The 121,896-nt window shown below is 36.9% G+C and overlaps 1 protein-coding gene across 3 annotated transcripts; it reads right to left on the bottom strand.

The window, feature by feature from the left end:
• Nucleotides 1-863: 863 nt before the first annotated feature.
• TNPO1 (transportin 1) lies at nt 864-98,244 on the bottom strand. Of its 3 annotated transcripts, none has more exons than XM_043591801.1 (25): nt 98,122-98,244; nt 58,247-58,360; nt 55,410-55,485; nt 51,144-51,293; nt 47,332-47,438; nt 45,200-45,333; nt 41,384-41,465; nt 37,989-38,111; nt 35,742-35,860; nt 29,277-29,337; nt 28,561-28,729; nt 25,087-25,239; nt 24,147-24,372; nt 21,886-22,057; nt 20,369-20,455; nt 19,593-19,700; nt 19,302-19,460; nt 19,134-19,221; nt 16,735-16,833; nt 16,427-16,522; nt 13,495-13,570; nt 12,515-12,614; nt 10,017-10,091; nt 8,896-9,038; nt 864-6,636 (listed from the first exon to the last, which is right to left on the bottom strand). In XM_043591801.1, the coding sequence occupies exons 2-24, from the start codon at nt 58,349-58,351 to the stop codon at nt 8,931-8,933; spliced, it is 2,673 nt and encodes an 890-aa protein (XP_043447736.1). In that variant the 5' UTR covers nt 58,352-58,360; nt 98,122-98,244; the 3' UTR covers nt 864-6,636; nt 8,896-8,930. The 3 variants fall into 3 exon arrangements, with proteins under 3 accessions (XP_043447736.1, XP_043447714.1, XP_043447725.1); XM_043591779.1 differs by lacking the exon at nt 98,122-98,244 and adding an exon at nt 95,847-95,988; XM_043591790.1 differs by lacking the exon at nt 98,122-98,244 and adding an exon at nt 58,494-58,569.
• Between the last annotated feature and the right edge of the window lie 23,652 nt (nt 98,245-121,896).

Raw genomic sequence — 121,896 nt, 5'->3', positions numbered from 1 at the left:
TTGAACTGGAAATCAATGTGGATGTTTCAAGAGGTTGTCTTACATCCAGTTAACACGACTCTGAGATTAAGGATTACAATGACAGTCACAGCTTCAGTTTCTACATTCAACTGGTATGGTAAGGAACAAGTCCAAACTCAAGAGCTGTCTAGTTCAAAAGCTTCTTTTCCAATCACTCCTAAAGAATCATAGGTAACCTACTTAAAACAACATGAATTATGAAGTAATCACAAGATTAAAAATGCCCATCAGTTAAAAAAAGAAGGATCAAGTGAAAACATCCTAACATTTGTATTTTAGTTTCACAAAAATATTAAAAGACTTACCAAAAAACCCAAAAGTTTTTACTTTCAGGCACAGTTTCTTTGAGATTATAGCAGCAAATCAGGATCTTGAATGACCAATAATTAGGCTGCCTTTGAGTATTTTCTCCCACAATCTAAGTCCTAAACCCTGGAATCTCGCCTTAATAGGACACACATCCATACACATTCATGCAATCTATCCTCACGATGTTTTACTCAGGACTTCATCTTTTCAATTCCTTTTGCAGAGCACTATTTTTCCCTCCTTGTCCACAAAAAGCTGAACCTAGAATCTGTTTAGAAAATACACCAACAATAGCAGTTAAATTAAAATGTGGGATAAATATTTTTACTGAACTATAAAAATAAAAAATACTTCAATTTAAAAATGGTTGCCAAACAAGAGTGCACTATATGTAAGCTAAGAAAAAAACGTGAAACAAACAAAAATCCCCAAACAACAAAAAACAACACAACAAGACTGATCTGGACCCAAAATGGGGGGTAGGGAGGGAAAGAAAGCTCATTTCCTTTCATTAAAAATCAGAGTGAAACATCTATAGTTAAACAACTTTATTAACATAGTCAAGCAGTGATTAACATTCACATCTATTATGTCACATCATACAAATGTAAATACAAAATTACTACAGTACAATATATATTCTCTGCATGATCCAAAATATTTGGTGGCCCCAAAAAACTCTCTTTAAAATTCAGCAGCTTATCAAAAATTAAAACCATATTCTATTTAAAATGAAGATCTGTTAGCACAGAGTTAGACTTCAAGAAATATCAATTTAGTACAGTTTGAGAAGTTGCAGGAGGATCTATTTGAAGGACACATTCTAACATAGTGTGGCAGGTACAGGAAACATCAGATTTAAAGCTTTTAAGCATAACTCATACAACCTAAGTTGTCAGCAGAAAGATCCAGTTATTTATAACTAACGCTAAAACTACTAAATTATTGCACCCAATGTTAACATGAATATTAATTGTAAAACTGCTTTATAATATGAAGTGAAGTCATTAACCACGTTTAAACATCTCTTCTCACAGATGATCATCTACTAAGTAAAATTAATTATACAGTATTGTCTAATTATTATCTCCATAGAAATCATCCAATCTTAATTTGGTTATATATCCACACAGGAAAACATCAGTAAGGTAATATGGGGAAAGTACAGCGAAACCCCTTTATGAGGCTGGTATTAGGAGGGGACAAACACTGCCTTACAGGCTAACCATGTTATAGTAGGCTTTGAGGAAGATAATTAGACTTGCAAAATAGCTAATTCTGCATAATACCAAGCCATAGTAAAAGAGGATTCTATGGTAGATGAACAAAAATTTCAACAAAAGGGAAAATACTATTTTCCTAATTAGTGATACAGTGCTTGGCAAAAAGATTTGGTTTGGTTTTAAAATGTACAAGAGGTGAGAAAAAAAAAATCACCATTTTAACTTCCCTTAAAATCATGCATACAGTTTTTTTAAAAACAATACATTCTGGGATACAAATCACAATAAACAGTTGCTATTAATTTAAATGTATACCTTAAAATTAACATGTATAAGAATTAGGAATAAAGGTAAAGAATCCCCTACATATAAGTAATACCAATGGGGGAAAGGTCTAAATTAAGACTGAAAAAATTCGTCACAAGTCACCTGGAAAGTGTACAAGTGAATGAAAACTTTTATGCAAAATTTAATTTTAAGAGGCATTAGAAATATCTCCGTATTTAATACAGTATGAAGTCTACTAAGTAAGTATACAATGCTCTTGCATGGTATTATTACTAGATGATATTGTTACACAGCTCTTTATCGATCTGATTTTTCACCTAGATTATCCGTTAATCTGAAGACCCTAGTTTTTAAGATTTCAATGCCTACACTTCAGTAACAGTACTAGTAGCAACAGTTAGTGTTTTCCCCCTTGTAATATTTGCAAAAAAAACTCAATAAGCAAAGCTGTATTTTAAAGTACTACTAAAGAAGGATTTCAATTGCAGTTACGCATGGTACACTCTTCTCTTGGGAAGAATGTCTTTTGCACCGTTATCTGTTAATACATTCAATATGAATAATATAGATTAATTATATGAAGCAAAAAAACCACTTTTTTCTTTATGGCAAAGGATTTAAAGTTAAATTTAGACTAAAGAGCTTAAGATATAATTAGTTTAATTCTGGCATCTCAGCTATGCAGGGTAATTCAGTACAGGACAGAAAAACCCCTTTTCCTATCTTGAGGGTTTGGAGAAAAGGAGGACCAAATTGAACTCACTTTCAAGGTAAACCTGCATGCAAAAGGCTTGCCAGGAGGGATCTATACCACCCTAGTCTGCTAGACTAAGGATTGGAAAATCTGACTAAATGCGAAGATTCTTCATGAAATACACTAAAAAACAAACTAAGTACGATGAACCTTTATAGCATATGTCACCAAAGCAAAAAGGATACAAGAGTATTCACCTGAGATAAAACTTGTATCTGAATATTTCATAACTGAGTAGACAAAGCATTTCAAGAGAGGAAAAGTCAGTTCAAATTATTTTAAAATATACATCTGATCCTATTTTACAATATATGCAATTTAAGCAATTCAGATCAATGAAAAAGTCTTAACAAAAAAAATCACAGTGTTTATCAATATGTTAATTACAAAATGTATGCTACTTCTTTCGTTTTTAAGATGTAATGGCTTGGTTAAGTGTCTTAAAATCTATTCTTCTGAAACCTAACTTGCGTCACAAATCAAGTAGCAATAATGTAAAGCATCAGAACTGGCTCTTAAAGATTATTTACATGTTGATTATTTGGGAAATAACCAACTAAAAAATATAAAAAAGTGATTTTTTTTACACGGTATGAAGTTATTAAAGAGATTAGACAATACAAAAAGCAAAATTCTTTCCTGAATAAATGAATTCTGTGGCACTAAGTTCACTTGCTAATGAACCGACTACAACACTGAACTGCCAAACATGCATTTAAATTATATTAAATACACTTTCTGTTTCCAACTTAGGTTGATCAGCAGCTTTTGTTCTGTTAGAATCCTTCAAAGAGAGAAGCTCGAACAGGAAAAAGAAGGCATATATAAAACAGTAAACACTGACCTCCTGAGGTTCCTACAACATAAAAATATTCAAGTAGAAAATCTACATCACTTAGCAGCGGCTATTTCTGTAGTTGAGCACACTAACAGCACTTTAGTGTGGAAGGAGCAGATGAAGTAAGCCGTGCTTTAAGCATGCCAAGAGGCAGAAACACTGGAATGTAACAAAGACAAACACGATTTCATAGACATTCAGTCAACATTCAAAACTATTAAGACTACACCACAAGAATTAAGTTGCTTTATATATATCCCATGATGTATTAAGTTTTATCAGAATAATAAATGCTAAATCAGAGCTTACCTCAAAAGAGAACTTAAATGGCTTCTGCAAATTCCTAGGCTATACTACGTATCTGAAATATAAATTAGGGAGAAACAATAACCTCAAGGGCAGAAAAGCACAAAAAACCCAACCCAATCTCAGGTTGCCAATCATATTTCCTTAATTTGAGTATTTTTAAATTAAATTTCCTTTAAATTTAAAACAGGTTAAGTGACTACAAAAATGGGCACACTCCATCTTACATATCTGCTTAATTAAAAACCAATTTTTAATCAAAGAGGTAACAAATCGCTTTTCAGCCAGTGTGGAATTGTCAATCACAGGTCCAGATAATTTTACTGAGGGTTGTTTCTATAGGTTTGTTTTAAAGTGTTTAGGGAAGAATTTTGCCATTTCTTTCAATCTATATTTTACTTCTTCCAGAATACTAAAATATCTCCAACACTAAATTCTAAGAAGTATTTGACAAACTACAGAGTGTCACTAGGATTTAAGGATAAAATGGCTATACTAATCAGGTTTTGAAGACTGAAGCAAAATTGGAGCTCCCAATGAAGCAAGGTACTAGAAAGCAAAATGCTACATACCCTTTGGATCCAACTTTATAATTAAAAAAAAACAAAAAAACCCAAACTGGACATTTGTAAAATAGGACTTAATTTTGGGCTCTACAGACTGAAATTTGCAAAGCCAAAGTAGAGGGAAAAAGGTGAAAGAACATGTTTAAAAAAATACACACATATACACACACACACGCACGTGCGCGCGCGCACACACACACACACACACACACACACACACACACAGAGTAACAAAAACCTTTCTGCATGCTACCATGCATTTGAAGTTGTTTGAAACGGTATTTTTAAATTCACACGCATACAGCTCAAACTTCAGTGCAATGGCTGTATCATTCAACACCTTTAGAAGAACAGAACCATGCAAAGAGGAGCAACTGCTTATAAAAATGGTTATTCAGGATTTATTCTGCAATGCAAAGGTGACAAACTAAAATATAAAAAGGTTGTTATGGCTTAACATTTTTGTTGCAGATTAAATATGCAGCATTGAAAAATGGAAAGGTGTGGCTTCATCTCTGACCAGCAGAGTTAAAAAGAAAAATCTCTCCATTTTCCTTCATCATCATGGGATACACTGTTCAGGCAATCCAAATTAATAAAGACTTGCACTTTCATATGGACACAAGATCAAGTGTACCAGTTAGGTTTTCACATTCACAGTATATAAGAAAATACACATGGAAGGAAAAGTAAAGGGTTAACTTAACAAGGATTTATTCACAGGAATACATGTAAGTAGAGAAAAATAACAGAAAAGCTAAACAAATGAAATGAAGAGGATCCAAACCAACTTTCACTCTGTAGCTTTTTACTTGCACCCTGTGTGCATCTGTCTAGGGCACAGAGGGCCACCAACATGCGCCAATACAGTGTAGGAACCCTGCATTACATCCATTAACTTAAACATCTTTAAGATCATGCTTTGAACAAAAAAAGAAAGCTTAGAAGGCAATATGTTGAGTGGGAATAAACATTGAGATATAGCAATCATGTCTTCAACTTCTACAATTGTCTTTATGTGCCAACTAACATTTATGCAGCCTCTTACAGATCTTTTACCATGTATTTTATGTTTTAGAAGTTTTGATAAAATCACTAGTAGTATATAACCATGCAGAAAGCACATCACACTGACAGCACGGAGGCAAAGATTTTGCACAGGTATATCAGCTTTCCACATTGTGCAGGTTACACACAATACAATATCAATCTTACTCCTAACAAGATCCTAAGAAGATATTTCAAGGCCTAGCTGTAAACTACAGTACTTTATATCTATATTCTTAATAAAAATAAAAAATCCACAAATCTTAAAAAGGAATTTTAAATGCAGGGCTATATTGAATTGGTAAACTGCAACACACACTGGCGCACCAGAGGTAAATGAATACCAATCTCACTCTATGTGATGCAAGCATGCTACTTCCCCACTAATTTAAAGTACTTTCAATCACTATGAGCCAGAATGCATGCCTGAACCTTAAACTGCACTTTAAAAAGAACGTCTTGGCCTAGAAATTAAATCTAATGAAGTACAACCATCAAATTATATCCACTACATTAATGTTTTAATGCAAAATCAAGATGTCAATCTTTAGTTTGATATGCCCAACCCCATTTATTCCTCCCTCCCTGCCCATCCCACAAAGGTAAAAGGAGTGACTCATTTGGCATTTCACAGGGTGCTTCATTGTTTAAATTTGCTTGGTTTTATTTCCAACTTTTTTGGGGTACCTTAAATTGTAACTTCCAAGAACCTGCTTCTACTATGGGTAGGCAAGCTGATTTTAATTCTATTAGCTTCATTTGTGTAGTTCTTCATCAGCATGCAAAAACAAGGCCCCATCATGTGGGAAAATTTATAAAAATCTTTAAATTAAGAAAAAAAAAAAAAGCTTCTTTACTGTTTGTAACCCCATTCTTAGGTTTCCTTTATTGTGCGCTATAGAATTTTTCCTCTTTCTTATCCCTATGCATCATTTATGTGGTTCTTGTTTTGGTACAATTCCCCATAATATTCCAGGATGTACTGTTTTGTGAGTAGACTGAATAGGTTTTGTTTTTTTTTTTGTTTTGTTTTGTTTTTTGTTTTTGCTTCTTCACATCCAGTGCGGAGTTGTAATTGGAGACAGATTTCCACCCACAAAGGCTCCAGATGTTAAAACGTTTCCCAACATCGACTTAATACAGTGACGGCAACACCTCCCTCCCGCCCCTCCCAGTAGGGTTGGGATTGTACTGTATTCCCTACTGGTTTACCCTTCCCCCCTGTAAAGGGTAACATTTTCCCTGGGTGCAGAGGCTCCCTCATAGTCTCCAAGACTGAAGGACCTATAAGAAAAGAAAACAATTTTATATTTTAACAACTGTTTCTTTTAAAGCCAGTGAAACACATAACTAATCAAGTGAGAGCGCTACTTCTAACTACAGAAAATGACAAACAGGATAAATTGTCTAAGATCATGCCAGTAGTCAATGATAACCCATGTCACTGCCTTCTCCTATGGCTTTCAACTGTCATCTGCATCAGGTATGAGAAGTGACACCAAGCCGAAGACATGCAGAGAGGTGTGGAACACCTCATATAGATGAAATTTAGATGGACATCTTGTAGGATGCTATCAATCTAATTCTTTAACCCCCTTTGCACAATGGGCCCCAATGGGAATCGGTTATTCCACATGTAACAAGTTGCCTTACCTTCTTCAAAGTCAAATAACACTTGCTTTAAAATAATTCTTTCCTCAGTGAGAATGAATACATGATCTTTTTTTGGGGCCACTATGCCCAATATTATGCACATGAAAATCCAATCCATGAAAAAATAAAGAAGAATTACTTATTTTTGGTTGTCTGATGTTTTAGCTTAGGAGGCCCTAATGGTGTTTGAACTGTACTAAGGTTACTACATTCAGCAAATACCAGAAAGTAAGTTTTAACACCTTCTCCTTGATGTTCCTTATTAATAATTCTTCGGGCCCTATCCTGCTCAGTCATTTCCTATGTTCTCAGACTTCTTGGTTTTCCTATTAAAGACACTAGCAGTTTTAACGATAAGCACACTGAGAAATAAAACAGATTCCTAGGAGATTGTAACCAGTGCCTGACAGTGGTCTTCACAACAAAAATCTACTAACCACTCGTACCAAACACTGGACATTTATTATGAAGACTGATGTAAATTCAGGGTGTGATTAGCCCATCTGTGGAGAAGTACATGCAACACCTTTTCTCTGCCTCTGAAAAAAGGGAACATTATAAAAAAGGCAGGAATAAAGATACTGATCCACTTTTATCTCTAATTAGATAACGAATACTTTCGTCATACATTGTCTTAGAGTAAATCAACTCAGTTAATTCCTAATTGGTGACAGGACAGAGATCACAGAAGATATTAAATCTGAAAAGTCTATGCTAAAGATTCAGCTCACTGTTCTATTTTTCAACCCTTGATGTTAAGAATCATTCTCATCTATTACATTTTCACGATTTAACATAAAGTGAATTATGCACTTTTCCAAAATGCTAAAGCCATAAAATAGCCCCAAGGACTCAAAACTACAGGGGGATAAGATGCATACAGGGCTCTGAGATATTCCAGAGACTACAAGTCCATTTCTACTGCCCTGCAGCTTTGACAACTTGGAAGCTGAAATCTTTCCAGGTTTAAAATCTAGTTCAAAGTAAACAAGCAAGTCGACAAAAACTCCCAACAGAAAAGGTGACTGAAGTTGGTGGACATCTTCTGGACACCAGTGAGTATACTCCTTGGCCCTCCAGTCAAATATGTCTCAGTTCATGTTCAACACCTAAAGAAGGGTATTCTCGTTCCCTGTACTGGTCCATATTCCTAACATTTACTGAGCCAACTTAGTGTGTTAAGCAATATACACTAAGTTCTGGCATCACATACAGTTTACTATTTAATCTTCAAAATAACTCAATGATGGAACTGAAGCTAAGAGATCAGGATTATTAGTTCTACATAAGTAAAGAAAAACTCGAGGAACAAGAGTCCAAATGGACTTACCCCTCTACCACCCCAAAGCGAAATACACTCTTCCATTGTCCATTTTAAAACAGTGCTGGTCACATGGCAGGTGCTCCGTAAAATACAACCTTGAAAAATGAATATTAAATATTCCTATCTACTGAGCCCTACACTAGTTCCAATTCTAGTGGGCTTTTCCCTGAAGCTCACAACCACAGAAGTCCTTCATATATCACAGACGATAAATTCATACTTCAAAATCATTTCTACCCTGTGCCAAGGTGAACGTGGGGAGAATTCTTACAGGGCAAAAAATTTAAGAAGGATTACTATGTCGAGTAGTCTAACTAGCATACCAACTTAGATTTCCTTCTACTCAGGACTGAAAGTAAAATCATGCATTTTGTTAACCCTTGCTTGTCAGTTAAAAAAAAAAAAATCTCTAGCCTTAAGGATTTTAAATTTCAAGTCTAATATAGCTTAAGAATGTTTTACCCAACCTCTGTAGAAAAACATATAGCTTTAATTTCACTCAGTAGGTTTAGATTGCAGACCTAAGTTTCTTCACCCTGAAAAACTCAAAACTTCTTACAACTTACCCCTAATTATGGGACTGCAGCTTAAGTGTATGAGATTAAACACCATAAAAAGCTGCAAGACGCTCTTTTAAGGGAAGCGGAAACTGGTCAGAGAAACGCCTCCAATTTTCATCCCCAACTTGATTTTTAAATCCATGAAGGATCTGCAAAAAGTGAAAAAAAAATCATTAATTTATCACTAACAAGAGAAAAACTCCAATCTTTTTTAAAAATTTTATCCATTTTAAAGCAGTGATTCTCAAACTTTGTTGGTGTATCCTGTCTAAAAGCACCTCATAAAAGGGGCACCTGGGTGGCTCAGTCGGTTAAGCACCCGACTTCAGCTCAAGTCATGATCTCTGGAGCCTGCTTCAGATTGTCTCTCTCTCTCTCTCTCAATCTCTCTCTGCCCCTTCCCCATTCCCGCTGTCTCTGTCTCTCAAATAAACATTAAAAAAATAATAAAAAATAAAAGCACCACATAAATTTGGCTTTGGAAAGTTTAGATAGAATTCAGCAAGTGACCTAGTAAGAGATATATACTAAATAAACTCTGACCTAATACAAGAAAGTACAGAACTCAATCAAGGGATAAAATTCCTATGCACATTAAGTTTTTTCAAATTGAAAATATATAAATTTTGGGGTTCACATCTGCAACCACAGTTCACTAATTTCAGTAATAGGTGATTCAAATGTGTAACACTGTATTTCTTATTTTGTTAATGGTTGAGTACTGACTGGAGTTGATCCAGAGTGACACTACCAGAACAACTATATAGATTTAATCCCTGTGTAAAACACTTAAAATTTACTTTGTTCAACAGTTTATACTTCAAATCTCAGTCAGTCATCTTTGAAAATATATGCTGTTTTGTACAGGTGGGATAGGGGGACCACATGAAATCAGTGGTAATGCTTCAGAAAATATTTTTGAAGTGTGTACTCTATTGAGTCACTGCTATACCTTAAGAAAAGATCAAGCCAACTTTTTTGCCAAGACCAAAGGTTATATGGTCTACCAATCAATATGGATTCAAAGAGTCCAAGTTTCATATGAAATATAAAAGTAATTTAAACTTTCCAACCAGGATTGTAACAGTCCCAAGGTATCTACCATAAAAACTTTTTAGTTACCTTACCTTACAGAACATGTCTCTCAGATCATCTTTTGGGTTAATCCACGATGCAACAGCATCACAAAAAAATATAAAATCCTGTAACAAGCAGGAAACACATCTTAGATTGTTATTTGTCAAACACAGCAAAACATACCTATCACGACCAAATCCTACCTCAAGTTTTTTTATGATAAGGAATTATAAAGGATTACTTAATGGGTATCCCTATTATTCCACCATCGAGGAACCTCTACTCATTCAGTTTATATTAGAATGTAATGCCCCTTTGTATTAGATTTCCTATTCCAAAACCCCAGTCTAATGAGCATCAACAATGGACTGAAAATATTAAATGAACACCAGTTTTAAAAACCTTCATTCAATGAATTAAATTAAATATATAAATTGGGGTGCCTGGATGGCTCAGTCAGTTAAGCATCCAACTCGATTTAGGCTCAGGTCATAACCTCACGGTTCATGTGATTGAGTCCTACACTAGGCTCTGCATGAACAGTGTGCAGCCTGCTTAGGATTCTCTCTCCCTCTCTCTCTCTCAAAATAAATAAATAAACTGGAGTAAAAAAAAAAAAAAAAAGGGAAATACATAAATTCAATAATCTTACAGTTCTAACTGGCCTAGAAATAATTTAAAGCTAGCTAAGTAGAAGCCAAATAAGCTTGGGAATATAGGAATTAACAGATCTAAACTTCAGGTCGAAATTTAAAACAAAATGACCAAAAGTTAGAAGAAAAACTAATTATATATCAAGTTATAATACCCAATCCAACCTAACCTAACCCAAGCAAAAAAGAATATCTAATGCTCTATTATTTGAAAGATAATTGGGTTATTCTCACTATGAAAACAAGGTGACAAAAGGTATAGGCTTTAAATGTTTCATTTAAGTATTTTTCAATCTTGACTAGCATACTTCAACAGCAGTTCAATATATAGCATTTAAGATATTGCTTATGTTCTGATGTCAACTATTTAAAATTCTGCTATTAAATTCAGGGCACTTTCTTAAATTTCAAAATTTACCGACTGAAATATGTGCATAAAACACGTATTTAAGCAAATAAAATTCCATGTGCCTGAGGATCTGTTTTATTAGAATTATGATCCCTTGTCTTCCAAATATCACTCTGTTGTTAAAAATTTAAACATAAAAAATAAACCTTAAGATATTTTCTTTTAACCACATATAAGTGAAGAATGTAAAAAGCAGAGATTTCTACCAGCTCTTAAACTGGCAGTGATTTCATGACCACATACATATGTGTTAGTTTTAAGGTCTTAAAATGTGAATTCAAAACCAAACAAAAACAACAAAATTCTGATGGGAAAATGTTTCTTTGTAATGTAGTATACATCATATAACTCTAAACACATTAAAGATGACATAAAGTTCTTTGGTATTGAGGGGAAAAACCCCCAAAAACAAAAAAATAACCAGAAACTTAATGCCAGGAGGTTATTTTGTAAGTAGGGACCATTTCCAAAAATAGTACAGGCTTATTTTAATACTAGGTTATTGTTTTATGAATGAGAAATTAGTCAAAAGATTTTTTCCATTTCTAACTTTTCAATGCTGATCACCTATATCAATTTGAATCTTATAAACTTGTAATTCACATAATGTTTCTAAACTTGAACTAACAAACAACAGTCACTAACACAAGACAGGAAATATAAAAAAGTGTTAATTAAAAGATGTTCAAAGCATGTTATCTCTTGGAAATGAAAGGGTATTTTCTTGAAAACCCCTCCCATACTTTTCCTTACAATTCATCTGTTGAGGAACCTGGGATACTTAACCTAGAATTCTACAGCCTGCATTTTGTTAATTTCATACACGTGGTGTCAATCAACACATTCCTGTTTTGTGTCTTGCAAATTGACACTTGGGTCCCGAAGTTATCAGACTCATATCTTATACTTTTGCCAAATAATTTTTTTAAATGCTAAAAATATCTAGATATTATATAAAACTAAGATAAGAAACAAAATAACGATGAATAAATCATAAGCTCTCCAAGTTAAAGCAGTTTTAATGGCTAATTCACTATTCTCTTTTGTTCACTACTGAATTTCTAAGTTTAATTCTAAATAACAGAAAGAGTAACCTACTCTTAAGAAAGAGTAACCTAAACTATTTGGGTCACTGTTAAGGGTAGGTATCTGCAAACTCAACAAACTGATATTCAATGATAGGAGGCACGTACAAAGTGGACGTAGATGAAAGATGCTTTGGCTTAATTTGAGACAAGAATCTGACTTGATTACCTCAATCTATTTATTTCATAAAAAAAAGATTTAAGAAATCACAAACAAGCGTTACCATTTCAAGATATTAAGAAATAACACATCTTTTTAAAAAGATAATTTTTTAGTACCTTTGAAAATATATGTAATATATGGTATGTTTTCATGATTTAAAGCTTTAAAACAGGTGACCTTTTAAAAAGTTTCATTACTCAGAATATTAAAAGTTAAAAAATCTTTATGAACATCTTACTTGGATTACTCCACTGGGATTCACACTGATCATGGTACAAATCCCACGAAATGCTGAATCCTTTTCCTCATTGTCCCTTATGTTTCTCAGAGAAGTGCACCTATTAAATTATAGAATTGAGTTTAGCATTTAAGTAAAAAGCAGGTTCAATCACAATACTAATGGACAGTATTTAATGGAATAAGCAGCACAGTATAATGTTTATATTCAAAGAATTTTCATAAAGTTTAAGTTTCTCATACTTCCTGCATGTTGGGCCCATCTAATCTCAGTATAGTGGAAACCTTGAAATTCACATTTTCTTATTAATAGATTGCATCTATAAAATGGACAGTTGGTTTTTAATCCCCCGTTTAACTATTAAGGAGGGTGAGCCAAGAGTAAATTATTAATTTTTAAAACTGTATTATGACTTGTATTCCATTAAACACTACTAAAAATGACTTGAATTGAAAGATTATCAATCGAAAGAAGCAGAACATAGGATATACTGCCACAATATAAACTATTATTATACAACTTATGGTGTAGATGTTTATCTTTAACATTAACAAGCAAATAAGGTTTTTATACATAACGTAATTTAAACATGTATTTCTTAATGCAATCCAAGTTTTCAAATTAATTCTAAAGAAGAAACAATGCAAAAACCTAAATTTATAGAATTTGCATGCATCTTTATTTTACTGGTGGATATTTAAATGCTTTTCATGTATAATCAAGCTTTTTAACACAGCAAGCATGTGACAATCTTATCCCATGCATCAATTAGTCGTTAGCCACAACATAAAAATAAATATACATGACGATGCTACTGAAAAACCTCACAAACCTGATAGGACAAGATTAGTCACATGGTTGGCAATGATTAAGGATTGTGATTTTTGTAACCAACTGAAAATATATCTAAAAGTGAGATAGAAAGAGAAAGAAAGAGTGAAGAAAAATGAATTAAAAAAAAAAGATTGAATAATACACACCAGGGTCTTATAAACTGCTGTAGCATGGGGGCCACCTCTTGAGGACAAACGTAACCAAGACGACCAATTGTTATTGCTAAGGTAACGCAATCACGGTTATACACCACCAAACGCCAACCAAGACATGAGCAAATGAGGGGGAAGGAGAAAAAATAAAGAAAAAACAACAAATAACTCAGAAACAGAAACCAACAGAATTTGTGTATGATAATAAACATAAGATTTCACCAGTGCTGTTTATTACCACCCCCTAAAGTAAGGGGCAGCAACATATATGGCATACTCTTGGAAAAAGGAAAACGAAAGGAATTAAAAAAAACTTTAAAGATTGAGAGAACACCAAAAACCAGGATGAATTGCTTTTCTCGCTCAATCAAGTGTGAAGACATTCTGTTAATAAAAAGATGAGCGATTAAATAGATGGATTTAGAGATTCTCCAAGGCCAGTTGAAATTTCAGAATTTAATAATGAAATCTATGTTCTTCCCCCAAGAAATATTAGTAAATGTGAAAGATTACATTTCTGAATTGTTCACTCAAACACAGTTCTCAGAAGTTAAAACAGTTAAAATTTCTTTACTTCTCTATGTCTTTTTAAATAAGTGATTTCCAGTCTTTGAAAATCGAGGAACTTAATTCCAATTTAGGTGGATTTTTTTGTCTGTTAAGATTTCTAAAACCAGTGGACTGATAGCAAATTGCCATATTGCCTAATTTCAAATCAATGGTCAAATTTTAGGTTTTGCAGTAATGCACTAAATGAAGGAATTGGAAAACTGCTGCTGTGTTGTGTCAAATCCCATTCCAATAATCCTCTGATGGTGATAATGGTAACAACTCAGATAATAGCCCACTATTTTCAAACTGTATTTGACAAGAAGGAAATTGATAGTCCACTGTAATGAGGTGATATGTGGACAAAAGGAATAAACAAATAATCTGTCTTTGCTATAAAAGGCAATAGCACAAAACAGATAAGACATCATACTGATTACATGCTAATATTTTACTTAAAAAAAAAAATTTCGAAGTGGGAATTACTCAAACATATTCACCATCAAAATTCAGGAAGTCCTTAAACTTACAAAGAGCTAAAAGAAGTACAACTCAGAACTGCATTCTGCAATTCAAAGGTACATACATATAAATACATTTATACACAACGGGAAAAAAAATACAAACAGAAAACAAACCATAAGGTGCTTTAATGGTGTTCTCTCAAAAACTTACAAGTTAACCTTTCATAAAAAAAGGGTGGGGGGGGGGGGTAAAGAAAAATGTTTAAGGATTACTTGAAGCAAACTACACAGATAATACTAAAATCCAGCAGATTCATAATGAAGCAAGAGAAAGAAAACCTATGTTCAAAAGACACAAACTATGCAACATTCTCATTAAACAGGCAAGTATGAACGATCCAATGAAACATGCGATAAAGCAGATGATGGTCCATTGAGAAAGTTCAATGTAGGATATACTAATTGGAAAAAGAGCAAATAACGGCATACACTAAGGAATTGGCTTTATGAAATATTAAGAAAATGGTAATTAAATTGCTAAAATCTATTGACCTCAGTCATTGACAGTGGTTTTAATAATTAGCCCCTGCCCTTTGGATAAGGAATAATGGAAACATTTTCTGCAGCCATTTGTGATAAAATGAATCCACTGAATCTCTTATCAATTTAAGCTATCAACTTGATGAGCATAATCAACTACTTTTTGCTTTACTTAGAGTAGAATCATACTTAGAACATAAACTTATAATAAAGCCAATTTGTAAATGGAGCTGTAACAAATTCACAAGCTGATATCCCACAAGAAACTTTAATATACATTACATTCAACATTTATTTGCTGTTATGCATTCACATTTAAAAATAAATAGGAAGTTTCTTTAGGTTCAACAGTAATTTTATAATGGTAAGTGTTCCAAATCTGAATGTCATGTATAGGTACTGCATTCTAAAGATAAAAACCCGACAAGATTTCATAACCATCCTAATACATACATTTTTGTACTTTACAGCAAGAAAAATCTAATTCGCTTTATAAAATAAACAGTACCCATACAGCCAAACAGCTATATAACTGTTTCATAATTGAAAGATTTCCTTCCATACCAATAAACATATCAATTTTCATCACATTAAAATATAAGCTTTCTATAATTAAAACATATAAAGTTAAAATGCCTTTGAAAACAAATTTCCTTATTTAGAAAACCTTATTTTAATCTTTGTCCAGTATTTCAGTGAAACCCTCACTGGCTATATTTATTCAAATTATCTTAGGTATATAAAAGAAAAGGATGTGCCTGATTGAAAATAAAATTTACACCTTTTATCATTATTAGCAAAAATTAGGGAGGGTGGGAAAAAAAAAATCACCCAGAAATGTGTTCTATAGTATGGAAGGTACTCTTTAGTATCAACATGCTCTCTATAAATGCAAAAGAGAAACAAGCCTCTTGAATAAAAATCCTACAAGGTACTGCCTAAGTTCTCAATTTGAAGGAAAGTATACAATAAAATACAAAATACACATGCCATTGTTAACCAGTTAGCCACTACTACAGTCAAGGATATTTTTGGCCACATTTTTATAGATTAAAAAGAAAAATTACTTCCCAGCTGCCAGTTACTCTCTGAATTAATGTAAAATTAAAATTCATACTGTTCAGTAGTTATTTTAGCTGGGGTCCATTTTAGGGAGTATTAAACACACAGAATAGGAGAGAAGTGTTTTTCAAAGTCTCTGAAAACTGGTTATGGAATACAGTTAAAACAGTACGTATCACTACGGAGAATCTAAAATAGCTCTTACTAATAAGCTGGGTTTCTAAAGCTAGCTTTGCTTTGGTTTCTCTACGCATCTCAACCTTAAAGGCAAATAATTTTCTCTTCACCATAACAGTTCAGTCATATGGTACCTGTATTCTCTAACAACGTCTTTGGTGTGTTGGGTCTGTTAATGATTTCTACAAGCTGGTGCAACACCATAGGAATATAAGGCTGCATCTCTATACCTAAATCATCCCCAAAAGAGAAAACAAAAAAGAAAAATTTGAATGTTAAAATATCAATGGAAAATACTTTGCTCCCTCTATTCACTGTGACACAAGTTAATAATAAATATATGTATATAAAATTCATTTAAATTATAAAGAAAAAGCAATTCTAAATATACTAAGGCATCTAACAATTTATACAGTGCTCTTAAAGGGGAAAAAGATCTTACCCATTTGAATGGAGATTTCTCCAATTGCCCATGTGGCATTATTGCAGACTGAAATGAACTCTGGATTTAGGTTGGTTCCCAGTATAGGCATGAAATCAGCTAGAAAAAAAATTTTTTAACAACTATGTAGTAAACTTCTCAACAGTAGTGTACTGTGCTTTAAAGGAAATCTACTAGGTGGAAACTGAAATCTAGGGAAGAAATAATTTCTAAAAAGTATGGAGAGCATTTATTTTAAGAAAGTGAAAGGGGCATTGAACTTTCTATGAAGTAGAAGAGGAAACAGAAGTTTTGGTCTATTTGCGATATTATTAAAAAAAGAGTTGGTCAAGAAATCTCTCATCATGAGATAGAAAATTCAAATTAAAAATGAGGAAAACATGATACAGCTTTCTTCAAAGTTCATTTTTCACACACACAAATTTTTTTTTTTTCTTTACATCAATGGTTTTGGCTTTTAAAGTAACTTTTACCTTAGTGCTCAGATTATAGTCTCTAAATATCATTTTCCACTGAAAGGAATAAAGGCTATCAGAGAAACATCTCATTGCAGGCTAAAGGCAGGAAATGTACAAAACAAGCCTGGACTATTTTGTCATACCAGGAAGGACTAAGGAGCCCATCTGATTAAGCTCCCACTGCCAGTGGTAGGACAATTTGAGCATCATGAATTCATACTGACACTCAAAGAAGAACCAAACACAAACAAAAACTAAACTCTGAAACACAATATAGATACCTGTGGAAGATGCTGGGAATCAATTCATTATTTTGAAAACTGGTAAACAAAGAGAAAGAATCAAGTAATTATCCTGCCTCCCCTATAAGGTTTGTATCTCTCGGTAATAAATATACCGGTATGAAAAAGGACTCTATGTCCGTATTCTCACTATTAAATGAAGAATTAGAGTATCATCCTTTTTTTAAACCCCCAATAAACTCATGGATTTGAGACAGCGTTTCTAAATCTCAGTAATACCAATCATTTGGTCCAGATCATTCTGCTGTGGGGCAAGGGGTGGGAGGGGTCGTGGCAGGGGTGAGGGGCTGGTGAGGGGCAGGGCACTGTATCATGCATTGTATGATGTTTATCAACATCATTTGCCTCTACCTACTAGGTATCAGTAACACACCCCCAGTGGTAAACAAAATGTCTCCAGACACTACCAAATGTTTGGGAGGGTCGGGGGTGTCAAAATTGCCCCTGCTTGAGAAACCCTAACCTAGAAAACAATCATAGCTGATAACACAGAGAGAGAGAGGGAGAGAGAGAGAGAAAGATAACTAGACATGGTGTACCTCCTGAAGAAGATACACATCTATATACTCTTAAAAAAAAAAAGGAATGAAACCCTTCATACAAGTTTAAATTCATAAAAACTAAATCAGGTGGTAAATATCTGTAGAACAAGCTTTCCATAAAACAAGAATTGATTACACTTTCATTTAGAGTAATTAGGCTTAAACTTGAGGGTTTAATACAGAATATTATTCAAAGTTTAGAAATATAGTTGTTATTCAAAAGCACAATTGGGAATTGGACGAAGCTGGTTAAAGGCTACAAACTTCCAATTGTAAGATAGCAGATCTTAAGAGTTCTCAGTAAGAAAAAAAAATCTTTAACTATATTAAGGCGATGGATGTTAACTAAACTTACTGTGATTTTGCAAATATACATTTGAAATATACCTATTTCAAATCATTATGTCGTACACCTGAAAGTTATACAATGTTATATGTCAATTATATCTCAATAAAACTGGGGGGGGGGGGGGGGAATGCAAAAAAAACCCAAAAAAGTGTATCATAAATAAGTATTATTCAAAACATTGGGATACAGAAATGAAAGAAAACCCAAAACCCATTTAATCCATGATTTTGATAGCCAAGTCATAGTTGATGTTATTTAAGGAATCCTTTATTATCATCACAAAAGGCTAAGACAAATGCTATCCTAAAATAAAAACAAATCATTATTTACTTTTGACGTAAACCGTTTGAAAAGTTCCCTAGGATATCTGAGAAAGTACACTGTTTTATGATGAGAAAACCTGATTGTTATTATTTTTGATTACCTCTAATCCAAAAAGAGGCTATTCAAAAATTATCCATAAACTGGCATACAGTCCCAAGGCTTCACAGGTGGCATGTCCTTTATACTAAATATTTTTCCAGCTTTTCTCCAGTCACACAAGTGCCTAATGAGCTGCTGTAGTTGATGATGAATTCAAAGGAACAAGGGGGTTCCCATCCCACCTGCTTCACTCAGAGCACCTTTTACCAGTAAAATGCAAGTTTATGAATGTTGGGATTCCATGACATTTCAGTTTAATACAAAAACATAGCTTATGTAAAACTATTGTTAAAAATCACATCACAGCAGTAGAAAATATTCATACCTATACAAGGCTTAACATGCTGAAAGCAAGCTTTCGTCAGGTCACCTAAGAGGGCGAAGGAACTCTGTCGAACTTCTGGCATTTTATCCTACAAGGAATAAGAAGATATTAACCCCAATGTAACACAGAGAATCAGGTCTTACTTAATTTTAATTTAACGAGTCTCACCTGCATGCACTGATACATTAGTGTTAGAATGTTACTTCGGGCTACCAGCTGTTCAATGTTGCCTCCAAGTCCTTCAGCCAGGCCACTGAGTAAATCAAGAGCCACTATCATAAAATCTTTATCTGGAGCCTCATACTGATCTGGTTGAGCATTGTTCAGCTGAAATTACACAAAGTTTTAAAAGACTTACTTTGAATCAATTACACGAAAAAAATGTGTATACATTATGCCTATCCATAGAAAAATGTTTATGATGCCCGGAGGGCAGATATAAGTATTTTTTAAAAATACCATGGCTTGTGCAAGAGTCTTCTGTACGAGGTTCACACAACGCTGGTACACAGGTTCACAGTATGGAAGGAAACCAGACTGCAGGGCTGTGGCAACTGAAGATAGGCACTAGAAAGAATAAAGTACAGAAGTAAATTTCTGGGTACCATAAAATTATGATAAATGCTTTAGGAGTGTACTCGGTATAATTCTGGTCATTTATTAGCCTGCTCTACTATTCTATAATTAGCAGGTTATCTTTTCAAACCTCTCCTTTGGATGCCAGCCATGGCTTTAAGTTTGCTGCTGGTAAGGGGAAGCCCCCCTCCCCACCCATCAACCAATCAATAAATAAATATCAAACCTCAAGCCGGTCAGAAAGGGTATGAAGTAAAGTCCCTCCTATTAGCACCAAGTCCCAATACTACTTCACATAAGTCTGAGTATGTGTGTATATACATTACATTAACACATAAAATAATTTGAACTATATTAATTATCATGGTATAGCTCTGTATCCATACAAAGAAATGTAGCTAAATTCACATGACATATATATATATATGCTGATGTGGTAGGATCCATTACGCCTTTTCTATTTAACAGTATTTCTTAGTATAGTTGTAACATAATTAAAGTAAGAGCAGTTACATACTTATACAGCATTTTAACAGAAATGGTTCAGAATGCAAACGTATTAACATTTTACTTATCACGTACACTCAACACTTCATATTTAGACATGTTGTTTTTGCTGAAACACTACTATTAGAGTAATGGTTGCCAGTTTAGCATACCTCTAGTAAAGGGAAGAGATCTTTATCTTCATCCTTTAACATGTTCCATTTCTGGATCAGTGGAGGCATTAGCATCTGAATATATTCCTATTTATAATGATGAAAAACACATAAAGCTCCACTATCATATGTAAATAAGTCCATCTTGGGTCTATGAAAATTAAAATCCACTTAGAGTAATTGTGTAAAATCATTACAGAATGCCTTGTAAGATTGAGTCTGTTCCTCTTAGCACCTTTAAAATTTTTACTTTCTGCCTTATCTTTTAATTTATATAATCTTACTCTATTCTTAAGTCATCTTCTATCCTTCTTGAAATAAAATACACCACTACAGAAAAATCCTTTGATCAAAATAAGGGATAATTCCTGTAAATGTTATTCTGAATTTTTTTAGTTCTGGAACTTGCAACACGTAATATGGCTCTTGCTGTACAGCATGTTATAAATGATACGTAAACTTACAGAGGCATTTGTAGAAAAAGATCGACAGTCATTTACGTGTCTTTTTTAAACGTTAGAATCCATAAACAGCTAAATACTAAATAAACAATAGTAATCATGTAAACAAGAGGCACAGACATTCAGACACTCCCCACGCCCCAGCACACAAAGCAAAACCAACATCAAAGCAAACCCATGAACCAAGTGTCTTGCACCGTTTTAAGTATAACTTATAAACACAGACAATTTCTCAAGACTTCTTATATAGCAATCATAAAGATGTAATCTATTCTTCTGCTGGGAATTTTGAGCTATAATGAAATTCTATTATTTTAATCCTATTTACACAAATCCAATTCCATCACCTTCTTCTTAACACTACTAGAAACAAGAGTTTGGATTCTTAGCCAAACATACCTCCTCTTCTATACTGCTATTTAGCATTTTTAACTTACCCAATTTCTCGTTGTTTTACCTTAGTATATATTCCCCATACCTCTAAGTTCCAGCAAGAAAACACAGACATTTAGATATGGTATCTAAAGCTACAATATTTATGAAGTGGTGGATAGAAAAATACTTGGAATTAAAAGTTGAAATCCTTTATCCCTTTTCTATTTTATAAAAAAAATTGCATTTACTTAAATGAATAAAGTTTATTTATTTATTTTGAGAGACCGAGAAAGAGAGCAGGTGAAGGGCAGAGAGAGAATCCCAAGCAGGCTCTGCGCTGTCAGCACGGAGCCTGATGTAAGGCTTGCACTCATGACCTGTGAGATCAGGACTTGAGCCAGAGTCAGACGCTTAACCGACTGAGCCACCCAGGCATCCCATCCCTTTTCTAAAACGTGCTGGTGCATTCATGTGATATACTGCTATAACTTCCACACCAAGAACATATTTATTAATACCATCTAAAAAGTAAAAATACTTGCTGCCTTTTAAAGATATACATTCTTAAAGTAACTAAGTGTTCACATCTCCCCAAACATTTTCATTTCCACATACATGTTAACCTACTGATTTTAACTATGCTAGAATTTTTTTTCTTAACAGTTAAGAACAGATACTCACTGGTTTGTTTAAATGATGTCCTACTGAATCTGCTAAAGTTCCTATGGCATCATAAAGAATGAGCAAGTTCTTATGCTGGTATTTACTAAACGCGAAGACCAGGGTATCAAGTATATAAGCAAGGTAAGGAACAAGTTCCGTACAAGCCTCCTCTTCTAGGGTAGCAAAGGCACTACAGTTAAAAAAAGAGAGAGAGATTACTGCTGTTGTAGAAAAGGAATAGGTTATAATAGAGATAGGAAGCCACCTCTATAGTTTATACAGTATCTATTTACACTTTAAATGCCTATCTCCTTATCTCACCAAAACAGAGGCTTATTTTTATTGTTTCTCCCCCATTTCTTATCATTTCCTTCAAAGAGGCCGTCACCTATGTGTATCTGCTTCACTACAATGGTAAAATCTAAAACTATCGTTGGTTCTTATATTCAGACATTCAGCAAATTTATCTGGTATTTACTATTTAGTCACTTAGTGCTGGGAATGCAGCAATGAACAATGAAGAAAACAATGTCCCCATTTTCAGGGAGCTTAAATTCTAGTGACCGGTCCAGATGAATGAAATCAGAATTAAAAATGTTAAACTAACTTGCACCTTACCCTTCAGATTACATACCAAGAGTCACAAAATGACATTTTTAACAGTTAGTTTGAGATGTATCGGAACAGAGCATCATGACCTCTTAAATGTTTCCCTTAGCAGGAGAGGGGAAATGGGATGATGCAGATGGTCAAAGGGCACAAATTTGCAATTACAAGAATAAATTCTGAGCACCTAATACATAGCATGGTGACTATAATTAATACGACAGTGTTGTATACTTGAAAGTTGCTGAGCATAGATCTTAACCCTTCTCACCACACAGAAAAAGACAAAGTCTTTGTCAACTACGTGAGGTGAGAGATGTGCTAATTATCTTGATCTTGGTTACTGTTCCATAATGTATATTTTTATCAAGTCATACCACTGTACATTTTAAATATGTGGATTATTTTTGCCAACTTTTCCTCCACAATTCTTAAAAATGTTGGTCTAAGTTCTACATTATACATCAGAATGCATAGTGCGTTTATTACTACAAATTTACCTTATGTATGGCTTATCTATTAACACAAATGTACAAGAAAGGAAAAAACTCCAGAGTCGGAGTAGTTACCTCAATTTAGACCTAAATTTGTCTGGACTCTTAAAGTATACCTGGCTCTTCACTTCTAAAATTAAAGTTTGTATTAGCTTCTATTCTACCCACTCAGGGATTTCCTAAAATGACAGGCTTAAACCATTTGTTAGTGAAAGCCCCATCTTAAATTATAAACTGTTTATGTATTTCCTTTACAGCACTTGCCGGGAATTATAATTATATAGTTATTTAGTATTCTGTACTAGCCTCTAAGTTTAAAGATGGCAGGGAATGTAAACCCAGCATTTAATATATGCTTAACAACTAGTAGAAAGTTTAAAAAAATACAGATTATGTTTGTAGGAAAGCAAATATAATTTCTATCCTCCCCTCACTTCAAAAAAAAGAAAAAGAGTGCTATTCATCACCCAACTCCCTTTGGTTCAACTTTCTTTCATCTTATTACGAATTAGAGGTATCTCCCAGGTATTTCTGCTTCACATCTGGTAAAGTCCAACTCTACTTAAATTTACACTTTTTCAACAACTGTTTCTTCTTATAAACAAAGTCAACAGTAAAGAAATTCTAATTAAAAAGTTAAGACCTATAAATATGTCAGGCCTTTTTAGAACACAAAGGTTTGTCCCAGAAAACTGGAATATTTATAGTAATGAAACTAACTGCTCATGTGATATAAAAACACAGCTCCAAACATGACCAACAGAGTAGCTACTGGGGTAGATTCACTAAGTGACAGATGATACGTGACTGCACTGTGGGACTTTCTATGGAGTTGTTGACCTTTAAACTAATGATGTGAATCTACCCAAACTTTTGTTATTCCTTCAAAAGCAAGACTCCCAACATCACCACTCCAGGTGTCTGTGAGAATCAGGGTAAAAGAGAATTCTACTGTTATCAAAGCCACTGAGAAAAAAAGAATGAGTTGAAGAACCAGCAAAGAATGAGGTCTAGTTGCTTTACATTTGAATTTGCAAAACCACCAGGTAAAACCTATAGATGACAAAAGCTCCACTAATGGTTTAATACTAACATTCCATCATGGAGTTGATAATTAATTTCTCACTGAAATACCCACTCGAATGCCCCACAATGAACAATGTTATGGATTTGTCCCACCTGCAGGCAGCTTCTTGTACTCTCTTGTTGCTGTCCAGGATTCGCTTTAGCAATTCTGTCATTAATGGCTTCAGGTACGTATCGGGGGGCTGGCTGACTACCCAATGTGCATAGCGGCTAAGAGTCCAGCACGTTATTGAACGCACAAGAGCCTTTTTATCAGAGAGGCACTGAATAAGGTGAGGAATGAGCTCAGGCAAGTATGGAATCATGCCTTGCATGCAACCTGGAATAAAAAGTAACAAATCTTGCAGAAAGTGCTAACATTCGGTTCCAATTATTTCAATTGAATACTAAAATCATACAAGCATCCATCAAAAACACTCAGATTATCTCCATTACAATAAATATACTATAATAATCTGTTCAAAATTAAGGAAAAAAAAAAAAGGAATGAGAGCTAACTGCTCTTAAGTATCTTCTAGTAGGGTTAGAAAAGTTCATTTTACTTCTGCTACACAAATTACAGCTTTCAGAAGTGCCTGTAAAATACTTCAATTTCTTGTATATACAGGCTTACAGCTAGGACATAATAACGCTTCGCAGAGAATGAGACTCTCCTACCATGTTTCTTACACTTACCTACGGAGAACATGATTTTTCTAGCAATGGGGATGCTTCTGACATTAGTCCTCTCATTCTGTTCCCTTTACTGTAACAGAAGCATTTGTGAACTATCTGGGTGGGGTTAGAGATAAGCCGATGGCTGTTAAAGAATAGTTCACTGTTCAAGGTAAAACTTATCCTAAGATGGCTTCTGAATTCAAATATCTTTTTTAAGTTAATGTAGATCACAGTATTGTCTATTTCACATCAGCAACACAAGAGAGTATGTGAATTCCAGACTGAAGAGTCTGCTTATAGGGTAACACTCTTTAAAGTGGGCCATCTGCATTAGTGCCTGTAAGGACTTCACAGTTCAGTTCTGACTTAGACTTACCTTCAGCAATTGCTCCTAAAACCAAGATGCCAGATTCTTTAACAACCCATTCATGATGAAAAAGTAATTCTTTCAAAAGGGGCAAAATATGTGGCAAAAGCTCATCACGATACACATTTGCAAGAACATCTAGGGCAGCAGCAGAACATTTTCCTAAAGAAATATTTAATTCAAAAATTTTATATTAAACTCTGTTATCATTAACTCTATTATCATGACTACTGGTTACATGCATGACACTTTATTCATACATTTACCGTTTCAAAGAATTTAATTAAATAGGACACAGTCCATCTCTATAAACAAGAAATACTTTTTTATGACCAAGAATGAGCAAACTAACCTGCAGCAAAATGTGTACATTTATTACTTCTACTTAACATTCTTAGGGCTAGATCATTCAGAATCAAATACATAATGACTTAGCGGGAGGTTAAGCAAATAAATCTGAACAAATCACCAGCGCATGAAGCATAAAATATGCTGGAAAGCACTCTCTCCAGACAAAGAACTATTAGCCAAGGAACTATGTATCAATTCAGATTTCATTTAATGCAATAATTAAGAAAACAAAATGGTAACAAAAATTAAGTATAAAATTTTTTTCCCAATGTGATTAGGCATACTAAATAGTTGATCACAAACTGTTAAACAATAGTAAAATCCTTTTTTAAAAAAGGCTGTTAAACTGGCTACAAGTAACACCTTACATAACAGTAAGAGTCTTAGTTATACTGTATGGCAGAACCATACCAATGAGTATTAAATTACCATGAAAGAGAATGAAATCTTTATATACTGATATAGAATTGAGTTATACAATAAATGGAAAAGAACCAAGAGAGTACACAAAATCAATTTCATTTCACTGCTGTAAAGTCAACCTCTTCTCCAGGGAAAGGTATACATGTTTTTTCCACAGGTACACAGAAAAACTTCTGGAAAGATATAAAAATGGGTGGGATGTGAAGGGGAAGTAGTTCCTTTCCCCCAACTCAATGAACATTATTACTTTTATAATGTTATCTACATTATAATCTGAATCCATCCTGCTCCCAGCCTACAGGGATATATTGGGAGGAGGTAGAGTAGCACCTCACTGTGCAGTTTTTTGTACTCCATGATTTGTTACCCTTGGTTAAGTGCAGTCTAAAAGCAGATGATCCTCTTTTTAAAAAAAATTTTTAATGTTTATTTACTTTTGAGAGAGAGAGACAGACGCCAAGCAGGGGGTTGCAGAGAGAGAGGGAGACACAGAATCTGAAGCAGGCTTCAGTCTCTAACCTGGTCAGCACAGAGCCCGACATGGGGCTCAAATTCACAAACCACAAGGTCATGACCTGAGCTGAAGTCACAAGCTTCAACGACTGAGCCACCCAGGCACCCAATATAACTGTTCTATTTTACTATTATGATTGTTAATCTCTTATGATGCCTGATTTATACATTCAACTTTATCATAGGTACGTATGTATGTACATGCGCGCGCGCGCACACACACACACACACACACACACACAATAGTACTTAAAGGGTCTGGTACTATCTCTGAGTTTCAGGCACCCACTGGGGGTCTTGGCACATATCCCCTTGTGGATTACAGGGGGCTACTATAATTTGTGGCAGCAGTGAAGACCTCGTGTTCTCTTGTGGGAGATTTGGAGTCCAAGATTAAATATGCCATTAGTACTAGCTATGTTAACCAACTTTGGACAAGTTTCTCTTTTTGCAGTTTCCTTACCAACCTAAGGCTGTTGTAAAGATTAAATGGGATACACATGCCAAGTCCTTGGCCTAGTGCTGGGCACATTGGGCACTCTAAGGAACAGAAAACTAAATGGGCAACAGAGGAATTAGCATTATTTAACCAAATGAATTACACAGTTCAGTCTGATAATTCATGGATTTAACTGTTTCATCAGTTATTAGAAATCCCAACACTCTGAATTATAGCCGTGGTTCTTAACTAGCATAATTTTGTTTCCCAGGGGACAATGGGCAATGTCTGGAGACACTGGTGGTCATGACAACTGTGTGTAGGGGGGGTGGGTACTGCTCCACGTTCTACAATGTACACAACAGCCCCCACAACAAAGAACCATGTGGCAAAATGTCAACAATGTGGAGGTTGAGAAACCTTGAACTAGAGCATGAAACTTTAAGGACCAGCACAGAAACAAAAACAAAACACGGGTGTCTAGATTCCTCATTTCATTAGTGTGTGGGGCAGAATGCTGGCTCAATAGATGATTTCGATTTGCAGTTAAGTTTGAAAATAAGCAAGTTTTAAAAACTTCATTTGTAACTTTGAGAATGAGAAAACAATTTATATTATTTTAGCGTTATCCTTGATAATCAAAAGGCAAATTATCATGAAAAATAAGTTTATATCAAGAAAACAGGAAAATCTTGCAGCCAATGTTCCTATTTTATAATGTCAAACAAAATGTATGGCTTTTTGAAAAATGGCAGTTTGAGGTAAGAAGTCTTTAAGAAGCATAATCACACCTACTAGAATGGCTATAAAATAAGTGACAACAAATGCTGGCAAGCATATGTAGAAACCACAACTGTAAGATAATGCAAGATAATGCTGGTAAGAAAGTAAATGATGGCGCCACTGTGGGAAACAGCCTGGTAGTTCCTTAAAAGCTTAAACACAAAGATATACCATATGACCCAGTAATCACACTTCTGTCTACATCCACAAGTGAAAACATATGTCCACACACAAACTTTACATTAACATTCTTAGCATCATTACTCACAATAGCCAAAAGGGAGAACAAAATGTCCATCAAGTGATGAATGGATAAAAACCATGTGGCATATCCACACAATGAATTATTTTTCCACATTAAAAAGAAATGAAGTGGGGCGCCTGGGTGGCTCAGTCCATTGAGCGTCCGACTTCGGCTTGGGTCATGATCTCACGGTTTGTGAGTTCAAGCCCCGTGTCAGGCTCTGTGCTGACAGCTCAGAGCCTGAAGTCTGCTTCAGATTCTGTGTCTCCATCTCTCTCGATGCCCCTTCCCCACTCATATTGTCTCTCCCTCTCTCAAAAATAAACATTAAAAAAAAAAAATTAAAAAGAAATGAAATACTGATACACACCATAACACGAACAAATACTGAAAACATCCTAAGTGAAAGAAGGCAGTCATGAAGGACCACATATTGTCCATTTATGGGAAATGTCCAAAATAGGCAATTCCAGAGAGACAGAATAGAGACTGGTAGTTACTTTGGGCTGGGGGACTGGAAGAAATATGGGGAGCGACCTCTAATAAGAACGGGGTTATTTTTAGGGTGACGAAATCATTCCGAAACTTACTGGGGTGATGGTTCCATAACTCTGAATATACGAAAACGACTGAACTGTACCCTTTAATGAGGCCACTGTACAATTATGTGTATGATTTCTCAATGAAGTTGCTATCAAAGCAGGCAACTGTATTCTTCCCTCTGACTTACTTAGATTCCAGTCAGAAATTGTATCATCATCATCAATTTCATCGTCATCATCGTCTTCCTCTTCAATTCCATCTTCATCGTGCTGCTGAGCCACTGTCCTCGATCGATGAAAACGTGGCCTTATATCTTGTTCACTATCAGGAATTGTTTCATCTTCTTCAACATCACCCTGTTTTAAGAAAAATTTTGGTAATACTCAAACATCATTATAAGCTAATAACATGTACATGCATAAAAGAATCAGAATAAGGAGAGATGGTGCCATGCACATGGTTTTGAAGTACACCTCTTTGTTAAGAACCACTCTCCCCTGTGCAGAAGACAGTTCTGTGTTAAGGGGAGAAGGAACTATCATGTAACACATGTCAGGTATCAGGCACTTTTAATCTCATTATAGTACTGCCTCCCATCAACTGGTATAATCTAGAGTACCTGAATAAGACTGAGATCATATTCAATATAGCTTAAAATAAACTACAAATAATTTGAATCAAGAGGAAATTTCTCTACTAGTGTCACCATCTGGTTCCAATGAAGTTAGCCTATGTTATCACTCAAATTCATCGTTTGCTTCTCTGCACTTTACAGCACATTATACGTAACAGGAAACAGATTTACACAGGGTCTATTTTAAATAAATGTTCTATTAGTCAACTTCAAAGATTCTCTAAGTCAAAAGAAAAAAGCTTCCCTATTTATCAGAAAAGTTTCCTTACCTTAAGAAGGATAATATCTATATCTGAGTACTTCATGCCATTCACTAACACAGGAATCAATCTATAAAGAGAGAAATTCATGAAACAAAGAACTAAATATTTCATAAGAATTTTTAAGCAACCTTAATGACCTTTTGTATACTAGTAATACCGAAGAGCCAACCATCCCTGCCAGTACTGTCTTAGGGCATATTCTGTGATGTCTGCCCTTTTCAAATGACAAGTATTCCTCATTTATATCCCAGGCCTTTTACATACTCATGCATGGGATCTGCTGGATGGAATCTTAGGATAAGGTAGCTTGTCAACAGTGGTTAGAAAAAGAACGAGACACCAAAATAAATTACAGTATAGTTAAAATGAAACAAAAACGTGTAAAAACACATATAGCATTTGAGTTTCCATTTAAGTTAAAAGTATTGAGATTAACTATGTAATTACTTGTATAAAGAGACTATCTAGGAAAGATATACAAGAAAATGGTATCTTTGGAGAAGAAGCTGAACAGACTAAAAAGGGATAAAATTAATCATTTATTTCTAAATAGTGTGACATTTTTACAATGAGCCTTCATTATTTGTACTTCTTTTAATAAAAGAGAGGATAATGTTCAGAATGTTAAACATACTAAGTCTAAAGTAAGTTATCCAAAAGAAATAATGCAAAAAAAAGAAAAAAAGACATGAGGTAGGCTCAGTGCGATAAGCGTCTGACTGTTGGTTTCGGCTCAGGTCATGATCTCATGGTTCATGACTTGGAGCCCTGAAAGGAGCTCTGCACTGACAGCACAGAGCCTGCTTGGCATTCTTCCCCCTCCCCTCCTTTCACCTCAGCCCTCCCCCATTTGTGCACATATGGTCTCTCTCAAAGTAAAAAAAACTTAGGGGCACTTGTGTGGCTCAGCCGGTTGTGTTCAACTTCGGCTCAGGTCACAATCTCATGGTTCATGAGTTCAAAAGCCCCGCAGTTGGGCTCTGTGCTGGCAGCTCAGATCCTGGAGCCTGCTTTGGATTCTGTGTCTCCCTGTCTCTCTGCCCCACCCCCTGCTCTCACTCTCTGTCTCTCTTAAAAGTAAACATTAAAAATAAATAAACTTAAAAAAAAAAAAGAGCTCTATCAAGAAGATCATAGCCTTTGATAAAAAAGTGAGGAAATTTTAATTTAAGAAATTAACTCAAATTTCCAATAAGAAAATAGTTAAATCAGGATATCATATCCAATCTAAAGTATTAATGTACTTATTAAATCAGAACCAAGATGTTTGTAAATATGGAATCCCAGGTATGTAAGAATACTTAAAAAATTATCAAAAAACATAATAAAAAGGTCAAAACACTACAGTTCCTTTGTAGCTATGAGAATTTTAAGCTTTGATAGGTTTCTTAAGCTTTGATGATTTCCTTTCTCAGTGGCCCATTACACACTTAAGAGTCTACTGAGGATAAAAGGTTATGAGAACACTTTGGAAACATTAAAAAAGTCCACAGTTCTCTGCTTCTGAATTCTACCTTTAATAGTTCTGGGTGGCTTGGGAAGTGTGAATAGCCAAAAGAAACTCATACTCATGACTACCAGCTGTGGGACTTATTAGTAAGCACTTTTCTTATAATCTAGTGAAAAAGATATTATGATCTCCTTTTTACAGATGAGTCAGCTAAGCCTCAGAGATGTTACATTATTTCCACAAGGTCATTAATTTTAAGTAATGGGAGAGTCAGAATTCAAAACCAGTTTGGCGTGACTCCAAAAATAATTTTGTTTCCCTACAACAGATCTAAGAAATTCTCACTCTCTACAATAATGTCTTAGGCCTTTGTAGAGGCCTTACTTCAAAGAGTTACATCATCTGACACCAATTAAATAAACATGTGCACAACTAATTTTGGGTACAACTCTACCATCAATGAGATAATTCTGTAAGCCCTCATTAACTAAAGGAATAATAATAGGGAAAAGAAAGCAGTAAGATTCAAAATTTCCTAGACAGGTAGAAAAAATATGGGCCAGCCACATTTTCATGTTTAAATCCTTTCAAATTCTAAAATACAGATTAATATCAATTTAACATTACAGCTAATATAAGACAGCTATATAAAATTTATAACAAATAAAACCCTATTTTATAAGCTACAGGCATTTTGCAGAGACAGATCCATTTGGATCACCAACAATTAAGTCATTTCTGTCAATAATTTGGGGGAAGTGGGGAGACAGATGGCAGACTGTGAAATAACATGAGGTGAGGTAAAGAAGTAAGGACAGTGAGCCTCATCTGTTCTTCTGAATCATTTTTAAGACGGAAAAAATTCAAGTTATGGAGAAAGAGAAAGAAAGTTCAGAGACAAGTATATATTCGATGGAATGAGGTATCTGAAGAAAAAATTATGCTGTCCAAGACCACTCACGTGAAAATATATCTTTAAGTTTTGGGGCAAGATGAAGGGTCACTTGTTTTTCCTATAAAGCAGAAGTGCTCAGAATGAATGAAGAGAATTCAGAAGAGTGATAAAGGTTTGAATGGCTGCTCTACTGAATGGAAGATAAAAAGTGACCTGGAATAAGAAAAACTGGCAGTGTGAAGGGGCCACTTGACATCGAAAACCATGCATTTCTACAACCATCAATCCTGGTGGTGTGACTTCCCAAAAGCATTTGACAGGAAGCAAAGACAGTTTATTAATCCAGAGCAGGGGAGATGCAGGGTAGCTAGAAGTTTATGGTCAATATAGTTGATTTGTGAATTGTGATGTCTGTGCCAGAGAAAGACAGAATGAAAAGATATGCAGGCAATAAGGGACTGATAAAGCTGGGTAAGCAAATCAAATTGGAAAGTGAGATATGGACATTAACTGTGACCATGTAGCAATATGGCGTTTGTCTGAAGAATTCCCATCTTTCAAGGCAGACCACTATTTTTAGGTCTAATTATTAAGGAGCCTTCTCCTGAAGCCTCATGTAGCCCGAAAAAAGAGAATTTTTCTTTTTTAGAAAAAAAATTAACCACTACGCCCAACATGGGGCTTGAACTCATGATCCTGAATCAAGAGTCCCATGTTCTACTGACTGAGACAGCCAGGCACCCCAGTAAAGAGAGATATTTTTTCTTTTTAATGTTTTTATTTATTTTTGAGACAGAGAGAGACAGAGCAGGGGAGGGGCAGGGAGAGAGGGAGACACAGAATGTGAAGCAGGCTCCAGGCTCTGTCAGCACAGAGCCCGACGCAGGGCTCGAACTCATGGACTGAGAGATCATGACCTGAGCTGAAGTTGGACGCTTAACCAACTGAGCCACCCAGGCGCCCCAAGAGAGAATTTTTAATGCAATTTCACGGAAAGGCAACGACGTCAATACCAACAATGAATGTTTACTGAGTCCTTAAATACGTACTTAGCATTACTTGCTTTACATAGATTAACCCAAACAGTGCCAGGAGGTACTAATATCAATGTATAAGAATAAAGGTGGGGGAAAAGCCAAAATAACTGGGAATAAAAAATGAAATGAGGGGCACCTGGATGCCTCAGTCAGTTAAGCATTCCACTGGTGATTTCAGCTCAGGTCATGATCTCACAGTTTGAGTTCAAGCCCTATGTTGGGCTCTGCACTGACAGTGTGGAGCCTGCTTGGGATTCTCTCTCCTTGTCTCTCTGTGCGCCCCCCCCCCCCCCCCCCCGCCGGCCCCACTCACTCACACATGCATGCACTCACTCTCAAAATAAATAAACATTAAAAAAAAAATATGAAGAATTGCTCTGCCAGATAAGAAAATATATCATCAAATATTCAGTAATCAAAAGAGAATAATATTGGTTAAAACCAAAGAAAAAAAAAAAGGAACAGATTTTACAAAGTCCAGAAACACATAAAAGAATTTACTGTCATCCCTTGACACTCTGGTGCTTTCTATATGAGTTCATAACAACACAGTTGTCATTACATATACAATTTTTACTCCTAAGCAAACATTTTTTGCTCATAATAAACATGGGGCTGATGAACAGTGCTAGGAAAAACTAGTGCTTTTATTATGTTTCCTATTTCAGCATCAGGTAAGTGTGGTTATTCTCCAGTCCTCAAAATGCATTTTTATAATGAAAAAATAAAAGTAGCCTTGTTTTATATAAATATGGTTCCCAAACCAATGGTTCGGAAGATATATGTATCAAACCCAGTTATGGCTGCCTTAGGTTATTTAAGGTCTGCAACAATTAGCATAGAAAAAAAGATTAAGTTCTGCTCTTTTAGCCTGATACCAAGTTCTTCCTTGCTTTAAGGATGTTTAGGTTTTATTAGTGTAATAACCAAGTTGGAGCATGAAGTTCTAATTGCTTATTAACAATACTTCCTAATGTTATAGCTTGGGTTTTCATGATAGAATTTCTTCAGTCTTTGTATGAATTAATGTCTGCTTACATAACACTAAAAAAAAAAAAGTTTTATTTATTTTTGAGGGAGAGAGAGAGCTGGGGAGGGACAGAGAGAGAATTCCAAGCAGGCTCTGCACTGTCAGCAGGTAGCCTGATGTGGGGCTTCAACCCACCAACCGTGAGATGACCGGAGCTGAAATCAACAATCAGATGCTTAACTGACTGAGGCACCCGTTTATAAGACTTTTTGAATTATATGGTCCTATAGTAAGAATTAAGCACATCATAAAAGTGGCATCACAAGTTAAGGAGAAAAAAAGTTAATTATCTGGATTTCCTAAAGGAGGAAAATCCATTTAGCACACCACCTTGCACTTTACTCCCTAATAAACTCCAGACTGACTAGAATAAAATATAGGTACAACTGCTGCTTTCTTGGTGGAAAAAGAAAAAGAATGCGACAGATATGAAAATGAGAACATCCAAGTAACATAAATATCTGGAAAAAAAAAAGTTCACCCACCGATACCATAACATACTAAAACAAGTGGTTTTGTTTTGCTCATCCAGATGACTAAGATTACAGAAATGGTAATGGCCAGCAGAAGGTTGACAGGATGGGATGCTGGTGGTGGCTTATAAATTGGTGTAACTTCACTACAGAACAATTTGTGGAGTATTTATGATCCTTTGACTTTGGTAAACATCACTTGTAAGAATTCTACCTGAAAGAGATAACCACTTATGGACAAAGAAAAGACGCTGACTCAGGATTACTTATAATTTTTTAAAAAAGGCAGGGGTGCCTCGGTGGCTCAGTTGGTTAAGCATCTAACTCTTGATCTCCGCTCGGGTCATGATCTCATGGTTCTGGAGTCCGAGCTGACAGCATGAAGCCTGCAGGAGATGCTTTCTCTCTCTTCCTTTCTGCCCCTCCCTTGCTTGTACTCTCTCTCAAAACAAATAAATAAAACATTAAAAAAAAAAAAGGCAAATGTAAATATTCAACAATAGAAGGGTCGAATATAAAACAGTATGCACAACATGATGGAATAGTATTCAAAGCTTAAAAACTGAGAAGGGGAAACTGCACAATATACAACTGAAAACAGCAAACCACAAAACAGTATAATCAAAATTTTAAGTACTGAAGAGAGTTAGATGCCATGTGAAGTGCTTTTACATACTATCAAATTTAACTCTCCCCAAACACTCTGAATAAATGTTATTTGGCATATGGCACTAACATACACAAAAAATTTTTCAAAAGAAAGTTAAACACTACTTTTATTTTTTTATTCAAAAAAAAATTTTTTTTTCAATGTTTTTTAAATTTATTTTTGAAGAAAGACAGCATGAGTGGATAAGGGTCAGAGAGAGGGAGACACAGAATCTGAAGCAGGCTCCAGGCTCTGAGCTTTCAGCACACAGCCTGACGCAGGACTCAAACCCACAGAGCCTGGCGCAGGACTCAAACCTCAAACCGTGAGATCATGACCTGAGCTGAAGTCAAGACGCTCAACTGACTGAGCCACCCAGGCGCCCCAAGCATTACTTTTAAAAGTAATTAACTTTAACACATGTATCAAATCATTATGTAGCAAAATTAATACAATGTTTTAGGTCAATTATGTCTCAATAAAAGTGGAAAAAAGATTAAAAAAACAACCTGATAAAACAGCATTCAGAGTTAGAAATAGGCTTAATAATAGGCTAACCAAAAACCCGACAGCATCACAACTACCGGAAAATAACTTTTGGGGAGAAAACCCCACCCAAGTCCAGTCAAATTAACAGGATTAAAGGGGAAAAAAAAAGAAAAAAAAGGAAAGAAAGAAACGTGCCACAAATTATCCACAATTAAGATTATGATTTAGAATAAACCACTCACATGTAATTAAAACAAAAAAAAACCCCAAAAACCGCTTCTTGAAAAATCTCTTTAGTTATAATCGACAGTTATACCAAGTAAAATTAAGTCTAACTCATTTAGAATTTCATTCCCTAACGGCAGAAGAATGCAATCTAAAAATGCAAAAACGAGGACTCACTGTTAAATATAAGAACAAGGTAGCATTCAGCAGAACGAACACTTACTTAGGAAGATGCCTTATGAGTACATCTTTACATATCGGTTGCTCAGCCAAAGTGAGCCAGAATTCACAGGCTTCCAAAGCCACATTTTCATCTTGATCTTGCGTCCTCTGGAGCATGTACTACAAACAAAGCATTAGTATTAATCAGTTTAAATCACACAATTAAAATAAACCTAACCTTTTTCCAGCAAGGTAATGGTCATCCTCTGCTGTGGCCTTGAACTTTATAGTAATTCTCAACCTAGGCTTTGGATTTTTAAAAGTTTCTGAGTCAATTCTAAAACGCAGCCAAACTGAAGAACCACTGGTATAGAATGTTGCTTAATGAAAAGTGTCCTAAGCATGTCTGGCCTATCTGCTTCTGTACAGGTGTATTTTAGTTTATGAAATGTATTAACAAACACTGTTTTCTTAGAAACATCAAAATAAGAAAGTCCATTATACCTTTCTTTAAAACGAAGAATCTTTTTATAATGTAACAACTCAAGCTGTCTTTTGTATTTTCACGAATATAAAGTGACATATACATATACAATTACAAAAGTTAATTTTTTTTTAAATTTGGAAAGAACTAGCGACATTTCTTAGTGCTACAATATTTTATAGTTTCCGAGAAAATAGGTTTATCATGTCCTTTGAACATGCCAAGCCAAATTCATACTTAATTGTAGGAACACCTGATCATAAAATTTATCCAAATTTTGTGTCTACCCCTCTTTTAAAAAATGTTTTAAAATTTTTTTTTTAACGTTTATTTATTTTTGAGACGAGAGAGACAGAGCATAAATGGGGGAGGGGCAGAGAGAGAGGGAGACACAGAATCGGAAGTAGGCTCCAGGCTCTGAGCCATCAGCTCAGAGCCCGATGTGGGGCTCGAACTCATGGACCGTGAGATGGTGACCTGAGCTGAAGTCGGACGCTTAACCGACTGAGCCACCCAGGCGCCCCAAAAATCTTTTAAAAAATCTTTTAAAATATGCAAAAACAAAATAAATATAATCAAAGGCACTCATAGCATTTCCCAATGTATATAGGCGTGGAAATGGCATCAAATGATGGATGAAGCTTTTATACACACTCTCTCCCTGACTGCAACATCTCACAGGGCTAAACATGGCAATGCAAAAGATATGATAGGCCAACCCCTACTACATTCCATACCATGTCCTACTACCAAGCTCAGTATCGCTGAAGAATCGTAGAACTCTACGGTTCTACGCTGGCTTCCCAGCTATGACATGGCCCTAGCAAATGATAAAATAAAGGTCTTTAACTTTCTGGTTAGCTCCAGCTTTCACTAAACTCTCAACTAACTCCACCTGATTCTTCTAAGCACTTCAGAGAGAATAAGTTCATCAGAGAAAATGTACCTTATTCCCATTTAGTGCTGCTACATACCTTTATTTCTACAACGACCCTTCCATACACTTCAGAAAAGGACTGGCTGTGCACTATCAATGCTAGCCTTTTCCTAACAGGTCTTAGACCCCAACCTTTAAAAAAAAGATTTTCTCTCTAACATACAAAGGATCTAAATAACGTTCTCACACACTTGCCAAGCTATATACTACTCACACACAACTATATCCAATAATATGAAAACTAGGTGCTAGAGTTTGACACTAGCAGTACTGAGTACTGCCCAAACAAGTTATTTTGTTCTAATAATAATTTTACCTTGGTGCTATGTACTACTTCCTTTAAATATGGCTAATCTATGATCAACATACTCAGAATTTCCTAGTAAAATTATTTTAATTGCATAGGGATTGAAAGAGTCTTAAAAAAAAAACCAAAACTATAGCGATTATGTCTACTCAGAAATTTCACTGTTACCATAAATCACAAGTGGATCAGAATAACTTTACCAGTAATGGGTGGAAAACAAACACTGTAATTCCAAACTCCAATGACACAAGAATGTGCTACTTAATGTACCACAGTTTCAGTGATCACTTAGTCTAACCCATATCTGATAAACACAAATAATTAAAATATTTGCTAGTTACTCTGGTTAAAAGCCATCTATTCCTTTAAATAATTTTCCCTCTCTATACACATCTTAAATCTCATGAGAGAAAAGTCACCATAAAGATAACTTACAATTTTAAGGCCATAACTGTTTTCATTATTCACCCCAACAAATGTGTTAAATAAATTGTTAAATAAATTTGATATTATGCATTTTTATCTCAAGGATTTTCTTGGGGGAAAAATGAGGCGAGTGTCTTTAAGTTGTTTGTATTACCTCAACTATATTATGCATGTGAGGAAGCAGGCGATCCATTCGAACTTCAAGCAACATCACAAGTGCCCGGCACACATTTTTCCGTACCTCTGGTTCTTCATCACCAGCCAATGCAAAGAGGTTCTATTGCATGAGAAATTTTTCTCTTGTTAAGCATTTCAATGTATTAGAAAGGTTTATACATAATAACCAGTCATCTGTAAGTTGGTAACATTTAAAGAAACTCTAAGAAGGTACAAATAAAGATGGAATTAATTGGCCTGAAATATTAGGTTATTAACACAATTAATTAAATGTAGGATGATAATTGTCAAAACCCATGACTTTGGTAAATGACCTAAAGCCATTCTTTTGGAGACAGTATGATTGGTTGTGGGTTTTGTTTTTGTTTTTATGTTTATCTTTGAGATAGACAGAGAGAGAGAATGAACATGAGCAGGGGAGGGGCAGAGAGAGGGGGCGACAGAATTTGAAGCAGGTTCCTCGCTGTCAGCGCTAAGCATGACACGGGCCCACACTCAAACCCATGAACCATGAGGTCATGACCTGAACCAAAGTTGGCCACTTAACTGACTGAGCCACCCAGGTACCACTGATTGGGTATGTTTTAAGGTAATTTTAGTTTGTGCGAATAAAACCATGTCATTAGGATATGGGGCATTCATCTCCCTCACCCAGAAGAAAATCTTCAAAATACAATTTAATTTTCCTTCAAAATTACGGTCTGTCAAGAGATTATTTCTACCAATCCCAATTCTTAGGGTAGTAACAGGTACAAATTCTCTAAAAGTATCAATAACTGGGAAATGTATGCTGAGTTTCCAACAACTTAACCCCAAACTACTTATTGTTCTCCAAGCCAACTACTGAAAAATAGTAAAAGTAGCAATCAAGATTGTTTTCCCAAACAGGTTTGTCACCAAGGTGAGGGGGCAAAAAGCCTGAATAAACAACAGACTATTTCATTTAGTCTTCTCTAAGATGTTGTTATACAATTTTACAGATAAAGAAGTTTAGAAGTTACATAACTTGCTACCCAGGGGGCATCTGAATTTGGTTTTCATGGAATTTTAAGTCCAGATTCATTTCCTTATACCAACAAGCTATGTTATGTAGAGGTTGCAAAGTGGAGATATAAGCAGTAGAAACAGTAACCCTCCCCCATCTCATTCCTGAATTTTATCTACACATACACATGAATTATAATAAAAAGATTATTTAAAAAAATTTAACGTGGGGGAGCCTGGATGGCTTAGTCGATTCAAGCATCCCACTGTTGATCTTGGCTCAGGCCATCATCTCATGGTTTTCTGAGTTTGAGCCCCACATCAGGCTCTGTGCTGGTGGTGTGGAACCTGTCTGGAATTCTCTCTCTCTGCCCCTCCTCCACTCGTGCTGTGCCACCACCCCCCCACTCAAAATAAATAAACATTAAGAAAACTTCGATGTCCCACAATCTTTAAAAACAAAAAGCCAAAAAACAAAAAAGAAACAAAACCAAAACCAAAAGCCAGAGAAACATCTCCAAACAGATGAACTTGAAATCTTATTACAATGGATAAAACAAAGGAGAAGTTCAAATATCAAATGTGACAGTATGTGAAGTACTGATGTAGAATTTTAAAAACTTCGATCTTCGATTTCCCCAAGTTCTGCCTCTGCATCGGATGCTTTGAAACCTCTATAGTTCCTCTTTTCATCAGATAGATACATATTTTACACAGAGAATACTCCGACAGCATTGCTTATAGGTTCAATACACATTCTTCGTTAAATTTAATGTTGTCTTAAGTATGAGTATTTAGCTTTGCCAAGATAGGTCTTAGCCACATAATAGTAACTAATACACTTTTCAGTCAATATTGTCAGACTCAGCAGACCTAACACCTGCCCCTGATAAAAACAATAATTCAAGAAATAAATGATCCATTTCTTCATTTAGCAAATGGTTATCGAGGGCCTACTATGTGTCAGGTGCTTCCTATGGATGTTGACTGCTCTCGTAGGATGGAGAACTAGTTGAATCTTGTAGGATTATCAAGTAGGAAAGAACTGTTAAAATGGTAATGGAACACTAATGGAAAAGACTTTAAAATGTTGGGAGATGTTCTTGCTCCACTTGCTGAGTATGGTCCTGTGGAAATTTTGTTTTCTGAGGAAATTTAGTATCTTTTATTCTAAATTATATTTCTATATAAGATATTGGTGTATCTATCCCTGTTCCTGTTTTAAGCTATGAAATAGCTCTGGAATAGCAGGCTCTGTTCCAATTTAGTTACAGCAAGTATCTTTTTAACAGTCCAACAAGGTAAATTATTAGCCTCATTTTATAGAGAAGGTAATGGAAAACATGTTAAATAAAGTGCCCAAAGTTAGCAGCTGTGGAGCTGAGATTTGAACCCAGGCAGGCTGACGCCAGACCTTGAGATAATCCACTACCTTCTACACCAAACTAGACTGAAAACACCTTGAGGCATAACATTTATTTATGTATCTATCCCTAGCACCAAGCACAATGCCTAATTCACAGGACTCGGCAACATCCACTGAAGACTCGTGTTTTAGTTTCAACTTTTAAATGGCTAGAGGATCCTTATGGCTACTACTCATAGTCTACTGGTAAGATATGTTCAGAAAAAAGCTTGTCAATTTAAGTGATGAGGGAAAAGATGACACCATTTTCCCCTCCTTTCTTATAATTTCCCAACAAAAATTCAAGCAGGATGGCCTCTAAAATTTTTAATAGCTGGAAAGGAATGAACTATTATAATGAAAATAAAAGTGAAATGCTTAAGGAACTTTAACAACTTGTTTACAACTGTGGTGATCAAGCGGTAGCAGTTCTGAAAAAATCCTGTTCCTTAGGGTTCATGGCCAAAAAATAATGCTGTTGTTGCCTTTCTGCTTTTATCGAAAAGGTAAAAGGGCCTTTAGAAATGCTTGACGAGATTTAAAAGTCAATTTTTTCCATGACACCTCTAATTTTACCATGGAAACCAATGGAAAATGAAGCACCGTCCTTTTAGTCTATGCCTTCAGATTCTTTATCAAGTTAAGATGATTCAAACTCACCAATGTTTCATGTTTCAAATACTGCAAAATAGCTGGGAGACTTAATTTACATTTGGAATTTGAATAGTATATTCAAACAAAAAATTTGATAAAATTTGACAAACAAAATACTCAAGATATTAAACACCCAAATTCCATAATTGATGTTTGTATCGTTAAAAAAAAAAAAAATCAGTAATAGAGGAAAAGTGCTTTTATTTTTAGTTAACAAAAATCACAAAGTCTACACTGTATCCAATTTTAATACTATCAAATAATTTAACATTTTCTAACTTTCCCAAAAGCAAATGGGGGTGGGGGGAAGGGGAGAGAGACAATCTTACCTCGATAAAAGAATCAATGTGCAACATCAGAGCTTGAGTCCTACTGATGATAAACTGATTGACACATGCAACAGCGTGAGACCTAGAAACAAAATTTAACATTTAACACATGCTCACTGCAGCATTTTCTATTTACAGAAGATTGACAAGAACTTAAATACTCCTCGGTAAAAAAAATTATGGTGTATGTAGAACCATAAATGTATGTATTTATATATATATGGCACACACATATATGTATACACACCCTGAAAAGAATGAGTCAAACTCTTTGTGTAGCTCACACAGAGTATGAATCTTAAATGAAAAACGCAGGGTGCAGAACATTAGTACTTCTCTGAAAGTGGAGAGACTCAAAAAGGACATGTGCATATTTTTAATAGTGGATACCTCTGAACAGTGGGACGGTGGGCAGAGGCATAATGGATATATATAAGGGGTACACATTCCTTTAAAACTAAAGACATAGTCAACTCAATGCCATAGCAACTCCTAATGGCACTACCTGTAAAAATATACCCATAATCCAATCACTTCTTAACCACCTTCACTTCTTCCCTAGTCCAAGCCATGATTTCCTATGAGGATTCCTCCAATAAGATCACATTATACCCTTGTTCAGATTTCTCCAATAAAACACAATCTATATTCTCTACAAAAGATCAAATGGTAATATTTTAAGATTTGTGGGTCACATAAGACCTCTGTGGCACGTTCACCCCCACCCCCAAACATAACCTTTTTAAGTATAAAATCATTCTTAATTCATATGTTATGGGCTCAATTTGGCCCCATGGGTCACAGTTTGCTGACTATTGGCCTAGACATTCCACTACAGTGTGGTTACTCCCTACGTTTCCTAGTATGATGCTAAGTTTTCTTTTTTGGTCAGTGTAAAAGGCTTGTTCCTAACTCTAGGACCTTTATACTTGTTCCCGGTCTTAAATGTCTTTCCCCTTGACCTTTCAAAGATGTGTTACTTTACTTTGTTCAGAATCTCTACACAAATGTTACCTGTACAGTGAAACTTCTATGTAAAATACCTCTAAGCCCTTACTCTCATTTTTCCACAGTACTTATCATGAAACTATAGTTTTTTTTCTGTCTGCCTCTTCTTCTGATAACCCAAGAGAAAAAGGTGACAGAAGAAGGTACCAGATACCCAATAAACCTATGACAAGATATTCAACATAACCAATGACACAGAAATAACCATCAAGCTGATAATGAAACACAATTTTCTATTTGGCAAAAATTAAAATACATGACAATACTAAATGCAGAATATACGCATCCAGAGAAACTTTTCCTTTGTTAATAGAAAGTATGAATTGATGCAAACGCCCTGGAAAAGTTTGGGGTTCTTTCCTTGTTTTATGTGCCCAGTGTCTTAGAAATTCCTCCCCAAAGACTTTACATCTTCCTAGAAACTCTTGCAAATAGACAAAAGGAGACAAGCAAATGTTTTCAACAGCACTATCCACACTAGCAAGTACCTGGAAGCCACCCAAAGGCTAAGGGGGGGGGTTCAAGGGGAAGACCATGAATAAATTGTGTAAACCTCGTATGAGGTACTATACAGTTGTCAAAACAAATGAGCTATAATGACAAAATATGGACGAATCCTAGCAAAATATTAAATTTAAAAAGTCACCAAAGATTAAGTTCAGTAAAATACTATTTATAAAGTTAAAAACACATACAGATATATATATATGTGTATATATATATATATATATATATACATTTTTTTACATATCATATATATTTTCAATAATTGTTTTTTTAACAATCCAAGGGAAGGGTCAAGTCAGGATTAGATGTAGGTTGCTGTCAAGACCTTAGCTTTCATTCTGGATGGTAGATTGGAGTGCTTATTATTAAAAATAACTAATATGTAACTAAAGACTAAATGCAAGTGGGCCAAGATGAGAAGGTCATGAGCTAAGAATGATAACCCAACTTTGTGTATTTCTGGTAGGATTTATAAAAAATCAAGTGGCTCTGATTTTTCAATTGCTTAATCCTGTAATGGATAAAACTATAATCCTTTGCCTCATTCTATATTCTCAAAGTTCAGCAGTTATTTTGAGATGGAAAACCACTTTTAATAGTACATAAAAAATCAGTTAAACTGTATAAATAAGGCGTTAAACAATAATATAGAATAAAACATAAAGATGAAGCTTAACGTGTTGCTAAAATACATAGCAAATACATTTACCCAAATACATGTTAAAGTGAAGAAAAAATTTTAATGGTATGTACAACAGAATCTCAAATGGGTAGTAATGAAGAGTCACTAAACAGAAACATTTCTATATTACTGAAGTCCACCTAGTCAAGTTTTAAACAAATGTCCACCCACAAAAACGTACTAAAATTACAAAACACTGTTATATCTAGTAATGGTATGCCAATTGCCAGGAATATGCTTTTTGGGTTTTTCTGTTTTTCTTTCAATTGTTAAGAATTGGGTCACAAAAAAAGTGACTTTCTTAGGAGTAAAGAAAAATATGCAAATAACTATACCTTTCTTCATCACCTTAGTTGAAAGATTAAGAGGAGAAGACTTCCTAGGGAACATGAACTCAGTTAACTATGTCAGGAAGAGTAAAATGTCATTATTTGTTTGCATGACACTACCATAAATTAAGCACCTATTAAGTTTCCACTGTGAGAACACTGTATTAAGTACGACTTACGATGAAAAGTAATTAAAATTAGATCGAGATAAAGGAAAAAGAAATAAAGAATTTAAGCAAGAAAAAGATTCCTGATTACCCTCTGGTCACATTGTTGAAATGAGAATCCTTCAGAATACAGCTTGGAATCTTGGAATAAACTCCAATGAACATCTAAACAGTTATAGCCTATGCATAAAGTTCATGCAGCTGGATATCTCTGCCTCTGGGATCCTGCACAATTTCTACTTTAAATAGTAATATGGTGTTTGATCATTCTACCTAAAAGCATGAAGCACTGACAATGGGAAACAATAAAAATCAGAGCAACTGACAATCAGAAAAGCACTGACTTTTCCATACTAATGATAAGCAAAAGACAAAAGGAGAATTACTTGCAGAAAGCAAAAAGAAAAATACAAAAAACACAAAAAAACGAGTAGAGCAGCCTGGGGAACTTTTGGTGAAGTTACAGGAGTCTCACACACCTCAAAAGTGTGAAAGCATCATGATAATTATAGCTCAACAGGACAAGTGATGATAATCAAGTTACTCAAAGGCTAATATTCCAAAATATTTCAACAACTATATGCTAGGCACTGCTCAAGGAACTAGGGATATAACAGGAAAACAAAGCAGGCCAAGGTTAACTTGTGGCCAATTGGCCCTACTGATCTGAGTGTACTCAAAAATTCTTCTACCTTCACGCTCAAAGTGTTTTAAATTAGATGTAAAACGCTTAAACTGAAATTACTAAATAATTCAGATGTCGTATTGGAGCAATTTTTACCACAAAGCTGCAAATGAAGGTACCTGTACTTGGCAAGATTCATAAATTAAAACAAAAACAACATGACAACATCCCCAAAACACAATGACTTTCAGCCTTACACAAAGGATCTTTGAAGCATACCATCTAGAAGGTAGAGAACTATCGTATTGGATGAAAATTTCATCAGATAAAGTTCACATTTCATGTGTTTTGCTATGAAAGGAGTACATTTCAACTACTGAAGTTCACCTTTGTGGAATATCAGCATCTTCTGCCAATCACACAAATATTAGGTAATGGAAAATGAGAGTGGTCAGGCTTACAGTTTACAAATTAATTTGATACTGGCTACACAGATACCTTATTTTTGGACTACTGTGCTTGAAGAACTGTAAAAACTTGGGGATCATGATGTTGAGAGGACGATCTAAAACATCACTATCTAAAATCTCAGCAGAATCTTCACAGATCTTCTGAAGGGCACCAAATGCTCCCTGTGAAAGATATTTAAATTATTACAATTAATTAAAAGTGACGCCATTTTATTTTTAATGTTTATTTTTGAGATAGAGACAGAGCACAAGTGGGGGGAGAGGGGGCGGGGCAGAGAAAGAGGGAGACACAGAATTCGAAGCAGGCTCTAGGCTCTGAGCTGTCAGCACAGAGCCTGACAGAGGGCTTGAACCCAAAGACCATAAGATGATGACCTAAGCCGAAGTCGAACGCTTAACCAACTGAGCCACCCAGGTGCCCCATAAATGAAGCCATTTTAAAAGCAAACTGAAGAATATTGACTAATTTGTATGAATGTTTTCAGCTCTCATAAAACCCATAAATTTAGTCATCAATTTTAATACAGAAATCATTTTACCATTGAAGTATCTAAAATCTTAGCTTAAACATAATAGTACATTTTTATCCTAGCATTTAATGACTTAAAATTAAAGGATATTTTGGTTGGGAGGGACTGTAATAAATATTATCTAACTGAAAAAGCTCACTTCTCCTGAAATATTCTTTTCAATTTTAGGTCAAAAAGAAGTCTTAATATGTTTTAAAAATTACTTATATGTAAAACCATTCATTGGGTAATGGTGACAAAACATGGTAAACGGGCAAAAAATTCAAATTAGCAACTATTTCCCTACATCCATTTTACACCAAAGGGGTTAACCTAGAGCTCCTGCCAGTACACAACATGCAACCTACTAACCACCTTGAACATCTCATTTATTGCTTGTAATTCCATCGGGAGCAGACACCTGGTACTTACTTTCCTCGTACAATTAATAGAAGAATACTTTCTCTTTAAAATATGACTTATGGGAGTGCCTAGGTGGCTCAGTCGGTTAAGTGTCCAACTCCTGGTTTCTGCTCAGGTTGTGATCTCAAGTTTGTGGGTTCAAGCCCCGCACTATCAGCGCAGAGCCAGCTTGGGATCTCCTCTCTGCCCCTTCCCCCGCTCACGTCCTCTCCCCCTCTCTCAAAATAAATATTTAAAATACGACTTCTATAGAAGCTCCATAATTTCATGATTACTGTAGTTTTAATTTTTTTATTCTTGGTAAGTGCTTTCTAAAATTTTGATCTCCTTTCGTGTTGTTACCACTATACCAAAGCATGATTTAAATTTTAATCAACTCTTACTTAATGGCTGAATACAATTACTATTTCAGTTCTTCTGTAATCTTACCAGTGTATTTCCAAGGCATTATTGGAAAATGTACATATGGGAAAGTACGTCTTTTTTGTTTTTGTTTTTAGGGAGGGAAAAGTGTGACTTTAAAGACCCCTCTGCTCACTCCCTCTCTCTCCAGTCCCTCCTTTTCCTCTTTCAGATCAGGCGACAAACTGCCAAGTCAAAAGGCCACCTGATTTTGTTAGGTTATTTCAGTGCTTGTCCTGTCTACGAGCAAGGCTTGCTTTCTTGAGAGGGAGAGGAGTCCCTGCCTTTGAAGAAGCAAAACACCTAAAATGGTTCCCATTCAAAACAGATTTCTACACAAATGGGAAGCCGGCTAATGAAAGAGATACATAAAATGAGGAATCCACACAGACTCCCTTTCCCATATGGAAAGGTTGCTGTTAATTTGATCAGTGAGTGGCAAACGAGATTATAATTACTACATGATAAAAACTAGATTACATACACTGTGGACATGTCATAAGAGGCACAGAAACAATCTAGAGAAAGCAAAAAAGTAATCATGGTTGGTAAATTTGGTAAATTTAAATCTATCTTTGAAAACTACTACACAGATTAAACAATTGCACTTTCTTGTAGGAATTATAGTAAAGAACCTTTATAACTTAACAGTCGTTATAGAAAACAGTAAGATAAATGGTCACTAATGTAAAGCAAAAGGGTAACTTGAAACTTCTAAGTTTTGAAGTTCTGTGTTTCATAGAATTATTGTTCTCAAGGGTTACAAATACACAACTAGATGAGAAAAACAGAGAAGAAAAAGTATGTAAGAAGCAAATTTCTTTACCTCACAAGTGTTGTAATCTTCAGAATCCAACAGGCTACAGAGTTTTGGTAAGAGGTCAGGCCAATTCTGCAATTCTCCCTTGGAGGCTATGGTTGTAATCAAAATACCTTGAAAGAAAACATACACATTTAGGAAATCTGACTGCATTATGTCAGATACTGCCATGTGAATGCACACATGCACACTCTTTCACTTAAATGCTTCAAATCAGCCCAGGACCTCCACACCATGTAAATAATAACGTTCACCCAGGACCTCCCTTTCCACAACAGCACACCTGTAGAAAAACCACAGCATAAATCAGATGTTTCTAATCTTATTTTCCAACACTTTGCCCTCTTTTGTATTTTAACAATTATCTGCACAAAAAGACTACTCTTTTTGTACTACAAAAAGGGCAACAACTACTGCTGCCCTGTTCTAACAATACCAGTAGTTCCCCTCATTAAAATTAAAGTTAACCCACAAAGATTGCTGAACTGGGCTACATTAAAATTAAGAATCTCTGCCCATCATATAATACCATTAAGAGATGAGAAAGCAAGGCTTGATTTTTTTTTTTTTTGCCAGTACATATACAGAAATACAATTGATTATTGATTTTTGGAATCTGTAATCTAGTTAAATTCACATATTGGTTTTAGATTTTTTTCCTAGATTCCTTAAAACTATGTAGTTAATAGTGTTTTTTGAATAAAAACAATTTTGCTTCTTCCTTTAAAAAAAAAAATTATAGTTAACCCTTGAACAATGCGGGGGGTTAGGGGCACTGGCTCCCCTCAGTCGAAAATCCACATATAACTGCTAACTCCCCAAAACTTAACTAATAGCCTACTGCTAACCGGAATCCTCAGTGATAACATAAACAGTTGACTAATATATACTTTGTGTATTACATGTATTGTACTGTTTTTACAAGTAAGCTACAGAAAAAAAAATGCTATGAAAATCATAATGAAAACACATTTAGAATACTCTATTGTATTTATTGAAAAAAGAAATTTAGCCTAAAAGCAGACGCATGCAGTTCAAATCTGTGTTCTTCAAGGGTCAAAAGTGTTCCTCTTTTACAGAGTAGAAAGAAATATACCAAAATGTGCTTAATCACTGGGTGATGAGTAGGAGTCTGTTAATTTCAAACAAAAATACATTAAGAAAGTTGCAATCTACTCTCTGACTTAAGCTAGGATCTCAGCCACAGACCATGGTAGGGACAGTGAAAGCAGATGAGCCATCAAGTGAAAACAATCCTGTGCCCAATAATCCCTCTGGTGTGGAAGACCCACACACTTCTCCAACAGTTCCCACTTACGGAACTGAATCAGTGTCAAAGTGACCTTGCATCTTGAAGGCTGAGGGGCACATGCTGACTGATTATGTCACCCTGACTAGACTGTTTCAACTGTGTTGTATAGATCAGTTGTGCTAGTTAATGAACTTGCAAATATACAAATACATAACACAAAAGTTTTGTTATACACGGTAATAATGCAGTAAGTTTTGTGTTAGTGTTTTCCTCTGCCCTAGCAAATTTAACATAAGATAATACAGGATGTTTGATGATTTAGATCTTTTAGTACCATAAGATCTGTATAAACACTGACAGTAGGTGAATTACAAGTACTCCAAACTTCAAAGTACTAATTTGTAAAAGTGAAGGAAAAAAAAGTGTTCTCTTGTTACTTTGAGAAGTGAGATATGCAAACAAAATGCCTGGCACATAATAAATACAGTAAGTACTCAATGATCATTACCGTAGTAAATTCTACAGTTTGGGCGTATAAACAGTTTTTCAATTTTCCACTGTTAGTTTTGAGGATGTTGCTCTCAATGGCAAAGAGCTAAAAAATGTAAAGTTGTTGGTCAATATGTACTCTGCACTAAAAAAATTCTAAATTATATGGTAAGGTCATCAATGTATTGATAGCATTTAATATGTAAGAAGTGAGGGAGAGAGAAAGCTCTGGATCTGCCTCAACAAAGCCAACCATGTCTTAAAACAAGCAGTAATAAAAATTAAATGCCAGCCTACAATTTGGCACTGACAGATTGCTGACATTCGTTACTTCTGCTAGAAAAGCATTAAATGGTCAAAGACCAACAAATTCAAATTTAACTGGCCCATATAATTTCAACCACTCCCAAAAAATCTTCTAATGCCTAGCATCCCAGTAAAAAGCGAAAAATTGTAATTCTCAGTGTATATAGCAAAGGTGGGAATGAAAATTTGTATACTTAGCAAAACCTATTAAAATTTTAAATGCTTAAACACCACACTTTGACCCAGTAATGCTACATCTATGAATTCATTCTACAGAAACGTTCCCACATTGTTGAAACACAAATGACAGTCACTAAAATAATAAAATTATAAACCAACCATATGTTCTTAAACAAGAGAAATAATTTTATATTTGCTTAAAGAATTATCACAGTCAGTGCAACGTAGTTTTTTCAAATAAACTTCCTTGGCAAGATTCCTAATATGTACTGTGAAGATTTAAAAAATTTTTAAAGTCTGGCATACACTCACCATTCTTTTTACCAGTGTCAAGAGCTGGCAGAGCATTGGAAAGGCATAGGAGGGTCCATCAGAATAAACTAGGGATTCCCTTTTGTCAAAACAGAAATGACCTCTACCCATCCCATGTAAAATCAGTGTGCATAATGTGCATACTTAAGATGTTAATATTTTGAGAGAAGCCACAGAGCCTTTGGTTATTTTAAGTAAAAGATGAACTGGGCACTTTTCAAACCCATGAAACAAAAAATACAAAAGTAGAGAACTTTTAATGAAAATGACTGAATCATTATGGAAGTTCTCAGTAACCAATTTCCATTCAACCAACCTGCTAGATTAACAGAAGCTTTCCATTTCTAGGTCCTTGTAAAATTGAGCTGCTTAAGCCCCATAGCATACTGAACACTGCCCATTACTAGGCCCCTCTAGAGTCCACCTGCCTAGTTCTGCTTCCACGAACTGATGTTACCAATAGTCAGTTGTGTTCACTCCCAAACCTATTTACACCAGCTATAATTAAAAAATTAAACATCTTAATTCAATAAACGGATAGTCGTTCTTTCACTCAAGCTGAACACTCTGAAAAGACTAAAAAAACTGCTGTAATTAGACAAAGCAAATATTAAAAACAAGAGTAGAACATAATAAGATTTAAGGTCCCATTCTTACGTTGTTTTAATAAAATTTCCTTTCCGTGTAAAGAAAGCTTCCATGCATTACACAAGGAAGCCAGGTAACAAGGAACGCAAGCAAAAGGCAGTGATCCTACATTAACACCATTTGTTAATGCCCCATTTTAACCAACTTTGATTAAACCAACCACCAGTGAGTATGGTCTCACTAAATAAGGGATTTTACTATAATAAATAATATTACTTCCAAAGCATTTAGAAGTGGCAATGAAAAATTCCTCCCCTCCCTCACAATTCAACATGAAATGGGTAACAAAAATTCCTACAGAAATAGTCTATCATCTCGGGGCACCCGGGTGGCTCAGTCAGTTGAGTGTCTGACTTCAGCTCAGGTCATGATCTCTCGGTTCGTGGGTTCGAGTCCCGTGTCAGGCTCTGTGCTGACAGCTCAGAGCCTGGAGCCTGCTGCAGATTCAGTGTCTCCCTCTCTCCCTGCCCCTCCCCTGCTCACGAGCTCTCTCGCTCTCTCAAAAATAAACATTTAAAAAGAAAATTAATAAAAAAACCAAAAAATAAAGCTGAAAAAAAAAACAGCCTATCATCTCAAAAAACCACCCAGTTACAAACAGAATAAGCAAAACTGTAACAGTATAACTTACCTACAGTGGCTCTAATCAGAGGAGAGGAGTCACCAATATTGTTTAAACATTCACTCTTAATAAAGTCTGTTACACCATTTGGAAAGTTCTGAAAATGTGCTTTCACGTTATTCTTCAAAATGAGACCACTCAATGATCTTGTGGGTTCGTCTGTAATAAAATATTATTGAGTTTCAAAGTAGTTTTCATTTCAAAATGTATCAAGGACGCTAACTTTTAAAATACTCCTACTCAAAAATTGATTGCAACGTTCCAATAATTTTGCTATAACCAGGAAAAAAGTATCATAAATAATTATCAAAAGACTAGCTCCATGATTTGTAGTTCAGGGTTTCTCAACCTTGGCATGGACATTGTGGCTCAGATAATTCTTTATCGGGTGCTGTCCTGTGCATCCTATGACGTTGAGCAGTACCCCTGACCATAGATGCCAGTATTACCTTTCCAAGTTGTAACAAAAATGTTTCCAGATAATGTCTGGAATGTTGCAGGGGTGGGGTGGGTGGCAAGGGAGGACCAAATTGCACTTGGTTGAGAACCACTGACTTAAAAAGTTAATTTAGTTTACATAGGGCCACTGCACACAAGTTTTATTGGGACCTGATATAAACATCAAATTACAGATCTCAAAGTATTAGTGACTAAAAATATCTATTAAAAAAATTAAGTCGACAAAAAATACGGGATCACCTTCACATACAAATAAGTGACGTTCATTTATATCATGTTTTTCACTTGACTCTGAGCTAAAAAAAAAAAAAAAAAAAGGGTAAAACAATTTTAAAACTTCCAGAAGTTAAATACAATTTACATTAAAACATTTAGTCCAAAGCTGGGTGTTAACAAATTTTTAAGAAGAAATTTAACACTAGTAGAATGTAATTGATGCTTTACCAACTGACATCACCACCAATATTAGCAATAGTTAGGATCTTCTGAATGCTTATTTGGTACTAAACACTGCTAAGTGCATTCCAAATAGTGTGCTTTTAATCCTCAGAACCCCATGAGACAGGAATTATTATCCCACTGCACAAATGAAGAAACTGAGGGCTCTGCCAAAGTCACACAAGGCTATTAAGTGAGGAAGTCAAAATATGAACCTCAGGAGTCTGGCTCAAGTCTACACTTGATGCATTCTACAGTATCACCCTCCTCAAAGGACTGGAAGACATGAAGTTGTGGTGAATAGAATATGCTATTACAGCACTACTGTTTTACACACGTTATTTAAAAAAATAAAATAGCTGTGGGTTGCCTGGGTGGCTTAGGGTTAAGTGTTCGACTTTGATTTGGGCTCAAGTCATGATCTCAGGGTTCCTGAGTTCAAGCCCCATGTCAGGTCTGTGCTGGCAGCATGAAGCCTACTTGGGATTCCTTCTCTCTCAAAGTAAATAAACATGAAAAAATAAATAAGTAAAATACCATGAGCTTGTTCTAGTTTGTAGCATGCTGCCATCATCTGATTGGCACTGAAATATTAAAGGGTGAAGCATATGGAGAGGCAAAAGGATAGCAAAATTTCTTTGCTCATAAACCCCACTCAGGCCATCGCAGTAATACAGGCTAAAAGCTTTTGTCACCATCTAGTAACTTCTTTCTGGTTTCAATTACAACCCATTCCAATGAGTAAGTTAAAATGAAACAAAAACACTTCTAAATTCACTTGCAAGTTTAAAACTGCCATATAATAAATGAATAGCCAGATATTTAACTTCGACAAGCAATAATCCTTTTTGTCTTGTTAGCCCTTAATAATTCAGTCAGATAGTTTTAATTCAAATAACATATTTGTTTATAATACACACTATCATTCTTACAATAAATGATACAAGATGAGTTTTAATAGGCTACAACACAAGGTAGAAGTGATTTAAAATTAAAAATATAAAGCATTCTATATTAAAATATTTATCTTCATTAACATAAAAAATATCCTCTCTCCTAAATGCATTAAGAGCCACTGATCATCCATTTCTTTTTTTTTTTTAAAGTTAAGGCTTTATTTTACTGGGCCTCAATTTGTTGATTTGTACAGCGAGGGAATTAGATGAGCTTATCTCTGAGGTCTCTTCCAGATCTAAAATTTTCCTCCATGATTCAGAGTAAACAAATTCACAAGAGAAATGGTGAAAAGATTACTAAATAAGCATTTCCACTTCAAGATGTTATTTACGTTCCTTCACTAATAGGATGATCCCAATGCCAGGTTTTTCTTTAAATAGAAAATGGAATATAGCAAGCTCATGTCCCAAATAAATAAGGCACAAGAAATATTAACTGTTAAACAAATGTTAAGCTTCTATCGTGTCCTGTGAAAAATGGTGACTAATAAATTGGAGTTATATCCAACCGCTCGTGATTTGAATTGTTTGCTTTTAAAAATACTTATTTATTCTTAACATCTCAAAAAAGCTTTCAGAAAGAATATTTTAAACATCTTTAATATGTGGAACTTAGGATGTGCAGATGGACAGGACAGAGAATAGATGAACTGGTGAAAATAAATTTAAAATTTTCAAGTAAAACAATTAGTTTAGAAAAATTCATTTCCTAAATATAAAGTTCTTTAAAAAAATGAGTAACACTGACTTGATTACAAATTAGTATGTGGGAAAAATAAATTTCTATATTAAGAAACAAAGCATCAAGTACATTTATCAAACTAGGAATATTAGTTGCTTAATTTCAAGATATGCTGAAGGAATTTTCAGTTTCTTAAAACCCAGATTTAGAAAGTTTTAAAGTTGCCATTACATCCCTCAACCACAAATTAAAATCCCTAAAATTAACATTCAAAATTAATCTAAAAAAATTACTATACTGTATAAAAATATTAAATCTGATAAAAGTATTAAAATCTGTAAGATTAGGGAGATTTTACTACACATGAAGGCAATTAACCCACTAGAGCCTTGGATGTCTAACCCTTACAGACAAGACGGTCTGGCAGTCTAACACAGGGCATTATATAGCTGGAAAAAGTAAGACACGTAAAATCAGTGTCAGAATCAGTGTCAGAGTGTAAGACTTCCCAACTCCAAGTGCCCTGGTTTTTTTTTGTTTGTTTGTTTTTTAAATAATTGCACTATGGCTTCTGAAACACTGATCACTGAACAGGGTATAGTGCTTTCAAGTAGAGGCCAATCAGTTGCTTAATAATACGTATTTTCACGCCTTTTGTGTGTCTGACAATGTTCCAGGAAGAGAATCTTCAATATTCAGGTAACTCGATAAAAAACAGCTCACTACAATGTAAGTTCCATGAGGGCAGAAATTCTTATTTTTTTGTTCACTTTCATTGCCCCTGAGCCTGGAAATGAAATGGTGCTCAATAAATATTTGAGAAATGAATGAATAAAGTCTAGTGGGAAACACTGACATAATATACAATAAAATGACCATATCATTTAAAAATAAAACTAGTTTTCATGCTTTGAATTGCCACAAAAGTAATTTAAGTTTAAAATTATTGTAGACTGGGGGTGCCTGGGTGGCACAGTCAATTAAATGTCCAACTTCGGATTACGTCATGATCTTGTGGTGTGTTTGAAACCCATGTCAGGCTCTGTGCTGACAGCTCAGAGCCTGGAAACTACTTCAAGATTCTGTGTCTCCCTCTCTACCACTTCCCAGCTCACACTCTCTCTCTCAAAAATTAACAAACATTAAAAAATTTTAAATAAAATCGTTGTAAAAGAATAGTTAATAAAGTTTCATTATACTGTTTAATATATAGTTAGAAGTTTTAAAAAAGTCACAAAAGTTTATAAAGAGAATGATCCCAATTTTAATTAAATTTTAAAATAGTAAATAGCCATATAAGACTGTAGAATTAATTAATCAAGAATAATAATAAATTCTCTCTGGGTGACAGGACAAGTGATTTTTCATTTTGGTTATATGAACTTTGAATTGTTTTCTATGAATCCACATATATTCAGTTAATGAGTAAATCCTGCATTCAATCTGTTATGACATTCATGTACAAGGATTCAAGCAAAATACCAAAGTAGACTCCGTAATACTCTTTTCATTCACAAAATATGAAGGAGTTTATGATAAAAACACCCGATTAATAATCGAATGTTTATTAAGGATCTAAATTAAACTTTAGAGTGGACTCTTAAATCTCTCTGCCCATTCCACATCTGTAAACCAGTAGTTACTATAAAACGCAAACCTTTGAAATTAATAACTCTCAGTATATTTTCATATATCTTGAAGACATTTCCAAGTAGTTTTATCAATACAAACCTCACTTACCTTCAGATTTTAATTTTGTAAGAACAAAAATCAGGTAGTTGTTAAAATCTGGATATTGATTGAGTTGTTCCAGTTTCTAGAACAAACAGTAGTTAAGGAAACTTCTCAATGTATCTAAGGAAGAAATTAAGCATTTTCAATCTAAAATCAGGAATCCCATTTGTGATATTTTAAAACTTGCATTTTCTTAGAAAGAATAAAATTTTCTTACTAAAACCATCAATACACTATTCCAAGAATGCACTAATGGTTATGTTAAATCTCTTTGGTGCTTTATGGCTGAAACATTAAACTTAATACTTTATATCAATTATATTCAATACAACATAAGCCAAGTTCTGAACAGGGTATATGCTCAACGTAGCAAAAAAAAAATTTCAAAAGAGAATGTTTTATTTGAACTTTAAAAACCTTAACCAGAAAGGTATTTACGTATAGAAATAATGACAAAAATGAAAAGCATCGCAAAGAAATGAAAACAGGTCTTTAAAGATCATTTACAGAACTTTATAAAATGGCTTTTCAACTTAGAAATCAAAAATGCTTTTACTAGACTCATTTACTAGACTCATTCTACTGAATATTAAATGCCACTTAAACACAAGTCTGTTATCAAATCTTATTATGTAAGGTCAGTATGAAATTACTGAAATGCAACAGTTCCACAATTGTGCCCCCTCCCCAAGATCTAACATTTCCAGTGACATAAATTTGCAAGTATTTCATTCTGTTGGCAGTCACCAGTGGCATGATACTCTATTATATCTTTCTTCATGCTCTCTTAACCTCTAATTTTTTTTTTAACACTAATTGTTTTCTTAGACAGTAATATTCAAATGTTTTTATTCAGCAGACCTAAATTTATTTTTAAATTAAATCCCTGATACAAACTCTAGGTACACTGTATTAGCTATTTATTACATACTAGAATACCCTCAATAGGTAGCGGTCAGATTAACTAGCAAAAGCATTCTCTACAAAATTTCCAAAGTCTACTTTCTTAGACCAAGAAAAAAACCAATGGTTTTTCTTTAGTCAATGGCAAAGACTAGCATACTTATGTGGTAATTTTTCATAAATATTTCCTGCTAAAATTTACTTGAGCTATCTATCCAAATTTACTTGAGCTTTCTATCCAAATTTTATTAATGGTCTTGCAAGAGGTAATTAGGCCTATACAAAAACAACAATGAAATAAATGCTTTCCTAAGGTCACAAAGGAACAAGATCATCCATCATTAGGCACTTAGAAAAGATAAAGCAATAGGTATTTTTAAATACTATTCGCTTACTGAAATTTAACTTGTTTCTTTTGCAGAAGGCATACTATGCTCCAGGCACCCAGAATAAACTATAAATTTGATGGTTAGCCTAAGCACAGTTCCAGGCATATAAAAGGTATTTAATAAATAAGTACCAAAACAGGAATCTATAGTGCTACAGAAAAAAATTACAAGGTGGTTATGGCCTTGGCTCCCTTAAGAAATAACTGTGTCATACAATATCCGTAATTAATTCAATAAATATCAACTTCTATCATTCCTACAGCTATAACAACACAAATTAAGACTGGGCCACCACAGGGTTTCAGATACAAGCACCCACACACCCCAAAACTCTACCCTTCCCTTGGTACTGGCATTATCCCCTTTGGTTTTAAATGAGCAGTATTATATTAACCAAGAAGCTACGTGCTTCCTCCTCTATTAAAGGTTTTAAGTTACAGCAATGCAGTACTTCGACACTTATTTAACAGAATTTCTCATGGAATTGTATATAATTTCATGTTTACAAGTGTTATTATGTTTAAGCCCTAAAGGGCTTACTTACCAAATTCTAGTTTTGCTGTTGACTAACAATAAAAATCAAGAGATTTTCTGCAAAAAAGCAGACTTAAATTGTTGAAAGAATTCACTTCTTTGGTCTCAACATAACAGGGATAAGGTTATTTATGACTGGGTGAGTAAATTTGTCTCCTTTATCGGATCCAATGATCCGATATTTATTTGCCCACAGTTCAGGGCACCATAGAAAACACAACAGAGGTTTTGCTGCTGCTTTTAACCTTTTCGGTCTCTAAAATCACAGCAACATGACCGCTACCCCGGCAAACTCCTTAAACATTGGGTACCTGAGCAGTCAACCTTTTGAGCCCAAGAGACTATTTCACTCGGGAGCCAGGAAGCCTGCAACAGGTGTGAGCACGAGCAGCCCTGGGGTGAGGCCTGGGACCCCCTACTTGTAGGTCTCCAGCACTTTTAGGGCAAGGGCCCTGAAAAAACCCCAGGCCCAATGCGGCGGCAGTTTAAACCCCGCGCCAGCTCCACCCCATTTCTGGTCGGACGCTCGGCCGGCGAGTCCCGTCTGGCACGCAGAGTACTCCACCCGGACTCTCGCTCGACCCGCTGCCCCCTCGGCGCGGGGCGCATTGTGTGGAGCCGGGGGGGCCGGGGTCCGCGCCGCACCCGGGCCTCGCCCGCCCGCGCCGCTCTCCGCCCCATGGGCAGGTCAGCGGTGGGCGGGCGGGGACGTGGCGGCCGGGCGGGCGCACATGTAGCGATCGCGGGCGGCGGCCGGGAGCCCCCGCCTCCCGCGGGCCGGAAGCCGGCGGCCGCGGCAACACCCCGGACCCGGGCTCGAGGGCCGCGTGCGCGAGGCGCCGGGCAAGAGCTGCGGCGGCGGACGGGCCTCTCACCGCGGGCGGGCAGGCGGACGGAGGGCGGAGGGATCCGGGGAGCGGGAGGAGGGGGAGGGGCGGCGGGAGCCACCCGGCCGCCGGGAGCGGGCCCCGCGCGGGGCGAGCTGCGCGGGCGTCGGCAAGGCCTCGGAAAGGATACTTGTTGCACGGTTCTCTGGATGGTGGTGTCTGGGGACTGGGACTCCTTCAGCAGCTGCAGGATTTGCTGAAGCCCTTGCTCGTCAGGTTTCCACTCATACTCCATCTTGGTTTGCTGCAAATAAAGCCAGACACAGGAAGAGACGGAGCAAATGTTACTCCCCGTGCACAGGCCCGAGGGCTTCCCGCGCCGAGCAACCCCCTTTTCCCCGCCAGAACGACCCCTCTGCTCCCCACACGCCTCGGACCTGCTTGGGGTGCCCCGAAAGAAGTCTCGGACGGCGAAACCCGGGGGAACTGATCCTAGCAGCTCGGCCGCCAACGTCTGCTGGTGCTGCTGCTGCTGCTGCCGCCGCGGCCGCCGAGCGCAAGGAGCCGACCAGACTGAGTCACCGCGAATTTGCAATCTGGCCCCTAGATCCGCTCACGGGAGCCCCCTGGGTCCTAGTGCCACGCATTTTTCTCCAACCCAACCTAACTAGAGTTCCGTACAGTTTATTACTGATTTAAGGACTAATCAGAAGTTGAGTCCTTATCAAAACCCCGGAGAAACACCTGAAGAGATCTGATATGGGGTATTAGTTATTGTAAGTTAACATGGTGAATAATAGAAAATGACTGAAATAGAGGGAAAAGCCTGGTAATTCCCCCGACAATTCAACAATACTTAGAAAAAATAAAAATGCTTACATTTCAACTCGATATAACTGGCACTAATATTTAGTCTAAAACATTAAAAATATATTGCAATCACAACCCACATCTTGATAAACACCAAATACTGCATTTACATTTGCACGTGATTGAAAAAAACTGCATTCTTTTATAAACTTAAACTTTTGAACTCTTAACTGAAATAAATTACATCTCAAATAACCACATTTCACAACTAAGGGCTTTGGTTGGGATGAAGGAAAAACAAGACAAGTAACGTAATTTTATAAGTGGATGGTGTTTAATTCTATTAAAGTGTTCTCACATACATTTTCTCATTTGGTTCTCTAGCCAACCTGGGGACGTATATTTGACCCCATGTGCCAATTAGGGATCAAAAAGGTCTGAGCAAAATTACCACAGTTAATTAGCAAAGACTGGGCAGAGTATAGGTTTCTTAAGCTACTAAGAGTTGCATTTGCTACAATCAGTTGAAACTATTATATCAGTGACACAGTTTCATTAAAACTAAATGCTTAGACATAAACAAAACTTAAGTATCAAGCATAAATTATTTGTAAAAATCAAACAGTATGCTGAAAGAGAATTTTTCATAAGGCTTTACTACTACATGATGGTTTGACAAATGAAATTAGTCCCTCCCTAGTAGGGGTTAAAATTACCTGACCTTACTGTAGGTCTCTAGTTAGCACTGTTTTTCTTTCCTTCTTCCTTTTTTTCCTTTCTTTTTAAAACTTTCCTCTCTCCTTCACCCTTATTTTCTGGTTAATATCCTGTAATGTGGCTTGCTCACCATCTCCTATGGACTTCCTAAATGACCCAATGCAAAAAACTGTTCTTACTTAAAACAAACCTCCCCCCCCCCACAACGATCATCTAAACATATCTATTAATATTATAATGTTTTTATTCCAGTCTTTATTCTGTGTGCTTGTATGTACTTTATATTTTATAATGGGATTGCTGTTTCTTGCCCAACTTCATATATTAAATATTTATTGAAAGTATTTTTTAAAAACATGATAGTACTCCCTTGTATTGCTGTGCCACAATTTTAATACACTTTCAAATACACATAACCTGTACAAATCATAGGCATACAACTAAATGGGAGTTTTTCAAACTGAAGACGCCTGTGTAACCAATGCTCACATCAAAATACATTATGATCATTACCAGTACCAAGGTTTCCATTGTACCCATCCCAAGTCATCCAAAGTAATTCCTATTATAATTTCTATCATACAGATCTCTCCTTCCCTCTTCTTTTTACTTCAGAAAACTTGTTAACAATTACAAAAATGACAAGAAATCAAACAATATGGTTGTACACATAAAGTTAGTTCAATCCTACCTCCAAGCTTCTGTCCACGACAGAATCAGTATTAAGTATGATATTAATCCTGCTACACCTTTCTGTATTCTCAAACATGCATATAGTTCTGGTTTTGTTTTTTAATTTTTTTTTTTTAACATTTATCTATTTTTGAGAGAGAAAGACAGAGTGACAGCAGGGGAGGAGCAGAGAGAGATGGGGACACAGAATCCGAAGTAGGCTCCAGGTTCCGAGCTGTCAGCACAGAGCTGGATGCAGGGCTCGAACTCACGGACTGGGAGATCATGACGTGAGCAGAAGTTGGAAGCTTAACCCACTGAGCCACCCAGGCGCTCCCATCATTCTGGTTTTGTTTTAAAAGCATACTACATACTACACTTTATTAATGCTACAACTTTTAAACACATAATATACCATCATTCCAGGCTATATATATATATATATATATATATATATATATATGTATTTAAGGCACTTTTTTAATAGATGCACATAGGTATTTAGAATGAATAGGTCATAATTTGTTCAACCCCTTCTTGATTGGCTTCCAGGATGCTGATGCTTTTTTTTTTTTTTTTTGAACACACAAAAAAACATTCTTGTATTAATGTCTCTACACAGTAGTGGCACCCCAGTGGGATTATTAGGCCAAAAGTATGCGCATTTAAAAATTTCTAACAGTTATTACCACATTACTTTCTAAAAACAGTTATGCAATTCACACTCACAAAGAATACGAATGTTTCCCACATCTCCACCAGCACATTCTTTTCATTTTTGTGAATCTAATGGGTGAAAACTTAATTGCTACTAATATTAGGGTAGGGGGCAGGGGAAAGTTAAAGGGAGGGAACCTAAAAATTTGGACTTCAGTTATAAATGGGAGCTGTAACCATGCACATCTCACCAGTGGAGGTGACATTTGGATAGCCTACTTAACTCCCTAGCTGCCCTTTTGAATAAAGTGAAGTCAGGGCCAATAGCAGCCAGGTTGGAAAGGCATCTTCATTACATCCATCCTGAGGATAAGAGCTCCCATAAGATCATTATCATGCTTCCATCTTTACTCCTGCACCCAAATAAGTAGAAGTCTTTTTCTTCTCAAACAGTTTAGTATTTAAAACATTTAATTTGATCCACCCATGAGGATGGGATAGGTATAATGAAGAGAAACTGTTCCCTCACAACGTACTCAAATTATTGGAAACAAGTATTTTGAACTTCTATACCACATTTTTCTTACTGTGGTAAAATAAACATGTAACATAAAATGTGGTGTTTTAACCATTTTAAGTATACAGTTTAATGGCGATAAGTACATTCTCATTGTTGTGCAACAATCACCACCTGTATCTGCAGAACTTACACATTTTAATAGCCATTAAAATTAGCAAGAGTCTGGGGCGCCTGGGTGGCTCGGTCGGTTGAGCGGCCGACTTCGGCTCAGGTCATGATCTCACGGTCCATGAGTTCGAGCCCCGCGTCAGGCTCTGTGCTGACAGCTCAGAGCCTGGAGCCTGTTTCAGATTCTGTGTCTCCCTCTCTCTCTGCCCCTCCCCCGTTCGTGCTCTGTCTCTCTCTGTCTCAAAAATAAATAAACGTTAAAATTAGCAAGAGTCTTCTGCTAGGGTAGCCAGAGGGATCACAGGGTTATTTAGGTAACATCTAAAGTACTTTAAGCTAACCAAGGACACCAGAATTCTGAGGCAGAAATCATTTATTTAAATAGTAAACTACATCTGTAATAAACAATATCAAGATGAACACTGGATTTTCCTGAAGTAATTACTATTCTATTTGCATGTTGAAGACTGGGATATGACTGTTTCAAAAAAGGGAAGTAATACTTCAAATGTTTCTCTTTTAGAGTATGCAAATCATGCTGATTAGTCCACAACATTCCATGGTGAAACCACCCTCCCCCACCAACCAAAGGCATTTCATTAGCCAAGACAGTTATCTGAACTAGCTAGACAGAAGATGGACCAGAATACAAAGTTACTAAGAATACTAAGTTACTGTAAGATACTATTTGGGGTCTTCAGAAAACCAAACAGTCCCAAACTGTTAAGAACTTAAATGTACATAAAAATTTTGAATTTGCAGGGCGCCTGGGTGGCTCAGTCAGTTGAGCATCCGACATCGGCTCAGGTCATGATCTTCTGGTCTTTGAGTTCGAGCCCTGCGTCGGGCTCTGTGCTGACAGCTCAGAGCCTGGAGCCTGTTTCCGATTCTGTGTCTCCCCCTCTCTCTGCCCCTCCACCACTCGTGCTCTGTCTCTCTCAAAAACTAAATAAACATAAAAGAATTTGCTAGAGTTGAGAATCATGCGAGGTAGAGACTGGTTGAAAAAAGTAATAATAAATCTAGTTTCTTCTCTGCTGGAGGGGCTGTAAACTATAGTTTAAAAAGCAGATGGGAAGTCTGGACTCAACCAACCTAAGTTTAAATCCTAGTTCTTCCATTTAGTAGCTGTAAAAACCTGGACAAGTTAATTAATCTCTCTGAGCTTTAGTTTGTCAACTCTAAAATGAGAATATATCAACTCTGTAATAGGACTGTATGTACCTGCCTGGCATATGGTATGATATGAAATATAGTAGTTTTAATTGTCACACAAAAGGTGTTCTACTGCCTGCAAGATAAAATCTAACTTCTTTTGAATGGATCTGGTTTCATAATCTGGTCCATCACCTCTACAGACAGCTTTATCTCTTATGACTTAACCTCAAACTTTACGCTCCACCAACACCAACTGAGCCTCTCATACCTCTGAGCCTTTGAATAGGGATTTCCTCACTGGAACGTCCTCTTTACATTTGGCCATTTGGCAAACTCCTTCTCATTCTTCAGAGCTATGCTCATCTATTCAATTTCTAAATATCTACTGAGCGTCTTCCTTGGCACTATGCTTGATACTGGATACTATTTCTCTTCCATGATATTATTCTAGGACCTCCCCACAAGACTTAAGTGGTTTTTTTCATTAGAGATCCAAAGTTTATAGCTATTTCCATTTCAGAGACTATCATATTATAATTATTTCCAGGGCTGTCTTAGCAATAGATCATGTGTTCCTTGAGAAGAGGGACAGTGTGTTTTTGCCCTCTTTGCCCAGAAGAGTCTGAGTCAATAAATATTTGTTGAACAAATACTATTGCTGTTGCCATTAATTCAACTGAATATTAAGGTGAGTAACTACCATGTGCTCAATGAGCAATGAAGATTCAAAAGTAAGTAAAATATTGTTCTTGCCCCCCCCCACCCCCACCCCACGCTCTCATTTAGTGAGAGAGACAGATGTGTGGTCTATGAATGAAGCATATGAATAAAGTACAATAGGAAGAGAGAGGAACACAAATATATTCGGCCAGGAAAGAGAAAAGCACTTTACCCCCCTTTGGTTCAGAGCTTTTTTTCCTTCTAATTTCAATTACATTCAAAAAAAAATTTACTGAGTAGCCAGATGTTTCCACCAACGTGATGAATTACTATGAATGTGGTAAATGTTAACATTGACATGATTTCCCAAAATAGTGAACAATTCCAAACAAAACAAGGTATACTCTTCCTTCAATAATACAAAAGTTTTATTCCCAGAAACCTCAATATTTAATTAAAATCCTGCAAAAAAATTCCACATGCATATGTAAAATTATATGAGGTTTTAGGCTGATATTTTTTTTCCCCTATGTGACTATGTAGTGGAGCATTCAAAAGTCGTTCAGGGTTTAAGACAATTCTTAATGATGAACATCTAAAATCTCTCTGCCCTACCCACTAAATACCAAAAGCACCTCCCAAATTCTAGGACCCCTCCCCCTCGCCCCACCGGACAGCACTATGGTAGACAAAGTACAGGGGCTGTGGGGACGTTAAGCTGAACCTCCTTGAGGAAGTGACTTTTTACCTGAGAATCTAACAGGAATTACCAAAAAGTAAAAATGAGAGGAGGGCAGGGGCTAGGAGGACCTCACAGACCAAGGTAAGAGTTGGAATTCATCCTGAAGCTAATAGAGAGCTTGTGAAGGGGGTTATAAATTAATAGATGACAAAACCAAATAAAAATATGGAAAATAATTACTCTTCCTAGGAAGCAGAAATGAGGAAGGAGAGGTTAATCTTCTGCTGTTCAGGATTGTTTATTTTCACAGTAAGCATAATATTTTCAGAACAAAAATAACTTATGTATAAAACCCATCAGACTGCTATGTGGGAAATCCCTGGAAGGGGCAGGAGCCACAGAAGACCTAGCTGTCCAATCTGCATTTAAAATGGAGTTCCAGGGGCGCCTGGGTGGCGCAGTCGGTTAAGCGTCCGACTTCAGCCAGCTCACGATCTCGCGCTCCGTGAGCTCGAGCCCCGCGTCAGGCTCTGGGCTGATGGCTCAGAGCCTGGAGCCTGTTTCCGATTCTGTGTCTCCCTCTCTCTCTGCCCCTCCCCCGTTCATGCTCTGTCTCTCTCTGTCCCAAAATAAATAAAAAACGTTGAAAAGAAAAATAAAAAAAAATAAATAAATAAAATGGAGTTCCAGTTTGTTAGGGGAAAGTCTGCCATATTTCACTACCAAAAATACTACTAAAAATCTGGCTAAATAGTAAAGGCATAAACACATCTATTATTTTGTCAATAATAGCAACAGCTAATGCTTTTGAGTACTAGGCAGTGTCCTAAGCACTTACATATGCCAACTAATTTATTCCTCAGAACTTTATCATGTATTAGTATTACCTATATTTTGCAGATCAGTAAATTGAGGCTCACAGAAGTTACTTGCCCAAGGTTACTTACATAATAAATGAATCCCTCATTCAAACCCAACTAATCTAGCTCTAGAGTCCAGTCTCTAAGCACCTGATATTACTATCTTTCTAAAAAAACCAATCAATTTCTGTAAACTAGGAAACCATAAATAGAACCATTTGTATTCTAAAAGAATGACAAGTATTTGATACCTTTGTAGTGAGGTAAAAGACAAAATTTTAAATCACATTTCACTGGGACGCCTGGGTTAATCAGTCTGTTAGGCATCTGACTCTTGGTTTTGGCTCAGGTCATGATCTCACAGCTCATGGGATCAAACCCTATGATGAGCTCCACAATGACAGCATGGAAACTGCTTGGGATTCTTTCTCCCTCCCTCTCTCCCTCTCCCCCACACTCTCTCACTCAAAACAAATTTAAAAAATCCTATTTCACTATTGTAAAATAAATAAAACAGTAAATATAGCAGTATGTATATTATGAACATATAATAAAAATGAGATATTTCAATAGCACTGAGTACATGAGTTCAAAACATCCTAAATCTAATCTTTAGAACATCCCTTTACAGGAACTAGTTGGCAAGTATTATCTTCATTTGACCAACAAATAAAACAAAATACAGCTTATTTGCTGAATGTGAATCAGATTTGTAGACTTCCAAAGAAAATGTCTCTTACACTGGCTTTTTACAAAAAGATGCTAGGATGAACAAGGAAGAAAAAAATCAGAGATAATCCAAAAGGCGAAAAAGATCCTCCTATTTCTTTTAAAGTTACTTAATAAACCTTTTATGAGAAATTGAATCAAAGCTCAGGTACGAAAGGAAAAAAGACAAAGTCTAAAGGCAGTCGATCAATAATAACTTAAAAAATGAAGCCATTTAATGTCAAAGAATCAAAATGTCAACAGGCTTGTTAAATTATAGCTACCAGTGAAACTAGAAAGTCCTTTAAGAGATTTATAAAGTAATCAGAGATTAAGCCTCAAGAAAGAAAAGCGGAAAAAGCAAAACCCAACTGTTCAGCCCAAGCTCAGATGGAAGGGTAGGGACCACAGCTTATGGACCCTCTGCTGTTACAAGGTGGAAGGCATTGAGCTGGTTTTAAATCATCCTTGATTGATTGATTAGGGTGAATGATCTAGTTTACCACTCTGAAGAATTATGCTAAGAAGGGAAAATTATATCGGGGCACCTGGTGGCTCAGTCGATTAAGTGTCCAACTTCGGCTCAGGTCATAATCTCATGGTTAGTGAGTTTGAGCCCCATGTCAGGCTCTGTGCTGACAGCTCAGAGCCTGGAGCCTGCTTCAGATTCTCTCTCTCTCTCTCTCTCTCTCTCTCTCTCTCTGCCCCTCCCCTGGTTGTGTTCTCTCTCTCTCTCTCTCTTAAAAATAAACCTGAAAAAAATCTTTAAAAAAAACAAGTTAAAATTATAATCCTCAAGCACAAAGTATTGTCATCTAAAAACTGAAAAGATTAATAAGAAATAACAAAAGACAATGGAAAATGGGCGCTAAGGAAAACTTAAATATATTCTTAGAGTGCTCTTTCAAGACCTTTATTCATTTTTTTAATGTTGATTTACATTTGAGAGAGAGAGTGAGGGAGCGCGCGCGTGCGCGCCCGCGCGCGCGCACATGCGCATGAGCAAGCGAGCACGTGCAAGTAGGGGAGGGGCAGAGAGAGAGAGAGGGAGGCACAGATTCTGAAGCAGGCTCCAGGCTCTGAGCTGTCAGCACAGAGCCCTACACGGGGCTCAAACCCATGAACCATGAGATCATGACCTGAGCCAAAGTTGAATGCTCAACCAACTGAGCCACCCAGGCGCCCCTCAAGAAGACCTTTAAAGACGACTAGACATCTGACTCAAATGCTAAAGTGTACAAATATTAAAAAAAAAAAAGTAGTATCACAGTAAGCAGGTGGTAATAAGGAAAACTTGATCCCAAAATCCAATCCAATCTACAACTAGGTACTTCCTATATACTTCTGCTCATTTAATATGCACAGCAGCACTATGAGGTAGATACTAACTCCATTTTATATTAACTGAGGTTGGGAGAGGTTAAATACTTGCCTGGCCAATATGTGGCAGATATAGGCACTCAAAACCAAATCTGTGTATTTTCAAAATCTGTACTGTGCCTAGCAATAACAGCAACCCTGTTATCATTTATGGAGCACTTCTATATGCCAGTTATTTACTAAGTGCCTTAAATGCATGATCTCATTTAATTTCATGAATAGGGACTATTATCATCTCCATTTTACAGAAGAAGAACAGGCTTAAATGAAGTGTTCGAGGTCACAGAGGTCACAATGGAACAAAGGCAGGACCCAAGCCCAGATGTACCTGACTCCAGAGCCTGTGCACTGAACCATGCTGTCTGTCGTATTATTCTCATTCTGCTACTTTCATGACCATGTGACTAACCATTAACACAATTCCTGGGTAGATTTCTCTTCTATTTTAAGCATCACCAAAATTCAACAACTCTCTTGATTAGTGTTTACTTTCTTCAGTGCAAGTGTGATAACTGCACCTTCCTTTTCAGGGTTTAAACTTTTCTTTCTTTCTTTCTTTCTTTCTTTCTTTCTTTCTTTCTTTCTTTCTTTCTTTCTTTCAAGTTTTATTTAATTAAGTAATCTCTACACCCAACATGGGGCTCGAGCTCATGATCCTGAGATCAAGAGTTGCATACTCTTCCAACTGAGCAAGCCAGGTGGCCCAGAAGGTTTAAACTTTTCATAAAAAAAAAAAAAAAGGTTTATTATTTTTGAGAGAGAGAGAGAGCGCACAAGCAGGGGAGGGGCAGAGAGAGAGAGAGAGAGGGAGACACAGAATCCGAAGCTGCCTCGAGGCTCTGAGCTGTCGGTGCAGAGCCCAACACGGGGCTTGAACTCAAAAACTGTGAGATCATGACCTGAGCCAAAGTTAGACATTTAACTGACTAAGCCACCCAGGTGCCCCTAAACTTTTTATTTTTAATCAAATAAAAGACTGATAGCAGTAATATTTCCCATATGCTTAACTTTTGGTCACATCATTTTCATCAGCTTAAAATAGGATGTTATAAATATAAGATATTGTATGTAAGCCTCGTGGTCACCACAGAGGAAAAATCTGCGATTATGAAAAAGGAATTAAAGCATACTACTACAAAAAGTCATTAGCTCACATAAGAAGATAGGAAGAAACAAAGACTCTACAAACCAGTCAAAAAACAATTATCAAAATGACAGCAATATGTCATTACCTATCAGTAATTACTTTAAATGGATTACATTCTCAAATCAAAAGACAAAAAAAAATGGGAGAATGTATTAAAAAAACAAGAGCCAACAGTATGCTGCACACAACAGATTTATTTTAGCTTTAAGAACACACACATACAGAGACTGAAGAGATAGAAAAAGGTGTTTCAAGCAAATGGTAACCAAAATAAAGCAGGGCAGCAGTACTTAGACACAATAGATTTTATTTCTTAATTTTTATTTTTTTAAGGTTTATTTCTTTATTTTGAGAGAGAGAGAAAAAGAGAGGGAGGGAGGCAGAGAATGAGAATCCCAAGCGGGCATCAGCAGAGCCCAATACAGGGCTCAAACTCCTGGAACCGTGGGATCATGACCTGAGCCGAAACCAAGAGTTGGATGCTTAACCGAATGAGCCACCTAGGCACCCCAACACAACAGATTTTTAACTAAAAATGCTCTAAACAAATAACTTCATTATGCTAATATAAAAAAGTCAATCAAGAGTTTATACATTAATTGTAAATATTTATGCATCCACTATCAAAGCACCTATATAATGTAAATATTAACAGAACTAAAAGGAGAAGTAAACAGCAATACAATAATAGTTGGGGATTGTAATATCCCACTCTCAACAATGGATAGATCATCCAGACAGAAAATCAATAAGGAAGCAGCGCACTTGAACAACACTATAAAGCAAATGGACCTAACAAACATTCCATCCAACAGAGGCAGAATACATATGCTTCTCAAGAGTACATATAACACTTTCTACAGTAGATCATATGTTAGACAATGAAACAGTTTCAATAAATTTGAAATAGAAATTATATCAGGTATCTTTTCTGATCACAATGGTGAAATTAGAAATCAGTAACAGGAAGAAAGATGGAAAATTCACAAGTACATGGAAATTAAACAACACACTTCTGAACAACCAATGGATCAAAGAAGCAAAAGAGAAATAAAAAATATCTTAAGACAAATGAAAAGGGAAATCCAACATACCAAACATTAGAAAATGTAGCAAAAGCAGTTCTAAAAGGAAAGTTTAGACATAGGCACATATATATATCAAGAAAAGAAATATACCAAACAACGTAACTTTACACTTGAAGGAACTACAAAGAGAAGAACAAAGTAGGACCAAAGTTAGAAAAAGGAAGGAAAGAATAATAAAGATTAGCGTAGAAATAAATGGAATACAGATTAAGAAAACAATAGAAAAGATCAATAGATCTTTTGATCAATAGATCAACAATAGAAAAGAGTTGATTCTATGGAAAGATAAAATTGACAAACCCTTAACTAGACCAAGAAAAAAAAGACAGGAACCAAATAAATAAAATTATAAATCAAAGAGGAGCTATTACAACTGATACTACAGAAATACAACAGATCATAAAAGACTACTATGAACAATTATATGCCAACAAATTGGACAACCTAGAAGAAATGGATAAATTCCTAGAAACATATAACCTACCAAAATTGAATCATGAAGAAAGAAAATCTGAAGAGACCAATAATAATAAGGAGCCTGAATCAAGTTAAATCCCAATAAAGAAAAGCTTAGGACCAGATGGTTTCACTAGTGAATTCTACCAAACATTTAAAGAAAAATTAACATCAATTCTTCTCAAACTCTTACAAAAAACTGAAGAGAGGGGAACACGTCCAAACTCATTTAATAAGGCATTTCTCTGATAGTGAAGTCACATAAGGACATTAGAAGAAAACTACAGGCCATTAATATAAATGCAAATATTCTCAATAAATCACTGGCACAATGAATTCAACAGCATATTAAAAAAATCATACACCTTGACCAAGTGGGTTTAGTCTCTGGGATGCAAGAACAATTCAACATACACAATCAATCAATGTGATATATTAATAGAATGAAAGATACAAATCATATGATTTCAAGAGACGTGGAGAAAACATTTAACAAAATTCTATTTCCATTCATGATAATTCTCAACGTATTTAGTATATAAGGAACATACCTCAACATACTAAAGACCATGTATGACAAACCCATAGGTAATATCACACTCAGTGGTGAAAGGCTGAAAACCTTCCCTCTAAAATGGGAACAAAATAATGGTGCCCATTCTCACCATTCCTATTCAACGAAGTACTGGAAGTCCTAGCCAAATCAATCAGGCAACAAAAAAGAAAAGGCATCCAAATCAGAGTGGAGGAAGTAAAACAGACATGTCTCTATTCACAGATGACATGACCTTATACAAAGAAAATCCTACAGACTCTATAAAAAAACTAATTTAGTAAAGTTGCAGGGTACAAAATGAACATACAAAAACCAGTTGCATTTCTATACAGTAACACTAAATTATGTGAAAGAAGAAATAATCCCATATACAACATCAAAAAGAATAAAATAATTGGAAATAAATTCAAACAAGGAGGTGAAAGATCTGTACACCAGAAAACTGTAAGACACTGATGAAAGAAATTAAAGAAGATACAAACAAATGGAAAGATATCCTATGTTCATGGGTAGGAAGGATTAATATTATTTAAATGTTATACTACCCAAAGTTATTCAGAGATAATGTAATCCCTATGAAGATTCTAATGGCATTTTTTTTACAGAAAAAGAAAAATGAATCCTAAAATTTATATGGAATCACGGAAGACTTTGAATAGCCAAAGCAATCCTAATAAAGAACAAAGCTAAAATTACCATATTTCCTGATTTCGAAGTACACTAAAAAGCTACAGCAATCAAAACAGTATGGAACTGGCATAAAAATGGACACACAGACTTATGGAACAGAATTGAGAGCCCAGAAACAAACTCATGCATGTACAGTCAACTAATATTTGACAAGGTGGTCAAGAATACTCAATGGGGCAAAGACAGTCTCTTCTCTTGTGATGGGAAAACTGGATATTTACATGCAAAAGAATGAAAGTGGACCCCTACTTTACACCACTCAAAAATTAACTCGAAAAGGATTAAACATAGACTTGAACAAAAAAAACTCCTAAAAAAAAAAAAAAAAAAAAAACCAGGGAAAAATCCCCTTGGCATTAGTCTTGGCAATGATTTCATGGGTATGACACCAAAAGCTCAAGCACCAAAAGCAAAAATAAACAGTGGGATTACATCAAACTGCACAGCTTCTGCACAGCAAAGGAGACCATCATCAAAATGAAAAGGCAACCTACAGAATGGGAGAAAGTTTTGCAAACCATGTATCTGATAAGGAGCTAATATCTAAAATATATAAGAAATTCCTACATCTCAACAGCAAAGAGCCCAAATAATTTGAAAAAAAAAAAAGGCGGGGGGGGGGGGGGCAAAGAACCTGAATAAACAGTTTTCCAAAGAAGATATTCAGATGGCCAACAGGTACTTGAAAAGATGCCCAACATCACTAATCATCAGACAAATGCAAACCAAAACCACAATAACATTAACACCTCAAAACTGTTAGGAAAGCAATTATCAAAAAGCATAGAGATAACAAGAGCTGGCAAGGATGTGGAGAAAAGGGAACTCATATTCTCATATTGATGGGAATGGAAAAACAGGATGGAGGCTCCTCAAAAACTTAAAAATAGAACTATCATATAATCTAGCAATTCCACTTCTGGGTATTTATCAGAAGGAAATAAAATCACTATGTCGAAGAGTTATCTGTGCCTTCATATTCACTGTAGCATTATTTACAATAGTCAAGACACGGAAATAAACTTGTGTCCATCAACAGATAAATGGATAAAGGAAATGTGATATATACTGGACCCTTGAACAACATGTTGGGTTTTAACTGTATGGGTCCACTTAGATGCAAAAATTTGTTTGATACAAGTACTGTATAAGTGTATTTTCTTAATAACATCTTCTTTTCTCTAGCTTACTTTATTGTAAGAATAAAGTATATAACACATGTAACATATAAAATATATGTGAATCAACTTTTTATGTTATCTGTAAGGCTTCTTGTCAACAGCAGGCAATTGATAACTAAGTTTTGAGGGAGTCAAAAATTATACGTGGATTTGCGAGTGCACAGTGGTCAGCACCACTAACCTCCATGCTACTCAAAGGTCAACTGTATATACACATTATGTTTGTGTGTGTGTATATATATATATCTATATATATAGATAGTATCACATATTTGAGAAATACAAAAATCCACCAAACTCACAGAAACAGAGAGCAAACTGGTGGTTACCAGAAGTAAAAGCAGGGAGGGGAAATGAGTGAAGATAGTCAAAGGATACAAACTTCCACTTCTAAGCTGATCAAGTTCCAGGATGTAATGTATACCATAATGATTACAGTTAATGATCCTGTATTATTATTATATGTGAAAGTTATTAAGAGAGTAAATCTTAAAAGCTCTCACCAAAATAGTATTAATAATAACAAAAATAAATTGTAGCCATATGAGATAATGGATATGTTAACTAACCTTACTGTGGTAATCATTTCATCTTACATACACAAACCATTATGTGTACATCTTAAATTTCTGCAATGTCATATGGCAATTTTATCTCAATAAAGCTAAAAAAATGTTTTTTAAGTTTATTTATTTGGAGAGAGAGAGAGAGTGAGTGAGTGTGTGAAAAGGGGAGAGACAGAGAGGGAGAGAAAACTCCAAGCAGGATCTGTGCTAACAGCGCAGAGCAGAACCTGATGTGGGGCTCAATCTCACAACTGTGAGATTATGACCTGAGCCAAAACCAAGAGTCAGACACATAAATGACTAAGATACCCAGATGCCCCTAAAAAAAATTTTTTTAAATAAATAAGTGAATTAAGAAATAAGAGTAAGAAATAAGTTTTACCACTGTTCCCCCACCCCCGAAAACAACTTTGGTTTGGAACGTAGGCCTTCCTATTCTTATTTCAATGTTTCTTCCACTCTAAACTGTTTCTTTAATTCATCGTTCACAAATATGTAAGTATAATTAAAAGAGTAGCTTGTTTTAAAATAACATTGCTTGGCTAAGAGACTCTTAAATATGAAGAACAGAGGGTTACTGAAGGGGTTTTGGGAGGAGGGATGGGCTAAATGGGTAAGGGGCATTAAAGAATCTACTCCTGAAATCACTGCTGCACCATACGCTAACTTAGATGTAAATTAAAAAATAAATAAGTAAATAAAAATAATAACATTGCTCGGGGTGCCTGGGTGGCTTAGTCAGTTGACCGTCTTACTCTTGATTTTGGCTCGAGTCATGATTCCAGGGTCGTGGGAATGAGCCCTGGGTTAGGCTCCAAGCAGAGTGGGAGCTTGCTTAAAATTCTCTTTCTCCCTTCACCCCCCTCCCCTACTCAAAGTCAAAGAGTCAGATGCTCAAATGACTGAGCCACCCAAGTGTCCCTACTTTATATGTTTATAATGTGACATACTGACTGTACAGTTGATAGAAATCTAAGCTGATAAATTTTAGAAAAATTAGAGCGAGCACATTAGGACAACCATTACAGATCATTATGGTAACTACAAGTATATTGTTTCATTGTGGTTAGATTGCTCCTAAAGTTCTCAAGTGACAGGGCCCTAGGAATTTCTCAGTCATGTCTAGAACTATCCCTGATTGTTATGGGGTAATGAGTGGATTGAATATTTCACATTTTCTAGTGTAAACAGAAAAAGGAACATAGCAGTATGCTCACTGGCAAGGGTTGAAGTGGAAAAGGGTCAGAGTCCTTTAGCCAATAAAATAGAAAAGTGGTTGGTAGGCTGATTATTATTAGCTTGAAAGATTGATATCTTTCTCACATATAACAAGGGCACCTATCATTCAGATTTCAAGTGTGAGAAGTCAGAGACAGGAGAAACAATTTATGAGAGGAGATCAATTTTTACAATTTTTGTTCCTATGCTGAATATTGTTCTACACTATTTATTGTTGGTAAGCAGGAAGATAGAGTTCAGGAAGCATGGGTTCCAGAGTCATACACACAGGGGTTGAAATCCCAATCCTCCTCATTGTCTTTTTTAGGAAAGTAGCTTAACTTTCTTAGCCACAGTTGAGTTTTCTGTGAAATGGGTTGAAGAGAAGATTAAATGAGAATGGAAACTGCTGCAATAGTAGGTAATGTTCATTCCCTTCTCACTTCACCTCCCACTAAAATCATCAGTAAAACAGATTTACTGACAGCAGTTTATACCACCAGATACCCATTAAGATGAAGATGACATTTTTTTAAGATTTTATTTTTTATTAAAAAAAAATTTTTTTTTTCAAAGTTTATTTATTTTGGGACAGAGAGAGACAGAGCATGAACGGGGGAGGGGCAGAGAGAGAGGGAGACACAGAATCGGAAACAGGCTCCAGGCTCTGAGCCATCAGCCCAGAGCCTGACGCGGGGCTCGAACTCGCAGACTGCAAGATCGTGACCTGGCTGAAGTCGGACGCTTAACCGACTGTGCCACCCAGGCGCCCCAAGATTTTATTTTTAAGTAATCTCTACACCCAACGTGGGGCTTGAACTTATGACCCTGACGTCAAGAGTTGCATCCTTCACCAATTGAGGCAGCCAGGCACGCCAAAGATGAAATTATTTTTGTATTATCAAAGAATATGCAACAAAATGGGCTGCTTGAATCACTTAAATGAGATGAGAGTCTAAAGAAGTAAAGATCAAAATAGAAATATTGAAGGAGAAATAAAAGTATCAGAAATCAAGTGCTAAATATATATTTTTCTAGTTTATTTACTTATTTATTTTGTGAGACAGAGAGAGTGCAAGCAGGGGAGGGGGAGAGAGGGAAGAAGAATCCCAAGCAGGATCTGCATTGTGAGTGCAGAGCCAGATGCAGGGCTCGAGCTCACGAACTGTGAGATCATGACCTAAGCTGGTATCAAGAGCCGGTCGCTTAACTGACTAAGCCACCCCAGCGCCCCTCAAATGTTGACTATTAAATCAGACATGAATGTAATCAATCTGCAAAAATTTTATAAGGGCAAAAATTAAGTAGTTGACTGAGAGTAGTCTTCGCAGTATGAAAAGAGAGAGGAAAAGAATATCACAAAACAAATTCTATAGAGATAGTTCACAAATGGAAAAAAATAGCAAGAAATAATGTTGTATGACAAATAGTACTATATGACTAACAATTTAGCACAAAAAACACTAGCACATATTCTGTGCGTTCAAGTCTGTTTTTCTCTTACTGTGACAGCGAGACTCAACCAAGATTGAGACATAAACAAATTAATGAATATAGAAATCTAGAATGAAATGTGCGAAGCTAAGGGAATCTGAGATCATACTGGACACACAAAGAATAATGCTAATCTACTATACATACTAAGAAAGTGTTTGGTTTATAAGAATATACCCTTAAAAGTGAATCTTGTGTTAAAAAGCTTATTGTCCTCTTGCAAACAGAGATACTGAGTTATTGGCCAACTGAATATCATGTCCTAATCACCATCCATCCCCCTCATCCCATGAAATTGGAATTCATCAACTTTAACTGTCCTTAGGGAATAGCAATCATAACATTTTCAGAATGCAAACATTATATCCAATCCTTTTATTTACAAAAATGGGGAAATCAAGACCTAGAAACATTACAACTCAATTAAGGGAAAAAAATTTAACTTCAACAAAAAAACTTTTTTAACGTTTATTTATTTTTGAGAAGAGAGAGACAGAGCATGAGTGGGGGAGGAGAGAGAAAGAGGGAGACACAGAATCTGAAACAGGCTCCAGGCTCTGAGCTGTCAGCACAGAGACTGACACGGGGCTCAAACTCACGGACCACGAGATCATGACCTGAGATGAATTCAGATGCTTAACCGACTGAGCCACCCAGGCGCCCCTAACTTCAACTTTTAAAAACATAGTTACAGGGGCACCTGGGTGGCTCAGTCATTAAGCATCTGACTTTGGCGTGAGTCAGGATCTCAGAGATCGTGAGTCTGAGTCCCACATAGGGTGAGCTTGAGACCCACTTTGGGTGAGCCCTGCTTCTCTCCCGCTATCTCTCTCACATAAGATTCTCTCTCTGCCCCTCACTCACTTGCTCCCTCTTTCTCAAAAAAAAAAAAAGTATAAAATAAATAAAAACATAGAACATTCAGTTCTATATTATGAAGTTCTTTTCCTCCTTCATTTTTGCATACTACACCGATTTTCTGATAGGTATCTACCAGTAAACTCAAACCCTTTCTCTAAAGGGAACTGGATAGTCCATGGCCAAGCCTAAGTGTTGGGTCTAATGGCAAGGTTGACACTTTGCATTTCCTAAATGCAACTGATTAAACCAAGATTGGGTACGTGACCTTCCATATGATGAATCCTGGCATAAAAAGGTGAGCTCAATCAAGTGGATTTCCTTTCTCAGAAATATGAACAGAAAGCACTAGGATTATTTACCAGTGCTCAAAGAAGCTAAAATGTCAGTGATGTGGCCATCATTAGATTCCGTATGCCAAGACAAAATTATAAAGGGGCAGAAATTCTAAGTGAGCAGAAAGGAGAACGGACAGCACACAGAGGAGGAGGGACGCACTGAGCAAGATTACATGGTCCACCAGAGTGAGAAGTAACTGCTCCTGGGAGCTGTCGTGTTTTCTGATGGTTTTCGACTTCCACAAATGACTTAAAATAAACCTTTCCCTTTCTCTTAAGACAATCCGAATGGGTTTCTCTTCCTTGGAACCAAAAGAGCTTAATTATAATAGAAATATTAAATATTATAGATATAATCACATGATTATATATTAAATGTTATATTATAACAAGCTATTCCCAAAATGTATTTAAAGTGGAAGGAACTAAACTTTTTAAGGAGTTCTCTAGGAACTGTAGGGTTGGTATAGTGAAGCTGATGACTATCGTGGAAATCAATTTCCTTAGACTGAACAACGAGAGTAAATTTGAGAGCTGACATGAAGTCTCTGGGAGATACTGAGTATAATGAATATATCAAAATGGGTGGAGAATAAACTGAGTAGGAAAACAGAGAAAACCAATAAAGCCAGCTGCCAGTTCAGGTGTACATCCTCTTTCCAGACACAGAATTCCTTATTCATCTACTTCTACCCTTCCCTTGCCTATAATATGCCTATTCCAAATTATACTATTTTGGTTCTGAACAATAGCAATCACTGCTTCTGCTGTCATCAAGGGAAAAAATGCTTCATATTTGTTTCATTCATATTTATACCTGTGAGAGATGTAGGAATAGTGGCAATTTACCCTATGATGTTAGCTTTCAAGTAATACTGGCTTCCCAAGACTAAGACAGTCCACATGTCAAAGAACTTACAATATCTCTTAAACATTTCCAGAGGCACCACTATTTACAAGTATGGAAGATAAACACATGTCTTATATGACCAAATATAAAGGGAGCTCCTCCCATGTTAGAGAAATACAAAGTGAGATGATGCAACAAGACAGTAATATATTAATTATTTATCTGGAAAACTGTTTTAGAAGAAACAGATAATACATGAAAGAAAATTCACAGAATATAATAGTAAACAAACCCTGGAAAATACTGAATCTTATTAATAATCAATAAATGTAATGAAGTAAAAATTTTAGACTAATTAACAAAGATAATTTTATAACAATAACACCCTATGGTGCTGAAGATATGAATCACCTCCAACAGATTATTGAAGGTAAACTAATATAACCTATTGGAAATAAACTCAGCAACCTGTATCAAGAGCCATGTGCATTTTAATAACCTTTGACCTCATGATTATACTTCTTAGACTATATCCTAAGAATCTTAAATAAAGGAAAAAAAGTTTTTCCCAAAGATTTAATCCTGGGATTCTTTTATTTTTTAATGTTTATTTATGTTTGAGAAAGAGTGCATGTGTGAGCAAGGGAGGGGCAGAGAAAGAGGGGGACAGAAGATCCAAAGCGGTGCTGACAGCAGTGACCCTGATATGTGGCTCGAACTCCCTAACAGCAAGATGATGACCTGAGCCTGAAGTTGGACGCTCAACTGACTGAGTCACCCAGGTGCCCCAGTCATCTTTTTAATAACTGCATAATAACCGAACAGTTGAATGTTTACCCATATATTTATTGTTGAATTAGAAGTAATCCCAGGGGGTACCTGGGTGGCTCAAGTCAGTTGAGCATCCAACTATACAGCTCAGGTCATGATCTCGCGATTAGTGAATTTGAGCATCACGTCAGGCTCACTGCTGTCAGCACAGAGCACTGCTTCGGAACCTCCGTCCCTCTCTCTCTCAGCCCCTCCCCTGCTCACACTCTCCCTTTCAAAAATAAATAAACATTAAAAAAAAAAGTTAATTTCTGTAATGACATGGAAAATGTTTATGGTTAGGAAGTAAAGAAACTAATCAAAAGTTGTATGTAGAGAACAATAACAAGTAAAACATATGTATAAGATAAAGTCAGAATTGTTAAATGAAAAAGAACAGAAGGAAGCAATGAAAAGCTAGCAGCAGATTAGAGGGTTAAGATTATAAGCCTTTTTTCCTTTCTATTCAAAAAAATTTCACTACTGTGGTTAAATTACCTTTAAAATGAAAATAAATAATAATGATCTCCAAAAGTGTAAGTGTTTGAAGTCATAAATAGGACAGGGCAAAAGATCCCAGGGAATGTTACCATATTATGATACAGTGCTTGCTATTCATAATAAAAAAAGAATCATCAAAGAGCTTAAATTACACCTTTTTACTTGTTAAAAAGGCAAAAACGTGTGAAATATAATTTAGAAAGTTTTATATGAAAATGCTTAAAGGTTGTGGCACTTAAAGGGTTAAATCTTAGTTACAGAAAATTGATGTACTCGCAGAACTTGCCCCCAGATTATGCCTTTAAAATGAGTAGACACAATGATATAAAGAGGATACTGGAAATTAAGAAAAATATCTTTATTACCAATGGAAAAAAACTCAATTTCTGCAAAGCAAAAGAATTATACCAACAAAGATGTTTTATAACCCCAGACACCTAGTTTCAGAGAAAAAATGGAAATTTTACTTTTACCTAGATAATGGAAATTATTATGATTTCTACATTTGTAATTAATTTGATTACAGTTTAAATATCTTATATGTGTGGAAAATTTTTTATGTTATGATAAATTAATATTAGGACTTTTTTAACTGTTTAAATACTAAGAAAAGATATACAGAAAAGACTACTACAAAATTTAAAACAAGAATACCAAAATTTTGCTTAATATAAAAAAAGTTTCAGGGTGCCTGGCTGGCTTACTCTGTAGAGAATGCAACACTTGATCTCAGGGTTGTGAGTTCAAGCCCCACATTGGACCTAGAAACTCCTTAAAAAAAATTCCAATCACCTCTCATCAACTTCATAATTTTTCAAAACACTGGCACATAATTCCAGAAATACCACTTAAGAAAAAATCAATGAATAGCTTGATTAAACCTTATACTGAACTACAAGGAAAAAAATCTCATGAAAATGTAAAAGCCAAAAGCAAATTAAAATATAGCTCAGAAAAGAGGGTCTAAAATTCTTCTACAATGATTCTTAAAAATTCTGTGGCAGTAAGTTCTATAGATTCCCTCACTAATCATAACTACAAATATTACAAGCAAAATTTACTAATGTATGATAAGAAAATTCTAATTGCAGGGGCTCCTGGGTGACTGATTCAGTTGGTTGAGCATCCGACTCCGGCTCAGGTCATGATCTCACAGCTCGTGAGTTTGAGCCTGGCATCAGGCTCTGTGCTGACAGCTCAGTATCTGGAGCCTGCTTTGGATTCTGAGTCTCCCTCTCTCTCTGCCCCTAACCCACTCGCATTCTGTCTCAGTCTCTCTCAAAAATAAATAAACGGTAAAAAAATTTTTTTTAATTTAAAAAAAAGAAAATTCTAACTGCAGAAATAAGTACATTCTACAAATAAATTTGTCACTGAGCATATACTAAACTGATAAAGGTTAGAGTTCTAGTACTTTTTACTTTGCTATTCAATCATTTGTGTCACATACTATTTTACTCTTTAAGAAAATAATTCATGAGATGCCTGGGTGGCTCAGTCAGTTAAACATGACTCTTGATTTTGGCTCAGGTCATTACCTCAGTTTGTGAGATTGAGCTGAGTGTCTGGTTCTGGGCTGACAGCGTGAAGCCTTCTTGGGATTCTCTTTCTCTCCCCCTTTCCTATGTGCATGTTCTCTCTCAAAATAAATAAATAAACATTAAAATTAATTCATAAATCAAGAGTCAGACTAAGCGCTTAACTGACTGAGCCACCCAGGCACCCCTACACCAAAGTGATTCTTAAAAAAAAATTATTTATTTATTATAAAAAAACCTTTTCCTACATAATTTCCTTGAAGTAGGGTTAGGTACACAGAAACCAAATCTTTAAGTCACATGAAATGATATTACAATTAAAAAAATTTCATACAGCAAATAATCCATATTATTATTTACAGTTAATAAAATACACAATCTCTAGTCAACTCTTCATTATGTACTCTTACAGGAGTAGTATGCATATTCTAGAAGAAAGGAACTCCAGAAATGAAATCAATAAGCCAACATTTACTAACCACTGATATATAAAGGGTTTTATAGCTGGAAACTACAAAAACAAAATTCCTAAGGTTTCTTTATGTTATTAAGTTCAATAATTCAATGTGTGGTGGGGCATTTGAGGAACATGACCCAAAACATTTGAGATGGCCAGGAGTTTGTATTTCCACAATTCAGAAAATGATACTTTTACCTGAGATCACAATTTTGTCCTGCCTGCTGAGCAAATGAAACTCTACTAGAATCTCATGGGAGTATGACTGTACCAAATCTGTTTTATAAATAAAAATTGCCTGCTGTGTCCCTGATCAGCAAATACTGACACCAACACAAAAGCCTCTAGCCCACTAGGATGTAAGGGGCAAGTAAAGCTAGGATTTTTATTACAGTCTTTTCCTTTTTATGCTTCAGCATTTTATTTCTCTACTGGCTTTTAAGCTTCCCCATCAAATTCCTACCTCAGACCTTAAACTACTATACCACACTCTTGAATCTGAGCTTACTATTTACGCTGAAGTAAGAGTCCAGAAAAACCTCCTAACCTTTACAGTTTCTCCCCTATTTCATCCTTGACCTATGGAAGGATAAAGTGTCAGGTCAGGAGAAGGATGGGCGATAGACACTTGAATCACAGCCAAAGCCCTTCTGGAGCTAACAAAAAACCACTGTTAACTCCATGGGGTTTGGGGACAAACTGTCTCTGACCATGGTTTTTGTTTGTTTGTTTGTTTAACATTTTTAAAATTTATTTTTGAGAGAGACAGAACATGAACAGGAAAGGGGTAGAGAGAGAGGGGGAGACACAGAATCCAAAGCAGGCTCCAGGCTTTAAGCTGTCAGCACAGAGCCTGATGCAGGGCTTCAACCCACAAACTGAGATCATGACCTCAGCTGAAGTCAGACGCTTAACTGACTGAGCCACCTAGGTGCCCCTGACCATGGGTCTTTTAACTCTTCTGTGCCATGAAGAGCCAAAATAATATCAGAAAAAAAAAGGAGTGGTAGAGATCTGACATGTTTGTCTCATTTCTTCTCTGCAGAAAGAAGAGCTGGCTGGACGACCCTGTACAAATCACTTCTACTCATTTCGTTCATTTCCTCACCTATAAAGCAACTAAAGACTGTGGTCCTTTCAGCTTCTAGAAGTGAAACATTTAGTTGATTATAAACAATCAGTCTGGTCATATTCCACATACAAAAGCCAGACTTTCTTCTTTCCTTTATACTTGCTACTGAAATTCTCCAAGCCTTCAGGGAAACTTGTATTGAACTCAACTGTTCAAATGTAGTTGCGGGATTACTAAGTTACATGTCATTTGATTCTTTCAGCAAATACTTGGGTTCCCATGTCAGGCTTAGGTCACTTCTTACAGAAATCACATTCAATAGTAAGAACAATCTTTAATTGAAAATGCCAAACAAAAATTTTCACCATCACTTGGGTTTCTAGCCCACACAAGTTTTTACCCATTATCTCCTTAAAACTGTAACAGAAACTATGTAAAAGCATTATTCAACTAAAAAGCCAATGGAGCATTCTAGTTCCTGTTCTGGAGCACCTGTGGTTTCAATGATTTACTGTTTAATGCTCTTTCCCTAAATTACGTCTCATAATATTTTCTAATAAAGGTTGACAGGTAGCATTTTATGAGCTTAGACAAACTCTTTCTGAAACACAGATCAGAACTCTTTATAACCAGACAGTGCCAACTGAACTCTATCACAAAATAATTAATCCAAACATTTTATTTTACCTTTCTAAACATTAGCACCAAGAACTCTGAAAACATAATTTATACCAAAGTCTGATAACTTTCACATACAAAGTTTAAATATCTTTACTTTTCTTGCTTTTCTCTCTGTCCTAATGCTCATCGAGGTGATATATTAAACTTTGGTCCACCATTAAAACAGTATAATCCAGATCTAGAAAGTTACAATCATTCTTTCAATATAAGGATCATTGCCTCTGATGTGTATCTTTGACTTATTTGTCCACTTCAAACAGGGAATTTCACATTTTTCTGTGCATCACTTGAGAGGCATTTTAAGACAGAGCTTAAGAGTGCAAACCCTGGAGGGGCGCCTGGGTGGCGCAGTCGGTTAAGCGTCCGACTTCAGCCAGGTCACGATCTCGCGGTCCGTGAGTTCGAGCCCTGCGTCGGGCTCTGGGCTGATGGCTCGGAGCCTGGAGCCTGTTTCCGATTCTGTGTCTCCCTCTCTCTCTGCCCCTCCCCCGTTCATGCTCTGTCTCTCTGTCCCAAAAATAAATAAACATTGAAAAAAAAAAATTAAAAAAAAAGAGTGCAAACCCTGGAGTTCCTCTGCTTGACTTTGAGCTCCTGTCTTGCCACTTATTAGTCATAGAAAGAATAATTAACCAAGGGGTAGTTAAGAGGATAAAACGGTCAAGTTCCATTAAAAAAAAACAACAACCCAAAACTCTGTTTAAAAAAGACAATTATATGTAATATAAAACCACAGGCTGAATCCTGTACTGGAGGAAAAAATGTTATAAAGAATGTTATAGGGACAAGCAACAAAACTGTAATATAGACTGTAAAAACCCTAAATTTCCAGAATTTGATAACTATTATGTGGTTTTAGAAGAGAATATCCCAGCTCTTAAGACCCATAAATCAAAGTACTTAAGGGGTAAAAGTGCAAGATGTATAAAGCCTACTCTGAAATGATCAAAAAAATAATTGTGTGTGTGTGTGTGTAGGAGTGGGAGGAAAGCATGTGGCAAAATGTAAACAACCGGTTAATCCAGGTAAGCTGTATGTACATGGGAACTGTTTAAATTATTCTCACAACTTTCCTCTAAGTTTAAAATTATTTTAAAATAAGGTCTTAAAAAAGCAGCTTTGACTCCATTCATCCTCCACTACTACTCCATTGATCCACTTCCTTCCATTCACAGAAACATCTTGAAAGTTGTGTACAGTCACCATCTCCCCATCTTTACTCCACTCCAATGAGACGGAGATTTCCTTTTTGCCAAACCCAACAATTTCTTGGCCTTATCACAATCCCTCCACAGTGCTGAACACAGGCAACCACTCTTTCCCTTCCCAGCCTCACATCTTCCAGGTTTTCTTCTTGTATCACTGGCTACTCTTTGACAGTCTCCTTTGCTGGCTCTCCTACCCCTAAATATCCCTTTCTTTTCTCTACCTATACATAACCTCATCCAGTCTGTGCCATTAAATAGCACTCTGAACTCCAGACTCAAACACCCAATATTTTATAAGACATACTCATTTGTTTGAGAAATGGGCATCTTAAACTTCACTGGCTAAAACACAACTCTTGATTCTTTTCCTCATCCTGCTCAAACCTAGTTCTCCTCCACTTGCCTATAGTAAGTGTTCATCCAGTTGTTTAGGCCAAAATACTAAGCGACCATCCTTGATTTCCTTTATATCCCACATCCAAATCATCAGCTAGGGCTATCAGAATATATTCTAAAATACACTCTGAGTCTGACCACTTCTCACGTCCCTAGTCTGGGAACCACCATGTTCTACAAGAGAATGGTCTACTACAATAGGTTTCCCTACCTTTCTGTTTTGTTCCCTTACTGCCCATTCTCTGAGACAGAGCAGCAAAAATGACCATGTTAAAGCTGCAATTAAATCACATCTTCTGACCATCAAAACTTTCCAATGGTTTCTCATCACACTTAAAATAAAACCTCATATCCTTACCACAGCTACATAGTTGTAACTAATCTGGGCTCCTGCCTCTCTCTGAACTAATCTCCTAGTAGTCTCTGATCCTTTTTCACTATGTTCCATGTTGATTTTCTGGCAGTTCCCTGATGTTATGTTTATCCCTACCCAAGAGTCTTTACTTTTGCATGTTTTCCTCAGCATTCATAATGCTCATTCCTTCTAATTCAGATTGTTGGCAAAATACAGTATTTTTTTAAAATTTTTTTTCAACGTTTATTTATTTTTGGGACAGAGAGAGAGCATGAACGGGGAAGGGGCAGAGAGAGAGGGAGACACAGAATCAGAAACAGGCTCCAGGCTCTGAGCCATCAGCCCAGAGCCTGACGCGGGGCTCGAACTCACGGACCGCGAGATCGTGACCTGGCTGAAGTCGGACACCTAACCGACTGCGCCACCCAGGCGCCCCACAAAATACAGTATTTAAGAAAGGCAACATTTTCTTCCCTTTCCACTGCATTACTATTTTACTGGTTTAGTTAGTACCTATTTCTTTCTTTTTCCCTTTCTCTTCAAAAAAAAAAATCTTTAAATGAAAAATAGACATGTGACTGCTTCTCACTGTATACAAAAAAAGGAAACAATATGAATGAAATTCTAGCTCCCTTCAAGTATCTCTCCTAACCTTGATCTCCTCCCCAGAGGTATTCTAATATTCACCTGATGCATAAGCTTATAGAGCGGTTATTTTGTGCATCTAAATACGTATGTTTCTATAGAAGTAATGTTTTCTGTTTTATAAAATTCAGGGGTGCCTGGTTGGCTGTTGGTAGAGCATATGATCCCTGCTTTGGGTGCAGAGATTACTTAAATAATTTAAAAAATTCTTTTAAAATATGCCTTTGCTTTCCTACTCATTATATATAACTCTACTTCATTACTAATTGCAGTATGAGTTCTTGAATACTTAACCTATTTATAATTTTGTACCACTACAAGCAATTCATTCATTTAACTGATATTTACTGAATGCCTACTGTATTCTAGGCACTGTTCTACCTGCTGTAAATACAGCAATAAACAAAACAAAGACCTTTGCCCTCTTGGAGCTTACAATTGCGTGGGAAGAAAAAGAAAATAAACAGAATATACCATTAAACTTTGCCTGCAAAGGGCCTGATAGTAAATATTCTAGGTTTTGCAGAGCACATGTCTGTTGTAGATTCTTTATTTTTGTTTTAGAACACTTTAAAATGTAAAAACTGCTCTTAGCTCACAGGCTGTACAAAAACAAGCCAGAGGGTAGCGGGGCTGTAACTTGCTGACCCCTGATATAGCAGTGTAAAAGGTAGTATGAGCTATGCAAAAAATAAAAGAATCCAGGATAAGGGGCGGGGGTGGGAGGAGGTAGGATACCATATTAAAAACGGTGTCTGGGGGATTCTGTCGGTTAAGTGTCTGACTCTTGGTTTCAACTCAGGTCATAATCTCACCGTTCCTGAGTTTGAACCCCACATCTGGCTCCATGCTAACAGCACAGAGCCTGCTCGGTGTTCTCTCACTATCCCTCTCTCTCTCTGCCCCTCCCCTGCTCGTGCTCGTTCTCTCTCTCAAAAATTAAAAAAAAAAAAAAAAAGAAGAAAGAAAAAAAAAGAAGGTGTTCAAAGGAGGTAACATCTGAGCAAAGACTAGACAGTAAAGCCAGTGAGCCAAGTAGATATTTGGGAAAAGCAGATTCCAGATAGCTGAACCAGTAGCTAAAGCAAAAGTCCCAAAGTAGGAACATGACTGATATGTTTTTGATAGAGCAAGGAGACCAGTGTGCAAAGAGGGAAACTGGTAATAGGAAATAAGGTCAAGAAGGTAAGGGACAAAGGGGAGTGGTTTGGGCAGATTATAAAAAGTTTTGTGGGCTACTGTAAGGACTAGATTTTCTCTGAATCAAAAGAAGAGCCACTGCAGTGCTCTGAATAAGGAAGTGACTGGGACTGTCTTAATTTGCAAAAGACTAGCTCTCGCTACTGTATTAAGAAAAGACTATCGGGAAGGACTAAGGTAGAATGGGGACACCTGAGTAACCTATTTAAACAGTATTTATGACAGTAGTAGCTTGCATCAAGGTGATAGTAGTGGAGAGGACAAGGCACTGTAAAATTCTGGATATATTTCGATGATATAGAAAAAACAGGTTGTCCTGAAACTATGGATGTGAAGAGTCACAGAAAAAGCAAAGTCCAGGATAACTCGAAGATTTCAGCCTGAGCTACTGGGAGGAGGAGGCGTGGCTACTGACAGAGAAATGGGGCAAGTCTATGTGTAGAGTAGGTACTGGGGAGATGTTTAGGAGTTTAGTTTGGAAATGCTGAGTTTGGTGTATATCATTAGACATTTAGGTAGAGATGTTGAAGAGGCAGCTGTACACAGGAGACTAGAATTAGTTTGGTTGTTGCTGGCATTTATATGGTATTTAAAGCCATGAGACTGAGTAAAATTATGAATGAAGTGATAGGAAAAACAAGACAACAAAAAGCAAGGACTGAGCCCTGGGTTCTTCAACAAACGAGGTCTGAAAGGAGAATTACAAGGGGCCAGGAAGGAGGTAGAAGATAAGCAGGAGGTGTGTAGTATACTGGAAAGCAAAGAAGAAAGTGTTTCAAGGATAAGGGAACAAACAGCCCTGTCAAATGCTGCTGATAGACCAAGTAAGATGAACAGAATCGATGGCATATGGCATTTGATAACATGGAAGTTACTGGAGAACATGAGCCATTCAGCAGGAATGGGGCAGGCAAAAGCCTGATCGGAGTGGGTTTGGTGTAGTATACGAAAGGGAAGAATTTGGCATTACCAAGTACGGACAACTCTTTCAAGGAATAATGCTGCAAAGGAAACCCCCCAAATGGGGAAACAGGTGGTGAGGAGTGGATCAAGATTTTTGTTTTTAAATACTGGGAAAAATAATAGCATGTCTGTTTGCTGATAGACATAATTCAATAAAGGAAAAACATGATGTGGAAGGAGAGAAGCTGAATTAATGTCCTTGAGCACATGGACAAGGATGGGATCTAGTACAAAAGCAGACACAAGAACATGAACAGTTAACCTAAGTAATAAGCAGGAAGACAGCAAGTACTGACACAGACGTTGGTAGGTACACAGGGTGTTGGCAGTCTGTGTAAGTTTTCTGATTGCTTCTATTTTGTTAGCAGAGCAGGAAGCAAGGTCACGTATGAGCTAGAAGTGAGGATGGGAAAAGAGATTCGAAGGCTTGAAAAAGAGAAGATATGAAATAGTCATACAGGAATAGGAGAGTGAACAGACTAAGAAAACACAGTGCAACCAACAGGCAGCATCAAGGGTCCCCTTGAGTAAAGTGGTCAGGTATGGTTGTGTGTTTTCTTCCAGCTATACTAAGTTGCATAATGGCAGGTACAAAGCAGAGAATTGGTTTTACGTAGGCCTGTGTTTCTACCAAACAAGCAAAGAGCAAGGAAGTGGATCCAAAGGAGTGATTAAAATGATAAACTGTGGGTGCCTGGGTGGCTCAGTTGGTTGAACGTCTGACTTCGGCTCAGGTCATGATCTTACAGTTCTGTGAGTTTGAGTCCTGCATCAGGCTCTCTCTTCTGTCTTCCTCTCTCTCTGCCCCTCCCCTGCTCACGTGCATGCGCTCACTCTCTCAAAACTAAATTAAAAAAAAAAATTAAAAAAGATTAACCAGGAAATTTCAGCTGGGTTAAGAAGGGGAGTGAAAATATCAAGAGCACGAGTGGCAGGGAAACAATAACAGGATCGATACAATGGAGATTACGCTGGGGTCAAAAGATGGTTGGGGCTGAGATATTAACCAGAAGGAGTGAACTACAAAAACAGAAAGTGGGGTCACAAAATAGAACACATAAAATTGTAACTATGTAAGGACTGTAGTTACTGACAAGGCAGAAGGGTGTCACTATGGGAGTGAGTGACTGAGATAGGATAGACGAGCACTGGAGGAAAGGTCTAGGAATGAGAGGCCAGGATATTGGAAAGATCAGTTATGTACATTTTTTTCAATTTCAATATAAAGACTGAGACAGTACTGAAGAGAGGGGCAATGAACCTGGAGCTAAAATAATTGAAAAATGAAGAGGAATGATCTGGAGGTCACGGATAGCAATTATACTATCAACAGTTAATAACCACCATGAGGGGTAATGGATTATATAATCTGAGGATTTTTAGGGAGGACGAAGGGAGAAGAGTCTGAAAGCAGCAAGGAGTTGCACGGCAGACATCTTTCCCACCTCTAGAAACACTGATTAGAAGGGCTATAGAAAACAACACCCACAACTGCACAGCGCAAAAAGTCAGCTTTCCAGAAGAGCAAGGAAGTGAAGGAAATGTTTAAGAACAGGTTGAGACCGGACTCTGCAGATGAAGGACTGTAAATTCCAGTGGGCACAGTAGAAGGGTATAAAGAGTTAGGAGGGATTTTTAGTGTTTTGTTTTGTTTTTTAAAAAGACATATATAGACCCTTTTATGAACTGGAGTGCAGGCAATTAAAGGTGGGCTGGAAGTCTGGAGGTTCTGTGGCTACTGACATTCTCGAACACACAGGACCCCTGATACACTCATTCCCATGCTTCTCTAAGAAATGGAAATTGCTGTGTCAAAATGTTTTTGCTTTAAAATTAAAATGGCTCTACTGACTTACTCAACGTAGGAGTTTCCACTACAACCTTGTCAATACACACTAGCAAAACTTTTTCACTTTTGCCAGTATGACGGCAAACAAAATATCGCCGTTTTACTTTGCACTTCTCTACTGGTAGGGCAGAGCGTTAGCTGTTATTGAGATTCTCTTTTGTGAAAATAAAAAAATCTTTTTAATGTGTATTCATTTTTGAGAGAGAGAGAGAGATCATGAGTGAGGGAGGAGAGACAGAGGGAGACACAGAATCCGAAGCAGGCTCCAGGCTCTGAGCTGTCAGAACAGAGCCTGACGCGGGGCTCGAACTCACAAACCGCGAGATCATGCCCTGAGCTGAAGTCGGACGCTTAACCAAGACTGAGCCACCCAGGCACCCCTCTTTTGTGAATTTGGCTGTTAAGAAACGGAGTTGTCTTCTCTTCTCTTTTTTTTTTTAATGTTTGTTTATTTTTGAGAGGGACAGAGAGACAGAGTGACTGGGGGAGGGGCAGAGAGAGAGGGAGACACAGAATCCAAAGCAGGTTCCGTGCTGTCAGCACAGAACCCAACATGGGGTTCAAATTCACAAATCAGGAGATCATGACCTGAGCCAAAGTCGGACGCTCAACCAACTGAGCCACCCAGGTGCCCCTTCTTCTCTTTTCTTAATGGTTTATAGTGCTTAGAAAGAAACTTTTTCTAATTCATTCCGCTCTTAATGATTCACACAAATGTTACAAATTCCTTGTTTCAAATCTTCCTATGGCTCATGCTAGGCCCAGTAGGTTATCTCTTCCTCAAATCCCTCTACTATCTACTAGAGACATTTAAGGCCCACCAGTCTTACTGGTCAAACCCATTAGTTTCCATACTATGACTGTTTTTGCACTACGTTTGAGGTGGTTTGGCCCACAGAGCAGAAAATATTTACTGTCTAGTCCTTTACAGAAAAAGTTCATGGGCTCCTGCTCTGTATCTTTTAGGGCCCCTGAACTGCTTGCAGTTTCAAGAACACGGTAGGTCCTTATCGTTGCTGACCGTGTCTGAAGCGCTGCTCCTATTCCCTGCATGAACTCTATTACTAGCCCTGCTAGATACGGCCACAGATTTATACTGTAAAGCTGTAACTACACTTTGTTACACTTTTTTCTTCACATCTCTCTCTCCAGTAGTATGTAAATCCCTAAATGACAAGGGACAATCCCAGCACTAAAAAATGTTTAGTAAATGAATAAATGGCACACAAAATCAATCCTTCATAATTTGCCATCTTTCTCATCATTTTCCTGTTTTCCTATGCTCCAGCTAAAAGTAACTATGTTTACTTTTATGTCATTATTTTTCAAAAATACTATTTTTAATGACAGCATAGTGATCAATTTTCTAACTGTTTCTTTATAGTTTCAGTGGATACCACCTATTCCTAATCGTTTATTTATTGAGTACGGTCACGATTTGGTGAAGTATTTCTCTACTCTAATCCCTTCCTTAGTAAAGACAAAAGCAATGGAAACTTGGCCTTTCTGGGATGGACCATTTTATCTATGACAGCCACTTCTATACCTGAGGATTAAGAGGCTCTGCTGAATATTATTTTATTAAAGGCTTCAGAGTCCTTCACGGTCAACTATAAAATGCAGTTAACTTTTTCCCTTCACTTTTCAGCATATAATTAATTCCCTACAGCTTGCAGTCTTATTCTCCTTAACTGGAGTATCTTTTATTATTACTAGTTTTTTTGTTATTTCTCTACTAAGACTTTAGTTTGGCAGGGGTTTTACTAAGTTTATTTTTCAATTTGGTTTCTTAATAGGCCATTGTCACTTTTTTTTTTCATGTTTTATTTATTTTGAGAGAGAAAGTGTGTGTGAGCAGGGCAGAGACAGAGAGAGAGAGGGAGACACAGAATGTGAAGCAGGCTCCAGGCTCTGAGCTGTCAGCCCAGAGTCCAACATGAGGCTCAAACTCAGGAGCCGTGAGATTATGACCTGAGCCAAAGTCAGACGCTCAACCGACTGAGTCACCCAGGCCATTGTCACTTTTTATACAGATCTCCCAAATTTGATGGATTTGTTTTTTCTTCCCCTATCTGTGTTGAGGTCATTACAAAGAGTGTTTCACCACAAATACTTTTTGCATTCATTTTGGAAACCATTCAGGTACACCTCATTACATTTCTTTCAGGTAAGGATATTTTTTCCTTTTGTAAAATATATGCAGATAGTTAAGGACTCTCTGGTTTAACTTTGTAATTTACCCATTCATTACCTCCAGCTCAAGTTTACTATCTTCATAATGTGTAGATCCACTAAGTTATAGTGAATTATAAGATTCATCACAAGGTTCTGTATTTATTCAATGTGTACATATTCATAAGATTCTGAATATGTATATTACATGGAATTTTACAATTAAAGGATATGAGCTTTGCAATCAGGTAGATCTAGATTCAGATTCAGCCTTGAACATTCTGAGTCCATGGGCAAAGTACTTGCTTATCTACAGGTAACTCCCAAGTGTAACAAAGAACTATGATACCGAGCAGCATGTATATAAAAGTAAAAAAGTATGATAAATACCTACAAATAATGCCTGGTATAGTATATGGAAAAAAATGTTATTTCACTCCCTCTTCCTTCCCATCTCAAGCAATAAGGGCAATAAATGCTGTGCTCCTCAGTTTTAAGTCCATTATTAAATTTTCTTAAGTAAAAACAATATGGGAGCTTTGGATATTCATATACTCCAACGCAGTATTTTCCCTTTGGAGAATCTATCTTAATGAAATAAGCTAAAACACAGAAGCTGTTTGATGTACAAGGATGTTCATTGTAACATTTCTTAGACTGCTAAAAAAAAAAAAAATTAGAAACTTGCTAACTGTCCACTAGGACATTGTTTAATTATGAGAAAATCACATTAAGAGGTCATTTTTAAAAAATGCTCACAGGGGCACAGCTCAATTGGCTGAGTGTGTTCAGCTCTTGATTTTGGCTCAGGTCATGATCTCATGGTCATGAGTTTGAGCCCCGTGTCAGACTCTGTACTGACAGTGAGGAGCCAGCTTGGGATTCTTTCTCTCCTCCTCTCTGTCCCTACAACGCTCATGTGCACTCTTATCTCAAAATAAATAAATAAACTTATAAAAAAGAAAATTAAAAAAAAAATTTTAAGTGCTAACAAATTTACAGGAGAAAATGCTAATGTTGCTAAGTGAAAAAGCAGAATGAAAAGCTATTCATGGGGCACCTGGGTGGCTCAGTCGGTTAAGCGTCCGACTTCAGCTCAGGTCACGATCTCACACTCCGTGAGTTCGAGCCCCGCGTCGGGCTCTGGGCTGATGGCTCAGAGCCTGGAGCCTGCTTCCGATTCTGTGTCTCCCTCTCTCTCTGACCCTCCCCCGTTCATGCTCTGTCTCAAAAATAAATAAACATTAAAAAAAAATTAAAAAAAAAGCTATTCATATAGTAAAGTCTCAACTATGTAAAAATCAAATAAACTGAGAAAAAATATTGAAAGGAAATATATCAATGGGTTTATAGTAATCATCTCAAAGTCTAGATATTAGTGATTATAATTTGATGGGTTATTTTCTAAAATATCAATGATCATGATGATAATAGCACTTATTATTTATGGAGTGTTTACCACATCAGGCCCCATTCTAAGAGTTTACCAAATTAATTCAGTTAATCCTCACAGCATTATGAGATGAAAAAACTGAGGCACGGTGAAATGAAGTAACTTGCCCAAGTCCACACACGATTTCAGAAGGTGCCAACATTTGAATCCAAGGAGTCTGGCTCTAGAGCTCCTGTTCCTAACCGCTACATTTGAAGATTTGCTTTGCTTTAAAATTTTAACTATTAAAAAGGCAAATGTCAACTCCAATCTCGTGGTCATTCAGTTAACATCTTTCTTTTAGCTCTAGGCATTCTTTTAGTTCTGAGTTCAACTATTTGCTCTGCCATCAGGTGCCATTTTGGAACAAGATGTAGCCACCATTCCTGTATGGGTTCTATCCACTCCAGAAAATTCCAAGACAAATCTGCATCCCTATTTCCTGTTCCAATATCTCATTTAATCACTGAGACTCATTTAACCATTCTTAGTTATTACACCCACTTTCAGTACTTCAAAGAATTCTAGTAAGGAGGTCCTGAGGCAACCAAATGAACAGAGGCTTCTAGAAACTCTCCTACACCAACACCCAACCACAGAACTACAAATCTATACAGTTACCACTATACCTGTCCTCCATCATAAAGTTCACCCTGCAACCCGGGAGACTCCTTTCACCTGCCAACACTCACTGGATATCCGCCGCGACACTGGCTGAACGGGACCAATTAAGAAAGACTCCCAACATTTGGGGAATTTTTTGTCTCTGATCGATTTTTGAAGATGGCATTATTCTCCACTGTTTTTGAAAACAATCATCAGTTAATCAATCACTTTCATTCTTTCAGCTTTCTCACCCGTTTGCTGGTAGACCAAATTGTTTTTCTGGGAGAAAGACCTTTTTGGCACCAGTATAAATTCAAGTATCAACTCCAGGACAAAACAGTCACAATTCATACTCCAGGCAATAAACGTAACTCCCACTTACTGCTGTGTTCCTCTCTGCGGTTTACATTTGATAAATTTATTTCATGACTTGTTACTTGTTTTGCCTTCCTTTATTAATCAAATTTCTTTTAAAAACAGTATTTGCAGATTCCAACATGGATAAAAGCAAGCAATTCTTCTAAATATAGTACATTTACATTTCAGTGAAGTTCATTTACAATATTTAGAAAACTTGAGCTCATGTGATGGATTTAATGTTATATAAAAAAGAAAAACTACGGGGCGCCTGGGTGGCGCAGTCGGTTAAGCGTCCGACTTCAGCCAGGTCACGATCTCGCGGTCCGTGAGTTCGAGCCCCGCGTCGGGCTCTGGGCTGATGGCTCAGAGCCTGGAGCCTGTTTCCGATTCTGTGTCTCCCTCTCTCTCTGCCCCTCGCCCGTTCATGCTCTGTCTCTCTCTGTCCCAAAAATAAATAAACGTTGAAAAAAAAAATTAAAAAAAAAAAAAAAGAAAAACTAGTCATAAAAACAATGAATACAGTATCTATCAAGTGTTGATAATGGAAATATTTACAACCAGAATCATGTGTATTTTTTTCCAAAATCTTATCCTGCTCATAACATATTTTGGTAATAAGCTTGATTACTTTAAAACATTTTTATAGGTATTTCTGTGGGAGGAATTTAGTAATTCCCTGAATGCCTGGGACAAAAATGTAACCTCAATGGTGACCCAGGTGGGGCCCTTTTAGGAAAAACAAAATGGAGCACTAGTAGTTCATTAGGCTAACATTAACTCAGGTGACGTAAAAACTGGACTGGTAAACTGTTAGGCATTTATGAATGCATATGCTGGGGAGTAAAAGAGAAATCTGCACCTTCAAACTAACATTCCCCTTTTGCGGCTGCAAGTTTTCAACCTGGTGGAGTCATTGTTCAAGAAGAAAGGTGTGCAGGGCAGGGTACAAGTGGAAAACAAAATCGTTTCTCCCCCAAGACTGAATACTTCCCTGCTTCAGTAAGTGGAACTTACTTGCCATTCTAGTATGAAAGCTTTGATACAAAAGGGAAAGTTAAAATGTAAAAGGAACTTTTGTTACCCTAAATGAAAATAAGCCTTTCAAGGATAGCCATTTTACAACCTTATATTTCCAAATACCGATTAGACAATACAACTTGTTTTTTTAATAGACATCTTTTCTTTAGGCTAAAAAAATTACCATTTATAAACTCATCAATGAAGTCATCACTGTTTCAAGGTAGGATTGTTATGAAGCTTCTTAAAACAACTGTCAAAACCAATTTGTGAATCCCGCCAAGTTTACATTTCTACATCCAAATCTGTTGATGGACCAAACTAATTAGTGATTAAGAAAACGGACTTAGATTTAGGTAGCAAGCAGTCCTTGCCACATCCAGCTGGTTTTTACATCAGCAGACAAATAGGCGATCGTTTTTAAAGGAAGAAAGCCTTTGCTTAATTGCGGTAGCTGGTCTGCTCCTCGGCAGCTGTTCCCTGTCGCGTGTTCGCGTGGGAGAAGTACAAAAGGGTGGAAGTGAAAAAAACACAAGCCCACGCAAAGCCCGTGCAGTTACTAACATTAAAGTTATGTAAATATGTCGTGAGGCCAAGAGGCCACAAGGGGCAAGAACCGCCCAGAGAAAGCGATCCGCCCGAGCGGAGTGTGGAGAGGAAGGCGTGTGCGGGCCTGGGAAACCCGGGCAAAGGGGAACGGGCGGGGGACAAAGACGGGCCATCCGGGGCAGAGGCAGGCAGTGCCCCAAAGCGCCGAGAACCGGCAGAAGCAGCCGTCCTGGCGCAGCGACTGCGGCACCAAGGCCCTCAAACGCCGCGGTGTAACAGCTCCCCGGCGAGAAGACGCTCCCCTCCTCTCCGCTCTCACTGGCCCCCAGGCCGACCTCGGACACCTGAGGAGGCGCTGCCCGACCGCCGCCGGCGTCCCGCCGGACAGCTGTTGGCCTTAGAACCGCGCCGCCGCCGCCGGGCTCCAAACGGCCGGGAGGGCGGCGGGTCGGGCGCCTCTTCCCGCGGCTCCTCAGGCCGCTTCGGAACAGCCTGCCTCCGCTCCCGCCCTCCAGTCAGGGGCCGCGCACCCTCACGCCACCTACCCGGTCCCACACCATCCCAGAGGCCTCCGGCGCTCGGGCCCTCTGCCGAAGCGGCGCTGCCTCCCGTCCGGGGCCTGAAATGGCTGCGGAACAAAGAGAATCTGGGCTCGGACGAGCGCTGGTCCGATTGGCCGGGGGGCGGGGCCCGCCGCGGGAACGTTCGGCGGCGGTCGCCTAGGCAACGGCGGCGCGGCGGGGAAAACCGCGGCCTGGGCCTGCTAGGTCCGCTGACCTGCGGTCGGCGGCGCGCGCCAGCGGTGGCTCAAGCCGCGCTGCAGCCGGCTGCTCTGCGCCGTGAGGCCTCGACCAAAAATGGCCCTGCAAGTGTGGACGCTTAGGGGCTGTCCAGGGCCTCCTAAGCGTGACGACCCTACCCCAGACGAACTTCCATACTTCCGGATAATCTCCAAAGTGACAGCCCTGCCCCGGGAGCCTATTTAACACGGAACATGCCGCATATCCCCCAATAATACAGTTCCAACGTTGCTGGTAAAAAACAGGAACGACTTCAGTAGATGGATATGGGCAGAGGGCTGCCTGCGAATGTTGCATGATTGACTTTTGAGGTATGCTGTATCTAGCATGTCAACTGCTTTCTATGCAAAATTAAAGGATTTATAAAATTAAGTTTTACATGTCCAGGTGTATGTTAAAACCAGTGTCTTCCTTTTAGAAATAAGAAGCCCTCCTCTTTGTAAGCAGCCATCATGAGAAATTAAAATGCCTTCTGTTTTCTAAACAGAGCATAATCCAAAATGGGAGACATAGATGTTTTTATACTCAATTATAATAATGGTAATGAACTGATAAATAACAGTTCCTTTCCCCACATTATTCTTATATATAAATTTCCTATGTATTATTATTTTAAATTTGCATACCTAGATGATCATTATAACCCATGGTGATGATGCTGCTGATAATATCCTTCCTCATAAGATCAACGTGTGTAAAATGCCGGCAGTTTTTACTGTCCTATTTGTAAGTGCTGTATATATTATGTTTTGAAAATGTGTAGCAGTTGTTGCCTTCCAGGCTTATTGGAGGTAAAATTATAGTACCAATACTAGAAAGGTTTTTTTAATTTACATTGATAAAGCTTATTTGGTAACAAACTTGCTAATAGTTTTCATTTGCAACAAGTCATTTTACAAAACAATTTATTTCACTTAAATTTTGAATCTAGAAGGACTATTTTTTTATCATTAGGAAATGGAACATACGAAGAAAAAATATTTTACATAACTAAGACACTCATAATTAGGATTCCAACATTTTCTAATGTTAATTTGATAGCAGTTAGATACAGGATCACGCACCAAAAGAGGTCTCCAGATAGGAGTATATTACTAAGAAAACAACTTAATGTAAACCTTCCGAAATGTAGGTTAGTGTATCTGCACGAAAATTTACCCAGAATACATATATTTATCCAAATAACAAAAAGAGCTTATTTCTGCATTTGAAAAGTCCCATCATGGGACTTTTTTGGGACATCAAGGGAGCCTTGATCCTTGCAAATCAGGGGATGTGTGGTTTCTGCAATTTACTTTGCTAAGGAAAAACAACAGGAATACTTTTTAAATGTAAAGGTTTAGCAAATAATGACAGATGTAAAGAACTACTGACAAAGCAATTAGTCAGGAATTCACCTGAATAATACCTTGGAAGTAAATGAAATTAATTTTAAAAGGTGAAGTATTATTTAGTGTACCAAAATCTTTTGAAATAAAAAAATACTGATCATCAAATGTTGTGAAATTGAGACTAAGAAAATTAAATATCCACACTTTTATGAAACTTAAATGAAAGTGCATTAAAATTTAGTATGAATTGCTCTGTATTGAATGAAGAGCTGCTTGTACGTATAGCCTTTTTGTCTCTACGTTCTAGGTTAGATTAAAAATACATGTTTTAAACAGTAAATCTTCTTACCATTAAGAAGGGCTTATTAACATGGCTTATTTTATTTTACTTTTCCTGTTACCTGTTAATCCTTTGCACAGTGTGCACATGAAATAGCAGCTACCCAGCAGTGTTTTCCCTTTAGACCCGAATACAAAGCAGCAAAGCTCATGGAGTAAAACTTTGTCCGTATTTTTTAAGGACCTACACTTAAATTAAAAACAGTAAATGCCTTAGATTTTAACCCCCAACCCTACTACAGATACCTCGTATTTAAATTTTCTGTATTAATTCTTTTTTTAGGTGAACAAATTGGTGAGGATAAAAATCAAAGAATGGTAGAAATTACAAAATACATTGAGAAACCTACCTATAAGCTTTCCCCTCGGAAGGAAAAGATGCTCACTCTGTCAGGCGTAGCATTGTCAAACAAGCATGAAACTGGGAGGCACAGGGCTTGTATGCCGATACTGGCTTCACCTCTTCTGAATGCTTCCAATTCAGTCTTTCTGAGCTTCACTTCCTTGTCTTAAACAGGATTAAATAAGATAAAGTATATTAAGAGCTCATTAGCAGAGTGCCTGGCAGATAGTTAGAAGGCAATAAAAGATACTATTACTAGATGTTAATACATATGAAAGAACAGATGTTTGAGAAGGAGGAACGGTGATTGAATAAAAATTACAAGTTTGAAAGTCCAAAAATTGTTAAATATCTTTAATAGGCAATTGTTGGTGAGCGTCCAGAAACACAGTAAAAGAAGTAAAATCATCTTTTAGATACAGGTGATCTTAAAAAACAGAATGCTTCTGAGTAATGTTCCCACCTTACACTTCTGAAAGATGTGGGAATTCTCATTATATTCTTTAATAGTAGACAGTTTAAGGAATTGCCTTCCATTGAAATATCTTCAGACTGATATCAAGGGAAAAAAATTTTTTTAAGTGATATTTAGAAGAATGTAATTCAAATTTCAAAAGAGGACAGTGATAGTCAATAGTTAGAAATGTGTAAATAATCTATAGGCATTTTCCTTTGAAGCAAACCCCCTATATAGTTTGAATGTACAAAAAAGATAAATTAGAGAGTTATTAGGGAGTTAAAAGGATTAACTTCAAAGTTCCTTTAACTATTAATATCCCCTAGTGATTAAAATATGATTCTATTTATGAAAAGGTCTACTTAGACTTCTACTTCTGGGAGGATGGAGTAGACCTACTTTTGCCCTATTCCTCCCAGTAGGTACAACTAAAAACTCTAAACATTACATATAAAACAAACATAAGGAGACTCTGAAAGATGGAGAGAAGGCAGGCCAGCCGGTGCCCTCAGGACTCAAGGAACAACACACTAGTTAGTTCCCCAGGGTTTTGTTTTTGCCTCATATATCCCAGACTCGAAACTGAAGGAGCTGGTAACCTGGAAATGCCAATGGTTCAGACACACCAAAAAAATCCCCCACAAAATACTGCTCTCTTTAGCTGAAGAACCAGGAAAGAGGCAGTATGAGAGATAAAACAAACACAAAAACATTTAGACAGTAACTGCTAAAACTAAGGAAAAGTGGAAACTACAGGAAAAAATCATGGATCCCCCTTCCCCTCATTCCCCAACTTAAGTCAGCAAAGACCTAGTGGAAAGCCCAGACTCCCACCCTCACCAGACTACATAACAACGTGCCCCAACCCTACCTCCCATCCTCTGCTGTCAGAGAAGCTAAGTAGGCAGCCCAGACTTTCATCCCTGCTGGCCAGTAATGTGAGACAGAGACAGAGACTTTCTTCTTGGGTGTCAGTGGAGGCCAATGGAGGAACTTAGACTATTCTCCAACCTGGCAGTAATGAGGTGGAGCCTGCTGCCCACCCCTACTTCCTCTTCCAGTGCTTTGTCAGAAAAAGCCAGCTAAAACAGAATATTTAAATAAGATCCAAAGTCTTATAACATGATACCCCAAATGTTTAGGTCTCAGTTGAAAATTGCTCATCATATCAAGAACTAGAAAGATCTCAAACTGTATTAAAAAAGACAATTAATTGGGGTGCCTGGGTGGCTCAGTCGGTTAGGTATCTGACTCTCGATTTTGGCTCAGATCATGATCTCATGGTTCGTGAGATCAAGCCCAGGGTCTGGCTCCACGCTGACAGCACAGAGCCTGTTTGGTATCCTCGCTCTCCATTTCTCTCTGCCTCTCTCTCTCAATAAATAAACTTAAAAAAACAAAAGACAACTAATAGATTTCAAAACCAAGATGACAGAGATGTTAGAATTGTCTGACAAAGATTTTAAAGCAGACATAAAATACTTTTGAGCAACTACAAAAACACTTGAAACACAGGGAAAAAATAGAAAGTCTCAGCAAAGAAATAGAAGACATAAAGAAGGACCAAATGAAATTTCAGAACTAAAACATACAATAATCAAAATAAAAAACTAAGTGGATGAGTTCAACAACTCTCTCAGTAGAGGAGACAGAGGAAAGAATCAGTGAAATTGTAGACAGAGCAATAGAAATTACCCATTTTAACAACAAAGAGAAAGTAAATTGAAAAAATGAACGGATGGAGTCTCATGGAATTAACAAATGGTTTAAAATTCATGTCCTCAGAGTCCTGGAAGGAGAAAAGAAAGAGAGTGACATTAAAAAATACTCAAAGAAATAATAGCTGAAAACTTCGGAAATTTGACAAAAGGCATAAACCCACAGACTTAAGAAGTTGAGCAAAGCTTCAACAAAGATGCCAAAACAATTAAATTGGGAAAGACAGTTTTCAACAAATAGAGCTGGGACAACTGAGTATCCAAATGCAGAAGAATAAATCTGGACCTCTACCTCATATCATATACAAAAATTAACTCAAAATATAAGTGCTAAAATTAGAAAATTCTTAAAAGGAAACATGTAAATAAATCTTTATGACCTTCAGTAGGAAAGGACTTGTTAGATATGACACCAAAAGCTCACACAACAAAAGAAAAAAGTAGATAAGTTGGACTTCATCAAAATTTAAAATGTTTGTGCTTCAAAGGATACTATCAAGGAAGAAAGTAAAAAGACTATCCATGGACTAAGAAAAAATATTTGCAAAGAACTTATCAGAGAAGAGACCTGTGTCTGGAATAAAGAATTCTTACATCTCAATGATAAAAAAGATGAATAACCAAATTAAAAAATGGGCAAGGGATCTGTATTTCTCTAAAGAAGATGTACAAATGGCTGATAAGCATAAGAAAAGATGTTCAACATAATTAGCCTTTAGGGAAATGCAAATCAAAATAACGAGATACCACTTTATACCCACTAAGATAGCTATAGTAAGAAGGACAGATAATAACAAGTATTGACAAAAATGGGGAGAAATTGGAACTCTCATGCATTGCTGGTGGGGATGTAAATGCTGCAGCTGCTTTGGAAAAGAGTTTGGCAATTCTTCAAACGGTTAAACATAGTGTTACCATATGACCCAGCAATTCCACTCCTAATGGAAATGAAAGCATGTGTCCACACAAAACTTGTGCACAAATGTTCACAGCAGCATTATTTGTGGGAGCCAAAAAGTGGAAATAACTCAAATGTCCATTAACTGATGGATGAATAAACAAAATATAGTTTATCCATATAACAGAATATTAATTGATATTAAAAAGGAATAAAGTGCTAATACATACTACCTCAAAAACATCATTCCAAGTGAAAAGATCCAGTTACAAAAGACTACATACTGTAGGACTGTATTTATGTGACACCACTATATATCTCTCTATATTTCTATAGAGATATATATAAAATATATAGAGAGCGATATACAAAAATATATGGGTATATAATTTTCATATGTAAAATATATATCTCCATAGATATATCTATACAGATGTACATAAATCTCCATCTATCTCCAGAATAGGCAAAGACAGAGACAAAAAGTAGATTCGTGGTTTCTAAGGATTAGAGGAGAGAAAATAGAGAGTGACTACCAGTAGATGTAGGGTTTCTCTTGGGGGTGACAAAAGCGGTTTAAAATTAGATAGTAGAGATTGTACAATCCTGTGAATATACTAAAAACCACTTTATGGTACATTTTAAAAGGGAAAATTGTATAGTACATGAATTATATATCAATATAACTGTTATTTTAAAAAATAAACAGGGGCGCCTGGGTGGCTCAGTTGGTTGAGCATCCGGCTTCGGCTCAGGTCATGATCTCGCAGTCTGTGAGTTCGAGCCCCGCGTCGGGCTCTGTGCTGATAGCTCAGAGCCTGGAGCCTGCTTCGGATTCTGTGTCTCCCTCTCTCTCTGCCCCTCCCCCATTCATGCTCTGTCTCTCTCTGTCTCAGTAATAAACATTAAAAAAAATTAAAAAAAAATAAACAAATGAAACTGAAGAAAAGATCAACCCAAAGAAATCCATGCCAAGACACACTGTTCAATTCCTGAAAACTAAACACAAAGGAAATAAACCTTGAAAACAGGGAGCAAAAAATGACATTTTACCTATAAGGGAAAAGCAATTTGAATGACAATGATTTCACATAAGAAATCACGGAGTCCAAAGGGAAATAACACTATGTTTTACAAGTATTGAAAGGAAGGAACTATCAACCCAGAATCCTGTATCTGGAAAAAATATCCTTAGGAATGAAAGGGAAATCATAACATTCAGATGAAGGAAAACTAAAAGATTTTTGTCACTAGCAGACTTTTCCTAAAAGGATGGCTAAACATAAAGGAAATTATAAAAGAAAGTGTATAGGAACATTGGGAAGGAAGGAAGAATAAGCTAAGCAAAAATATGGGTAAATATAATAGGCTTCTCTTCTCCTCTTGAGTTTTCTAAATTATGTTTGATGGTGGAAACAAAAATTATAACATTGTCCAATGTGATTCTAAATGTATGAAGAAAAAATATTTAAGACAATTATAGTATTTAAATGGAGAAGGTAAAGAGACATAAAGGGGGATAAGGGTTCTACAATTCACTTGAACTGGTAAAATGACACTACCAGTATGCTGAGATAAGTCATACGTTCATAAAGTATATTATATATACAACATGTATATTACATTTATATAACTAACTATAACAACTATAACTATAACTAAAGACCTAGAGCAACAAGTCAAAAAGTTATGTAGAGATACACTCAAAAATGTTATATAGATAAATCAATATGGAATTCAAAACAATATGCAAGTGACCCATAGAAAGTCAGGAAAAACAAAAATAAAAAACACAACAAAAAATAAAAAGTACAGTGACAGACTTAAAGCCTTTACATATCAATAATTACATTAAATATAAATGGTCTAAAACATTGTATTTTGACTGGCAAAGTGGATCAAAAGACACGACTCAAGTGCATGTTGTCTATGAGAAACTCACTTCAAATATAATGATAAAAGCAAGTTAAAAGTAAATGGAAATAACAAAAATAAGAGCAGAAATCACTGAAATTGAAAACAGAAAAACATCAGAAAAAAATCAATGAAACAAAAAGCTTCTTGGGGAAAAAAAAATCGATAAAATTGATAAACCTCTAGCAAGATTGAAAAAGAAAAAAGACACAAATTATCAAACTCAGGAATGAAACAGAAGATATCACTACAGACCCTGCAGATATCAAAAGAATGACAAGGGAATGTTATGAACAGCTTTGCACACATAAATTTGAGAACTTATATGAAATACACAAATTCCTTAAAAAGTACAAATTACCATAACTCACCCAACATGAAATAGATCATTTGAGTAGCCCTATAACTATTAAGGACATTGAATTTATAATTTAAAAAGTCTGCAAAAAGAAATCTCCAGGCCCAGATGGTTTCACTGGAGAATTCTACCAACCATTTAAGGAATTAATACAAATTATATACAACCTCTTCAAGAAAAACAAAAGGCATGGGAACACATGCCAATTCATTTTATGTAGCAACTGTTACCCTGACACCAAAACTAGACAGACAGCATAAGAAAGAAAACTATAAACCGGTATCTCTTACAGATGCAAACATAGGCTCAACATAGACTCAAAATTTCTTAGCAAAGTATTGGCAAATAAAATTAAGCAACATATGAAAAGAATAGTATACCATGACCAGGTGTGGTTTATTCCAGGGATGCAAGGCTGATTCAATATTCAAAAACTAATCAATATCATTAGCCATCAGACAAATGCAAATTAAGCTACAAGAGATGAGATATCACTATCTACCTATCTGAATGGCTGGTGAAAAAAGAAAAAAAAAGCAACAACACTAAAATCTGGTGAGGATTCAAAGAAACTGAAACACTCACACATAGCTGTTGGGAATATAAAACACTACAGCCACCCTGGAAAACAGTATGGCACTTTCTTAAAAAACTAAACATGCATACTGGCACAAGAACAGACACTCAGATCAATGGCACAGAATACAGAACCCAGAAAAGGACCCACAAGCTTATGGCCAACTAATCTTTGACAAAGCAGGAAAGAATATCCAATGGAATAAAGACAGTCTCTTCAGCAAGTGGTGCTGGGAAAACCGGACAGCGACATACAGAAGAATTTACCTGGACAACTTTCTTACACCATACACAAAAATAAACTCAAAATGGATGAAAGACCTAAATGTAAGACAGGAAGCCATCAAAAGCCTCGAGGAGAAAGCAGACAAAAACCTCTTTGATCTTGGCCGCAGCAACTTCTTACTCAACACATCTCTGGAGGCAAGGGAAACAAAAGCAAAATTGAACTATTGGGACCTCATCAAAATAAAAAGATTCTGCACAGCGAAGGAAACAATCAGCAAAACTAAAAGGCAACTGACAGAATAGGAGAAGATATTTGCAAATGACTATCAGATAAAGGCTTAGTATCCAAAATCTATAAAGAACTTATCAAACTCAACACACAAAAAACAAATAATCCAGTGAAGAAATGGGCAAAAGACATGAATAGACGCTTCTCCAAAGAACACATCCAGATGGCCAACCGACACATGAAAAGATGCTCAACATCACTCATCATCAGGGAAATACAAATCAAAACCACAATGAGATACCACCTCACACCTGTCAGAATGGCTAACATTCACAGCTCAGGCAAAAACAGATGTTGGCAAGGCTGCAGAGAAAGAGGATCTCTTTTGCATTCCTGGTGGGAATGCAAGCTGGTGCAGCCACTCTGGAAAACAGTATGAAGGTTCCTCAAAAAACTAAAAATAGAACTACCCTACGACCTAGCAATTGCACTACTAGGCATTTATCCAAGGGATACAGGTATGCTGTTTCGAAGGGGCATATGTACCCCAATGTAAGGAAAGAGCCCAAATGTCCATCAATGGATGAATGGATAAAGAAGAGGTGGTATATATATACAATGAAGTATTACTCGGCAATTAGAAAGAATGAAATCTTGCCATTTGCAACTACGTGGATGGAACTGGAGGGTATTGTGCTAAGTGAAATTAGTCAGAGAAAGACAAATATATGACTTCACTCATATGAGGACTTTAAAATACAGAACATATTAACATAAGGGAAGAGAAGCAAAAATAATATAAAAACAGGGAGGGGGACAAAATAGAAGAGATTCATAAATATGGAGAACAAACTGAGAGTTGCTAGAGAGGTTGTGGGAGGGGGGATGGGCTAAATGGGTAAGGGGCACTAAGGAATCTACTCCTGAAATCATTGTTGCACTATATGTTAACTAATTTGGATGTAAATTTTAAAAAATAAAAAATAAAATAAAAATAAAATAAAATAAACAAACAAAAAAACTAAACATGTAATTACCATATAATCCAGCAATTGCACTTTTGAGCATTTATCCCAGAGAAATGAAAACTTATTTTCACACAAAACCTGTATGTTGATAGCAGCTTTATTTGTAACAGCCCCAAATTAGAAACAACCCATACGTTCTTTAGTGGATGAATGGTTACCATAGAATACTACTCAGCAATAAAAAGAAATAAACTACTGATACGCACAACAACGTGGAAGAATTTCCACAGAACTGTGAGTGAGAAAAGACAACCTGATGTTTCTTCTAGCAAAGACCACTCCCCTCTGCTTGATCTCCTTCCAGGCTTCTCTCTCCTTTATCTTCAACCTATCTTTCTTCATTGGATCCAAAATGTTTCCAAATTAAAAAAAAAGTTTTTTAATGTTTATTTATTTTTGAGACAGACAGAGACAGAATGCGAGTGGGTTGGGGCAGAGAGAGAGAGAAAGGCACAGAATCTGAAGCAGGCTCCAAGCTGTCAGCACAGAGCCTGACGCGGGGCTTGAACTAACAAGCTGTGAGATCATGACCAGACACTCAACCGACTGAGCCACCCAGGCACCCCTAAAATGTTTCCAAATTTAAACCGGATATATTTTAATATTTTAAGAATTGTGGAGTCCTACATTAAGAAAGAGAGCGAGATTCTATCAAATTCAAAAGTCTTTCTAGGGTTGGAGAGAGATTGTATTTGCAAATCTTATGTCAAACAGACACAACAGTCTTTCAAGTGGTTCACCAGAAGGGAATAGATCAGGGCCGCTTACTAAGTGGAGTTTGGGTGTCCCAATGAGCACTCTGCCAAGTTATGGCCTCTTTATTATAAACTAGAAATAGGGCTCAGTATGTTCCATCAGCATTGCTGGGAAGATTCCAGTAAGTGTCTTGGCCCTAAGTTTCTAGTCATTATGCACTCTCAAGCAAGCTAAGAACAAAGCATGTTAGGATTAGATTCTGCTGCAAGTGACAGAAAACTAGTAACAAGATAGTAATTTATCTCTCTTGTAAATATAGGCAGTTCACAGCTGGTCTAGAAGGTTCAAAATAATCTGATGAGGGGTGTAGGCTCTTCCATCTTGCTGCTTTTCCATCCTTAATAATAAGCTCCCTCCTCACGGTTCAGTGTGAATCCCTAGGTTTCAGCTTAGCGATTTACAACCACATCCCAGCCACTGGGAAGGAGAAAAAATAAGGAGAGGTGCATGACCCACCCTTTAAAAAATTGCACATACCACTTTCCTTTGTTATCAGCTAAAACTTTGTCACTTGTCACATGTCACATACCTAGCTTGGCATCTAGGCCTAACTCCACTGCCAAAGGAAAGTACAAGTTTATCTCTTACTCCAGTCCAAGGCTTATCTCTCAGAAATTGCATTCTGTCATTTTTCTGAAAACCTCCCCAATGGCCTCCAATAACTCCCAGAATAAAATTCTTATGATAATTACGAAACCCTACATGAGCTAGCCTTTGCCTACTCTCTGACCTCAGCTCCCACCTGTCCATTACTTGCTCACCTGCCTGCAGTTACACTGTCCTTAAACATACTGAGCTCACCTCTACCTTCGACTCTCTACACTTGAAGATTTCTCTGCTGGATTGCTGTCCCCCAGGACTTAAGACAATTAATCTCTCTTACCTCTTCAGATGCCAAATATCCCGTTAGATATTTCTTGACCAACCTATTAAACCTCTATCTTCTTACCATGAAATTCTAGGCATTGCACTTATCAGTATCTAAAATTGCATTCTCTACTTGTTTGAGACTGTCCATCTCTTTCACTCAATTGTGGACTTCATTAGAATGGGAACTTCTGTCTCTCTTATCAACAATCACATCCTCAGCATTAAGAACAATCACGTCCTCACATAAAGTAAGTACTCAGTAAATTGTAATTGAGTGGACTAATGGATGAGTGGATGACTAGGTTGGTGTAGGAGTGATGACAATGCTGTCTCCAACTTCGACCCTCCATCTTGTTCACGTGCTTTCAATGACCTCCCTCTGGGGAGGTCATTGAAATGTTCCAATAATGTTCCAATAATGTTCCAAGCTCCTTGGAGGTTAATGTATGCCTTGACCAGAATACAGGAAGGCTTGTTCTGATCTTGTGTAAAGTTTAGATGGCTCATAGAGGTAGCTTCCCCTTCTTCTCCTCTGGCACGTGGATGATGCCATCTTAGATAACTACATCCCTTTGCTCTATAAATATGTGGATTAAGGTCCAAATTTTCCAGAGAATAGCTGTGTAGCTGCTAGATTGTTGTCCACCCAATCCCCCCCCCCCCCCCCCACTTCATCAGTAAGTTACCTTGAGTAAAACTCCTTGTAAATGGTATGGAATGGCTTGCTTCATTTCTGGGGCTCAAACTGCCTTCTCAGTCTGGAGGATACTTTACTGTCCCCGTCTCCACCTTCTAACACTTGGTGAAACTAGGTATTAAGAGAATCTAACTCTTTGGCTTTTTTTTTTCCATGCTCACTAAGCAACTTTCTGATTACAACCTAGCTTTCCACACAAATTTGATTAATGAAGAAAGAAACATTCTAGGCAGGTTTGGAGATTGACTGACATTCTGGTTCATAATGCATAGGTTTCCCTGCATTTGGTTAATGGGAGTTTGCTCCCGAGAGGCAGATCTCTCTTTGGGTTTAGAGTCTTGCCAGGTGACCCCTGATTTTGCTGGACACCTTTTCTTAGAACAGCAGTCAGGACCGCCAACATTGGACCTATCAACACCATATCAAGGAAGAGGCCTGTGTGAGGCCTTGCCTAGGAGAACAGCTCTGCTTCCTCTGTAACATTTCTAGGTTTACGTTTATCTTCAACTTGTAAAAACGTTGAGGAATACATGACATATGTCACCAGTTTACCATTTAACACCCCCCCCCCATTTTGTTCCCTCACGATATAACTTTGATTTTCTTTTTCTTCTTTAAAAAGTAGTGCACATAGAGGTTAAAGGCAAAGCCTTAATGCCCGGAATAGGTGGTTTCAAATCCTTTGTCATCTTGAAGATGTCGAGTGACCTTTGGAAACCTTGGTTTCTGTATTTGTATGATGAGAATAATCGTTGGTACCCACCTGCTAGGGCTGTGGAGAAGATGAAAAGAGACTGTCCTTGTACACAGTCTGTCACAGTGCCTGGCACAAGTAAGCACTCACTACATGCCAGCTATCACCATCATCACCATCATCATCATTATTACTGCTTGGAATGGGTAATGATCTTTGCCGAGTGAACTGAAAATAATGCTAATTCTACTAATATTATTAACCATATAATAGAGGAATGCAAAGTTTTTTTTAAATGTCTCTGTTTTGATAAATGTTTTGAATAATTGTGTTCCACTCTAGTAAAGATAAAGATGAGTTGGGCAGATCGTCGAGTCCCAACAAGGCAGAAATAGTGGCAAAGAGTGGCAGAATTAGTGACAGTGGTACCTAAAGGGATCTCAAACCCAGCTCTTTTATGGAGGGCATGGTAGGAAAAATTCTGGGTTAGTCTTCTCTTATCTCTTGAGGGATATTAATCAAAATTTAAAAATGAAATCATCTTCTACTGCCTGCATTCCCCCCCCCCCACCACCAACCCGCCCGGATTCCTTTTGTTTATTTTTCTCTCTGCCTTCCAGCTTTTCACTTCAGAGCTTTCCTCAAATGTCTGGTGAGACTTTGCTCACCATTCAGGCATGTTTAAGACTAAGGCACTGAAAAGCAAATTGGAAGCTCGTTGTGCTGGAGACATTGTGGACAAGTGGGCATCTTCATTGTGTGGTGGGGCTCTGAGACAACTTGTACGTTGACAACTTTTTTGATGTCTTGACTGGGAGGAATAAGCGTGGTTTCTGGTGTTCCAGGCCCTGGGAAGGATTGCAGGGATGGACGTGGGAGCTTGCATTGTTCATTAAGCCTAACTCAGATTTGTTTTCATTTTGGTGCCTCATCCCTGCCCTCTACTGTGTCTAGAATCCTCAAGTCTACCGGTGCCTGGGTGGCTCAGTCGGTTAAGATTCCAACTTTGGCTCAGATCATGATCTTGCGGTTTGTGGGTTTAGGGCCCCGCGCTGGGCTCTGTGCTGACAGCTCAGAGCCTGGAGCCTGCTTCAGATTCTGTGTCCTCTGCTCCTCCCCCACTCGTGCTCACTGTTTCTCAAAAATAAACAGTTAAATAAATAAACAAACAAACAAATAAATAAAAAGAATCCCCCAATCTAGGACCTCTCTAGTTCAATTACTAGAGAGAATAAACCTCCCCCTTTTTCTAAGGTAAGACAGGAGTTGTCATCTGGCTTCCCAGGAGAGGATTCCAGAGTTCTTTTCAATGGGCTTTCCTGTTGTCATTCAGACTCTGCATCTCTGCCTGTTTCACTACCTCCAATTCTTGAGCTCTTCCTTGGCTCTATGGAGAGTCAGCATGCTTCAGTTTGGTATTTCGGCACTTAGATTTGAGGTTTCTCCGTTCTTCTAAGCCGGTTTCCACTTCTTCATCTGCTTTCCATCTTCACGCATTTGTTAACGTTCCTTGCCTGCGGTAGTGGCTTTCCAGCTCTCTTTGCGCCAGTGGATTTAACAGACCTTTTAGAAAGTTTCCCTTGCTGCCATTTTTAGGGGATTTCCTAAGAGGGAGAAAAATATGTCTAACAGGTTAATTCAGAATGTTTGATCCTACTTTTAAAAAGTAAATGTTAAATGAGATACTGGACATGGTTTCATTTTAAATTTTGAGTAAGGTTGGGGTGCCTAGGTGGCTCAGTTGGTTGAGCGTCCGACTTCGGCTCAGGTCATGATCTCGCACTCTGGGAGTTCGAGCCCCGCGTCCGGCTCTGTGCAGACAGCTCAGAGCCTGCAGCCTGTTTCCAGTTCTGTGTCTCCCTCTCTCTCTGCCCCTCCCTTGCTCATGCTCTGTCTCTCTCACTCTCAAAAATGAGTAAATGTTAAAAAAAAATTTTTTTTTAAAATATTTTGAGTAAGGAAGGATTTCAGTGTATATAATTTGAGTCAGGTTAGGTTAGCAACTGAGAATTAAATATTAAGAAAAAAAATTTAGGCTTAATTCCACTGATATCTTAGGAGTCAGTGTTATGATTGTATCATAGCCCATCGGGGATTACATTAAATCAATCCCAATGAATTTTTCATGTTTTGTATGTCATGAAAATTCTTCTCAAAATTTATTTACAAGTGAATCCTCACCTTTCATACAAGGAAGACATTGTATCCAGACAAATTTATGTTTTTTAAAAAATGTTTATTTGTTTATTTTGAGAGAGTGAGCAAGCAGTGGAGGGTCAGAGAGAGGGAGCAAATCCCAAACAGGCTCTGTGCTGTCAGCACAGAGCCCGACCTGGGAGTCCGTCCCATGAACCATGAGATCGCGACCTGAACTGAAATCAAGAGTCGGGTGCTTAACTGACTGAGCCCCCCGGGGGGCCACAGACAGATTTATGTTTTTAAACATAGACGGTCATAGCAAAACTTACAAATTAAATACATATGCACATCTGTTCGAATAAATCATTTCCGTGGAGACAGAAAATAGGAAAATCTTTTTCTAACTTTTAATTTCTGCACCAGCAATTCAGGGGTTATAATATCTAAACCTTCCACCAAACCACAGAGACTTTCTGCTCTTTTTATTCATAAATTTTAAAGCAATATAAGATTTCCTTATGAAATTTTCCCTTGGTGCTCTAAACTTACATCTATGCTGGACTGGCTTCTTCCCACCTCGACCTTTCTCTGGCTGTTTAGTTCAATTTTCAACCGTATCTCTCAGCTGTTACTTTTGTCTCGTCCTTGGTGTTCACTGTTGTTCTTCCTATAAGAGTCACTAGATTGGCAGCTTGTCAGAAGACCCATTTGTGATTCCGTATGTTATGCTTCCTAGTGCCCCTGACGGGGAACATTTAGAGAATTCTAAAATGAGGGCTATCTCTTGTTTTGTTGGCTTAAAGTGGAAGTGGTAATTTGGATTTGCTTTGCCTACGCTGGTCATGATTGTACCTTCAGATAAATGAATTTTAAGGCATAAAAGCTCTGCTTCCATTTCACAGGACGTGTGTTGCCTATGGGGGAAAACATATCTCATGGTCTCTAAGGACTAAACAGAAGGAAAGCTTTCTAATCTTGGAATCGGATTTTTCTGAGGGGATGCATATTCACATCAATTAGAAAGAAAACCATTAGGGAATTATTATGAAGACCATGTAAGCTGATAATACGTCTAAAAAATCAAAACAAAGGAAAATTTCAATAATAGTTGTGGATAAGCCCTTAATTTATATCCCTTAACACTTTTCCCATTTCCTCATTAACCTTTTTTCTCTGCCTGTTAGTAATATTTCTGCTCAAATAATTTGTGTTCCCTCCTCAGAAGAATGTTCCAATAGATGGAGTGCATAATTACACTGTTAAAAATGGATGTATTACTGGAATTTGGATTGCTGAGGAGGCAGGATGCCACCACAGTGCTATTTTGATGATGTACCATGATTCTAGTATATCTTGAATTGTTTTGCTTCAAATAATTATTAATTTTTTAATGTTTATTTATTTTTGAGAGAGCGTGCATAAGCATGGGTGGGAGAGGGGCAGAGAAAGAGAGGGAGACACAGAATCTGAGGCAGGCTCCAGGCTCTAAGCTGTCAGCACAGAACCCGACACTGGGCTTGAACCCATGAGTGGTGAGATCATGACCTGAGCTGAAGTCAGACACTTAACTGACTGAGCCACCCAGGCGTCCCTCAATAATGATTTCTTACACATCTTTTATTTTTTTCTTTCACCTCAAGATCTAAGTAAATGAAGTTAAGGCCCTTCTTACAAGTGCAACAGAAATATATAGATAGCAGATATAAATACCATCTACTGATCTGCTCTATAGAATTTTCTTTTAAGGAAACTATAGTGCTCTATGCAACATAATCTGAAGGAGAAGGACTCAGTAGTGAAAGAAACAAGGTGAAGATATCTCGAAATCATACAGATCAATTTTAGTTGTACTTCAGAAAGTACATCTTTTGCTAGTTAAGCTAATGGGAATCCTTCAATTTAAAAGAAGTGGCATGAACAGATAACTCAAGGCGGTATTAGAGAAGTCACAGAGATGAACAAGGCTATGAGAGAAGTAGTCATCCCTGGCAGCGAGATTATCTGAAGACAAGAGATTCTGATCTATTTGGATAGAAGTTGTATTACTTTAGATTTTTGGTGAGGGTAGCGGGCAACAAAGCAGATTCTCACCAGCTAAGGCAAAAATAACTTACTGAAAGTACACTGGGGTATTTCTCAAAGAAGAGTTAAACAGTCTACTCTAGGGATAGTAATACAGTTTGTCTACGGACCAGAAATATTAGATCCTCTGCTTGCCTCCTGTTTCTGTAAACCATCTTTCCCATGGAGACCATGCCTGCCTGGCATCCGCAGGGTGTACATTTATGGTTTCAAGCATTAGGGACCAAGTCTCCATTTTCTTTCCTCCCTAAGACCCAAATTCCTGCGAATGGGACTTCCTGGCCTTTAGGAATGAGGTGTCCAACTTGGACCACAGGTGATGAACTGTGGCCAGAAGGAAGAGTCATGTTGCAATAGGACTGCCCTGCTGTGACTGCACTGTGGTGCGAGGGGGGACAAAAGAGGGAGGAGCAGTTTCTAGAATAAGCATTAGGGCCCAGGCAATGACCAGAGTTTTCCACTGCAGAAATATATCTCTAAATCGTTTGATTCATGTGATTTAATTTGAAGAGATGATTTGATGGTTTTGGGCATAAAAATCCCACAAAGCTACCATCATATTCTGGTAAGATGGCAGTACCTGAAGGTTTACCAAGGTTTATTTTAACTTCTTAGATTTAAAAAGAGTAGTTTATTAATATTAATTTTATAAATTTTCTCTAATGAATTATTCATTTCGAATTGCAGCTGGAAGGCATTGATAAATCTAATGCAGTTCCCTCATTCTACAGAGGAGAAATCTAAGAGGATAAATAACTTGACCAAGGTCACATGGTAAATAAATGAAAATATCTGGGCTGGAATCCAAGTGTTACTTCTTATCCAGTGCGGATATCTTGATCTTATTATTGGCTTAGAAATGGTTTCTATTTTGCTAAAAATATTTAAGGATGATGTCTTCTTATTTGTACAATCTCTGAATAAAAGTGTATATATAAATTCTGGATCTTTCTGTGTCCAGTGGCAGCAAGACTTAACAGCAGCTTAGAACTTTAGCTCAGAAATTGAAAACTGTCAGTTCTACATAGTGCTGTCTCCTGAGTCAAAGGCCACTTCTGCACAGAGATGCCTTGCAAATAGGTCTGCAGGAAAAGACAGGATTTAGGAAGCAGTTTTGGATTTCATTAGCTCCAAGATGGCTCTGTAATGCTAGATCATGGTATGTGACAATGTAGTGTGGCCACGATGGTCTGACCAGTCAGGATTTCAAAGCAGCAGTGCCAATTAGGGCTCTACGTGTAGGGGACAGACAATAAATGCATAAACATATAAACAAGATAATTCCAGATAGCAGTAACTGCCATGAAGAGAATACAGTGAGAAATGTGACAGAGAGGTGGGAGGCTACTGCAGACTGGGGAATCAAAGACATTCTCTCTGAATTAATGAGTGATTCAATCAAAGGGAAATTATCAAAATAAAAGCCACATATCAATAATTTCAATAATAAAATCATACAGTCACAGCAATAAAAGCCCCAAATGATATTTGATAAAATTCAATATTCAGACTTAAACACCTTAAAAGTGAGATGTAGGCTTGCTCTTTCTTGACATAAAAAAGGAAAAATTGAGAATTTTAGGGGCGCCTGGGTGGCTCAGTCGGTAAGCGGCCGACTTCGGCTCAGGCCATGATCTCGCGGTCTGTGAGTTCGAGCCCCGCGTCAGGCTCTGTGCTGACAGCTCAGAGCCTGGAGCCTGTTTCGGATTCTGTGTCTCTCTCTCTCTGACCCTCCCCCATTCATGCTCTGTCTCTCTCTGTCTCAAAAATAAATAAACGTTAAAAAAAAAATTAAAAAAAAAAAAGAATTTTATATTGGGGCCCTTGGGTGGCTCAGTCAGTTAAGCAGCTGACTCTTGATTTCGGCTCAGGTCATGATCTCATGGTTTGTGAGACTGAGTACCACATCCGGTTTTCACTGACAGCATGGAGCCTGCTTGGGATTCTCTCTCTCCCTCTCTCTCTGTCCCTCTCCTGCTCATGCTCTCTCTCTCACTCAAAATAAATAAACATTAAAAAAAGAATTTAATATTGAGTCAATTTTATAATGTAGAGCAAATCTAGCAATATTTTCCTTTAAGAAATTGTCTTCAGTATTTGCCAATATAATGTTAAAAAATTTATTTTATCATATATATATGTATGTGTATTATATATATATATTATAATGTCTGTGCCAGATGTGGGACTCAAACTCATGACCCAAAGATCAAGAGTCATCTGCTCTCCCAACTGAGCCAGCCAGGAGCCCCTCAAAGTTATTTTTTTTTAAGTTTACTTATTTGTTTTGAGAGAGAGAGAGACAGAGAGAGGGTGAGTGGGGGAGTGGCAGAGAGAGAGGGAGAGAGAGAGAAAATCCCAGGCAGGCACCGCACTGTCAGTGCAGAGCCTGATGTGGGGCTTGAACTCATGAACCATGAGATCATGACCTGAGTCAAAGTCAGATGCTTAACCAACTGAACTACCCAGGTACCCCAAAATTATTTTTATTATGGAAGGATCTCCAAAAGAAATGAAAACTAAATATAGGTGGGGTGGGGGAGAGAAATAGACAGAAATGTTATTTGAAGAAATAAAAGACCCAAATTAAGGCATTCTCACCCTCCTCAGAAGAATTTGAAATGTCTAACGCATTTAATGAGATGGGAAAACACAAGATAAATCTATAAACACACATATCTTTCCTAAAAATCAGTAAAAACCAACTAGAAAAGATAACTAAAAAGATCTTATTGACAATGTCAGTAAATTATAAAATATATGGATATTAATGTGGAAAATGTAAGACACATAAAATAAATTATAAAAAAAACTTTAACAAAAGAATTAAAAAAACCAAATGAATACAGAGACATACTGTGACTGGATAGTAGAGATGGCACTTCCCAAATAAATATATAAATTTAACATATTCCCATTAAAAACTAAAGAATAGGGGCGCCTGGGTGGCTTGGTCGGTTAAGCGTCCGACTTTGGGACTTCAGCTCAGGTCATGATCTCACGGCCCGTGAGTTCGAGCCCCGCGTCGGGCTCTGTGCTGACCACTCAGAGCCTGCAGCCTGTTTCAGATTCTGTGTCTCCCTCTGTCTCTGCCCCTCCCCTGTTCATGCTCTGTCTCTCTCTGTCTCAAAAATAAATAAACATTGAAAAAAAATTTTTTTTTAAACTACAGAATATTTTAGAGAGTTCAATAAAATGACTCCAGAACTGTTTTGGCAAAACAAATGAACAGAATTATCAAATATAGTTGACCCTTGAACAGCACAGGTTTGAACTGGGTGGGTCCACTTACACATGGATTTTTAAAAATAAATACAGTACATAGATTGTACCCCTAAAACTAATATTACACTGTATGTTAACTAAATGGAATTTAAGTAAAAACTTAAAAAAAATTAAATGCAGTACAGTGCTATAACTGTATTTTCTCTTCCTTATGATTTTCTTAACATTTTCTTTTCTCTAGCTTACTTTATTGTGAGAATACAGTATATAATACATACAACATACAAAATACATGTTAATTGAGTGTTTATGTTATGGGTAAGGCTTCCAGTCAACAGTAGACTACTAGTAGTTAAGTTTCTGGGAAGCCAAAGTTACATGTGGATTTTCAACTGTGCAGGGGTTCAGTGCCCCTAATCCCTACATTGGTCAATGGTCAACTATATTACCTTCTCTCTCTATAAAAAAAAGAACAATGAGGAGGAACAATATTTGGTAGATACTAGAATTTTAAAGGAAATGAATGGAAATGATATGATATGAGTTCATAAATGAAATTAAGGGTAACCAAAAGGAATAGAAAACCTAGCTTATATAGATGCTTAATACATAAACCCAGTCTTCTCAAATGATGGAGAAAGGAGATGATTTAAGAACTCATAAGAATAATAGATATTAATATGAAGAAAAATCAACTTAGGCCTTCACCTCAAACTGCATTTTTATCCCTTCCTCAAGAGGCTGCCTATCAGGATTTTACCATTTTCGAAAGCTGGCATTATTGAAAAGTTTCCAGTTTTTTTCTTGTAGAGATGGAGTCATCTATTCATTTTTGGGGAAGACTTTCTTAGTTTTGAGAAAAGCATCAGAATAAACCCTTTTAATTACATAAATGTAGAACAAGGACACGATTGTTGCTTTTGGAGGAGACGGAAGTTTCCAGTAAGCTGAAAAGTTTAATTCTGAAGCATAAATTGTTTGTATTGACTGGTGTATGTCCTTTTGAAACCAAGGGGGAAAAATATGTCCCTGTGTCTTAGGCTGTTCACGTTGCTATAACCAAACACCAGACCAGGTAGCTATAAACAAGACAAATTTATTTCTTACAGTTTTGGAGGTTGGAAGTCCAAGATCAGGGTGTCAGCCTGTCTGATGAGGGCCCTCTTCCTGGTGGCAGACTTCCCATTGTATATTCACATGGTGGAAAGGCCCAGGAGTATCTCTGGAGCCTCTTTTATAAGGTACTAATCCCATTCATGAGGGCTCCACCTTTTTTTTTTTTTTAAATTTTTATCTAATTTTTTTTAAATTCACTTCTGAGAGACAGAGACAGAGCATGGGCGTGGGGGGGGGGTGGTGGCAGGGAAGGAGAGAGAGAGGGAGAGACACAGAATCCGAAACAGGCTCCAGGCTCTGAGCTGTCAGCACAGAGCCCGATGTGGGGCTTGAACCCACGGACTGTCAGATCATGACCTGAGCTGAAGTCGGACGCTTAACTGACTAAGCCACCCAGGCACCTCAATGAAGGCTCCACCTTTTAATTTATGTACTTTCCCAAAGGTCCCACCTGCTCCATACCATCACATTGGGTGTTAGGACTTCAACATATGAATTTTGGTGGGGAGGAATGCAAATATTCAAACAATAGCACCTTAGAATGTGGATTTAGGCTGACCTGTCCTTGCAAGTACTTTTTTTTTTTTTTGGATAGCTAGATAGCTAGATAGCTAGTTTGCATGCGTGTGTGTGTGTGTGTGTGTGTGTGTGTGTGTGTTTTGGCTAACTGATTGCTTATAGGAGACTGTGATACTGGACCTTTGGGTAGGCCTGATCTTTTTATACTAGAGATAAAAAGTGTGAAAGGGAATCAGCAAGATTGAACTTGGTACAGTAACACTTGGGTTAGACCATTGGTGCCTTTCACATAGTGTTATTTAAGATGGAAAAACTCCGATCTGGGAAACACACTGCTGACCTTTATCACTGCCTTGTGTGAGCCATGGGAACCAGATTACACTCTGAATGAATGGGTGTTTCCACTGTCAATTGTATAATTTATTTTACTCACTGAATCTTCACAAGCATATGAAGCAGGGCATGGATTTTGAGAGGAGACATCTCTCTGTGAATATCTCTGGCTCTGTCTCTCTTTTTCCTGTATATGCAAGTACACACCCACCCACATGCATACAATGATGAACACGTACTCAGTCACACTCCCATTGCCGCTATATGGGTTGTTAGGGCCAGTATTCCAGTGCTTGGAGACGCCTGGAGATTTTCTGTTGTGGGTGGAGGTAAGCTGGCCACTGCTGTACTGGGTGTTCTGAAAGTAATACATCCTAGAAGTGGTTGTAACCTACACTGTATTGTGCTGTTACTGCGTCCCTCAATCTACAGTACATTTTTCCTGTTTTCCTCTTGTCTTAACTGTGCCTTGGTGAATTGAGGGAGAAATCAGTGCCGGTCTTGGGAGAGACACTGGGTGGGGACAATGGCATTCTGGAGAACCTGGTCATCAGATGGTTGGACCCTCTGGACTCCAAGAGGAAGGAAACGTGATCTTATTAAGCAATCGTAGTTTTGTGTAGTCTGTGAACTTGCCCCTTCACTTATTCATACATTCCACAAGTATTTTTCAGTTGTTCACCCTGTGCTGGGACTGGGCTAGGCATATAGATACAATGATGACTAAGTGAGTCTCTACCTTTTAGGAGAAAACTCCAGGAAGTTAAATACTAACAAGTCAAATTGTAAGAAAATAAGAAAAATAGGAGAGGAAACAGAAATGAAAAAAATAGAAGATAGATCTGTATGACTATAGAAACATTTCAAATCTCTATAAGATGAAAATTAATAAAGGAAGCTAAAGAGGAAAACAAACTAAGAGAGTTGTGCTAAATATGACAGATAAGCTAATAACATTTTAAATATGTCAGTCTTTAGTCAAAGCTAAAGTATAACACCAAATCCCTAAGAGCAAAAAGGACACTAGGAGCATTCAAACAAGGGAAAACTTAAAAAATACCTTCAGTAATGGGGCGCCTGGGTGGCTCAGTCGGTTAAGCACCAACTTCGGCTCAGGTCATGATCTCGTGGTTCGTGAGTTTGAGCCCTGCATCAGGCTCTGTGCTGACAGCTCAGAGCCCAGAGCCTGCTTCAGATTCTGTCTCCCTCTCTCTCTGCTCCTTTCCTACTTATGCTCTGTCTCTCTCTGTCTCTCAAAAATAAACACCAAGAAATTTTTTTTAATTAAAAAACAAAAACAATAAGGTACTATCTCACATTTAATGAACTTAAAAGTATAAGGAAAATCATAAAACTATAAAAAGGCTGTAGAAAAATAAAAAGAAATTATGTCGGCCTAAATCGATGGAATAACAGGAATTCTTAAAAAGTGACTTAGCATGAAATATTAAGAGCATAAAAATATAAATGCCTTTGCAACTTCAGATTCATCCCAAGACAAAATGTCACCATTGGTAGTTATTACCACCTAGAATGTTATTTTGTGCCAGGGACGTTTCTAAGTGTTTCATATATATTAACTCATTTAGTCTTCACAGTAGCCATATAAAGTACATACTTTGATTATTCGTCATTTTAGAGATGAGGAAACTGAAGGATGCCCCAGGTTAAAAAAATTTTGCTTAGGATCACATGGCTGGCTAATGGCAGAGTTGAGATTTGAAGCTCCAGGGTTTGGACTCATCATCAGGGCAACATGATGCTTCAATGGAAGAAAAAAGTTCTATACACAAAGATGCTTGCAGCATTATCATGTATAATATAAAAAAGTTGGGGGAAAATTACTTATTCCACAAAGGAAATGATTAAACATATTATAGTATATTCATTCAATTGATAATTGTTCAACCAGAGCTGTGCAGAAGTTTTGTTCTCCCAGGGGGCAATGGAACGAGCCACCAACTTCACAAAAGTATTACTTGTCCTTTTGCAAACCTTCTCACTGTCCCTATATCTTAGAGCCATTCGTAAGGCTCAGGAGGCCAAGTCCTAATTGGCCACTCTGTTATTTTCTGCTGCAGAAGCCCATGCCTCCACATATTATGTCATTAGAGGGACTAAGTGTGGCTGGAGTGAAAGTCCTTTAGGAGTATAAATTACCATCTGTCCTGGATACTTAAGCTACATTTAATGAATTCATACATTTCTTTGACCTCCTATTCACACCCTTGTTACCTTACCCAAGTAAAGCACTTTCTTACTATTAATATATTAACATAGTTATCAACATATTTCTTACCTTAAAGGGCTATGAAGATCTAAGTAGGGTTTTGTGTTATAAATGTTAGGAAAAAAATTTCAAAGTAGTAAAAGTAATTTTTATTTACACAGTAACAAAATTGAAACAAGAGAAGAAAAACACATAAATTATTTTAGTGCGGTTCTTCATATTTTTTCCTATTAATTACAAAAATAATAGATCCCATTTGTTAGATGTCTACTCTGTGCCAGGAACTATGCGAAGCTCTCTACATAATTTACTGCTTTTAATCCTCTCAATAGCCACGCAAAGTCGGTGTTATTTATTATCGCCATTTTACAGATGAGAACACAGAAGCTTGCGGAAGTTGAGTAACTTGCCCCAGGTTACCCAATTCATAAATGGAAGAGCCAGGACTTAAACCCAGATCTGTCTGAAACCAAAGATCAAGATGTTAATCATAGTGATGCTGTCTTTTCTTCTTCTTTTCTAAAAATGTATGTATTTTTTTTACAAATATATTTCACAAAAAGGAATATTATGTACAATAAGCATTGATGACAGTAGGGCATGGAATTTTGGAATTATGTAAATATGTACCAATTTAAATCACAACTCTTTTTCCAGAAGCACCCCCTTTTTTCCCTTCTACTAGCTCAACCACATAAAGTACCCAAACACAGCAGTATTGCTCATACCAAAGACTTCGCTGTCCAACTCCAAGTCTGGCACCTGTTCAACAATGGTAAACTGGACCATTTTTGATATCATGAGTAGATTCCAGTATTTCTCTTACTTTTTCTTCCTTCTTTTATCTCATTTTTTAACTTGAGACTAAAAAAGTTCTTACAAATGTAGGAAAGGCTGATGATCCTGAAGTCATGTAACAAGTCCCCATCACACTGCTTTTAAACCTGTTCCGTCAAACAGCAAGTCACTTTGGTAAACACACTTTCATAAGCTAACCACTCTGTCAGTCTCTCACTCCTGAAACTCAGCCAGTCAAGGACAGACTCACTCCAACAGCACACCTCTGAGGGGTACCCAACCAACAAAAGCCTCCCCGGAATAGGCATGTTTCTACAGATGATGGCAACTCACTTACGCCTCTGAGAGTCTACCCATTCCTGACCCTCTTACCTAAGACCGGCAATCTGTTCCACTTGAATAGACTAACTGGCATCTCTTACCATAAGAAGCAAATAATTTAGCCTTTTCATTTCATGTGTTGAGTGATGGTCTCATTGGACATTTTTGGAGGTTTCACCGAGATTGTTTTAAAGACCCTCATTTGGTGGCATTCTGGGGAAACCTGGATTCCAGCATTCCAGGTGCATTCACTGGCATCTTGTGCCAAAATTCTCCTTACTCTTCAGATGTGTTTTCAAGTGAGTCAGTCTCAATAACAATATGATCTCTGGCTAGTTTTATTGAGTTCATATTCCTAAACGTTTTTTGTTAGTCTAGGATTTGTAACCAAAAAGCTCTTTGTGTTGGCCTAGATCTTTGTGCTGAGCAATCACACCATTTGGTTCATAGGTAAACTATCCGGCGACTGATTAGACCTACCTCTTCGTACAAGATCCCTAGGCCTTTGTTTTGGAGGTATGCCATTTGAGGAATGTTTTTGCCATTAACCTGTGTATTCCGCTGCTTACCTTGTTTTTGCTGCTGCTCGTCTATAT

Source organism: Prionailurus bengalensis, chromosome A1 (genome assembly GCF_016509475.1).
Source record: "Prionailurus bengalensis isolate Pbe53 chromosome A1, Fcat_Pben_1.1_paternal_pri, whole genome shotgun sequence".
In the NCBI taxonomy this organism is placed as follows: domain Eukaryota; kingdom Metazoa; phylum Chordata; class Mammalia; order Carnivora; family Felidae; genus Prionailurus; species Prionailurus bengalensis.
This window is presented reverse-complemented; position numbering and strand designations above follow the sequence as displayed.

Coding starts and splice junctions, on each gene's coding strand:
- TNPO1 (XM_043591779.1), bottom strand. Junction 45,334..47,331: donor AAGATTACAACACTTGTGAG/GTAAAGAAATTT, acceptor TATCTTTCACAG/GGAGCATTTGGTGCCCTTCA. Junction 22,058..24,146: donor GTACAAGAAGCTGCCTGCAG/GTGGGACAAATC, acceptor TTTTAACTGTAG/TGCCTTTGCTACCCTAGAAG.